The following is a 117,294-nucleotide window of genomic DNA, read 5'->3' on the forward strand; positions in this document are numbered from 1 at the left end:
AAGCCAAGAAGAGAAGCTAGGGTTAGGGTTTTGTACTCATTGTAAGCTTGTAAGCTTGTATTTCTTGTATCCTTTCCCTCTCTTCTTGTATTGAGTATTGTAGGGCTTCTCCGCCCTTGGTAGTTACCACAAAGGAGAGTTTTATTTAGTGGAGGGTGTGTGTGTTGGTGTGAATCCTTGGATTAGTCACCTCTTGTGAGGTGGATACCAAGTAAAACCAACCGTGTTAGCGTTGTGTGTTTGTTTCTGTATTTTCCGCTGCACATCTTTGAAGGAACAAGCAACGCTGAGCACCGAGCGAACGCGACGAGCTATTCACCCCCCCCCCCCCTCTAGCTACTTTTGGTCCTAACACCCAGCTGAGAAATCCAAGTCCCATGCACCCTCTCGACCCCAACCAGCTAGTTCCAGTAGATTCCCAAATCGCCAGTTTGAGCAAGCATTTCAACAGAGGACATTCAAGCTGCTTCCATGTCGATCTGTGGATCGAAAGTGGATGGATGAATTTTGTCCCTCTGTATCCGAAACCCTAGCCTATTATAAGCTTGATTCAGTAGTCTATCTAGAAAGGGACATCAATCTTGACCTAATATCTGAATTCTATAACAACCTTCATCAAAACCATGATGGTGTTTATAACACTCGAGTCGCTAAAAGAAGTATCGATTTCTCCATCAGAGAATTCTTTGGGTATCTAGGTTGTCGTATGTGTTCAGGAGATCCTTTTCCCTTGTATCCTGATTTACCAGAGTCACTACCTCCTCCACTTGATGTATCACCTGACGATATTTATGAGTACTTCTTCAGGAAACCTAGACCGGATGGACTAGATGAGCTAGATGTTGACTTCCCTACTTTTGCAGCCTTGAGATTATCTCCTCAAGACTACATTCTTTTTAAGATTGTCACGAACTGCCTTCTACCTATCACATCTAAACCATTATCTGAGATCCGATCATATCATTGTCTTATGCTTTATGGTTTACGTCGACGTCTCGATTTTGAAATCATGTCGAGCATCTACTCCTCGATCATATCATATTCTAAGCCTAGCGGCTCCACTATTTATATGCCTTATGGGCATATAATTACTGATTGGCTCGAGACCCTTCAGGTTGATGTCTCTAAGGGTAGAATAGTCAAAATGGTCAGGCAAGATTGCCGACTTGGGAAACGGACATTTTCCAAGTCTGGCATCATAGGGAAAAATGGGGGTGTTCGGTGGAAGGATGGGAGAGCACTGGGTGAGTTACCACGGGGACCTCCACGACTGTGTTGCTTCCGCCTCCTCCCCGCCGACGATGGAGAGGCCGATCTCGATTTACCGCGCATCGCCGAGCCGAGGGACGCTGATCAAGACGATGAGATGATTACCGATGGATGGCTCGCGATTCGGATAGACCAGCCACGATGACCGACGCATATTGACCGCTTTGATGATATGCCATCGTGTGGTGACATGCCAGCTGCTACTCGGATGGATGTCACGCTACCCGCCTCCGCAGCCTTACCCAGCTATCCATCCTCCAGCGTGTCACTTCGTGACCTCCCGCCGATGATGGTGATGTTCCTCATGTGAGGATATTGATTGATATAGTTTGTTTGTTGTCTGTATGTATTTTGGATGTTATTTGTTAGTCTTTATGTCTGACTTGGTTGTTTGCACTTCTGATGCTACTCATGTATTTATGCTACTCAGTTTTATATTTGCTTGCTCTTTATTATGTTTCATTTTCTATCCGTTATTAATATGCTGTTCACTTGCATGTCTTGTTTGTCCTTTATTTCCTTATTACTGTCCTATACACTTAGAGGGAATTCTAAGTGCTTTAAGAAACAGTATGGGTTAAGGGGAGTTTTTAGTTATCTTACCTTATTCGCACCTTTTCGGTGTTTGACAGGGGAGAGGATACCTAAGTTTAGAAATGTATGAAAGCTTGATTTTAGGGGAGAGGATAACGGAAGGATCTTGATTCCCGTCATTGACTTGGTGGTGTATCCGTCTTGGGGAGGATCCGATTTCCCAAAAATTATGGGTATATGAGCATTTCTGATCTAAACTTAAATCGTGTTGTCAAACAACAAAAAGGGGAGATTGTTGATACACCGACTGGATGTTGTTTTGTGTTAACACCGATTTAAGTTTGTATCGATATTTAACTCAGATTGATTACTAATCTAGGTTGACTTGGTTGACCTGATTGAGAAAGTCCTGGTGGATGTTAGGCAGGTGAAAGTCCCGTGAGTGAAGCCAGGCATTGGAATTGGTGAGTGAAGCCGGTGAAAACCCAGTGAGTGAAGCTAGGTACAAGTGAGGAAGCCAGGCAAGGAAAATTCAGATGGATCAAGGTGATCGGACATCGGTGTTGAAAAGTCCAAGAAGGAAACTTGGCATGCGAAGTCGAGAGGGTTTGGTAGCTCGGACCTGATGGACTCGGAGAGGGCACGGTAGCTCGCTCTCCGGATTAGGTCGGAGAGGACGATCCATGGTGCACTGATCGATCGGTCAGACCGATCCAAAGGACATATGAATCGCTGGATCGGCCACAGCATCGATCCAGGAAATCGAAGTTCCATGGATCGGTCGATGACCGATCGATGACACTCGAGCACATCGAGGAAATGATCGGTCCGCAGATCGATCGAAACACCCGCAGCACATCGAGGTAACTGACCGGCCGTGAGACCGATCGTGAGAAGAGTCTAAGAGAAAGGGTGGATCGGCCTGGACCGATCACACTCAATCTGACGGTCCTCGCGATCGATCGGAGACCGATCAGCCGCGCTCGATCGGTCCAGCATCGTGATCGGCCTCGTGACCGATCACTAACCTGTTCGCTGTATCAGCGATTCCTTCGCTGCTTTTGATATACCTCATTCATTTATGTGATATAATCCTCTGTGCTGTTAGCTTTTGAGTTTGCAGGTTAACAGGTATCATTCCAAGCCTAATTTCAAATTAAGTTCATAAGAGGAATGCGACAAATGGTCTTTCTGCTGGCTTCAGCAGCGCATGGTGCATTTCAGGCATCAACGGATACTGCTGTGATCTGGCTGCGATCTGCTTGACTCCTGCGGATTGGTTCGAGCTCAGAAGACGCCAGTGATGACTGTGATATCATTGGTGTGAGTTCAGAGAACCAGGTAAGGAGGAAGAGGGATTGGCTGCAGCGCTGATTTGCGCAGTTTTGGACCAGATCGGTGACAGCAGAGATCAGGTTTGAGAAGCAATAGAAAACAGCGAGAGGAGAGAACAGAACAACAACAAGAAAGCTTGAAAGAAAAGTCTGTGCTGTTGTGCGAAGTTCTTGAGCTCTCGAGTGAACTGCGATCTCTGTTCTGCTACTGATCCTCGCGTGGTTGTAAGCATTTTTATTCTCCTTTGCCACCGAGCTTCTGTAAGTCTCGTGCTTTAACTTAGATATTTCTTGAGGCTTTGTGGGAAGGTTACTCCACCTAGAAGGAGGATCTTTAGCCGGAATTCTTCCGGGGTGCGATCTACCGAAGATCAAGGAGTCGTCCACCTTACGGACACGCCGAGGAGTAGGGGCAAGTTATCCCCGAACCTCGTAAATCTGTGTATCAGTGTTTGTGTGCTGGTTTTCGTTTTGTTTTAGTTTGCTTATTCCGCTGCGCTAACTAGTTTCTGTGTAGAACTCTCTGCTTAAGTTTTTAAAGAGGCTATTCACCCCCCCTCTAGCCATCTAAAATCCCAACAAGTGGTATCAGAGCCCGGACTGCCAGAAGGTTTAACCGCCGACTGTGCACAAGAGCTATGGTCTGATTGAACCATGTGAGTACAATATTGACCTCGAACAAAGAAAGTGGGGGCTCCTATGTTCGGATCAAGAGGACCAGATACCAGGCAGGAAGTCCTAGTAGGTCGGGTGGACCGAGGGGCAGGAAGTCCTAGTTGCGGCTAGGCAAGGAGTCCTAGTAGGTCGGGTGGACCGAGGGGCAGGAAGACCTGGTGGGTCAAGGATCGGACGTGGGAAGCCCATGGTCCTTTGTTTGAGGGGAGGATTGTTGGGGTTGCAAGGTTACAAACATAGTCACATATTGAAAACACATGGAAAAGATCATGGGTTTATAAGAGAAAGATATCTCCATTGGCATGAGGCCTTTTGGGTAGAGCCCAAGAGCAAAACCATGAGGGCTTAGGCCCAAAGTGGACAATATCATGTCATTGTGGAGATATCTAAATTCTTTTCGATCCTACACACATATCTCCACAATGGTATGATATTGTCCACTTTGGGCCTAGACCCTCATGGCTTTGCTCTTGGGCTCTCCTCAAAAGGCCTCATGCCAATGGAGATATCATGCATCCTTTTAACCCCATGATCTTTACCAGATATTTCCAATGTGGGACTTTGATTGAAACCCAACAATCCTCCCCTCAAACGAAGGACCACAATTACTCTCATAGTTCGGGCCTCCCCACGAGCATCCGGTCATCCTGACCTGCTCTGGGCCTCTCTGCAAGCATCCTCACCCGGTCACCTTGACCTACTTCGGGCCTACCTGCGAGCATCCGGCCACCCTGACCTACTCGCCTCACCGCAAGTATCCGGTCACCCTGACCTGCTCTAGCCCCCCCCCCCCGGGCAAGTACTCGGTCATCCTGACCTGCTTCGGGGCTCCCTATGAGCATCCGGTCACCCTGACCTACTTGTAGGCCTCCCACGAACATCCAATCACCCCGACCTACTTGCAGACCTCCCACGAACATCCTTTTAACCCCATGATCTTTACCAAATCTTTCCAATGTGGGACTTTGATTGAAACCCAACAATCCTCCCCTCAAACGAAGGACCACAATTACTCTCATAGTCCGGGCCTCTCCACGAGCATCCGATCATCCTGACCTGCTCTGTGCCTCCCCGCAAGCATCCGCGCCCGGTCACTTTGACCTACTTCGGGCCTACCTACGAGCATTCAGCCACCCTGACATACTCGTCTCACCGCAAGTATCCGGTCACCCTAACCTGCTCTAGGCCCCCCCCCCCGGCAAGTACTCGGTCATCCTGACCTGCTTCGGGTCTCCCCGTGAGCATCCGGTCACCCTGACCTACTTGCAGGCCTCCCACGAACATCCGGTCACCCTGACCTACTCCGGGCTCACCCTCAATTTCGTTCAAGGCCACCCCACATGGTATCTGGTTCGTACCATGGCTCTGATACCATTTGTTGTGCCCAAACGATGTCCATATATCTCCACAATGGCATGATATTATCCACTTTGGCCCTAGGCCCTCATGGCTTTGCTCTTGGGCTCTACCCAAAAGGTCGCATGCCAATGGAGATATCTTGCATCCTTTTAGCACAACAAATGGTATCAGAGCAATGGTCCAGACCAGATGCCATGTGGGGACGGTCTTGAATGAAGTTGAGGGTGGGCCCGGAGTAGGTCAGAGTGACCGGATGTTCGTGGGAGGCCTGGAGCAGGTCAGGGTGATCGGATACTTGTGCGGAAGCAAGTAGGTCAGGGTGACCAGATACTCGCGGGGAGGCCTGGAGCAGGTCAAGGTGACCGGGTACTTGCGGTGAGGCGAGTAGGTCAGGGTGGCCGGATGCTCACAGGTAAGCCCGAAGTAAGTCAAGGTGACCGGGTGCGGATGCTTGTGGGGAGGCCCAGAGCAGGTCAGGATGACCGGATGCTCGCGGGACGCCTGGACTCCTTCATTTGAGGGGAGGATTGTTAGGGTTCAATAAAAGTCCCACATTAGAAATATTTGGTAAAGATCATGGGGTTAAAAGGATGCAAAATATCTCCATTGACATGATGTCTTTTGGGTAGAGCCCAAGAATAAAGTCATGAAGGTCTTGGCCTAAAATGAACAATAGTATATCATTGTAAAAATATCTAGACATCCCTTTGACACAATAACAACATTATCGGATCTTTCATGATAATTTCTTTTTAGTTAATACTGATTATTCAACGTACGTCAGTTAATTTTAAAAATAACATCTCATCATATTCCATAAAAAAACAATCATCGATCATTTAAGTATCAATTGAGATAAATTTATTTATTAATTTGTCGAATCTCAATCATTTGATGGATGAGAAATTGATACTGATATCGTGCCCGCTACACCTTTAATCAAGTATAATTTTATTGTTATCACGTTGATCACGTGGACAGATATTTTTGTTAGGGGTTGGCGTTGACTAAGATATGAGTCACGTGAAAAGTCTCAGGCTGAGAATCTTTGACCAGATTTAATGGTACGTTTTTTAGATCGCTAATTAACGGCGGAGGCAGCACACCGTTAAGTTTCACGGCCGATCGACGTAGTAGAGCTTGGAGGGTACATCGCCAGCGACGAGACTCTGTTCCTTCCTTTCTTCTCCTTCGCCAGCCACCTACCCACCACCTTGTCCTCCGGGCCCACCCTGTCCCCCGCGGGCAACTCCGACGTCACGATCCACTCTACCACGTCCCACGACAGCAGGAACCCCATGTTGGACATGTAGGCGCCGGAGAAGAGGTCCGCTCTGTCGGCGCCGCAGGCCGTAGTAGAGGTCACGCCGCGGCAGCGGCCGCAGCGCCGTGGCAAGCGCTTCCACCAGCACGAGCGAGTCGTCGTCGGTCTTCATCACGTAGTCGTAGCGGCGAGGCGCCAGGGCGGCCGGCAGCGCCGAGAGGAAGGAGTAGGTCTCGCCGGCGCTCATGTTCTCGGTGCAGTTGAGGACGATGATGTCGCCGAAGCGGAGGGCCTCGAGGGCCACCAGGAAGCGCTGCTCCACCTTGGTGAGCTTGCAGAAGACGAACTTGACGTCGACGGCGGCGAAGGTGCTATGCTGAGTGCCGTAGACGAGGCGCAGGTAGTGGCGGCGCTCGTAGAGGTCGGCGCCCTCACGGCGCGGGTGAGGACGCCGACGAGGATACTGAACCTTGGTTGGGCTGGAGCCGGAATCACTATCTCGTCGGGGACGACGGCGGCAGGGCTGCGATTGAGGCGAAGGATGGTGAAGAAGGCGGCGAGCGCCGCGAGGCAAAGCAGGGAATTAGGAGGTAAAGGGGAAGCGGCGCCGGCGATCGACCGGCCATGATTGAATGGATTAATCATGCAATTATGGTCCGAAAATAGGTAATTAAATAAGAGAAAATTAGCTGGAATTTCCAAAGGGTTTGATCGCTGATAATGTCGAGAATATGAGAAGATGGAATTGTCAGAATGACGTAGTTGAAATGTTGACCGCATCTTTATGATCCGAATGGTGAGTTGTCTTATGTGTTTACTGATCCGGTGATAAGGACAAGAGATCCTCGTCTGCGGGTCAACGACACGTGGAGGTCAAAGGTCAAGATAGTCAACCCGGAGACCGGCCGACCGGACGGAGCAGGCCTACCGACAGTGCCCTGCAGGCTGACCGACCGGGAATTCTCCGAACCGAATGGAAGACAACCTGACTAGGGGTCAGGTTTCCGATGCTCAAGGTAAAAAGGTTTCAATAGTCGAGCGGGCACACCGTTCGGCCGGGGCACAAGGCAACACAGGCAGGAGCAGTCCCAGCTGGGCATATGACCGATGCAGAAGTAATGTGCATGCCGAGCGGTCGATCCGCTCGGCCCTGGAACAGACAAGGAGCGCAAGACGACAAAGGAGGCAGGGGATAACATCATCCTCGAGACGCCTGCCGCCGACAAGCAGCAGAGTTGGCGGCTGAGCCGTACATAGAATCGTACGGTGGAAGCTTCCACCGTCACATCCGGGATATGCTCGGACGATTACGGAATGACGCCAGAGGTACTTTTCTGACACGGACTTGTTAAGGTATGTTTGGGGAAGGGTGCACACGTCGGGAAACGTGCCCGCACTTCCCCGGGGTCCTATATAAAGACCCCAGACGTCGACGAAGGTATGCGGAACTATTTACTGTAGCCACGTTACTCTGCCTCTCTCCGCCGACTTTTGCGGATCGCCGGAGAGCTACATCACCACGGAGACAATGAGCATGCCACGCCCCTCAAGTCGACTCGGACAGATCAAATCGCCGGGAACGCACTCAATCCGAGCCAAGAAGATGGAAGAAGATGGACGTCAACTTTTGGTAACGCTCTCCCTGAAGAGCTGGAAGAAGATGAAAGGAGCTACAGCGCCGCACCCTGCCCTAGCGCCGAACATCAACCAGCGGCGCCGGCCACCCGGCAATAGCAGCTCTCGATATGGGGGCAAAACAAGGGGTCGGCCGGCACACAGATGGGTGCGCCGCCTGCCCCAATACCTTTTCATCGGGCTCTGTTTTAGACACCCTCGAAGGTGGCGCAAGCCAATCAAGACAAGGGGTCCTCATCAAACGAGGCACCCATCCGAGACGTCAGAAAAGGAAAGGCGCCCCAATCGGACACGTCGCCCGAGCGGACCAACCAGCAGTTCTCAAATGCCATTCTTCGCGATCCACTGCCGAGACATTATGTGCCCCCTGCGATCGGGGAGTACAACGGGACAACCGACCCAGACGACTACCTGGGTAAATTCTACAGGACCGCCACTCTGCATCAGTACACAGATGGTGTGAAATGCCAAGTGTTCCTCACAACGCTTTCGGGATCGGCGCATCGGTGATTTCGAAGACTGCCGGACGGCTCAATTACCAGTTTCAAGGAATTCCGAACGGCGTTCCTCCATCATTTTGCTAGCAGTGGATGCCACTAGAAGACAAACGTCAGCTTGTTTGCCATCAAGCAAGGCGCGAGGGAGCCGCTCCGAGCGTACATTCAACGCTTCAACCAGGTAACCATGGATATTCAAACGGTCAGCTCGGAAACAATGGTGAACACGTTCACGCAAGGGCTCGTGGACGGTTACTTCTTCCGATTGCTCATCCGGAAGCCGCCTCGAGACTACGACCACATGTTGCATAAAGCCAACGAATACATCAATGTGGAGGAGGCCCAGGCGGCAAGAAGGAAAGAAGCCCAGAGCGACCAACCAGCTCCCGCCGAGCGGAAGCAACCCATCAGTCACCAGCCACCCAGAGGACCGCGGGCCGAAGCCGCCCGTCCTCATCAGCATACTCGGCCGCACTCCGTCCAACAAGTCGCGGCTGCTCGGCCCAAGCACAAGGGGAAGGTATGGACCCCAATGTTTTGTTCACTCCATCAGTCGTCCACTCACAATACCCGCGACTGTCAGAGCCTCCCCCCCATCGCTCATCCCGCACCAAGGGGTTACCGCCGCCGATCGCCTTCACCAGATCGGTAACATCGACAACGGAGCCCCATGCAAAGGGTAGAAAGGCGATCCCCTGAGCGGCATCACCATCAGCAACACGGAGCCCACCACCGAGCGTCAAATGAACGATCTCGACCTTCCGCTCGGGAGGAGGAGAACAGGGGCAACGCATCTCGGGGAGAGATCAACATCATCGCCGGTGGTCCCGAGCAGCGGCGATTCGAATAGAGCCAGGAAGGCGCATGCAAGGCAGTTGAGGATCCACGCGGTCGGCTGCAGCCAGGAAAGGGCAAGCGGACCCGAGATTAGCTTCGGGCCCAAAGACATTCAAGGAGTGGAAGTTCCTAACAATGATGCCCTGATTATCCGAGCGGTAATAGCCAATTATACTATTCACCGCATTTTCATTGATATAGGCAACTCGATCAACATAATCTTCAAGAAGGCCTTCGACCAACTACAAATTGACCGAGCTGAGCTACTGCCAATGATGACCCCCCTCTATGGATTCACGGGGAACGAAGTCTTGCTGGTCGACCAAGTCCGGCTGGCTATCTCGTTGGGCGAGAAGCCGCTCAGAAGGACAAGGACCACCACCTTCATCGTGGTGGATGCTCCTTCTGCATACAACGTCATCCTGGGGCGACCGGCTCTCAACGAGTTCCGGGCGGTTGTCTCTACCTTCTGCCAGAAGATTAAATTCCCGGTGGAGGATCAAGTAGGGGAGGTGCGGGGAGACCAGCTGGCCGCTCGGAGATGCTACGTGGAGATGGTCCGAGCCGAATCCAAGTCCGCTCGGAAAGTGCCACGTGTTGAGGTACATGCTACTACTGAAAAGCCACCTTCTTTAGTTTATGAAGAAAAAGAGGAGGTGCAGATTGACCCATCCCGACCGGAGGCCACCACCTTCATAGCATCCGATCTGGAGGAGAGGCAGAAGGAAAAGGTGATCAAATGCCTCCAGCGGAACTGCGACGTCTTCGCCTGGTCGACCCATGAGCTGCCGGGGGTCTCGCCAAGTATAGCGCAATATGAACTTCATGTCCGGCCGGACGCTCGTCCGGTGAAGCAAAGGAAGAGGGACTTCAGCGCGGAGCAGAATGTAATAATTCGTGTGCAGATAGAAAAGCTTCTGGAGGTCGGCCACATAAGGGAAGTACAATTCCCGAGTTGGCTTGCAAACGTGGTCCTGGTCTCCAAGCCGGGCAACAAGTGGAGAGTCTGCATCGACTTCCGGGACTTGAACAAGGCGTGCCCGAAGGACTTCTACCCTCTTCCCCGGATCGATCAGCTGGTGGACTCCACAGCCGAGTTCGAGCTGATATGCATGTTGGATGCATACCAAGACTATCATCAAGTGCCGCTCGCCCAAGAAGACCAAGAGAAGGTCAGCTTCGTCACGACGGACGACACTTACTGCTACAATGTAATGTCGTTCAGATTGAAGAACGCGGGAGCCACCTACCAGCGTCTGATGAACAAGGTCTTCAGAGAGCAGATCAGACGCAATTTGGAAGTGTACATGGACGACATACTTATCAAGTCCTTCCGGGCGACCGATCTCTACGCGGACATGGAGGAGACTTTCCAAACATTGAGAAGGTATGGCGTCAAACTTAACCCTCAGAAGTGCCTGTTCGGAGCAAGAGACGAGCGCTTCTTGGGTTACATTGTGACCGAGCGAGGCATAGAGGCGAACTCCAGCAAGATAAAGGCGCTGCAGGACATGCCGCCTCCCAGAAATCTCCGAGAAGTACAGCGTCTCACCGGTCGGATAACGGCGTTGTCAAGGTTCATCTCTAAGACCGCCGACCGGAGCTTGCCGTTTTTCAAGATACTCCGTAAAGCCACCAAGATTCAATGGGATGAGGAGTGCGATCGGGCGTTCGAGGAATTAAAGACTTACCTGAATTCTTTACCCGTGCTGGCAAAACCAGCCGTAGGTGAGCCGCTTCGCATTTATTTATCATCAACTGAGCATGCTATGGGCTCAACGTTAGTGAGGCCGAGCGGCGAGGAGCAACCAATGTACTTTTTAAATCATATCTTAAAGGATGTTGAGTCACGCTACACTGGTCTCGAGAAGTTGGCTTTCGTCTTGGTTCTTGCAGCTCGGAGGTTGCGCCCTTACTTTCTGGCGCACACAATTATTGTGATGACAAATAGCCCGCTTGCAAGGGTACTACTGAACCCTGAAACATCCGGACGGCTGATCAAGTGGACAACAGAACTTAGCGAATTCGACATCCAATATCAACCCCGCTCGGTGATCAAAGCGCAGTCCTTGGCAGATTTCGTGACCGAAGTACAAAAGCCTGAGCCCGAAGCTACATGGAAAATATATGTGGACGGATCGTCCACTCGGCTCGGAAGCGGAATCGGGATCATGCTACTGTCACCTCAGGGAGAGCGTATGCAGCTATCCGTCCGGCTAGATTACCGGACAACCAATAACGAGGCAGAATACGAAGCCCTCATAGCCGGATTGCAAGGCGCAAGGCATGTTGGAGCCAGTCGGGTCACGATCCACTCGGATTCCCAGCTCGCCGCTCAGCAACTCACGGACGCTTTTGAGATAAACAATGCAAGACTCAGATTGTACGCAGAGGCCTTTGAGAAACTCAAGACCGGCTTCACCTAGGTAGTGGTCCAGAAGATACCCCGAGCGGAGAACCAAGCGGCAGACGAATTAGCCAAACTCGCAAGCTCGATATCGTCGGTCGTCATCCAGCAGCCAATCGAGCAAGTATCCTTGGTAGCGCATATAGACCGGATGGAAGGCCTCACATTCCCGAGCGATTGGAGAACGACCATCATGGAGTTTCTACGCTCAGGGGCCTCACCGTCCGATCGGGAGGAAGCTCAGCTACTAAGGAGAAGGGTCGGCCGGTTCACTCTCATTGGAGATCAGCTTTACAAGAAGGCTTTCTCCCGACCCTTGCCAAAATGCGTCAGCTCAGAAGATGCAGAGTACATTCTCCAGGAGGTACACCAAGGATCTTGCGGAGGTCATCCGGGCGGCCGATCTTTGGCTAGAAAGATTCTGCTGGCCGGATACTTCTGACCAACGCTACATGAGGACGCCGTTCAGACCGTCGCAACGTGTCTTTCCTGTCAGAAGTACCACAACTTCTCACATAAGCCGACGGAACAAATGAAAACGTCCACAGTGTCTTTCCCGTTCGACCAGTGGGGCATGAACATCGTAGGACCCTTCCCTATGGCGACCGAACAAAGGAAGTTTCTATTGGTGGCAGTAGATTACTTCTCCAAGTGGGTGGAGGCTGAGCCATTGGCCAAGATAACCGAGCACATGGTCAAGAAATTCATCTGGCAAAATATCATCTGTCGGTTCGGCAGTTCGCGTCGGCTCGTGTCGGACAATGGGCGACAGTTCGTCGGAAATCAACTCGAAGAATGGTGCAAGGGATATGGCATCGTGCAGCACTTCACGTCCGTGGCGTATCCCCAATGCAATGGTCAAGCCGAAGTAGCCAACCGGGAGATACTCCGAATTCTTCGGACTCGGCTCGACCACATGGGAGGAAGTTGGGTGGACGAGCTGCCGGGAGTCTTATGGGCCATCCGCACGCCCCCTAAGGAGGGAACGGGAGTCACCCCGTTCCACCTGGTATACGGAGGCGAGGCGGTCGTCCCAGTCGAAGTCGGCGTAGAGTCCGCCCGGATCCAGAACTACAATGAAGATAATGTCTAGCGGAGGCAGCTGGAATTGGACTTGATCGACGAGGAGCGAGCCAAAGCGTCCGTCCGGCTGATGGCTTACAGGCAGAAAATGAAGCAGAACTACAACCGTCGCGTGGTTCCTCGAACATTCCAAGTGGGCGACTTGGTCTGGAAGAAAGTCAAGCCGGTCGGGGACGTGGGCAAGTTGGAGGCTCCTTGGGCAGGACCGTTCAAAGTTATCGAGAATCTCCGATCGAGAGCTTATTACTTAGAAGATGAGGATGGACGAAGGCTAGAAAGGCCGTGGAGCGCAAACCACCTCCAGCTCTATCGGGTTAGATGAAAGGTGCGCTGCTGTAATATACTTTGAAATATTCTGTTCGGATGTATTATTTTGTTGCAGGAATGAAAGTATAAGAACAAAGACATAATTGTGGCACACCAAGCGAGCAGCAGCATGATGCCGTGGCAAAGACCCTGAGCCGTTCGGCCGGGAGTACATTATCCGAGCCCAATGCTTAATGGCAAGACCTCGAGCCGTTCGGCCGGGAGTACATTATCCGAACCCAATGCTCGATGGCGAAGACCCCGAGCCGTTCGGCCGGGAGTACATTATCCGAGCCCAATGCTAGATGGCAAAGACCCCGAGTCGTTCGGCCGGGAGTACATTATCCGAGCCCAATGCTCAATGGCAAGACCCCGAGTCGTTCAGCCGGGAGTACATTATCCGAACCCAATGCTGGATGGCGAAGACCCCGAGCCGTTCGACCGGGAGTACATTATCCGAGCCCAATGCTCGATGGCGAAGCCCCCGAGCCGTTCGGCCGGGAGTACATTATCCGAGCCCAATGCTCGATGGCGAAGCCCCCGAGCCATTCGACCGGGAGTACATTATCCGAGCCCAATGCTCGATGGTGAAGACCCCGAGCCGTTCGGCCAAGAGTACATTATCCGAGCCCAATGCTCGATGGCGAAGCCCCCGAGCCGTTCGGTCAGGAGTACATTATCCGAGCCCAATGTTCAATGGCAAAGACCCCGAGCCGTTCGGCCGGGAGTATATTATCCGAGCCATAAGCTCATCATTAAAGACCGTCGAGCGACGACGTTAAACCTTAGAGTCGGACCAGCGACTATAAACCCCCCGGCTTGAAGACCGTCGAGCGGCGACGTTAAACCCTAGAGTCGGACCGGCGACTATAAACCCTCCGGCTTGAAGACCGTCGAGCTCCGACGTTAAACCCTAGAGTCGGACCGGCGACTATAAACCCCCCGGCTTGAAGACCGTCGAGCTCCGACGTTAAACCCTAGAGTCAGACCGGCGACTATAAACCCCCCGGCTTGAATACTGTCGAGCTTCGACGTTAAACCCTAGAATCGGACCGGCGACTATAAAACCCCTGGCTTGAAGACCGTCGAGCTCCGACGTTAAACTCTAGAGTCGGACCGGCGACTATAAACCCCCCGGCTTGAAGACCGTCGAGCTCCGACGTTAAACCCTAGAGTCGGACCGGCGACTATAAACCCCCCGGCTTGAAGACCGTCGAGCGGCGACGTTAAACCCTAGAGTCAGACCGGCGACTATAAACTTCCCGGCTTGAAGACCGTCGAGCTCTGACGTTAAACCCTAGAGTCGAACCGGCGACTATAAACCCCCCGGCTTGAATACCGTCGAGCTCCGACGTTAAACCCTAGAGTCGGATCGACGACTATAAACCCCCCGGCTTGAATATCGTCGAGCTCCGACGTTTAACCCTAGAGTCGGACCGGCGACTTTAAACCCCCCGGCTTGAATACCGTCGAGCTCCGACATTAAAACCTCCGGCCGGACAAAGACAATAAAAAGGTAGATCCGTGAGTCGATGGGCCGATCGGCCAAGTTATTAAAAATACTTCATAAGCATCTAGCGGGGATTCCATTTTAAAAAGTACGGACACGCAGCCGAGCGGCCTAGTTATACAGAAAACTTCGCTAAAAATTCCTTGAGAAGGCTGGGCAAGATGAGAAATAATTAACGAAAAGAAAGAGAGAGGAGACTTGAACGATTGTATTTCGCGGTCTGAGCAGAGGACACAAGTATTGACAAAGCTAATAACAAGATAGTAGATATCCATTAAAAGTCCGGCCCTTAGAGCCGATCGGACGAGGTACAAAAAACATTACAAGAAAATCATAAACGCTCCTCACTCTAGTGGCTCGAAGATGGGCTTCGGAACGACGTCTAGCAGGCCGACCATGTCTCGGGGGAGGGGGATGGAGATATCCTCGGAGAGATGGCCCTTGGCCTTCAAGTAAACAGTGGTCGCCCGGATAGCCTCTTCGAAGGACAGAACCAACCGATCGCTAAACTTTTCACCAAAGGCATCCGATCGGAGGTAGTTCTGTCTCATCACTTTGAAGCGATCAGGTTCTCCATCTTGGTATTCCTTTAGCGCCGCTCGGGAAGCGTCGAGAGCCCCTTGGAGCTCTTCCTTATCCGCCTGCAGTTTAGCTTCACTGACAGATCGACTATCTTTCTCAGCAGATAGCAGGTCGGTCAACTTCGTGACGCGCTGCTCCAGCGCCCGAACTTGCACCTTCATTGCGTCAAGATCAGCAATGACCCTATTTTTTTTTTCTGTTAGTGGTCACAGTGAGCTGGTGGTCGTGGGACTTGACTTGGTTTTCAAGTCCAGCCACCCTGGTTTCCAGGCCGGAAGATTTGTGTTGCTCGGCCGCTAGCAGTTTTTCTATTTTGGCCAGTTCTGACTTGAGCGTGGCGTACGAGGGCCACTCAGCCGGCACCCCTCCAGAAATTTGGAGCTTCTTCAACTCCTCCTCCAGTTCGGCCAGACGATTGCTGACCGCTATGTTCTCCACCCATTGCTGCGTTCGATTGGGATAATGTCAGGAACCTGATGAAGTCGTCATAATAGCGAATTAGGAAACATACCCCGGTAGCTTGCTGCATGTGGTTGTCCGCCAGCTGACCGGGAGTCATCAAGGCCACTCGAGCCCTCGCATCTTCCCACGTTTGGGCGAGCGGTCCCCGGATAGTAACTTGGTGCTCGGGAGCGGCAGGCTAGTCCGCCGCCAAAAGGAACTCCTCGGTGGGGAGACAGAGGACGAACTTGATCATTCAACGGCCGCTCGGATCTGATTGGGTAGAAACGGCTCGGCTGGAAGACTCGCCGATCGGTGCAGAAGTAATGTCCGAGCGCTTGAGCCGAAGGCGGACCCGAGGCACAGAACTAACGAGTGGTGCTCCAGTCGAGGATGCTGGCTGGCCGAGCTGGGAGGGGGTCCGATCAGAAGAAATGGTCTCACGTGCGGCAGGTAGTCTCACGTGCGGCAGGTAGCGGGTCGATTGCCTCTGGGGGGACGTCGACTGGCTCAATCATCGGCTCAACGGACTCAATGGTGGTCCGGCGACGTTTACGAGTCATCAGTGGGGAATCGCCGACCGATCGCTCCACGTCCTCTGATGTGGGTTGCTGACCGGCCGAAGAGATACCATCCCCGGTCGCTCCAGTGGTGGTACCCTGAGCGGCAGACTCTCGGGCCTCAGTTGGAGTCCCTTCACTTTCGCCCTCATGCGAGCCGATCGGCGCGATGCCTCGATCGGCCATCTCCTTGGCTGCCACCGCCTCAATCTCAGCGGTCTTCAACTTCAGCCGATCGGCAACCTTGGATCGCCACATGATGTCGGCTGCATAACAGAAGAATAAATCAGTTAGACCAAAAGGAAAAAAGACAATGAGAGTGCTTACCCAAGCTGCTCGGAAGCTTTGTGCGGATCGGGCTCAAGCCAAATACATACAACACCCCCTCGTGAAGTAGTTTATCGATATTGAACCTCTGGCCGGCCAGTAGATTAGCCGCATGAAGATACTCCGGCTGGTTCTTGTATTTGCCGAGGTTAGGCGGATCCGACACGGTGGTTTGCCACTTGGTGCGAAAGGAGGGCAGCTCGGGAAAACGAAAGTAAAAATAATTGTCCTTCCAGTGTTTGTTCGAGGTCGGTATCTTATCGAAGAAGACGAGGCCGATTCGCGACTGGAAAAAAAAATACCCCACTCGGACTGTTTGGGGTAGTAAAAGTAATGGAAAATTCTGGGGACTAAGGGAATGTCGTGCAGCTTGAAGAGGATTACTACGCCGCACAGCAACCTAAAAGAGTTAGGGACAAGTTGGCCGAGCGGGATGTGGAAATAATTACAAACTTCCCGGATAAAAGAGTGTAGAGGGAAGCGCAGACCGGCCACAAATTGGTTGCGGAAGAAGCAAACAGTGTCGTTCGACGAGTTAGAGGGCCGATCGGAAAAGGTGGCTAAAACTAGTCTATGGTGAGAAGGCAGTTCAAATTCATTAAGGAAGCGTCCGGCGTCAGTTTCGTCGAAGCGGCTGACCATGGTCATATACCATAGGCCAGTAGAAGGACCAGAAGGCTGCAAAGTGCTAGCCATCGCCGGAACAGTAGCAGGGAAGGAAGAGCCGAGGAAAGGAAAATGAAAGGGTTGAAGGAGGAGATTGAAACTACGGTGAACGAATGCAAAGACCACCAAAAAAGAAGAAAACGGAAGAAAGCAGAGATAGGAGAGGGCTTACTGGGAGCAAAGTGCAAGGGAGAAGGCCGAGAGTTTGTCGGAGCACCAAGGCAAGCGGGCACTGGGAGGATGGTTGCGGAAGGAATCGCCAAAAACGCAAAGGCAAGAGTGATAGAAGGAGGCTCAGTACCAGCGCTTCTTAAACCCCGGCCTCGGTTCACCACAGTCGTCCGATCAAGGTCATCGAAAGAAGCGAGGACATCGGACCGTCGGATTTGAACCGACGTATGTCCCATCGAAGTTTACGCCCCCGCCGTACAATGACGGCGGACATGCCAAGTGGCGATCAAAGATTGGACAAGCATTTAATGAGCGCCATTACCCGCGCGTGGGCAGCTTAATGGGGATTGGCACGAATTCCGAGGAGACCCGACGACGCCGACCGCCCCAGGAACAATAGCGCAAAAAGCAACGGAGAGAGATCAAAACTACAAGGCATAGCCATCAACTCGCCAATCGGCCTAGGGGGCCTCCTAGAGCCGATCGGAAATACACTTTCTGGAGTGGCGAAGTGAAGGTCGCTCGACCAAATTCATAGTCCAGTTAGTCGGACTCGGCGCCTCCTTCGACTAGACTTGAAGGGGAGGCATGTGATCCGGTGATAAGGACGGGGGATCCTCGTCCGCGGGTCAACGACATGTGGAGGTCAAAGGTTAAGTTAGTCAGTCCGGAGACCGGCCGACCGGACGCAGCAGGCCTACCGACAGTGCCCTGCAGGCCGACCGGCTGGGAATTCTCCGAACCGAATGGAAGACAACCTGACTAGGGGTCGGGTTTTCGATGCTCAAGGTAAAAAGGTTTCAATAGTCGAGCGGGCTCACCGTTCGGCCGGGGCACAAGGCAACATAGGCAGGAGCAGTCCCAGCCGAGCATATGACCGATGCAGAAGTAATGTGCTTGCCGAGCGGTCGATCCGCTCGGCCCTGGAACAGACAAGGAGCGCAAGAGGACAAAGGAGACAGGGGATAACATCATCCTCGAGACGCCTGCCGCCGACAAGCAGCAGAGTTGGCGGCCAAGCCGTACACAGAATCGTATGGTCGAAGCTTCCACCGTCACATCCGGGATATGCTCGGACGATTGCGCAATGACGCCAGAGGTACTTTTCTGACACAGGCTTGTTAAGGTATGTTTGGGGAAGCGTGCACACGTCGGGAAACGTGACCGTGCTTCCCCGGGGTCCTATATAAAGACCCCAGACGTCGACGAAGGTATGCGGAACTATTTACTGTAGCCACGTTACTCTGCCTCGTTCGTTGCCTGACTTGAGCGTCGGAGGGCCGTCGCCGGGAAACCTCTCCCAGCTCGGCTTCTTTGCAGGATCGTCGGAGAGCTACATCACCAGTCGCAGACAGCGGAGCGTGCCACGTCCCCAGCGTCCGTCGACTCAGCGCTCGGACATGATCATTTACCAAGTCATCATAGAACCTCTGGTCAACAGGTAGATCACATGAATATATAAACAGTCGAATAATAGTAGAACAATGAAATAAATACAGGGATGAGTACAGTGACATACCCTGGTCTCAGGGGACGTCCTCGGATGGATCAATAAGCTAGTTACGATGCTAATCGAGTCGTCGCGACCATAAAGGGTAGATGAGTGTGAGTCAGCCGAGGAGTCGGATTTGTAGGCGACGACATGGAATCCGGTACAACATTGATCCAAAAGGCAACACACAATCGGAATACAACAACGACATGTCCGACACATGACGACGACACGCAGACCGAAATGTCATAGCAACTCAAAGGCTCGATCACACTAACGGCTCACAGGCCGGATAATACTAATAGCTTCCCATAATAATAGTAGCGCAAAGTGCGAAACACAACGACTTGATGGCCGGAACGCGACACACAAGGCATAATATGGATCATAAAGGTAGAGTGCAATAGCAACGCCCCCCGAAGGCCGAACCAGCGGTGACGCCGCTTTATATAGGACCCCGGGGAGGCACGGGCACGCTTCTCGATGCGTGCATGTTTCCCCAAACATACCTCAGTAGGGTTGTGTCAGAAAAGTACGTCTGACGTCATTCCGCAATCGTCCGAGTATATCCCGGATGTGACGGTGGAAGCTTTTACCGTACGATATTCTGTCCGCTCCGAGCGCCGACTATGTTGTTTGTCGGCGGCAGGTGTCTCAAGGACGAAGTTACCAGCTGTCCTTTTTGTCTCCTAGCGCTCTTATATGTTCCCGGGCCGTGCGGAACGGCCGCTCGACGCTCATGTCCTCCAAGAAGCCCTATTCACATGCTCGGTTGAGATTGCGAATTACTGTCCTGCAGCTCGGCCCAGCGTCCTGGCCGCTCAGCTTAAAAACTCTTTTACCTTGAGCATCGGAAACTCGTCCCATGGTCGGGTTGTCTTTTGTCCGGTCACCTGGGAGACCCGGACCGGGCGCCCGGGCAGTCGGATGTCTGGGGATGGTCCGTTAGTCCGCTCGGCACAACCTTGGTGTTGGCCCTCTTAACTCTTGACCTCCACGTGTCGTTGACCTCCTGCCAACGAATGATCCCCCGTCCTTATCACTGGATTAGAGGGTATGCCACTGACGAAGGTTGTGGGTCGTCGGTCGATGGATGGAGGTGATATCGGAGGGTAGAGCCAGCGCGGAGCACCGCTGGAGGTCCATGGCGGCAGCAGGCCGTTGGCCTGCGGCGGTGGTGAAGTCTGACTGCTGCTGCTCGTAGCGTCGGTGGCTCACGGCTCTCATACGGGTAAGAAAAAGGGCATCAGTGGCCGGCGGAGGAGCTCTCACGTGAGGGCATCAGCATGGTCAGCGACAATGGTGTGCGTGCGCTCCCGCCAGTTGGTGGCGGCAGCTCCTGATCACTAAGGCAAGCCTCCTCCTCTTCTTCCTCGGTGACGACGGATTTATGCCGAGAAGGAAATCTAGCCAAAAATCTCACGGCGGCGTTTGAAAAACCCGAAGCAGAGAGAGAGAGGGGGAGGGAAAGCAGAGGAAGGGGTGGCGCCTGGGTCACGATGGCGTGGAGCCAAGGAGGACGGAGCAGTGAGCAAAAAACGAAGCCTTCCTTGGATGAACAATGCCACTTTTAATAAAAAATCCTTAAAAAATGAAATGTCTAAAATACCTTTCTCTTCCTCTTAATTACTCTTAACTCCTGAGCTATATCCGCATCAATCGCCAATTCGCCATGAACGTGAGTGATCTCGTGCATTAATCAGAGTAACGGACGAGAGAAAGCAAACAGAGTGCTGTTTTGTGGGGTGTTTAAAGTTGTTGACGTCAGCCGCTCTTTGTTGCTACAATCTAAAAGCATTATCATGTAAATGAATTATATATTGGCAAAAAAATCCTCTCTTTGTTTTTTTTTTAAAAATCAACAATTAGCGTTTTTTTTTAAATAAAAAAAATCCCGTCGCACTGACCTCAACCGGCCATCAATTATACAAACAAGATAAATTCACATGGTAGAATTACTAATCATAATTATAATAATTATAATTTCAGAATATATTTATTGAACAAATATAAATTATAAGCGAACAAGTTAAGTGTATTACAGCCGTTACCATATGAAATTGATTATTCAAAAAAAAATCTATTGAACATTATTTAAGGGCAATTATGTAATTTTAAAGGAGGCCAACTGAGTTGGACACTCTTAATGATATATTTAAAAAAAAAGGCCGCTTGGATTTTTGCCCCTAAATATTCGTGAGAAGGTTAATATTAGACTTATATAGATTGTCTATATTCGTTAATATATAAGTGAATTAGATAATAATTCTAAACAATTTATAAATATTCATAAATAAATATCATTAATTGAGATCAAACTTATAAATAAAATAAAAACTTTTATATATATATATATATATATATATATATATATATATATATATTAACAGGCTGAAAATGAAAATTTTAAGCAAATAAAATAAACTCCAGTTCAACACTCAGAATTATGGAGGAATAAAAGTTGAGTTAAATCAAATTTAAAATTTTAATTCCATTATTTTCGAATTTTATTAAAAATAGTTATTTCAGATAATTTAATTCAATTTCAATTTTAAAACTCCTAACTCATTTAAACTGGATTAATCAAAATTTAGGTTATGAATTTTTGAAAATTAATAATATACATTAATATTAATTTTTTAAAATTACATTAAAAGTAAATTGTGATATTTTAAAAAATTAGCATTTTTTTAAAATCTAACACACTGATTTTTTTAAAAACAGCCCTAAAAATCAAATGGGGTGTTTTGTTTTTTAAATCAGCCAATGTTGATTTTTAAAAATTGCACAGTGATAGAATTAGGACGGTAAATGTGTTGAATTGAGTTAAGTATTTTAGGACTCTAAACAAGTCGAGTCGAATCGAGTTGACCTTTGGGATGTTTAAGCTTATTTGAAAAGGTAATCAAGTCAAACCTAAACTGAGAATCAAATTTTTGAAATGAGTGTTCAAGCTTGGCTTGGTTTAATTTTTATAGGTTTGAGCTTGTTTGAAGCTTGGCTTGAGCTTGGTTCATTTAGATGTTATCAAACTCTTAATTCAAGCTTGACTTGAACTTGATTTGAGTTTGGTTCGTTTAGATGTTATCAAGCTCTCAATTCAAATTTGTTTGATTGTTTGAAATATTTAGTAGTTTGATTAATTATTGAGTTTGATAATTTAAATTTATTTATTTATTTTATTGTTTATTTAGCATATTGAAAAGAATAATATTAATAAATATGATTTGTGAATATTATTTATGAACGTTGTTCATGAACGTTGTTTACAAACGTTAACGAGTTGTTCAAACTTGTTTATTTAATTAATCTTATGTATATTGAACGAACATAAACAAACTCTTACCAAGCCGAACACCAAGTTTGTTCACGAACGCTTGGTTCATTTACAGCCCTAGGTATTTAAACTTATTTGATAAGGTAATCGGGTCAAATCTAAAATGAATTTTATGAGTTTAAGCTTAATTCGTTTAAATATTATCGAGTTCTCAATTCAAAACTTGTTTGATTGTTTGAAATTTTTATATTTAAATTTATTTTATTGGTTATTAAGTTTAATTATTAAATTTGATAATTTTTATATATTCTGAAACATTATTTATTTATTTAACAGATTGATAAGAATTTTATTAATAAATATTATTTACAAATATTAGTTATGAATAACAACGAGTTAAACAAATCTTCAAATTTATTATTTTTATTTAATAAGCATGTTTATTTAATTGATTTATGTATTAAACAGATATAAATAATCTTTTAAATCGAACACTAAATTTATTCAACAGTCAGTTCATCTATAACACGTGGACTGATGGACTATCTTAATTAATTTGTTGACTCAATTATTTGATTTTTTTTTTTTTTTTTTTTTTTTTGGAAAACTCAATGAATTCGATTAGTTCGAACAAATTTCTATTGGTTAGTTTTTAGCACCCCGAGTCCATTGTTGATATTTTCAGGTTGATGTTGTCAGGAAGGAGTTCTAGTCGCTAGTCCTCACTGCACGTAGTGCTGGTCCTGCAGACCTCCAGCTATTTGCTATCGTTTGTATTATTTTTGATTTCTCACTTGACTATATTTGGATTTGGATGTTGAATACTTAGATATTATATAAGTTGTCTCGTTGATGTATTTGTTTTTGATTTTATACTACTACATGCATGCCTGGACGGCAGAAGAGGTAAGAAAAATCGGATTTGGACTTTACGAGTGTAGTTGAGTAGGGTTGATTTCGAGTCAGAGTATTACTATGTTGTTTATTTTATTAACTGCGTGGTTGTGACAGCCAGAGGCTGAATACTTATATAAACTGCGTGGTGATTGGTTTTATTTACTGTTATTATTCCAGCCGTATAAAAGTTTCAGATTGTCCGCCGTACAGGGGAGATGCTGCCGAAATTTCTTCGGACAGGGACTCCTCTGGGGCGTGACAATTTAGGGTTTAGACACATAAAATCATGGTCCACCATTTCACTTTTTATGGGTCCATCACTTTATGTATTTATCCTTAAAATTTTCATTGAATTTTTTTTTTTTACATATCATTTTTCTTTTTAGTTAAGCGGATTCCATCAGTTCTGTTTTTAATCGATTGGCCACCCATAAAATTAAAAATTGAATTTAGTTTAGAAATTATGACGATGTTTTTAAAATATAAGAAAAATATGAGAAGTAAATTAAACTTTTCCCCAGTTTTTAAAGGTGTAGAACTATCTGGAATGAACTCTCAGGTCTCGATGGCGTTGCCCTCGCCGCATCTGCTGAGGTTGATCGTGAGCTGCCGTAAGATTGCGGTGGAGGTCACCTCTCCCCGGACCTCCACCATCGTCGCCATGGCGTCCTCCGACGAGCCGGAGTTTTTGGTCCAGAATCACGCCCGGAACAGCCGTTTCCCCCGCACTCGGATCTCCTGGGACGCCCGCGTCGCCGCTCGGGTCGGCGAGAAGCTAGCCCTCCGCCTCCGCGACCTCGGCGTGTCCTCCGTAGAGATCGACCTCGGCGAGGAGCTCTCCCGACCGGCGCACTTCCGCCGCCCCGCTGCCTCTCTCCTTGGTTCCGTAGCACGCGCCGGCGTCCACGTCGCCGGATTCGACAAACTACATTACCCCTAGGTAGTCTCTTTTCTGGCTACTTCTTCTTGAATTTCTATTTTCTTTTGCTAAAGTGGGTTGGGATTTGAGAACCAAATTTGGGGAAAAAAATGCAATTTTATTTCAGTTATGTTGTGCCTATTAGATTCCAGTTCACAAAATTTTGCGAAGCTATATCTGAATAATTCATTCTGTAGTGGAGAGTTTGTTTCTAGGATTCTGAACTCCATAGCTATACTCTTAGGCCTTGTTTCATGGTAAATTGAAGAGATGGACATATAGAAAAGAAGAAAGGATGGAAAAGAGGGATGATAAGAAACGTATCCTTTCATTTGCTTTTCAATGTAATTGAAGAGGATGGATCAATCTCTTGTGATCAAGAAATAATTACATTTCTTTCCAATTTTGCTGGATGAGTTATTACCAAGGATGTATGCTTCATTTATATTTTCAAATATCCATATTTCATCTTTTGTAAGAAAACAAAGAGATAGAGTATCCATCTTTTAGCTTATTTCTTTCTCCGATGAATTCATCCTTCGACTGATACCTTAGAGTCGACACTTGGTTTTGTATACTCATTCATGATTAATATTGAGAATACTGTGGCTGCTTCCTATATGCAGCACGACACGACTCCACTATTTGAAATTAACAATACAGTGAGTATACTGTTGTAGAACATGTGCTTTTATAAAAGGTAAATACGTACTAGTGAATGCATCAGAGAAAAAGATGAGTAAACAATAAAAAAAGTTCCCGTATTGGCATCAAATTATGAGGGGAAAAAAATACAAAGAAGACAACAATAACAAAATCCAACTTTAGACAATGTTACCACCCTAGTAAGGACCTGAAAGTTGTTCATCTAGAGTTCAAAACTCACCTTCAGAGAAATTTCCCTATTTGTGCATATTATAAAAATATCTTATTGTATAAATCAGTGATGAGCTGCATCAGCATCATGAGATGATTTAATCGGTGTGGTGGTGTGAGACAGTAGAAACATTTCATTAGTATACTTCAAACTAAATTTATGCTGTTTTAAAAATTGTTAGGTCTGATACACACGTTTCCCTTGAAAAATGTTGTTTTCTCTATATACTAATTAGGATCTGTATTTTAATGTGTTAAGGAATATGTAGGATACATTGAAGAGGTGATTTGGTCACATGAAAGTAGTGAAAGTGGCATATTCTAATTGAAAGACAAATCCAAGCACTGTTTTCTTCATTTCCCAATAGAGGCCATATCCATCATACCCTTCTATTATAAAACACAAACTTCAACTGTAAAAGATAAGCAGACTATGTAAAAAGATTGCATCTATTTCATACTTGAGTAATAGACACATCACATCCTGAACCTGAGTATTTGGGTCAGGAAGGGTGGGTTCTTTGAGCACCCTTATAGGCTATTTTTTACTAACGTATACGTCAGGTTGGCGTAAAGTTTCAATATATTGCAATAAAACCGTGAACCTTGGAGTTCCTTGGGCTCTGGTAAGGTGGGATCTTTGAACACCTGTATATCCAATGATGTTCTTCTTATATAGTAATAAAAAATGGATCAAGTTCGAATACACACAAGTGAGGTTAGAGGTCATGCACTACAAAGTTAAAGTGAATACCTGACAGTACATTGAGCTATTCTACAAGTTTGGATGTTTGTGCTTGCTAGATGAATTAGGCTGATTCTTGTGCTTCTAGGGAAAACAATATAATGTTGTTCAATCATCAATGTGTTATCTGGCTTGTGAGCTGCACAAAAGAGAAGGAAGAACAACAGAGCATGTGCTAGATTGATAAGTAGTATCCAGTATTCACTTTCATGACAATATTGGTAGATTACTTCAAGATTAGACATATCATTCAAAGTTGAGGCTTGGCCAACTCTGAAATGATCATTCAAAGTTGAGGCTTGGCCAACTCTGAAATGATTCTGTGACGGTGTCATGCTAGGTGTGTCAGCATGCAGTGCCAGAAGCACTAAGGAAGAAGGAATCAAGGAGGAATAGGAGATGGGGAAGAAGATGCGAGGAGAAAATGCTGGAAGAGGATGAAATTATGCTTACGAAGAAAATTCCTTGTCCTTGCTAACCTTGTTATTGAAGTCCCATTGGGGATGTCTTATCATGAAATGACACTCAAGCCCATACACTTGTGGAATCCTCCTAGCTCTCATGGGCTCCCATGGAAACTCCATCCCTGTTGCTAGAGGAAGCTCCATTGTGGAAGGCTGGTTGCTCTCTGTATTGGTGTCTCGAACTTGTTTAGCATGAAATGATAAGTTTCACATGCTGATCGGCATGGAATGCTTTTAAAAACCATGGATTCATTCATGATTCATTATATAGACACTCCCACTTGTTAAGAACTCAACCATTGATAACACAAATTAAGCCCAACCTTGTCAGTCCATTTTCACATTAATTTGGAGGATTTCAGTCACCTTAAAAAACTATCACCACCACTGCTCCAGGAATGAACTTATTGACGTCACTTGGGCTCCAATTACCATTCAAATGAGACCAAACTCAGGCTTTGAAAGGTAAACCTGTTCGCTAGGAGATTGCAGGATATTGGTTTTGTACAGATCTGATTAGTTGGAAAACCTGTTCTCTAGGAGATATCTGATTCATTCTGGAGTTCATCAGACATGCTGATTCCATCATGGATCATACCCAAAAGTAATTCAGTATGCATTGGCTGGGAAGAATATGAATTTATTGCATGTGCTTGTGAAGATGATGTCGCCACTTGCCAAAAAGACTTCTACTGTGTCAATTTATGGTTCAGTGACCCTTCTCATCAAAGAAGCAAACTTCTTGTCAATTAGATTTCAAGTATGTAAACATTTGTAGGGGAGAATTTTTTTGAAGAAATGTGTTTTGGCTACCATTTTGTATAGACACATGGTACAAACACAAGCAGGCTCCTATAACTGTAAATACAAGGAAAACATTGTTTGGACTGAAACTAGATGAACCGAAGGCACCATTAAAGAACTGCTTAGTGAGTGAGATTCCTCAGAGCAAACAATTGTTTTGGTGTATTGGTAGGTATGCCACTGACTTAGATGTGTTTGTGCTGTGACTCAAACCTTGATCAACATAAAATGGATCTCAGTGTTCAGATTCGATCAGACAACTAAGTGGTGTTTAATTTTGCAGGAAGTTGTTCAATCTGTTCCAAACCTTCCAAGAAGTTGTGCTGGCAAATCAAACTTTGGAACCTTATAAAAGTTGAAAATGCTGTAGCTTCTCTGGAAAAAGAGTAGCCACCCTCCTCTTCGGTGCATCAATTAATAGTACTCATTGTTTCCACATGGATGCTCATCATTCATACACCATCATTCATACGCCATGCTCAATGCGCACTATCCCCCCAAAGCTGGCACTATCATGGCAAGTAAACTCAAATTTATTGTCTATCTTCTATCTCTGTTCTATGTCCAAAACACAACTTTAGCGAGGAAACTTTAATTTAGAAGTAATAAAATTTGAGAAGCTTTGCATGTTGATCACATTGCATATGTTTGGTTCCTCAGTAATTATTTGAGTGTTGTTAGATTCTTGGATTTTAGTTGCAAATAGAACTTTCACTCTCCATATTTAACTGACATGATTTTGTCTATCCTTCTTAGAAGTATTTACTCGAATGCTAGAATTACAATTTCATGAATCAAACTAGAAATTGATTTGGATGAGTTTCAAGTCATCTAACCAATGATTCGATGGGTCGAACTGTATCTTGATCTGAATATTGACTTAGGTTCATTGGTCAAGTTGACCTAAGCTACCTAGTTAAATCATATTGGTCTGTGTTTGATGTTTGAAGGCAAAGGAGTTTGAAGAAGGGAGTGATTCGCGGTTTATATGTGAAAGCTGCAGCCTCTTCATTTAACATGAGTTAATCATATTTATTCGGTTGGTGAATTAGTAGGAAGACTCTTTATCTTCAAGATTAGTCGGGTTTATCTTAAGATTTGTTGTTTGAAATTATGAATTATTATTATTATTTTCATTTCGCACCTTTGATTAGGTGAGACAGCCCTACCTGACAGTCTGACACAGATGCCAGACAAAAGCAGCAAAAACAAATTATTCAAGAAGGCGAGCTTAAATTTATGCAGATCTTAGTAGTGATTACCTATAAAGTGTTATCTTTTATCAAATAATAAATAACAATAATGATAAAACAAATTTAAAAATAGAGGCTCATGAGTCTATTTTTAATGTGAAGAAATTATACAATGGCACTAATTTGTGCTAGAGGTGATCATAGATCGTGCTGTGTTGCTTGTTTTTTTTTTAAAACTAAATATTTCTTAAAAAATTAAGCCTGCGATCTTTGCACTCAGTACAGGCTCGTGTATAATACAGGCTTAGCACGGACTGACCCGTTTGCCTGGGCCAGGCTGGCCACTGCCTAATGTCGTAACAAACAAACACCAATTGGCAGAAGTTTCAATTGCATCATGCGAGATTCTTGGAAAGTTGCTCCACTCGTACAGACAAGCATCATTGCACCTTGTTTTTTTTTTGTTGAATTATTATATATTCCACTATTTCGAAAAGCCGAATTCAACAGGGTAATTAAGAATCGGAATTGAATTCGAGTTTGTTAGTTATTGCTTTGCAAAACAACTAATTATTGAAACAACAGTTCTATGTTCCTTTCGTTTTCAGATTTTCTGTCTCCATTTCTCTTTATCCCCATGTCTCATTGTTGATCGGACGATTCAGATTACATCTCAAGGTATCATGACATCTTTAAGATGTGTACAGCATCCTTGTGATGTGCAAGACATGCTTGAGATATAATCTGAATCGTCCGATCAGCAATGGGACATGAGGACAAAGAAAAATGGAGACAGAGGATCTGAACTAGTTCACACATCTTAAAGATGTCATGATGTCTTGAGATGTAATCTGGACTGTCCGATCGATAGTGAGACATGGGGACAAAGAGGGTTCGGGACATAGGATCCGAACTATAACCGGAGTGGTTCGGATTGAACCGGATTTATTTAATTGAATTGGTCTTCCCGGTTTGATCGTGATGGCTTATGTTTATGGCTCCTTTCTGCAGCTGTTCTCCGCGAGACCGACGCCTGCTCGCGAGTTCTCGTTCTCCCCCCGCAGATTTCGGGATCTCGCGTGCCTGTCAGCACCGTCTCCTCCTCTGTTCGAGCTGTTGTCGGCAGCTCTCCCTCGCGTTCGGGAGATCTCGCGCGAGCTCCTTGATTCGCAAAATCTCTCGCCGCCGCCTCCTCTAGTTCAAGGACACTTGATTCCTATCGTCTTCTCCCTATTTGTAGGGTTAGCCGTCGTATTGGGAGCCGCAGTCATAGTCACCACTCCCTGGAAGGAAGGCAGTCTTCCTCCCTCGATTTGGAAAGCCGCAGCAGTATTGAATCTCGTCCTCCCGATTTGGCATTCGGCGGTTCTGCCGAATCGGAAGGGAATCGCCTGCCTCGGCCGTTTTGGAAGGTTGCCGTCGTTGGATTTGGGAAGAATGTTGTCTCCGTCGCGTTGAAAGGAAGGAGGTTTCGGAGAGATCGAGTTCGGCGGCTAGGCCTCCTCCTTCCTGTCTGTATATATTTCTTCTCGCGACGATCCTTCGCCTGCTGTGAGTTTCTCCTTCCAATCTCCCTCCTTCCTTCTCTTGCCGGTGACCGTGAATTCTTGGTATCCCGATTCGGGTAGTAAATTGCTGTTTCTCTTCGTGGGTCGTTTCTTCCGCCAGTGGCGAAGGACGCCAGCCAAGTTCCTCCCTGCGTCGAGTCTGTCAAAGAAGATAATCTTAAATGTATTATTATTTATGTGGTATTTTAGCCCTACCGGGTTTATATTTATTATATGGTTAATAATCTCTTTCAGATAAAAGGAGCGCATGTACCAAGTGAATAGGTTTGAGTGGAGTGCTCTAGTTCTTGCAAAATATTTTGGGTGAGAATTGTCTTGTAAATATGATTTTGATGTGTATATATGTAACCGTTTGTTGATAGCTTCGTTATGCAATGAAAAACTGTCCTAATACTTTTGGTCTCTTGCCTAACGTACAAGATAATTTATTGAGCAGATACTTGGCATTTTGTTATGCTCTGTAGTTGGGGTGTGACAGAAAATGGGGGTCATGTCGAGGCGCGTGTTGCCTGCATGCAGTAGGCTTTGCTGCTTCTGCCCATCTTTGCGAGCACGGTCACGGCAGCCTGTTAAACGGTATAAGAAACTCCTTACGGATGTCTTCCCTCGCTCTCTGGTTAGTCTTTCACCTACACAGGAACTACAATTTTCATGTTCTTTTTAATTTCTGTAGGCTTAGATATTTGGACGGATGGATGAGCAACAGTTAATGTTATTCAAATTTTTTTGTTTGTAGACTAGTTAATGATCCATAATGATCCATCTCAGCTTTTAGCTTCCTTCGAACTGTTTTTGTTGGACTAGACATTATATTTCAGTAAATAATAATTGGCAACAATGAAATCATTCTTAATCAGTATGATTGTAGTCTCACAGAGGACTAGACATTTTTTTTATTTGTTTATTTGGGGCCGACCTCACCTAGCGGAATAAGACTTGGTTGTTTTTTTTCCCTTCATTCTAATGATTATTTAACTACAAACTTTCTATCTAACACAGTGTGCGCACATGCTCTTAGTAATGATATGCTGCTGCTCAAGTAATACATATTCTTGTATATTAAATGCAATCGTACTATTCTAGTACCTACATTGATCAAATTCAGTAATTAATTGTTGGCCGAATTGTGCTTTAGTAATAGGTTTAACATCACTAATTTGCTGATAACTGAATCCAATAAAAAAAATGTTTGGAAATTAATGGTAGCTCAGTGTGCAAGAACTTGTCAGATTAGATCTGGAAGAGACGATACACAACATTTTATTTCATGAATTACCTTTTATGTTTTGTGATACACCAATTATGAGTACTTTTGATCTTGGTTCCAACTATTAACTATACATGAAATATCTGGTAACTTGTCAACTTGTTATAGTTTTGAATAAAATACATAACAAACATAAGAAAGTAATTTTGTTTCGTTTGTTTAGAACAATTTATGTGATATTGCAGGATGGCGAACCAAATGACAGAATGATTGCCAAGCTTTGTGATTATGCTTCAAAAAATCCAATACGTATCCCTAAGGTATCTTGCATCATTTTTGTCATTTTACTACATGTGCTAAATCGCCTTGTTATATTGGACCTCTGATACTTGTTTACTTATTATATGTTTGTTCTTTGTATAGATATTGTTTGAATTTATGGCATAAAATCAAATAATCCTTTGTGAATTGGACATAAACCTGTTAATTGGGACTAAAACATGTTTTTGAAATTTTATGGGAATTATATTTTTAGCTTCCACTTCTATGCTATTTTTGTTTTTACCTTAAGCTCCTCCTATCTTGTGTTTTACATAACTTGTTATGGAAGGAATTTTAAAATATGGTATCAATGACAACACCATCAGCCTTAATATGTGCAGCAAGAAACACAATACTTCAAATTATTTTGATGTTGAGATTCTTCATGAAATTCTGTCATGTTCTACTTCCAAATGTTTTTTTGTCATGCTATGCATGTTTTTATACCTGAATTATTTCCTCTTCCTTAAACATTTGTTCCCATTGTTTATGACAATTGGTTTGTAGCATTGTGACTGCTTACTTAGACATCATGGGATTCTGCACATAAGCTGCATATCAAATATCCACTATTCTGGATCAGCATAACCATCATTCAACTTGAACATCAATTTTAGCTAGACATTGATAATGGAGAGAAATGATACTAAAAATAGAAATTGGATCAGTATATGATTACTACTTCTTAAGAGCTCATTGATACAGAACAACAAAGTGATCTATGCTTTTGATGTTAATATGGAAGGCAGACAAAGATAAGATAATATCGATTCCTTCGAAGTATATGTTGTTGACTTACAGTTCCATGCTGATGAGGCTGACGCTGTGCTATTTTATGAGAATGTATAAATTGCTACATTTGTATATTAGAAAGTCTGAAACTGGTCAAGATGCAATTTTATCAATGCTCATACCCTTTTAGTATCAGACATTCACCCTATGCCAATGTGTGCAATTGGTGCCATTGTCATAGGTCATCTTATGAATCTATCATTTGTGATGTCATTATGTGATTCTGTCTACTATTTGTAGTTGAGCAACATTCATTTAATATCTTTTTGTCATTTATTTTGGTCATTAGTCATGCTATGTTCAATTGGACTACCATAATTAGGAAAGGCTTCAACTGTTTCACTTAACACTCCTTCACATGTTGGTGGGTGGTGGGTGGACTGGACTCATCCAATCACTCATGGACTTGATTGATATTTTTGAAATTACAGAAACTTGCATCTTTCTGACATAGGATTGCCTCCTTTGATACCATGTTAAATTTGAAAAGCTCTTGTAAACTTAATAGCTCAAATTGTTTGGAAATGACAATCTATATTTTTTGTATTCTTAACAAACAAAATATATAAAAAATTATTTAAAAAAATTCAATCTGACAAATTTCTTTTACATATGCTTACATTGGCAAATAAAAAACAGCGTTACCCTTTAAAAATCTTCTTTTACTTTGATCTGGTAACTGGTATCTCCAATAAATTAAGTCACAATACATGACAATGTTATGTTTAACGGAGGAAAAAGACGGGTGGAGCTCATCAGGAAACAAAGAGCTGATGTAAAATGACTGTATTGGGGAATGATGGAGGAGAAATATACTTAATTATTAAATCAGAATTGCGAAACCAGAGTCACTAGACTAACAGATTGTGCTCCCACCGCTTTTCCAATGAATTTTTGTAATGTGTCAATCATTTGTCTAAATTGATTATCTTGTATGATATAACAAATGTAACGGTGAGACATTTTTTTTCTAGTTTGTCTTTGATATGTGAGTACATTTCCGGGTGTTCAATCCTTCAATGCTATTGCAAATATGAGCTTGTACAAGTGCACATCACACCAAGTTATGTGTATTTTGATGTTGTATGCTGTTAATGGTATTTGAATTAGACAGAACAAAATGAAGAAAAAAAAAAGATGTCAATATCTTAGAATCCGGTGGGAGCTCGAGATGGATAATACTAAACCCATACAAAGAAAGAACACCAAGAATCTTCAATGTCTCTTGTAAAATAACACATTTAACATTATAGCAGGAATGGCATGAATACGTTTGGTCATTGGACTATATATATGTATGCTTGTTGAATTTTTTTCTTGCATCTAATGAAGTACCTCTAAATTCAATTCTGGTAGGGCTTCTGACTGGATTTCTCTACATATATTGACAACTTTTTTCCTTGTGTATCTGTATACCAGACTGGTGGGTATAGTGTTTACTTTCTACACCTTCATACAATGAGTCACAACTGAGTTTCTGTTGAATTAGAAAAAGCTCTGGTTACTTCTGTTCAAGTGTTAGTAACCACTTCAGAAGACTTGTTTTAAGATCTATTTGTAATTTCGCTGGTTATCTGCCCAAGTCATTATCTAGATGGAATATAAATTTGTTCATCAAGTTCATTAAATAGAAGCTTAGTTTATTGTATTTACCTTTCCTGTACAGATTAATAGACAAATTTATCCTGTAACCCATATTTATTTTATCTGTAGATCACTGACTACTTGGAGCAGAGGTTTTATAAAGAATTGAGAAATGAGCGTTTTTCTTTTGCAAAAGTGGTCCCATGTGTTTATAGGAAATTATTAGCATCATGTAAGGAGCAAATGTGAGTGTATAGTACATTTTTCTTAGAATATCACAATAATGTATGTTTTTATAATTAACTTCTCTTTGTTTAAAATTCTGCACTTGGTAGTGTTATTTATTATGTGTTCATCTGTTTCCACTTGTTTAATCAACCTTGTTTTAACTCGCCAAATTTATTTTTCTTTGCTTATGTCCAACACTAAGCTGCTGATTGTGCATGTGTTGGTAGATCTGCTTGATATGTGTGCTTTTTGATGTGAAATCTGAAAAAAAACTTGTGCAAACACATTTCCTCTTTAGGTTGTTGACCAAAACATTCAACACCCTCTGGTGTTGTTTTATGCATGGATGCCATAGAAATATTGCAAGATGTGACTCACATTGTATGAGGCATAATCATGATGGATTTACTACAGTATCCTTCAATGATTTCTTTGGTGTTCATGACATTCTGAAATATGTCTTAGTGATACTGAATGTTATTTGGTGAAATATATCTTATTGATACTTATTAGTAATGTGGTGACAGCCCTATTTTTTCTTGAATGCTCTATCTCCGAGTAAGATGATAATTAGCACAGACATAACACTTGAAGAAGTCTGAGAAAGTCATAAACTTGTCTATATTGCTTATACATTTTGTTCCAATCCATTTCATTTTGATAACATGTTATATCTTCACAGTTTAGTATTGGTGCTCATAAACTAACGTCCATCTGTCTGACAAAAATTCGATGCACTACTTACTTCTTATTTTTGCCTTAATCAACTTTACCACATAGGAGTTGTCAGTAAATTACACATTGTGTGAGTTTGATGCATATATATTTAAAATATATTATACTGATCTCTAAGGTCATGATTGTTCCTCTTTTGAGTTTGGAAATTATGTGCTAGGTCTCTTGACTACTCAATTAGTCAAGATTTTATCCAAGAGGAACATGTTTCCTAACATTGTGAAGTCAGTATATTGATGCATTTTTATGCAAGAACTTAAAGCTCTTTAACTTTCTCAAGTTGAGATACTCATTGGAAATATATCTAGTTCTTATAATAAAGTGAAGAATTTTTAATATTTGTTTGCATTTATCTTCTAATTCTTATAATTATGAGTTCATCCAGGCCATTGTATGCAGCTAGCTTGTTGAGCATTGTGCAAATATTACTTGAACAAACACGACAAGACGATATGCGTGCTCTTGGTTGTCTTACACTTATTGATTTTCTTAACAATCAGGTAAGTTGTTCAGGGGTTTTTATGCTCTTCTGTATGTTTTTATTTCTTAACATGCTGTTATGAAGAATATGTTTCTGTATTCAGCTATCACAAATATTAAATAGTGTTCTTGGGTTGATATCTCATAGTGTAGGGTAGTGCTGATAGGCATTTCATAGTTTCATGCAATGCCCTCTTTTGCCTGCAGGTCAAAGCCAAAAGTTAGTCCGTGTCTGTGGCACGAATTGGCTGGCATGTATTGAAAATCATGATAAAAATTCAATCCTACTAACCGATGTCATCTTCCATGTGTTCCATTGTCCTAAATGTAAGAAAAGTAATGAATTCCTTAAACTGGTGGATTCTAACTTGTAAGTGTTGGAAGTTATACTATTAGGATATCATTGCTTTCTTGTGATTACTTGGAAGCAATCAGGAAACCCTTCAACTGAAATTTGCGCTTTTGTTTACTTATATTTAGCATGCATTGAAGTGTGAGCTGCTATGTCAAAAGTCAATTGGACTCTAAATGTTCGAAGCATTTTTTTATTTCATTATTTTAGCTTATGATTACTCCTCCATAACTACCAGTATGACTTGTTTCTTTTCCCCAAGTTGCAGCAAGGGCAGGAACGGACACTTCAGGAAAAATGTCATTAATTGAGATGTTATATATTTCTAAGTGACTGAAGTTTGATCTTTTCAAGTGAAATGTCTTATCTTGGTCCCTTTTCTATGGAATTGAGCTTTTTCTTAGTTGGGATATGGGTGTTCATATCCGTTTGTATAGCAATTAATTGTCTTTGTCAAGTGATTCAATATTTTGGGTAATTAAGTTTAAAAGATGAGTGAATTTTACAAATTTAATTTCTATGCTAAAATTTATTTCTACAATAAAAAGTTGAATTAGAAAACAACAAATTCTCAACAATAAGCTCTTGGAAGATGCCATAATGGCGGCAAAAGGCGATTCACTTGCCCCAGCGTCTCCGTCAACCCGTCCCCAAGCTAACATGGAAGAGGTAAATCACGGGTGACTACTAGCCTTGGGCAGTTGAATAGCGCATGGGTGGAAGATGCCATAATGGTCTTATAGACAATTAAATAAATAGTTTTATGATAGTAGGATAATTTGAGTTACCAATAATTAAATATTTTATGTTTAATGGGGACATTTGGCCATACTGACTGTTAATTAAATCCACTCATCTTATCATTAATGTCAGAAAATAAAGCAGCATGGATATAATTTGCATCTGACTTGTAGAGATGGAGTTTAATATTGAGGATGAGTCTAACCTATCTATTTGCATGATTTCTAGTGATTCTGTGGAACTTATCCTGTTGCATAGCTGTGTCATAAGGCACTCCCGTAATAAACCTTGCTTTCCCACCTTCTCTACTTAGTCATGCCAGTGATGCCACTATTGGCCTGCGCAGGTCCGCCAGTAATCCTGTTCTTTTTCTTAGTATATCTGTCACAAGATGTTGGTTTCTGGCATGATTTTCAATACTCCTAGTTGGGTACTGATGGTTTAAAAAATGTTTATCTATTACCTGTGACCAAGTGCTAACTACAGAACTTCTTAGACTTTTAGAAGTATTAGCTGAGTTTGCATAGGTTTCTTACTATCCAGTCAAATTAATTTTTGATCAGTCATCAGCTTGTGCACTTACTTCTTCTTTTATGATATGCATTGTACAAGGTGGATAGCACATACATGTTCAATGTAGAAGGCCTCATACCCAAACTTTGTGAACTTGGTCAAGAAGTAGGGGAAGATGATAGGGGACTGTTTTTGCGTTCAGCAGGCCTGCAAGCTCTTGCTTCCATGGTATTCTATTCTATGATCTGCAAGTGTTTATTTTTCTATATTCTGGTATCCACAGTGTTCAATTCAAAATTTTTAATCTATATTATCACCTTCTAATGTCAGTTTTGTACTAAGCCATTTTATAATTTATATTCAGTTATCATGGCCTAGTAGCTCTTGTAACCGCGTATCTGAGCAAACAATCATCAAAATTTAGCTAGGGCGTTGAGTTTACTATCTTCTTGAAAATCCCTTTCCGTTGGAAAAAAATGGCCTAAAAGGTTTGACATTTGACTGTTGCAATGACCAGATGTGTTTTGATACATGCTCCCTGTTGCCGGTAGTAATTTTACATGATAAAATTATTCTAGGATGTTGGAGAACCCACTGTAATATATTCCAAATCCAAATTACTTTGTGGAACTCTTGGTTTCACTAACTCCATGAACTGGAATGAGATGAATCTTTTGTTCATTATTTATAATAGATACGTTGGTCTTCAATTATTGAAAATCAAACTTATTCATCTCTGATCTCTTTCCTTACGAAGATACTGATTTATCCCTTGACTACAGGTGCTTTTCATGGGTCAATACTCACATATCTCAATGAATTTGGATGATGTAAGTTTAGTTTTTCAAACTGTTCATTGTGTAATTTTCTGATTTCTCAATATCTTAACAAGATTATTACATCCAAGTTTATAAATTAAGATATTGTTTCTAAAGATATTTGATTGAAAATTCTTTTTAATTTATCAGCTCTCTTACCAGCAAAGAGTCTTATGTTATGTACAGTTCACTTCATTGTGTTGGACATATTTTTGTATCAAATTGTGTTTGCTTGTTCAAATAGGTAGAACATGAATGTTTTCTTATTTTTATTTGCTGTTGAATTTGAGATGGAACTTTATTTTCATTTTTTTGAAGTATGAAAGACAAAGGAATATCCCTTCTCAAAATTCTGAAGAAAGTTGTCTTCTTGGATCAAGAAATTATATCTACAAGGTCTGCATGCATTTAAACTTTGGGTGATCACCTAAAGAAATTATCAGCAAGGTTAATTATAGGAATGGCTTCCCTACCTTGACAATTCGGACAATTCCAATTCATCCTAGTACACAAACCATTTGTTACAGTTCTTTGACAGTAGCTGAAGGATGATCCTAACATCTGTGTCATCACTAATTCATATTCACTTGAGATGCTTATGAAGTGTCAAAGTCACATTTTAAGAAACATATTTTAGAATCATGGCAAATGCATGAAATTCATTTTCATTGTCTCCATCACAGAATTTGGTCCAATGTTGTTCAAACAAAATCCTCTTTATAGTTGAAAATTGTCTATCTAATCATTGCATAACTCGGCATCAAGAAAGAAATCCAATATGATAGATTGCTTCTGAAGTCACATGATTGGCTAGATATTCTTAGTGGAAAATTTGGTGACCATTTGCCTTTGCAAGTTGTGCTAAAATAAAAAGGCTAATCAGCATTCAAGGTGTCATCCTGTGTTTTTGACGTGGTCAATTCCCAATCCTATTTCTGAACCCAAAGTAGTTATTTTCGTGTTTAAACTTTGTGCCTAGAAATCTTACCTTTAAAAGTTTGCCTAGTCATGCTAAAGTGAAGACCAATAACTTGGCAAAATTTTCCAAGTTTGTTGTGCATTTTGTAGTTCTCCCACTTAAACAAATGATATGTTCTACATTAGGTAACATAACAAGGTATGGCTAACTAAACAGCTGGCAGTCTACCTGAAATAGACCCAATACACTGAGATGCCAAAGAGGCAGATTTATATGTATATTTTACTTGATTGATTTATGAAGTCATTTTTTGGCCTCGTTACATCTCATATAGATTGTGAAATCAGGCTAGTTAACTTTTTTATATTCATATACATTTTTTTTGTCTCAGTTTATATTCTTTCACATGGCTTCTGTGTTTAGTAGTTTCCTTTATAGAAAAATGTTTGATTTTTTTTCTTCTACTGGAAACAGATTGTTGAAGTGATGTTGAATAATTATGAGGTTCATCAAATTGGTTTTGACAATAATAAGCATGATTTCCAGTCAACTGATGATCATAATAAATGCGTAGATGAAGTTGTTAGGGTAGAAGATAATGTTTCATCCTTCCAAGACTCCTGGAAGAAGGTTCAGACAGTACATCAGATCATGAACGTGGAATTTGATGCCACAGTGTAAGAATTACATTGTTGATGTATTTTTTTTCTTTAACTATTTATCTTGTTTCTTAATTTTCAGTGCAAGAACTTCACTGTTGTGTATTAATTTTCCTTTTACATTTTATCTAGTTTCTTTCAGTTAACATCTACATTGTTAACCAGGGACTTGACGAAATGCCCTGCGCACTGGTCAAAAGTTTGCTTGCAGAATATGGCTAAACTTGCTGAAGAAGCAACCACTGTAAGACGAGTTTTAGAGCCTTTGTTTCGTAAACTTGACAGTGGAAAGCACTGGTCCCCAGTGAAGGGAATTGCTTGTTCTGTTCTATCTGAATTGCAACTTCTAATGGAGAATTCAGGTACTTTCTATTATCATTTCCTTTGTCTTCATGTTTTTTTAATCTCAGCTTCTGCTAGACTGATGGATAAACATAGCCTCTGTCTACTTTCAGGACAGAACAATGATATGTTGATATCTACACTAATAAAGCACTTAGATCATAAGAATATAGGCAAGCAGATTATCATGCAGGTCAATATCGTCAATGTTGCTGCTCATCTTACATCGCAGGCCAAGCTCCAAGCTTCACTATCTGTCATCACTTCTATTAGTGATTTGATAAGGCATTTGCGAAAATGCTTACAATTTTCAATTGAAGCATCAAGTCTTGGTGATGAGGATGCTGAAAGATGGAACTCTGTCCTCCATTTTGCTATGGAAGAATGTATTGGAAAATTAGCCAATAAGGTCCTTCAGTTTTCAACACAGACTTCAAACTAGCTTTTTGAACATTACAACTATCGTTAGCAACTGGAGCTTCGCTCACTTTCTTGATTTTTTTGATATTGATTAACAGGTTGGAGATGTTGGACCTGTTATTGACACGATCGCTGTTCTACTAGAAAATGTTCCTACTACTTTTGCCAGAGCAACAGTTTCTTCTGTCTATCGAACTTCTCAGCTAGTTGCCTCCATCCCAAACTTGTCATATCAAAAGAAGGTAACGCTGTCTTATATTCTCTTTATATTTCTGATGTAATTGCAAATTTAGGTGCATCGCTTATCCATGCATTGCAGGCTTTTCCAGAAGCGCTATTTCACCAGCTTCTCCTAGCAATGGCACATCCTGATCCTTACATAAGAGTTGGTTCTCATCGGATCTTTTCTGCTATTCTTATGCCCACAATTATTTGTCCTTGGTCAACTCCTGGTATTCCACTTTCTTTCAATGGATATGATCCAGAAGGAACACATTTGGTAGCACTCTCAGGTTATGCCTCCTCAAGAATCATTTTGGAAAAGCTCAGACTCAAGGGATCCAATGCCAATGGATCCCTAGTAAATGTAAGGGAAAAAGATAAGGCCACGGAAAAGGGCACAGATGGTCAAATGAAAAACTCTGATGCAAGCTCTGGTCAATACAGAGTTGACTCTTTCCAGAGCAAAAGTCAGAGCATGGTGTTTCCTCATCTTGATGAATCAAGTGAGGGGAAAGATGTTGGCAGACTTGAAGAGGAAGTAGGCACTGTAATTCTTTCGGTCATTGAATGAGATATTTCACAACTACCGATTGGAGTGATATTCCCATAACTGTTGAATTTTCTATTCTAATCTGCCCTTTTCATTTGACTGCGCAGGATCTGATACTTATGCGATTGAGTAGTCACCAGTTGGGTCTTTTACTCTCATCAATTTGGGTCCAAGCCATATCACCAGAAAATGTGCCTGCAAATTTTGAGGCATTGGCTCACACATGCAGTCTAATTTTATTAGTTTCTCGAACAAAGGTACCTTTTTGGACATATTACTTACTTTTGTGTAGTTTTCTTTTCCATATTATTGAAGATTTCAAATGGTAACCATTTCTCTCAAAAGATCAAGAAGTCACAATATGTCCTATCTTCATCATAGTCAAATTGAACTGGCTGGAACTATACACCCGATTACGACAAAGTAAAAACCAAGACTTACAGACTAACTAATGGTCTCCTAATGGATGTTAAGATAAATACAGTGAAGATTCAGAATACCACATGTGACAGTGCTAATATGATAATCAATTAGAGCAAAAAAATTTAGATGTTAGGAAAGTGGTTCATTTATTGATTTATAATAAAACATCTTGTGCATTCATGTTGCATGCATTAGTGTTTTCGACCATGACCCATTAAAATTTTCCATGCATATTGCTTCCTGTTGTACTCTTTGATTGTGAATATCTGCCCTTTAGCAGCAATGCTACAATTTTTTGCTTTTCAATGTTGATTGACACTTTATATACTCTTCCAGAACTCTAGTCATGTGGCCCTGGTTCGGTGTTTTCAATTAGCATTCTCATTGAGGAGGATTTCTCTAGATAATAGAAGTGAGTTCCTTGATCATCATGCTACTTTTTATTCCTTGATCACTCAGATATGAATACTTTTCAATGTGAAAATCATGAAAAGTTCATAACAGACCAATTTTATTTTACATGATTCCAAGTTGGAAGTTTAATTTTGTGTGCTATGTTCCTCTTGCTAATATACTCAGTAATCAGTTGCTAGTGTTTTTTAGGTTTAACTCATGTTCCAAATTGAGTACAATATCACCTTGGTTTACTTTCTTCGTATTTTTCCATATGTATATTTATTGTTGTTCTTAAATATATTCTAGTTCTAATTGTAAACCTATGTTTCATTGGAGATGTGATTCAATGGCGATTAATGGTTTTGAAGTTCTAAAGATCAAATTTTGAAACTGAAAGATAATTTCGTCCAAGATAGCATTGTTTTAGAAAGCTTTGTAAGTAATTGCATAGATAGAATTACACCATCGTTAATATGACTTGATTAACATAATTTTACTGAAAAGATAAACAAGAAGCATATTTTTTTTGTGCTGTTTAAGTTGGTATATATATTTTCTTACATGAATTATGATGGGTTGTTAACATTCATTATTATATGGTATATGTTTTGTGTTATGTGTAATTTTACCTTCAAATTCTTTTCATATAGAATTATGGATTGCTTAGGATAATTATTTTAATTGTTAAGCAATGGCCATTGATTTATCTAAATAGAGTGTGTTGATCGGTTGATTTGATATATTATAGGTAAACTCAAATACTTGGCGATATAGCTAATGTTCATTTTTAAATAGAGATCACATCTAATCACGCCCAAAATGATAAGTGGGCATAGAAATTGAAGTTACTCCCACCCGAGAATGACCCTCAAATCATAATACATGTAGCATCGTCTCCGCCACTAGCACATGTGATTAAGATAAGATCACATCTCTGGATATGGCAGTTTATACTTGTACGTTTGTGAAACATATATATGCCATGGAGGACACTAGGACAAATATTAGTGAATACTCATTAAACGAGTTTATATACCTATTAAATAGATTCGAGTAAAATAATACTACCAATAATAGGTAGAAAACACGTTTATATTTGGTAGCTCAGGTATTGGGGAATAGGAAGAGAGGGGAGGTGATGTGATGATTTACCTTGATTAGAGAATCAAAGAGAACTTTGCTAATAAACTGTAGGACTGCAAACTAACTGTCAATCTCTAGGACCATACTTATAGGTTTTACAACATTTTCAATCTAATTAAGATTCAAGCAAAGTAGGCTAAATCTGATCTAAGAAGTGAGTTTAATAATTCTGTAGTCTAATTCTCCAAAGAGGTTTATTTTAGGATTAATTGATAAATTTAGCACGAATTTTTGATAATTAAACAAATCTAGAATGAACTTTCAATTTTTAACAGACTTATGCATACTTTCAATTTTATAACAAATCTAGGATATTAACAATTTAACAAAATAGATAATATGTTTTAAATTTCTTAAAATTAGTTAACATATTAGTATATGAATTATTTAAATAATTGTAAAAAAAGAACATTCTAAATCAAATAACTACATTTTAATATCTTTACTGTTTAAAAATTCTTGCAATAATGTTAAATGTAAGTTACATGACATTTTTACAAGATGTTTTTAAAATATTATTATTTTGGCTATAATGTTTTTTTTTTTACCATAATGGTAAAATAAATCATATGCTAATATGTTAATTAATTTTAAAACATATTATGTACTGATTAAATTGACAATATGTTATATTTGTTATGGAATTGAAAATATGTTAATAGATTTGTTAAAATTAAAATTGAAATTTCACACTAGAGTATTGAAACTTCATCCTAGATTTAGCAATTTCCCTTTAATTTTATTCGAATTGGTTCCCTTCTGAATAAAAAAAACTTAACTAGCCAGCCAACATTGTTTGTTTCTAGCCTTGGGTTGTCGTAGACATGGAGAATAGGATACATAAACTTTATTCTAAGGCAGTTTAAAATTTCAGTGGAGTAATTGTAATTTTTAAAAGACAAATCTTCCTTTGTTCTTCCTTGCTTGTCTGTAAATGCAAGTTACTTCTGAAGTATTATTCAATTAAATGTTTAAATGGATTTTCTAAGGGATTTCAATATTATGCCATCAGTGTGCCTTGAAAATTTCATTTTGTTCTAAAATATCATGAGTAAAGCAGACTCTTTGGAACCTTCACGTAGAAGATGTTTGTATACCTTGGCATCGTCAATGCTTATAATTTCAGCGAGGGTCAGTGATCTTCCTGAAGTGATTACTGCAATTAAGATGGGCACAATGGTTAGACATTTCAGAATGTTTTTTCACTTTATTTATATATATATATATATATCCTAATTTTGTATTAAGTAGTCCTTTATGACAAGGCACTGATGTGGGCAATTGTTTTACAGGCTGATTCTCATCTTTGTCTAAGTGAAGATAGTAGGTTGCAAGAAACAGAATCTTGCAGTTACATTTATGGTTCTGAAGAAGATGATATTGCTGCAATGGAGTTCCTTGAGAAAGTTGAAAATGATGATACACAACTAAAAGAGACTGTCATTTCACAGTTAACAAAGAGATTTGTGAGTCTACCAAAGGTAAATTTATTTGCATGCCCATGCTTTAATTTTTTTAGCTAATTCCACCTTCCTGATTTTTTTTTTCTTTTCGATCATTTTATTGTGGCTAATTGTTAAATGTTTTGTCAATGAAATCCCAGGAAAAACTCGTATCCATAAGAGAGCAGATCTTGCAAGAATTTTCACCAGATGATACCCTTCCAACTGGTGCACCTTTATTCATGGAGACACCTTATCCATCTTCGCCTCTTTTGCAGAATGGAAGTCAATCTTATGAAGAGGTACTATTTTTATTGTTATTCAGTTGTCAGTTAAAATCAACTTTCTCATAAATGATATCTTCCTAGTTTTATTCTTTTATTTGCAGGTCATGACTCCTATGCTTTTGGAGGATGTGGACACATTTTCAGAAGCATTCAGAAGTCAATCAGATGGGAAAATGTCAGAGTCTACAAATAATTTTGATCTCTTGAATGTCAACCAATTGATTGAGTCGGTATGTATTACCTTTGAAATCCAGGACAAACATCTTACGGTAGCTTAGGCAGTTAAGTTTATCAGTTTGGTAATAAAATTAAAGGCCAAACTAACATATTTCAGGTTGGAAAGTCTAATCCAAAATCATGTGGTTTTGATTTGGAGTTGCCTCAATTGTAAACTAAAATTCGAAAATAAAGATATATCATTCAAAAATTAATTAAAAACTACTTTATTGATTGGAATAACAATAAAAAGATTGCTATACTTTAAGGTTTAATACAATAAGCCAATAACACTAACAAAGACACTAATTAATATACTCTCTTAGCTATATATGCAAAGTTTTCCTAGCTTACAAACCAAAAAACACTCTGATAAATGATTTATTTTTGTTTGATTGATCAAATTTTGGGTTATAGATTATCGCACATAATGAAGATACTCCTCAAACTCAGGTCATCAAGATTTTGATAGCCAAAATATTGTGTGAATTTCAGATGAACTGCATGCATGATTTTGTTTTTCCCCCTCTTATATAGTCCTATCATGACACTTTGGGAAAACCAAGATTGAGAGAGAATAAAAATTTCTGGAAATTAATGTAAACTGTTAATTTTATTTATTTTATTACCTAACTAACAAAGGAATATATGAAAATAAAGGATCTAAGCTTGATTCTTAGGCTTTGGTAGAACTGTTTACCCGTTTTTCTCTTATGTTTTAGTTCTTGCACTAAATTATATTTACTCAATAATATCATTTAGGCTCATGATATTACCTGATAATCGGTAAAGGATAGTGCTATAGTTTTTTTTTAAAGCTTTGGAAGAATTACAACTGATTTCAAATTGTCTGCTTTCTTGTTTAGGAACCACTCAAACTCTTGGCACCAACCTTACAGATTATCAAATAATATTCTCACATTTGTGACGTTACATGTATACTTTTTGTCTCATGAAATGCAATCCAAATCTCCTTGCAGGTTAACGAGACAGCACGGCAAGTTGCTAGTTTGCCGCCGTCAATAATTCCAGTACCATACGACCAGATGAAAAGCCAATGCGAAGCCCTTATGAATGGAAAGCAAGAAAAGCTGTCTGTGCTTCAGAGCTTCAAGCAACAACAAGCTGACTGGAGAGTCATGCCAGAAGAGAAAATCATAAATGCAGTGAATACAAACCAGGCAAGTCTCTGTACATACATGTTCAGAACCATCTTTCTTCAAGTGAGTAATTGCAATTGACACCCTCTACATCTTGTCGCAGATTCTGCATTCTCCATCATCAGTAATAAGATCAGTTAACAAGGAGCAAGAACATAATAACTTTGTGTTGAGTGAGTCTGAGCAGTCCTTCAGGCTACCACCTGCAAGTCCGTACGACAAATTCTTGAAAGCTGCTGGCTGTTGAATCTGATCCAGGATCAGTTTACACCCGATAAATCTAATAATGCGCAGTATAGAAGTGTCTATATTTTCTTCCATTTCTTCTTTTATCAGTAATATTTTTTTTTCCAAGGCGCAATTGTAAGCAAGAGGAACTGGTGGGCAAAGTGGTTTGTTTCTTCTTTAATCCAATATAAAGGACAGTATTATATAGACGCCACACGATGTTTCAAAATGTGCTCATCTCCATGTTCTTAATTTATAAGCACGGCTATTTTGATCTTCAAGGATCCTTTTATGCATTGTATTTGACATCAATGAGAAGTGGTTCTGAGACCTTGTTAACCTAGCAATATGATAAGTGTCTGTTCACAACTGAGTGTGCTCACCCTTGCGGCTCAGGTTCAGCAACACTGGTACATACCAAACCTAGAACAAGCAAGAATGGCACTCTAAAGTCAAAACACATTGATACTGGCTTGTTCTCAGTTGCGAGATGATAGTAAAAAACGATTCGCTCATCTCAGCACCTCCGTCAGATCCAAGTTATGGTCCCTCACTGCACTGCAGTCTGCTGAGCTTTCAGCAGTGGCTTTTGGCCTCTGGGCAGCAGACCAAGTGATTAGCTACATGCCATTTCGCAAAGCAAAAGTAGGGTTCCTCATCATCCACTTGTCTTTTCTGACGTGGTCCAAAACCTTAGCAAGATTCTTCACAAGATTCCTACCAATCTGTCTCTCAGATATTTCTACGACTAGGAGGATTGAGCTGACCACATAGTTCGAGTAGTTCGGGCAAACTAGTTTGTGTTAGCCCATGGCGACCGAGGGCATGCCTTAGCCTTTTACTTTGCCGTGATTCACTCGAGATTGGCTCTTGATGCTTCGAGAAAGTTTCAACCTGGTTAGACCCGACCCTATATCATTTCCAACAAACTAGTATCAACTGAGCCCGCACTCTACCCTTTATGCGGTCAGAAATATAGAACAGAAATCATATGGTTATAGCACGCACAACACCTTTTACGGTCCGTTCCCATATTATATAAAAGGAGGTCCGTTTCAAGGGTTAATGGCATGCACACACGTTCTATACCATACCATCTATCCATCCGTCCATCCTCGTCATCAAATGGTCCGTTACTATAAGAACGACAACCGACCGTTTAAATGGCTGTGGGAAATGGCTGCCTTCATGGAGAAGAAAAGGCCGAGCGAGGAGGAAGACGAAGACGCCGTGGCAGCGGCGGTGGCGGAGGAGGATGCGAAGGGATGGTCCTACCGGAGGTGGCGCGGCCGGGGCGGTTGCGGCGGCGGAGTGACGCTGGAAGGATTCGTCTTGGGCGCGGCGGGGAACGGCGAGGGAGGGAAGACGAGGAGGAGCCTGACGGACGAGGACCTGGAGGAGCTCAAAGGGTGCCTCGACCTGGGGTTCGGGTTCAGCTACGAGGAGATCCCCGAGCTCCGCAACACCCTCCCGGCGCTGGAGCTCTGCTACTCCATGAGCCAGATGTTACGCCTCGACGATCCGAACCAACAGATGTCTTCGGAGAATTCCCCTCTTCTCGCCCATTGGAGGATCTCCAGCCCTGGTAAGCTTGGTCCTCTCGTTTCCTTCCCAGTGATTCCAGCAATTTGGAGGATGGACAAAGACGATTCAGTTTTGCCTCGATTGATTTATCTCTTCGTCGTGCTCGATATTCCCCGCAAGCTATTTAAAACTTTGACGCTTTGATTTTTCTACTGGAATCGAAGGGTGAAAAACTATTTTGTTTCTACAATTTTGCCCTAAATCAACTTCCGCCATTAAATGCGTAAAAGTTGCAGCTTTTCTTATTTTCTTCTAAATCTCGACATCTGATCCTACTAATGTTGCAACAAATCATGGTTCATGCTACTTTGCCTTTTGTGAGTTTCTCATCCTTTGCCATTGATTTGAAGCAACAACTTTGCCGAATTCAAGTATGGCTATTCGGTTCATCCCTTTTTGGTGTATTTATTAGGAGACGATCCAGATGAAGTTAAAGCAAGACTCAAGTATTGGGCACAAACAGTAGCATGTACTCTACGGTTATGCAGCTGAAGTTGTGCCTATCCTTTAAAGTTCATCTACATCCAGAAGAAGCAAGATCCATGCAATCCGCTGTAAGAGCTATCCTCTAGTGTTTACAATCAATGCTGAAGATGGCAACTAAAGTCCCTTCACAATAAACAGAGACGAATAAAGTAATGGTTCATTATAACCTTTGAGGAAGAATAACTCTACAAGTTCATGTACTATACATGCCGAATAAATGATTCTTCTTCTTATAAATGCTGTCCATGTACCTAAGTGGTGATCCATTGGTAATTTGTGTTCATGTTGATGAATCTGTAGACTAGTTTTGGTTCATGGTCTTGTTTTTATCATGGCTATCATAGTTCAGTTAGCAGGTGCCTGAACTCTGAAGCTCGGGAACTCCCAATTCTATACTGGCCGGGATCTAGAAGGAAAGCCACTGGGTTAATTTCTTTTCCCAGATCTTCCTCAGGTTGTTAACTCTGGAGAATATTATCATATATTACATTGATATTTCTAGTCCTTGGATCATTTTTTTCTCATTCATGGCCATGGAACAGGAAAACTTGATACTCCTCAGCGACTAAGGAAACAGTATCATTGCAGATTCAAGCTTCTGGTTGGCATTAAGTGATGGTGCTGCGCAGGGTGGTGGAGATGGTGATGGTGGCGGAGGCTTTGGTGATGCTGTAGGCCGGCACCCCCCGTCTGGTTCATGGAACATCCGCCGGCCAGGTCCGGCGAGCTCCGGACGCGGTGCATCCCTCCGCCTCCGAGGGCGACGGGGCGCGAGGCGAAGAAGGTACCGGAGCATTCGGTTGTGGAGGTGGGGGAGTTCGCGCCGGAGGAGGCGTTGGAGATGCTGAAGATCGGGGGACTGCCGGGCATGACCGCGTTGATGGTGTCGACGTAGCGCTGGCCGAGGGTCGCGGCGGAAGCCGTGTCGGAGGCAGAGGAAGGGGAGGGGGAGGGGAAGAGGAAGAGGCGGAAGCGGGGAGAGGAGACGGCGGATGGAGACCGAGGGTGGAGCGCATCGACGCGGTCGTACTCGTCGAGCATGTGCGCGAGGTCCTCATCGCTGGCAACGGTGACGAGAATGTCGAGGTCCTCCGACACCAGTTGGTACTTGATCACCTTGCACCGCCGGAACATCGCCTGGACCCTCTCCCTGAGCTCTGCATCCGCACAGCGGAGTCTTCGTCACTCACGGCGAGAATAAACCAGTCAGCTCGCGGGTGAAGAGTGCAGACCTGAGAAGGAGACGGCGCGGGTGACGACGAGAACGCGGGTGTCGCCGCCGACGTACTTGAGGCGGCCATCGGATGGGCGGGGGAGGATCTTCCCGCCGAAGCTGCAGAGGAACTTGACCCGGGCATTCTTGGGGGCCGACAGCAACGCGGAGGAGGAAGACGAGGGGCAGTAGTCGTCTTCTCCTCCTGCCGATGCTGCTGCCTGATCGATCGCTGAAATTAAACAATAACTGGAATCATTCTACGAGCAACAATTCAACAAACAGGCGACAAGCAATTTTAGCGAATCGAATCGCGATCAATTCGCAGGAGCAGAATATGAACTCCAGAATCCCAAAATCTGATTCAACGGTCAATCGCATTTCTTCAGATAGAGAAAGAGACGCCATGATTACGAAATCAAACAGTAATAAAAGAAGAAAAACTTCTTTCCCGGTTGATGAGATCGGAAGGCGAGACGAACAGAATGGTAGAAAAAAGCAACGAAAAGAAGATGATCGAAACCCTAACACGATTCGACAATCAATCTTATCGCATTCGATCAGAGAGAGAGAGAGAGAGAAATTTAGGGCATTTTTGGAATGGCAGAAAAGCGATTGAAACGAAAATAATCGTATCGAAAAGGAAAGGAGGAGAAAAGCTCACCTTGTCTAAGAGGTCGCAGCTGTCGATTGCTCATCGAGATCGTTTCCTTCTCTTCTTGCTGGATGGCATCGTCGTCTCGACGATGAAGAAGAGGCGGAGAATGAGAGGGAAAAAGGATACGAAATTGAAGGCGGAAGGAAGCGAGAACCACCACCCGTGGATTCGGCGGACCTCCTTGTCGATCGGAGCCGCCGTCGGTCCAACTGGATCGGAGCCATCCGCGCCTGGAATATCGTGTATTCTCTCTCTCTCATCAATACGCTTCCATCAAAAAAAGGAAGAAAGAAATGCAAAGGATATATATACTTTTCTTTATCACCGTCAATTTAGATCGGACCTACCCGGCCGCCGGATAATTTAAAGTTGGATTAAAATTTCAATTTTTTTACACAACTAGCTAAGGTTTTTAAATACCTAAATCACGAATATGACTTTTAAAATGATTAAATCAAGCGGCCTGTATCTATTTTACTCCTCTCATTTCCTGCTACAGAATAGGCAGGGTTAATTATAAATAAAATAAATTAAGTCGAAATTTAAGATATTCAAATTTATTTGATAAAATAATTAAATCGAGTTTAATAAATTAAGTTTTTAAAATGATTATTTAAATTTAATTTGATTTATTTTTTATGAGTTTGAGTTTGTTTGAAATTTTACTTAAGTTTGATTTATTCAAATATTATCAAACTCATTCAAGCTTGTCTTGAGCTTGGTTCGAATTTGGTTCGTTTAGATGTTATCAAGCTCTCAATTCAAGGTTATTTGATTATTTGAAATTTTTAGTTGTTAGATTGATTTTAAGCTTGATAATTCAAACTTAGTTATTTTTATTTTATTTTATTATTTATTTAGCATATTGATAAGAATTTTATTAATGGATATGGTTCATGAACATTATTCACGAACGTTATTAACGAACATTATTCACGAACGTTATTTATGAACATTAACGAGATGAACATATGTGTGCAAACTTATTTGTTTAGTTTAACGAACTGTTCAATCTTATTTGTTTAATTAATCTGGTGTATGTTGAACGAATATAAATAAGTTCTTACTAAGCTGATCACCAAGCTGTTCACGAATGTTTTGTTCATTTACAACCCTAAGTATAATAGTGGACGAATGTAATTTTTTTATTTTTTAAAATAAATAGATTAAAAGAATATTTATATTAAAAAAAAATTATTACTTGCTAAATTGATATTTGAGAGTGAATATAATAAAAAAAAAACTAGACAAATAGATAGGACCTAGTTTCATGTTATTCTGAAGATTCTAGGGCCATCGACCAGTTTTGAGAGAAATGATCTTTTAAATACGAATTAAATTTTTCAGAAACATTCGTATTAAAAAAATCTCTGCTCTCAATATATTATGCCAAATTGATGTTTAAGGTCATCAATATAATCATGAAATCTAGACGAATACTCTTTAGTTCATGCAATTTCAAGCTCTTTAGTTCTATCAGTCTATTTCAACCAAAATTTCTAATAGACCTAGAGAGCTCAAAATTGTATGAAACTAAATCTTATGTGTTTGTCTAGTTTTTCTGATTATATTCACTTCCTCAAACATCAATTTGACACAATATATTGAGAATGATAATTTTTTAAATATGAATTAGATTTTTTTGGATATATTAATGTTAAAAAAATCATTATTCTCAATATATTGTACTAAATTAATGTTCGATGGTATGAATATAATTAGGAAAATTAGATCCGACTGATGAACATAAAGAATTCAGAATAACATAAAATAAATTAACCTGTATATATTACGAGTCCAAACGGGTTGACCTGTACGACTCAGGTTGCCCCACAAGTTGAGAAGCAAAAAAATCCAAAATATAAAACTAATCATCTAAATTTAAAAAATCTAATGTTGTTTTATAGTTTTTTTACCCGGTTCCCTGGCCAGAATCATAACCGACACCCTTACCGGGCCGGTTAAATTTGTTGGTAGCATGAGATTTGAACGCAAGTCTCCGAATATTCTAACCAACTAAATTATCATTATTAATATTTTTAGTTGATCATTTAAAAACTGATTAATAGTTTTTTATATTATTATTCTTAATTCTCAGAAGAAAAGTAGGAGTTTGTTAATTAATTTTCCATCATATATAATATATAAATTAATAATTTAATAATTAATTAATAATTTTTTACTATATAATTATTCTTAATAAATCTAGTATTTAGTTTGGCAAACGATTTTATAAATGTATATATTTTTTTAAAAAATCAATATAATAATCATAACCGTTTTATACGGTTAAAATTAAGAATCAACTTCAAAAATAATTGATTCGTGATCGGATTTAATTAGTCCTAATCCATAATTCATCTTGAATTGAGTTAAAAAAATTTCACCCACCACATGATGAATTTTTAACAGATTAGTCCGTCTAACAACTCTACTTTTCTTCACCAATTTGACAATTTTTTACGGCTGATTTTTTTTTTAAAAAAAAATTGAATATCTATACATTTTGTGAGGATTTCTCAGATTTACTTGATCATGTTACATTTTAAAACAAGTGAATTGTCGGAACAAGTTAACTCATTTACGTTCATAAGGATGGCACCTAAATGAAAGAAAAAGAGAGAGGGTCATATCACTCCCCGTGCACATTATTGTATAAAAAATTAGGGACCTATTGAGACCCAAATCTTCGAGCTGAGTTAGTCGAATCAGATCGTTACCAGAAATGTCAAGTGGTTTGAATTACAGGCATTGCATGCATTATAAAATAGATGGTTTATACTTTATAGTGACTCGATAGAATTGCTTTGAGCATGCAGTACTAGTTCATAGTTGAGCCACTACACTCTTGGAACTCAAGGATGATGACTAGTTCACAATTTCTATTCCTTCCAGTGGCTTTCCGGCATGAAGCTGAAGAGCAACATCACCCACAACCTGCGATGATGATGAATCAGAACAACATGAAACTTTCCGACTAAATTTGTGTAAGCTTGTGCAACAAAAATGGGTTCTAAGATAAACTATTTATCTAATTTCATTGCAGGCGCAAACATAATCTGAATAAATTCAAGGGCGAGAACAGAATTCGGCGAAATAAGTAATACACATTGTCGTTCAATGCATATAAAATAGTTACAGCATGAAGTAAAGTGTATAGGTTTTGCTCGATCATACTGAATACCCTTGAAACTAGTCATGTTATCTGCAGTTGAAAGTAATACTACAAAAAATAAAAAATCATAGTGAAAGATTAATACTATGTAAGAGTCGATACCACCAACATGCATTGACAATTCTAAAGGGAGTTCTCCAAAAAGCTTTGTAGAGGATCTCCTAGTTTAAATGTAGCATTAGGCTGTAAACAAGCCGAAACAAGTTTGATGGTGTTCAATCTGGTTTATTAAAATGCTTATTGAGTTCGAGCCAAGCTTGAGCCTTTACAAAGCTCAGTTAGTGATATAATTGCCCTTATAATTTGATTGAATCCCAATAAATAATATTTTATATTATTACTCATTTACAACATATTACAAATAATTTAATCTCTAAAATCTGTATGATATAAAAAAATAAACTAAAAACAATGAACCTTAGACAAGTTTGTTAGCAACTTTATTGCTGAATTGCTCAAAAGTTTTGGTATAACATTAGTATTCACAATTATTTGTCTATATTTTTGATATCAAACAAACATATCAAGCCAGGTATCAATCTTGTTCACAAATATTATTTCATTTAGAGCTTTATGCAGAACTAGAGATGAAGAAGATATATTTAAAAATAAATAATTTTCTGTATAGTTTGAGTCCATTCAACAAAATACTACACAAGATGCAAATCTCCAAATGTTTTTCCACTTATTCTAACTCACCTTATCTGCTAAAAGAGAATCTTAGTTGTACTTAGTTTTGCGTATACTACATAATTATTCAATGAGAGATAATGAACCAGCAAAACTACTGAACCATCATATATGACTATATGAAATGTGATTGTTATTTACTATTTGGAATGAAGGTAACAATACCTTAGCCATTGCTCTGTAAGAATGCTCAGTAACACCAGCAATATGGGGTGAGATTAGAACATTTGGAAACTGTAGAATTGGATCTTCAGGATCAAATGGCTCTGTCCAAGTAACATCCATTGCTAAGCCACCGAGATGACCAGAATGAAGGTGCTGATAAACTGAACTGTAGTCCAGTAAACCTCCTCGAGCAATATTTACCAGAAGGGATCCCTTTGGAATGGAACAAAAAGTTAGTTAAAATTGACTGCAATATCCCATAATTACATCTATTTAACTAAAGAGCATCTTAATTACATAATGGAAATAATTTATTGCTAGGTGTATTGTTTTTGTTTTTGCAAACCTTTTTCATGGAAGCAAGGAATTTTCCATCAATAATGCCAGCCTGAAAGTTGAACAATCTTTTGTAAGGCAAAAAAACAAGAAAGGAACATGCTAGCGAGTGAAGACAAAGGAAAAGGGCAGATGACTGACCGTCTCTGCACTTAAAGACAAGCACGTAACAACTATATCAGCCTCTCCAGCAAATTCATAAAGATTTTCCTGGCCACCTTTCTTATCAACCAAGTAATCAACTTCATCTAGATCAAGAACATACACCAAAATGTCTCAAGGCGAATTCAACAGTTACCATTGTAGAACTCAGATAAACATCCTCTTCTTACCATTTGATGGCATAGATACTGAAGCCCAATTTCTTTTAGTTGCAAGAATTTTCACTCCAAAGGGCCGTAACCTCTTTGCTAGATCGACTCCAATAGCTCCAAACCCAAGAACAAAGACCTACAGGAAAGGTCTCTCTTATCAAGAACACATGTACCTTGCTACAATAAAAATATCATCACAAATAATAGTTAGCTTCAATGTGATGACCTGCAGAGCTCAAAGTACAATATTTTTAGGTTATTACCACAACAATGGAGTCAAACTATTCTGTGAGGGACAAGATGTGTTGATCGCTTTATAAATGACTGAAACCATCTTGTTATCAGAATCAATTCCGTTAAATTGCATTGAAAGAATAGGCAGCTCCTGATATTTTGTGTGTTTATCTCATTAGGATATACATTTTGCATGCATACATACTGTATGACAATGATGGTAAATTTCATCTCAAATATACCTCAGCATGGATCTTCATTTCTTGTTACATGAAAATGACAGGAAACTATTCCATACTTCAGTGCAACTTGGGCAGGTAGTCCAGAGGAAGGGAGGTGTTAGGATGACCTATGATCATTTCAGAGACTCGAGCCTTGGGTAAAGACGGTGTGGCAGAAATACCTCCAGTCGAGTCATGCTTTCACAGTATGGTTGTTGGCCCATGGGAGGCTCCCGGTGCGAGCTCGACGGGATTACATGGCAGGCGATGCACCTTCGGCCGGCACGAGGAGGAGACATTGGATCATGTCTTCTTCAGATGTGAGCTGATCAGTTTACTATGGGGGCGTATCAAAGTGACTGCAGATGCGACCCTAGATGGCCATGTACTGATGCATGCTACGAACATTAAGGTAGCAGTTCCGAGGGACCTCCACCCTGACCAGGACTCACCACCTTGTCATGTCAGCGATGGTTCATCATATTTGGTTGGCAAGGAATTGCAGTATGTTTGAGGGGATGTGGTTTGATGACGAGCTGGTTTTTAGGAAGATACAGGTACATGTCTTCATGACACTGGATGTATACTCCGATCAGGTACTTAGGCAAGGTTGATACATTCTTGCCATGCAGTTTTTTTGGATATTGGCATGCTTCACATACTTTTAGCATACATTCTCATAGATCGATCCCACTTGGGATCTTATATTTTAGCATACATGTAAATTAGTACAATGAGGGCATGCATTTTGTCATCGCTCGAGTGTAGGGATCATTTGAACACTTAGCGAGAGCATGCATTTTGAGCTCGTAGTCATCATACATGTGGTTAGGTGCTAGCAAGCCCACTGAGGAGTAGACAGATGACATGGCATCCACCATTTGCATGGAGTTTTGTGAGGTCTCTCCATCCACTGTCCACACCTGACATTTTGGTACACCACATAGGGTCTGACGGCCATACACATTCTCTCTATTACAGAGTATACATAACTGGGGCACTATTCTAGCTGACACCTCGTCAAGCTAAAGTATGACCTTGATAAAAAAAATCCTTTACTAGTACCTGATTCAGAGTTGGTAGCGACATGAGACAACATATGGAGGGGCCTAGGATGCGGCATCACACTACACTACCACAGTTGACGGATGCCTCCCCATTAGGTACACCCAGATGCAGATGCTTCGGATACAGTGACACCTCTTCAGAGCCAGCTGGAGTGGGTAAGTAGATGGACTACTAGAGTAGGACATGGATGGGATGCAAGACACCTCAAGGAGCATCAAGACGACGTGTATGGAGCTTTACTAGAGACTACCACATGTAGGGAGTGTAGTGTGAGTGAGGAGGAGAGCTAAGAGGGGAGGATACATCAGAGGGAGTAGGAAGGTATGATGTGGAGGGTGAGGATTGTATGTGGGAGAGACAGTGTGAGATGATAGTGATATACAGGTGAATAGATCCACTTTAGAATGATCTATCTAGTCCGTAACAAACGGCTCACGGTAAAGACACTTCAAATCTGTTTATGGTTGAGGCTCTGCCAAAAAGCCCAGGATGAATAAACCCACTAGAAAAGTCTATCTAGTCCACAGCAAACGACTCATGGTAAACATATTCCAAATCTGTTGATAGCTGGTCACTTGCTAAAATGACTTCGGGAGGCATGGAGATGAGGCATCGGATGATCTTAGGCTCACGGACACAAGAGGAGGTTCGACAGAGATGATGCGGAGCCATAGGCAGTTCATGGACATTGGGTGGCGATGGACATTGATGATGCTAAGCTATACGTGGTTTGGAGAAAGATAGGGCTACATGACGGATGGTTTGTGTCACATGATGATGGACGGTGCTGATCGATACCTCATCTTCAATGTCTCATATGGAGGGTGAACAGACGACTGACACGCGATATGCAGAGAGAGATAGTACCCGAGCGAGCACATGTACACTACCATGGTTTCCCTTTCAGATCTGACAGTTCGTCAGACATGATATAAGAGGCTCCATAGTTATTTCTATATGGTTGTGCATATTTTGATGATATATATTTACCCCTTCATAAAAAAAAAAGTATGTATATATAATGACAAAAACAATAGATAATCTATCACTTTGGTTATATATATACATGGTAATCGCATTCTATTTGAACCTTCAAACCAACTAATTCCGGAGCTAGTCCGGAGGTGACTGGCTCGACCCATAGAAGTTTTCCATCGGCCAGGATGTGTGAAGGGCTCGTCGCTCCACAACCAACATTCCAGGGTTGTCTTCCCACTAGAAGAAATTAATTCCACAATGCACCGCATCTAAGAATTGACCTGTAGATGCCTGGTTAATTGTGGAAGTGTACCATATCCCGGGGGGTATTGTAAATGCTGCTATAGTTTAGTGGCATGGTACACGACACTGTAAAATCAAAAGAGAAATCAAATCTTCAATCTGGTACAGTTTGATGAGTGCTAGTTTCAATTTTCAACCCTGATTTAAAGAAAAAGCAATCACGCAAGTTGTAGTACTTTTTGCAAAAAAACACTCACAAGACAAATCATGCTTCATCAAAACCATCTGAGCATTAAATCAATGGTTCTTCATTAGCCTCAATTTTCACAAGTTCTTCATTATGGATATGAAACATAGTAATACTGGGAACTTGAATTGAGACAATAGGAAAACATACTGTCTTCCCAAAGAGATTTTCTCCCACAGGCACTCCTAAGTTCTTTTGTTTAACAGCAATTTCCATCTCCTTCTGTAGTAAAACACAAGAATCTTTAAATGCCAAGTATTTACCGAAATCAGAGAAAAAAGATAATTCAGATTAGGAAGAAAAATCCAATAATGGATAATTCAAGAAATCAATGATGAACAAGCAAAACTTCAAAATGTGCACGACTGATTACATATTTGCATATGGAGTGCAAGGGCATGTACAATTAGTAAAATCATATTTATCTTGATAAAAAATGACCATCATATATAAAATAAACTTATATTTAATTAAAGCATTCAATTCATGCATCCACTATGGTGTATATATGTGTGTATGTCAATCTTATAATGCAAAATATGGAATAAGATATCTTATGAGCCAATTGGCATGAGCGATAGACAATTACTAGATTGAAAACCTACTTGCTTCCTCAAAAGGCCCAACATGAAGTATATAGCCATTTCTGCACATGATGCAGCATTTCCAGTCGTACTTCCAGGAATTCTTGCAACTTTAATTTTGTGTTTCGTAGCCGCATCAATATCCACTCCTGAAATGGTGGTGACATGAAACAAGATTATTACCCATCTAATATCCTAAGTAAGCATTGCGCTGATCAAACTTTAATAAAATTAAAAAAAGAAAAAAAAAAGATTCAGGTGCAAGTTTAAGCACCATCAAGCCCAACACCATACTGCATTATTAGTTTCATCTGAACAGCTTTGGCAATTGTCAGTGCATCCATACGCCGGTTTTTGACCACACATATGTGGTATTTGTGGATAACATCGGACACCTCATCTAGAGCTACCTCATCAACCTAGGTGCAGACAGTAAACAATTAGCCAACAAAAACAGTAATCCTAAGGGCAAAAAGTTAGACAGACAACACCAGGATCTAATACCAATCATTAAACTATATTGAATTACATAAGTGAATGCTGGTCTAATTAAGATAGCAATCGAAATTTAAATTCATGGTTTGTACTCTATTCAGAAACATGTCTTCATTAGTCTTTGAAACTAGAGGAGTGAGACTTATTCCTAATAACACCAAGGATACGGATCAAAGGTGAGAAAAAAATATGCTTTAGAGAGGAGAAAATTGATCTTCTTAAAAGAGAATGAATAAGAAGAGAGGCTTAGAAGAGGATGAAAGAGAAGAGAGGATAAGAGAGAGGGAAATAGGGATATATTTGAATCAAACTAGCTTAACTATTTATGTACACACACAGCACACATCAATATTGGTTAAGCAAGTTTGATTACATATATATACACAGATCAATATCATTCAAACAAGTTTTAATACAAATATTTCCCTCTCTCTTATCCTGTCTTTCCACTCATTCCTCTTCAAGGGTTTTATTTTTCTTTGCAACACTTCTCTCTTAATAGCATGATGGATAAGAATATTAAAGATTGACGACTTTTCAGTCATACAAGATATGTGAAACGACCAAATTACTGTCAAATGGAATTGATTCAAACTTCAACATACTTGAACAAAACCAATGTTTGCAAATGCAATCAAGTCATATTTTTGCCTGCTCAGAGACCAAGCATCTCCATAGACCAAATTTGGTGATCATCTTTCTACTATACTAGCAAATTTTAACACCCATAAAGGTTTTTCAAACATGGTACCTCAGCCTTTTAATAAGCAAGTCTGGTCAAAGTTTCAACTAATCTAAAAGAGGGGTCTTTTTTGTATCTTTCTAGATTTGTTAAGATCTTAGTATCAAATAAAAGTAAACCTATGCTGATTCTGAATATCCAGTTGCATGTCAGAACATGTTAGCAGTTAAAATTTGTGAAATTGTATAAAGATGTAAAGATTAGTGAGATGAAGAACCTTAATAAATGGATAGCTTTCCAAATATTCCTTTGTGTAATTTGTTGCAGCAGGGAAATGCGGACTACAAAATAACAAATTGGTCACTTTATGACTGTTCTCAATCACATCACCCATTCCTGCGTAGCCTGCAATGAGAGTCATACAGAGCTCAGTTCACGCAGCCATGGGCAATTTGTTATGCCATTTATTATATGGTTAAGTATTCATAAAAATTTATTAGCAAAAAATAGCAATTGCTGTCGCACAAATAAATAACACAAACTCCAAATTCAACCGCGAAAAACAGGGAAGCAAAGTATATGCAAAACCATCATCTTATGCTTGGTTCAAAAACCATTAGCAATTTGTATTTTTCGAAAACATTAAAAGGACACTATTTCCTATATTATTACAATTCCCTAGTTAAACTATACGCCATAGATCTATATGATTTCTTCATACAGAAGCCAGTAGAACATAGTAAATCAAGAATCGTATGCCTCTAATTCAGATTTTCGACATTTTGGAAAACTTCATAAGTCCAATAACGAATCTGAATATTCTGCAACTGTTTAATACTTGGCTAAAGTCAACAAATTTATACATAAAAACACTAAAGATTCCCCTTAAGAAACATAATGAAATTCCATCTCTCTTTTTTTTTTAAAAAAAAAAAGAAGAAATTTCACTTCTAAGAACAAAATCGAAGTGAGCCAGAAAGCTTCTACGCATGCGACGATGAAACTGGCGCACCTGAGAGTGATCGATTCAGCAGTAGATTCGGCAACCCTCGGCGACGGCGAACGCAACCTCGGAGAGTGTGCCCTAACACTCCGATCATTTGAGCCGCAGTGGACGCTAATATATCCACCAACCGAGGCTGAGAGTGCAAAAAGAGCATTGTACTGACCTACCTGCGTGGAGGTTGGAAGAAAAAGCCGGGACCCATTCTCTTCTCTGTTTACTTCGAGGTGTAGATTAAGGAAGGAAAGGAAAAAAGGAAACTTGAGTTCAAATATTCATCCTTTATTGCGATTTTTCATAAATATTAACATATAAAATGGGAGAATCATCCCAAAAAAAAAAAAAAAAAAATTCATATTGAGCCTTATATAAAATCATATCAGGCTCAACGTGGATCTTTTTGATGATTTTATGAAAAATTGAAATAAATAATGGATATTATATTTGAACTCCTTGTAATATTATAAATCCATAAAAATTAAAATGAGTGTAATCGGAACTCTCTAGATCCATCAGTGGATTTTGATTGAAATACAAAAATTGATAAGAGAATGACACGGTCTATGTCTTATTGATCAATCTAGATATCAAGGATAGAAGGACTGAGTCATACAAGATAATAACCATGGACAGGTTAAGTTGGATTTTGACTTTTTTTGTCACTTAGGTAGCAATGATACATTGCTAGATGTCATTCATTGTTTATGTATATAAAATATTGATTTGGATACATTGCTAACGTTACGAGAGCCTATTGAGTCACAGATTGAAATTCACTGATGGACCTAGAGAACTCCGATTACACTCATTTTAGTTTCGATGGATTTATGATATTACAAGAAGTTTAAATATGTTATCCATTATTTATTTTAACTTCTTCAAATGTATTAAAATGTTATTAAACAATTGATTAAATCTTATGTAATGTTATTCATATATTCTGCATGTCGGAAAAAAATAAAAGAGAGAGAAAAATAATGGAAAAAAAAAATAATAGAAAAAAATCTAATTGTCAGGAGGGTGAAATAGTAAGTCTTTAGTAAATTTAAAAATTTAGGTGCGTAACTTCTCGAAAGAACCTTTACTAACCTACCTGCATGGAGGTTGGAAGAAAAAGCCGGGACCCATTTACTTCGAGGTGTAGATTAAGGAAGGAAAGGAAAAAAAAGAAAAACAAAAATTTTCAAAGTAAAAAATGGTAATGTCAAAAGAAAGCGATTCGGGTCGGGTCGGATCGGGCCCGATAAAGATTTTACTCAACGCATTTTCTTTCTCTTGCTTTTCCCCCAAGACAAATGTCGATAGTATATAAGCAGACTATTCACTGTCCCCAAACCCAAAATCTTGCCCTTCCTCTTAGTCTTCGCCGAAATCGCCGCCGCCGTCGCTACCGTCGCCGGTGTGTCTTCTTAAATTCTCAGAATGTCGTTAGATCCACATCTCTTCGCTTCCACATATCTTCGCTTAATCTTTAAGTTTTGATCGGTTTTTTTTTTTGTTTGTGTGTTTGTAGGATTCGGGAAGGAGAGGAAACCATGAACTTTAGGAACGTGAAGGTTCCTAACGTTCCTGGGGCCGGGGCTGCCGGGACACTGGTGAAGGTTGCTCTCATCGGCGGCACCGTTGTCTATGCTGCCCTTAATAGCCTTTACAACGTCGAGGGTGGTCACCGTGCGATTGTCTTCAATCGCATCCAGGGAATCAAAGATAAGGTATTGTTAGATCCCTCGAGGAGTATCCATCTTCGGATTTTGTGACTTGGTTTCCCTGATTTCATTTACTGCGTGGTATTCAACTTGTTTCCAGATTGTGTGTGGGAGAATCTCACTAGGGTTTTTACTATATGCTATTGTAGTCTGTGGTTCTACTTTTGCATCAAAATTGCAGAATATAACCAATAAATATTTAAATATTAGGTAGGGTATTTAGTCTGCCCTGCAATTTTTTCATCGAATATTTAAAATGTTTGAGCTTCTTCTGCATGGACCATGAAGTATTAACCAATGAAACAGAAAGTTGTTTTGATTTACTAAACATTTTGAACGATGGAAAAATATTATCTTTTAACAAGGTATTTAGCCATGTCAACTATTCTTTTTGTTCCTTATTAATACTCATGCTTGATGGGAGCTAATTGTTAGTTCGCCCACCCATCAATTTAGTTGGATTTATTTTCTACTATTTGGTAGGAAAACAGTCAACATGTTGAACTTGAAAATTCATGTCTGTTGTAGACTGTAAAATTTCTTCGTGTAGATTTCTTTACAGGTCTTTTGCCAAAAGAAACCACTTCTTAAGAAAAATAGCGGATTCTATTATGTATTGATGGTTCATCAAAATGAACAAAATTGCTTTTCGGTGATTGTTCATTTTGGTCATCAATATCAGATATCACACAAATTGATGACAACATTCTGTTTTTAATGTAATTCACTTTATATTTTAGTTATTTCAAATTATTTCTATATGGATATTCAATGAATGTCTTATTTTTAATTGTTTTAACTTTATTATTTGTTTTTCTTATAGTTTGGAACCAAACATGTCCAAAGAAATGACAATATGAATTGTTTTCTTTTTTTAACTTTGTCTTATGTTAAAATATAGAAGAACAATACAGTATGCTGACTGAGGAAAGATGATATTATTTTTCCCGTGTTCATTTTGTCTTTTTCAGTATGAGTGCAAATAATATTTGATTGTTAAAAAATATACAACTCTTTTTTTCTTAAAAAATATTATTCAGGAAAAGAAAGGGAGCTTCATCGTGTCTGAGTTACTTTCTTGGAGTTCGATCTATTTATAACCTTTTATCTCTTGCTTAACAGTGAACCTCCTAGATGTGTAGAGCTTCTATGCTAATCTATTTGAAGTTGGGTGTAGTAGTAATTAGATTTGATAAGGGAAGTGTTCACATCACTGTACCCAGAGAACTTTCTATAAATTGAGCGGGTTCCATAGTGAATGTAAATGCAATGAAAGGCTCGTAGTCTTGAAAAAGGCACACTATCCTTGTGTATCTTTTTAATCAGTTCTTGTACAAGGGTGGTTTTTACTAAATAATTTTAAATATTTCTTTAAATGTTAATATGAAGCTTACATGCAGTTAGTTTCATTCTATAGTTTGCAGATTCATTATCACTTTATCAAGTGCTTACTCGAACTCATGGCAATCTTGTATACAGGTATACCCTGAAGGAACACATTTGATGATTCCATGGTTTGAAAGGCCTATCATCTATGATGTTCGTGCTCGTCCTCATCTGGTTGAGAGTACTTCTGGGAGTCGCGACCTTCAAATGGTACTCCTTTGCTAACAATTTTACTTTATGCAGTCTTTCCTTTATGAGACTTGTAGCCAAAAAAACAAATCTGTCTTTTTTTTTATTTTTGCTGATAGAATTAGTTGTCACAGTTGGGATGATACATCTGCCAGATTGTTAGTTTTTTTTTATCTTTTATTTATTTATTTATTATTATTTGTGTAAGAGATATGTTATTCTCAGTTGCAATAAACTTTTCTCCAGTTTGGCCCATATGTGCTTCCAGACAATTTAGGTAGAAAAGACATCATTCACGTGCAATGGAGTTCAAATCTATTTTAAAATTTATGTTCTTGTAATGCTTTAAAGAAATAAAATTTGAATACTTTGTTATATCTTCCATGTAATTCCAAAATTTGATCATTCGCGGCACCATTTGTGTATAACTGTTGGAAGCCTGTTACTTGGGCAGGTTAAAATTGGTCTGAGGGTTCTTACTAGACCTCTTCCCGACCAGCTTCCCACCATCTACCGAACTCTCGGGGAGAACTTCAACGAAAGGGTCCTTCCTTCCATTATTCATGAAACACTGAAGGCTGTGGTTGCACAATACAACGCTAGCCAGCTGATCACACAAAGAGAGGTTTGATCAATTGTCCTCTACCACTAGGTATTGTTACTCACCCACACGATCTCAACGAGTATATCCTTGTGCTATAGGCCGTCAGCCGGGAAATACGAAAGATTTTGACTGAGCGTGCCAGAAACTTCAACATTGCTTTGGACGATGTGTCAATCACGACCTTGAGCTTTGGCAAGGAGTTCACTAATGCTATTGAAGCTAAGCAGGTTGCTGCCCAGGAAGCAGAGCGTGCAAAATTCATTGTCGAAAAGGCTGAGCAAGATAAAAAGAGCGCTGTTATCCGAGCACAGGTAATTGAATTACTTTCATATGCTAATTTGAGCACCTACAAGATACTGGAGATTTTAAAAACTTGTTTTGATAATTTTGTACGACATTTTCCCAACAGGGTGAGGCCAAGAGTGCCCAGCTTATCGGCCAAGCCATCGCAAACAATCCTGCTTTCCTTGCACTAAGACAGATTGAAGCTGCCCGGGAAATAGCTCACACAATTTCAAATTCATCGAACCGGGTCTTCCTGCAGTCGGATGAACTCCTGCTGAACCTGCACGATCTCAACTTTGATGGCTCAGCCAAGATGAAGAAGTGAAATGCGTGATTTCCCTGAATCTACTCATCTTGAAACCAATAGATGATTTTGCCTAAGAAATTCTTAGTTTAGACTAGGCGAGGTTTATAGAATCTCGCCTAGTGCCCTCTAAAACTATTGTGATATTTCTCATAATGCACTTTGTTTGCTTTGAAGATGCTTCTTCCTGTCAATCAGAAGTTTAGCTGTTTGTTTTACGTATTTGTCTGCTTGAAACAACTGAAATGAATTTTTCATTGTCATTAAAAAATGTACGCACTTCAATCAACTGCACTGCCATGGCACGGCGGCATGGCCGATGTCGTAGGTTCAACTGCAAACCAACTGGATGCTGCTGCGGTCGCCTTTGCTTTGGCTAGTTGCAAAATGATTAGGGTTTAGCTGTTCGATTGCTTAAGCAGCTCATTGGGTGCGCTTTGCTGGCTTCAGGTAGCGACGAGGATGACGACACCTGACCCTCAGCGAGGATCATCGACGAGTCCTTCCTAACTCTAGTAATCTAGGTATGGGCACTCTTCATGGGTGTTATCATCATCTCTACAGAGCACCTTTAACTTGTTACACTAGAGTCCAAGTGACACTTGACAACAATGTGCATGTCGACACAATCTATGACTTCATTTTCAATTGATACTTCAAATTCTGTCAATTACTGAGGTTCGTTTTCATTCTTAATGCACAGTTTTAACACCTATCCTTCCGCGTGCAGCTCATGGTAGATAGTGGCACAAACAAGGGAGACGAAGAAGCCAACAATGCCATGCTTATTCAATTATATGAAAAGAAGAAACTGCAGTGATGACAGTGGAAGTTGAAACTTCAACAGGATCACTACACCCACTATGCTCCAACATGATTACTGGCATGTTGTGTGGTGATGAATTGGAAGCTGACAAGCTGTATGGAACCCCACACTTTACCGAGGTGCACTATTCTTCCAACTTTCAGCAGTTGCTTTCCTCTTGCCAATGAAAACTAATCCCCTTTTTTTTGTGCTCTTTCTCAAGCACTTTGTCATCTTCAAGTTTCTAGCATTCATCTTTTTCAAGTTTTATGTTCTACATCTTTGGAAGATCATTGTGAAACAATTGCTTTGCCCATTGAGAAATTGAAATTTGTTAGAATATAATTAGGCTTTGGTGGTGTTCCATCATTGTCACTGCTCAGATTTGAATCAGTGGTGCCAAATATCTGAACTGCCCAATCCACACAGATCATGATTTTTTGTCTCTTCATTATTCCACTAGTTTAGTGCCCTTTTTTTTTTTTTTTTACAACTTGTTAAGGAGTTGAGTTATCTTCATGTTTAAAAATTAATCATGTTTTCTTCATTAGATCTCTTCTCTTTTTCTATATTGGGTGCATTTATGAAGTGGGGCTCAACCCAACTTTGATTGTTCATTGATAAAAACACTTTCTTGAATAGTCACTTGCGATGTGATCTGCCCTTGAGTAATGCCTTCCACCTGCATTTCTGTCGGCGGCCTGCTTTTGCTTGCTGTTCCCCTTGTGCTTGTGCCTGTCAAAAGATTTGAATTTCATATGATTCTTTTTTTTACCGATAAACATCAGAGAAACAAAATAGACTGATACGATATAGCACTGTCTATTTATAACCATGATAATGAGCACTGCTCAGGGTTGGTTAATATAGCCTTGCTTAGAGTTGTTTATCGTTTAGTTTACTCTAGAATGGTTGGAACAAATACATTTTGACGACCATGATGATGCTACGATGATACTCGAACTTTCTTGAATTATCTTCCTCACCTAGCTAGATGAGTCTAGAAATTATTGAATTGTCGGATAAGATTGGAACTATTTGCATATTCTAATTTGAACCTCATCATAGAGTTAATCATGCACCATTTGGTGGAAGAATGATCACTTGGAATTGACACACATTATGTTGTTTCTGAAGGAGACAGACAGGTCCTAAAGTGCATCACGCAACAAGCAACCAAGAAGCCACAGTTGCCCAATTTGTGGACGCAAAATATGGGATCGATTGAATTCATTTGTCCAAGTGCATCAAGCTCTCGGGTTGAGGTTTATCTGGTTGAACCACACCATGAATTAGCCATGGAAGTCGCGGTGACTGAACTTATTCGATCCAACCGGACGGATCAACCTCCTGTGTTTGATCTAACCAGTCGAGCAGACCAATCTTCCAGCATAAACTATGACAATTCCTATGGCATGATAATTATTAATTTTGTGAGGTAATAAAAGGTATTATTCTAATGTGAATGTCATCAATTAAGAATTTTTGGTAAAATTTATTGAATAAAAAGGCCTTCAATGTAAAGAATGAAACTAGCATTTTATAGGTTTTAATTTTTTTTTTTTTTGTTGTTATTGTTGAAGGATCACAAGACAATTTGCAAGATTCTTTCTTTATAATTTTTGTTTTTTTTTTAATGTTTGAGTGGATTGGATCCTCTTTGACTCAATTATTTGAGCTCCCACTCGATCTTAGATGTGATGGAAGTGGGTGTCATCGCTAGTCAACTTAACACTTCCATGGCACTTAGCATTGCTAAAGGCGGGTTTAGGTGGAGTGATCCCTTGTCGTTGTTTGTCGTATACCTATTACGACGATAATTCAAAGGCATTTATCATATATCGTCCCTCTCCCCATCAAACATTAGTTTAAACCTTACGTACGTCGGCTCGCTTAATCAATTTACTTAGAACTAAAATACAAGTTTCATCATTCAAATGTCACATTAGCATATAGTTAGTTTCATCATTCAAATGTCACATTAGCATATAGTTTGCTTGCCGCCCAAACCCTAATCATGTCATTAGATTTGGAGATTATGGATGGTGATTTTATAAATTAGAATTGTGCTCTTAATTTTGAGTATTCTTTGCGTGATTCAATAATGTAAATGATCATGCCACATGATGATATTCATATCATGCCAAATTAGCATTCAAACCTTATCATTAATTTCAAATGTCATATCCATATAAAAAATATATTAAGGGTTATTATTTTAATATCCAACCCATTAGTATTATTATTTGGAATATTCAAAATTTTCTTTAGAAATATTTGTAGACAATCTCATATGTCCGGACGCTTGGATGTCCGAATACCTCAATTTATCTTTGAGAGTTCGGGTGCTCGGACGAGCTTCCAGATATCCGGGCTTGTGAAGGTTGTTAGGAGTGTGAAAGGTAACTTTTTATGTTTTATTTTATATATATATATATATATATATGTTTGATTTTAAATTTTAGGTTGTAATAGCTAAATAGGTAATTGTTATAATGTATAATAATTAGTTGTTAGCTTTTATAATATTGTCATTATTTGATGTTGATTTTATTTATTAGAGAGTGATACATTGGTTAAAATAGTATTTCAATAAAGTAAAAGAGTATTCACATCTATTTCTCTATCTAAAATATATAATTTAAAATAAAAAATTATTTTATTAAATTTTAGATGTCTATTTTTCAAGACACTATATATCAATTTTTCTATTTCTTTTCTCTTCTATAATGTTCAAGGAAAGAAATCGATTTCCTAAATTTAGAAAAGTATTACTCGTAAATACATAATTTAGAGAATGGATAAGGTAATTGATGTAAAAAATTTTAAACTATCCTATTTAAAATTTAGAGTAAAATTTTTAAATAGGGTATTTTACATGGATGATCTAAAAAGATTCCATGACAACCACTTATTTCAAATGAATATTATTTAATCATAATTAATTATATAGAAGTTAACGATAACAGTTAATTTTAGCTTTCTATAATAGTTTTATTATATTTTATTATTGGAAAATAATAATGTGATTAAAATAATATTTTAACAAATAAAATAAATCAAGAAGGCTCACTCACCTTTATTATATTTTAAATAAATATTATCTACAACTTACGCTACCATTGCTATCTTAAAATTTAATTCACGAGTATTTCAGATAATCTTTTTTAAATGAGATACTCATTTGATGTTAATTGAAAAATATAGACATTAATTGAAAAATAGACATCCGTATAATGATTTGTCATGGCCTCTTCATTTTTGTCTTATTTTAAATATTTAATTTATATCATGTATTTATATTATATTTATTTGTAAAAAAGATACCGGGTCAATTTGACATTTCTGAAACTCGGAGGGGCGCCTTAGTAAAAAAACACAGGCGTGTAGCTTTGTGGGTCCCAGTTCGTTTGCTTTTGGCACGTCGTGGCCATTTAATTTTCAGGGCCGGACGGAGGTTGGCCAGTCGCCGAGCAGGAAGCTACAGGCCATGGCGTCCTCCGTAACCCTACAAAAGTCCGTGACGATGTCCACTGACAGGGACGTCAACAGCGGCATGGGGCATTCGATCTGGAGACGGAGCCATGGATGGAGCCGCGCCTCTGGTCCTCTCCCAAACCCCACCCCACTCCTGATCCTCCCGTCGCTTCCATCCTTTGCTTGGAAGAAACCGCATTAATACGCCCTCAATGCCCCCACTCCCCTTTCCATTTCACTCACCCACTGCTCTCTCTCTCTCACTCTCTCTCTCTCTCTTTCTCTATCTATCTCTATCTCTTCATGGCCAGAGCGAGTTTGAGAGATCCCAAGCCTTGGCATCTCATCTTCCATTGCCGGATCACTTGAAAAGGAATTCGAACCGCTAGGCTACAATCTGCTGCACTGGTAAGAAATCCCTCCCTTTTCTTCTTTGTGTCGTCTTCTTTTTGTATTCTTTTTTTTTTCCTGGGCTTGGTGATATTTTCTCGGTTTGATTTCATTTCTGAATCAGTGTAAAAGTCGTAGCTTCAACCACAACGATAACAAAAAACTGATTTTTCCCATTACGTTTGGTCCGTCTGTGCTTTTTTATGTATGAAATAATTTACCGAAACCTTGTGAGTTCTCTTTCCGATTTGAGTTCGTGGAGTCTATCGTTTTGAGCATTCCCTTTCGCCTTCTTTTCTCAAGAAAAAACAGAGAATGATTCAGGGAAAAATGAAGGGATTTTGTGGCCTTGTGTGAGATGGAAAAGAGATGAAATGAATTAGAAGCAAGGAGTTCCTTGTAAAACAATTTTTTTTTTCTGTGTTCTTGTGCCATGCCAACCAATCAAATTATTTACTACGATCAATATAGATTGTCTACAGACGCATTCAGTTAAATTAATTGACATAGTAAATAGTTCTTATCATATATACTTTTTCTTTGTTCTTGTGGCATGTCATGGAGTAAAATTGTTTACTATGATCAATATACTTTGGCCACAGAACCATTCAGTTAAATTGACTGACATGACAAAAAGCTCTCGTCACATAGACCTTTAGATTTGCAATCTATAGTTTCTTTCTTCCTCTACTGCAATTTCAAATTATTGAGATGAACAACTGATGGTTAGAATTTCTGGTATTCTGTTCATATGATGCCATCTAGCCATTTCCCATGTGTTATTAATTTTAATTGTATCACTTAGTTTTTGGGTTTATGAATATGGTATTATCCATTTATATGATGCACAGCTAATTTTGTTAGTCTCTCAAAAAAATTTAAAAAAAAACTACAAATTCACAGTTAACTTGTGCTAAAGATAATAGCAATGAGTTAAAGTATTAAAAGTATGTCGATTCATCACAACTATAAAAAGTTACTGGTGCATTCTCTTTGTTAAAGTGGCTTAAAAAATATGTTTGTCCCGACTAAGGCATGATCATCGGTTACACTGTCCATTTATGCCTCTTTTAGTTAAGTAAATTGTTTTCCTTTTTTCCCTTTTACCTTGAACTCAAGTGTTGATGAAATCAATTTCTAAGGGCCTACTTAAGTCTGAATTCAACTCTGGAGCCGGCCCAAACTCATCTGAAATTATAATTTTTATATTTGAAGAAATATTTATTTGTAAACTGCTTAAAAGCTTCATATATAATAATAACTCTGATGTTAAATAATTTTAGGGTGATCATTTGTTTAATTCTAGAACCTATAGTCTTTTATCATATAATAACTGATCCTGTCCGAATCGCTGAACTAACGGACGCTGGGCACGTGGCGCTCTCCAAGCTGCTGACGTAGATCTCCTGACTGTTCGCACGGATCTCCGACGAACCTGCACAGAAGTCGGGCCCGGAAGGGGTTCCCGGCGACGACCCTCCGACGCTCAAGTCAGGTAAGCGAATAACGAAGAAGTGGCTCCAAAAATCATAGAACGCGTACCTCTGGTGAAGTGCAAAGCTCCTTATATAGAGCTGGGGAGGAGCTCAGGCACACATACCTAGGCAAACACGTGTCCTCAGCCCATACCTCAGTAAGGGCCTGTCAGCAAGCTTACCTGACACCATACTGCTACAGTCCAAGCATGTCTTCGATGGGACAGTGGAACCCCTTGTCGTCAGATTTGGAGCATGGCTGGATTATAAAGCATGCCCGCTGTCAGAATATATCCCTTGTCCTTTTCTCCTTACTCCCTGTCGGGCGTCCGGCCGGCCAGCACTTGCCTTACGTCCGGCCGGCCATATACAGTGATCTACTTGGGAGATACTTGGTAATGTGCTTTGTGGAGACTGTTAGCAGTATGCTACCTTATGTCGAGCGCCGGAACCCCGACTCCTGCCGGGGCGCCTTTTGCCCTCAATTGGACATCGGTCGGCCGGCCCCTTTCTTCGGTCGGCATAGCGATCCCACCTTTTCTAAGTCGTCCGGTCGGCCACTTGGCCCTTTGACTTCCACGTGGCGTTGACTCCCCAAGACGGGGGTCCCCTGCTCTTACCTCCGGATCAATAACCTTGATGTTAAATTTATAGGAAAAATAAATTTAATGGATGGACTTGAGCACACATGATTTATTTAAGATTGGATTGGGACAAAATCTTAGGCCTGAGTTGGGCAAGGATGAGCTTGGACAAGAGGAATTGAACTCAAGCTCACTAAAGGACGTGAGTCAAAGGGCTAGCTCTTGTTATCATATAATATATATTTGCTCTAATATTATTGTTCAAGGTTACACCTAAAGAGCTCTTGCTATCATCTTTCAACCTATCAAACTTGGCCTCACCGTGGTTGAATCAGGCTAATATTAATAATTTGTTTTTAAAAAAAGCCAAAAACATCTTCTAAAAATGAAAATAGAAAATTTTAAACATAGGAATAAAAAACTTTTAAAGTTATTTTTTAGAGTAAAATAAAATTTATATTTATTATTATACTTTATTTTTGAAAATAAAGAAGAGTGAAAACAAATAAAAGGATTTTTTTTTAAAATAAAAAAAATTATAAATTATTTGGCTTGGATACTGAAATGGCTTGGATACTCATAGATGTAAGGATACTGAGGATAAGGTATTTTACCTAGAGTATTTCTAAAACAACTAGCCAACCCTCTTTTGGAACAAAAATAGATGTTTATGGAAAAACAAGAGTAAACTAAAAAATAAATAACTTTGGAAAATTCTTCATAAAGCTTGAGATATTTGAATATGGAACTCTGAGTCATATCCTAATTGATTACCTCATGATTCACAATCAGGTGTACACTACCCTCATTCTTCAAATCGCTTGCAAAGGGATATTATGTGTATTCTTCTCTAGCACCATATTCTGAAACTCGTGTGTAAATATTGTATGCACCTTAACTTATCGCATAGCATCCTCTAATACTACTAGTGCTCTAAAAAGTGACTTTGGCAACCTAAGTATTTAGAAAATGGAACGATTGCATATGGTATATCTTAAGACTAAAAGAATTTGGATATCTTCATAATGGTATGATATTGTCCACTTTGGGCCTAAGTCTTCATATTTATTTTTGGGTTCTACCCAAAATGCCTCATGCCAATGGAAATATCTTTCCTTTATAAGTCCATGATCTTTTCCAGGTGTTTTCAATGTAGGATTTGTTTGCAACCATTGCAAGCCAACAATCCCCCCTCAAACTAAGGACCGCCCCTTCAAGCTTATATGCTTGATGTGATTTGATCTTTGACCCACAGGGCCCTCGGTTCAACCGACTTATTAGGACTTCCTTGCCCCTCAGTCTAATTGACTTACTAGGCCTTCCTTGCCTAGCTCCAACTAGGACTTCTCTGGCTGATGTCTAGTCATCTTGATTCAGACATGAAAGCCCCCACTTCTTTCGTTTGAGGTCAATATTCCATCCATATAGCTTGATTGGACCAAGGCTTTTGTGTACAGTTGGTGGTTAATCCTTGCAGACCAGGCTCTGTTACCAATTGTTAGGACCAAAAGAATTCAAATATCTTCACACTAGTATGATATTCTCCACTTTGGGTCAAAACTCCCATAGTTTTGTTTTTGAACTTTACCCAAAATGCCTCATACTAATAGAGATATCTTTCTAAGTCCATAGTCATTTCTATGTGTTTTAATGTGGGACTTTGTTTGACACTATTGCAACCTAACAACATATTGACCCTTCAAGCAAGCACATATGCAGGCTAGGTAGGCAATCTATACAGTGAAAATGAAAATAATAGGTCAATTCATTTGATGATTAAGAACTTCATGACAATTTTTGTGACAATTTTTCTCCACTAAATCAAGCTCTTAATATCACAGCACTTAATGTATAAGTGTTGACTTAATCTATTGACTTGCATGTGATAAATATTTTCATATAATGTTGTTAATAGATATGATCTATTCTATATTGTTATAATCCGTGGGTGCTTTATATTGTATTATGAATGGATGCATTGATTGTTATATTTTTAGTATATGCTTCTATATACCACATATGTGTTATGCAGTAAATTGATTACCTGTCATTTGGAAATGCCTTTTAAAACCTTGACTACCACACTACTTGATGGGTTTGATTTCATTACGATTGGTGATGGGTTTGAGCTATTGTCATACCATGACATCATATTAGGATCCTCCAACCGTTGGCTCTGAGATCACTCTTGGGATCAAAAGAAAACCAAACACAAAATAAGGTCAAGAATATCCAAATTTATTGTTAATGTCTTGGGTTCAAATCTCACCTTGATCTGTAGTTTATATAAAACACTTCCAATTCCTAGGGATACAAATATGCAGTAAATTTTGAAAGTTATCATAGAGGTCTTGGATTCAAATCCAGCACATGTATGACCATTAATTAGTGACTTTGCCTCCATTGCATAGGGATATAATTGAACTCAAGTAGCAAATGTCTCAGGGGTTGCTTGTTTGGGGGGTTTGGAATGGGAATGGAATGAAACATGGTGCTTGGTTTGGGGAAATAATGGTGGGTCCCACGGATTCATTCCTCTAAACATAGGAATGGGTCATTACCCATAGGAATGGGTGGTATGAGAATCATTCCCATTTCATTATTATTGACAATCATTCCTATTCTCATTCCGTTTTCCTTACCCGAACCAAGCACCCCCTCAATCTCTACTACAAAAGTTAAATTCAAATATAAAGATTGTCCTTTAATTTCAGTATTTTTTTTTATTAAATGACGATTTCTCTAGATTACTTTCTATGACAATAATCTCTAACCTATTGTTGAATACTTATGGAGATAATTTTCATATTAGTGATAGTACTCATTTTTATGGGTAGAAATTACAGGCACGAAACTTACTGAATGTCACACTGGAATTGTCATCTTATCAATATCCTCAATGCTGTCCCTTCACTTCCTTTTCTTCACGGCTCTTATTCTCTTTTCCATTTCTCCCATCTCTTCATCGATATCCTTTGAGAACAATGTGCTTCTTGAAATAAAAAACCAGTTGGAAGATCCTCTGAATGTTCTTGAGAGTTGGAGCTCCTCCCAATCTCCTTGTGAGTTTATTGGTGTCCAATGCGACATTGATTCTGGCCAAGTGGTTGACATCTCTCTCCGAAACAGCTCTTTATCAGGCAAGCTTTCACCATCAATCTCTCTTTTGCTCAACCTGACTAGTCTAGATCTTGGAGAAAACAATCTCTCAGGCACTGTCCCCTCAACTTTAGCCAATTGCTCAAACCTCAGATTCCTCAATCTCTCTTCAAATAGCTTCAGTGGCCATCTGCCTGATCTTTCAGCTCTGCAAAACCTACAAGTTCTTGATGTGTCAACCAATGGCTTCACCGGAAAGTTTCCTTCGTGGGTTGGCAAATTGCCAGACTTAGTTCAGCTTGGCTTGGCAGAGAACAGCTTTGATGCAGGAGAAATGCCAGAAAGTATAGGTCACTTGAAGAAATTAACATTGCTTTTCTTGGGTAAATGCAACCTTCATGGGGAAATTCCAGCCTCCATTTATGAGTTGACATCACTAGGAACATTGGACTTCTCTCGCAATCATATTTCAGGGAAACTATCAAAAGAAATCTCCAATTTAAGCAATCTTTTCAAGATTGAGCTCTACCAGAACAATTTCACTGGAGAAATCCCGCCTGAGCTTGCCAACCTCACGCTGCTACGCGAATTTGACATCTCACGCAATCAGTTCACCGGAGAGCTTCCTCCTGCAATGGGAAACCTGAAGAAGTTAACAATCTTCCATATATACACAAATGGTTTCTGGGGTGAGCTCCCTAAAGGATTTGGAGACTTGGAATTTCTCATTTCATTCTCTGTCTACGAGAATAAATTTTCTGGGGACTTTCCATCTAATCTTGGTCGGTTTTCTCCTCTCGGCAGAATTGATATTTCTGAGAACAACTTCTCTGGTGACTTCCCAAAGTCCTTGTGCCAAAACAAGAAGTTGGAATACTTGCTTGCTCTTGACAATAATTTCTCAGGGGAGATTCCAGGATCATATGCTGAGTGCAAAACTTTGTTGAGGTTTAGAATCAGTCAAAACAGCTTCACAGGGGGAGTTCCAGAAGGACTTTGGGGATTGCCATCTGCCATGATCATTGATGTAGCTGACAACAACTTCATCGGAGGGATACCTCCTGATATAGGCATGTCAACTAGTTTAACTCAGTTGTACGTGCAGAATAACAAGTTTTCTGGGCAACTTCCAGCAGAGTTTGGAAATCTTCCCCAGCTACAAAAGTTATTTGCTTTTAACAATTCCTTTTCTGGCCAGATACCCTCACAGCTAGGGAATCTGCAGCAATTGTCATCTCTGCATTTGGAAGGCAATGCTTTTACAGGAAAAATACCATCAGAACTTGGGCAGTGTGGTAGCTTGGTAGATCTCAATCTTGCACAAAACTCACTGAGTGGAAACATTCCTGCAGCACTGGCTTTGCTCTATTCACTGAATTCACTTAATCTTTCGCAAAACTTAATCACTGGCTCAATCCCCAATGATTTAGTGACCCTGAAGCTAAGTTCTCTTGATTTGTCAGATAACCAGTTATCAGGAAGAATTCCACCAGATCTTCTTCTGGTCACTGGAGATGAAGCATTTGTTGGGAATGAGGCTCTCTGCATTGGTGAAACTCCGGATGATGAGAAGTATAGACATCTGAGCATTTGTAGATTGAACCATAGCCAAAAGGATAAAATGAACAAGCGAATGCTTCTCATGCTCAGCATATTACTGGTAATGGTTGTTCTTCTTGCTGGCTTAGCCTTTGTGAGCTACCAAAGCTTCATACTTGAAGAGCGACGCAGAATAGGAGATTTGGAAGAAGAAAAGGATTCAGAATGGATACTTGAATCATTCCACCCTACAGAATTAGACCCAGAAGAGATAGCAAACTTGGATGAAGAAAACTTGATTGCATGTGGAGGCACGGGTAAAGTTTACCGCTTAGATTTGAACAAGAACCGAGGAGCTGTTGCTGTGAAGAAACTATGGAAGACAGTCAGTGCGAAAATTTTGAAAGCTGAATTGGATATCATGGGACAGATCAGACACAGGAACATACTGAAACTTTATGCCTGCATGACCGGAAAGGGTTCAAGTTACTTAGTCTTCGAGTATATGATAAATGGAAATCTCTACCAAGCTCTTCACAGGCAGGTCAAGGGTCGAGAGCCCGAGTTGGATTGGAGTAAGCGGTACAAGATTGCACTTGGGGTGGCAAAGGGTATCACGTATCTTCATCATGACTGCTCTCCAGCTATTATTCACAGGGACATAAAGTCATCGAATATACTTCTGGATGAAGATTATGAAGCGAAGATTGCAGATTTTGGGATCGCCAAGTTTGCTGAAGGCTCATATTCAAGTTGCTTTGCTGGTACTCATGGCTATATAGCTCCAGGTATGTGTTCAAAGCATGTTTAGCCCAACATTCTTCCATTTTTCTCTCACTCCCTATTTGAACTTAGTCATGAGCAATCATGAGTAGTTCTTGGATTGTTGAAGTTACCCTTTAGAATATCTCATTTAGGCGCTTCACATGGTTATTTATACATATCTTTCAATTCTTATTATCTCAACCAATCGTAAATACCTCAATTTTATTTAAAAACAAAAAGTCTTAGGATTTATGTTAATACAAGCATGAATCTGGTTGCTTTAGTTCATTCTACTACTACTAAATAGATACTGTATTGTGATTTCTGATTATTCTCCAAATGAAGCTTTTGATTTAGAACATTATTTATTCTTCTTTTTCATCCTGAGGAACACTTCTCTTTTTTGTTAAATAAACAACTCAGTTAGTGTTGTCATTATATTATAGTACAGAAAGCATGCAGGAATGTTGGACAGTGGATACTTTTATTGCACATATTTTTCTCGAGGTATGTAATCATATCTGAAATTGCATCATTTCTCACCCCCTTAGAACTAGCATATTCGCTGAAGGCTACCGAGAAGAGCGACGTATACAGCTTTGGAGTAGTCCTGCTGGAATTGATCACTGGCCACAACCCTACTGATCCTCATTTTGGAGGACAAGACATTGTCTCCTGGGTGTCCATCCATATTGATAACCAAAATCTCGCCGAAATCTATGATCCTAGGGTAGCCGTTTTTTCCGAAGAGGGCATGGGAAAGGTGCTCAAAATTGCTATTCTTTGCACCAACAAGCTACCATCACCGCGCCCTACAATGCGAGAGGTAGTCAACATGCTTATTGATGCAGATCCTACTACTGCTGTCACTGGCACGAAGAACTCCATCAAGAACTGCTAACCTTTTATTCAGCAGTTCGTGTGTTTTTTGCTTCGACGACATCTATGGCAATATGGGAATAGGATCTTGTCTGGTAATCTTAGATGTAGCTCAAGGAAATAAATAAACTCATGGAATTAGATTTAGAATCATGTAGTTGGTCCCATTGCAGTTCCATGTGGTAGAACTTATGAAATTTATGTAAATGTCATTCTATATAAATGTAATGAACTTTCTGTTCAAGAATTTCATCTTTGTGCCCCAAGACTTGTCTTTCTCTGTTAGTTTACCAACTAAACACATTGTTATTAAGACACTGAAAATACAATTATTGTTGATATTATGAGGGAGTTGATCTGTAGTATGAACCTCATTGAACCCCATGTTGTCCTAATGAGATGGTTATTTGAGCACTAAATGATAGGGGAGGGGAAGAGGTGATGTCGGAGAAATCAGTGTCCTAACTCAATTGTGTTAGTACAAGTTTATCTTCCGGTGATAATTTGATATATATATTTATGAATACATGGATAAATCACCCATTTTGATATTAGTATCATACACTTATTTTAGAAATAAACTAGCTAGGTGACATTATAAGTTTAACACTCATTTAAACTGATCTTAGAATGTTTTGAAGTATCTTGAGCATCAACATAATACTGAAATTGCCACGTTCCAATTTGAAGATCAAAATTTCAACATAGAAATTGGCCAGCCTCTCAACCATCATCTTAGTGCAGATCAATAGAACTGAGCATACCTTTTTACACTATTCATAGGATCCCTGTCTGATTACCTACTTCAAACCTTTAAACCAGACATACCTGATTCATACATTTTCAGCTCATCGTCAATAGTTATAGGAAAACTGCCTACCCTACTAGAGTGTCATTTTGAATAGTTCAGCATGCTTCAGATGTTCAACAATGTCTGCAACAGAACCAATCGTTGCAACAAGTGAGATGACCAGACTGACTATGGCCATAGACTGCAACATAATCCATTTTATCTGCATTCTCTTGATTTTTGCTTGATTTATGTAGGCCGACACAGGATAGTATACTGTCAACGGCCAGAACCCCAAGGCACCTAGCAAGCCAACCATTGCGTTAAAGAATGGCAGCATTGCGGCAACTGCAGTCGTAACAACCACGAGTAGCGGTCGCAAAATAAGTTTGCAAAGTGTGAACTCTAGGCTTCTTGATTTGGAGAAAGGTATCTTTAGGGTATAAACTCTTTGGAAGAAGCCTGCATCAGGCCATTTCTTAGCGAACCATTCCTCATAGAATGCAAAGATTGGTTGCGCAAATATCTGTTAAAACATTTGAGGAACTAGGTTTTAGTGATTGCATAGCATTCTTCGATACATTGAACAATTATGTATGGCGGTCGGCTATAAGCTGACTCGTATTTTACCTCCCTCCATATAACCTGGGAACAGGCTGTAAGGGACGTCTAGGGTGAGCGCAATCACCTTTTATAACAAATATGTGGTATTTGTAAGGGACTCTTAATTTACCTGATATGCCCCGATGAGATGGATGATAACAGCAAGATTTGCTATCTCAATGAGCCAAATGGGTTTCTGAAACCCGGTGAGAATATTTCCAGGGGCATCGTTCCCAAACGCTGCATAACCAACACAGCCGAGAGATACATAGAACAATGTAGTGAAACCAATACCAAAGATGGACGCTTTCTTCATCATCCTATTCTCCGGAGGCGGAGACTTAAGTGTATCCTACATAATTGTATCAACAAGTAATGAATTTGAACCGATGAGAAAGTCATGAGAATAGAAACATGAGATATTAGTGCATCATTTGAAACTTTTCTTTGAAAAATAATGTGTTGCGAGCAAGTGAATGCGATTAGCATATCTTACCTGGATCTCTATTAGGATCATTGAAAAGGAATAAGCGAAAGCAATGTTCCCGAGCGCTTGAAAAGAACTCCAAAGCTTTGGGGCCAAGGAGACATTGCTCGCTCCCATCAATCCAAGTAGAGTCCCTTTGAAGTGAGGCTGAGAAAAGAACTCAAACAAGCACAAACCCAATCCAATTAACGAATAAGCAAAAGACATTGCCGCGGCAATGTAAGAAAGCATTGTAATTTTCTCCAAGCTAGGGAATTGCGATAAGAATGCTTCGATTATCCCGAAAATGACAATGTACAATGTTCCAGAAATCTCACACGAAGCTTTAGGACCTTTCTTGTGGACACACATCACCTTATCAATGGCCCTTCATATGAACATGAGAGAGATTTAGTATATAAGTGTGTATATTAAAACCAAGACATATCAAAAGATGCATTTTGATTCAGCAGAAAGGAGCTCACATCATACTCATAGCAGAAGTTATTGTGTATCCAACCATTGTTCCCCAAAGTAAACTGTACTGTATGATTCCACATATCAAAATGTCTTTCTTGCCTGGAACAGCAGATGAAAAACAATCAGAAAATTAATTAGTGTGATGTTCAGAATTTTGTTTTATTTTTCTGAAGATATCCAAATTAAATCAATGCATGGTCTCAAATACTTGGGGACTAATGAAGCTCAATGGTGATGAAGATTACAACTATTATGACTATGATGAACTACTACAACAAACTCTCATACTGACTAGTACACATCTTTGGAAACATTCAGTTGATTTCAGAGCAGTGTACAATTTGAAAACATTCATATGAAGATTGCACACAAGGGATAGAACAACTAACTATCCAGTTGATTTCAGAGTTACCTAGAGATGCTTTTACAACATCCATGTACGTCTTGTTTCTTCTTCCATTCGTCGGATCAGGAAATCGGTAACAGTCTGCCAGGAGAATCGCTGTGAAATAAGTGACGAAGGCAAAGAAGATTAGCATGAGAGGACCTAGAATCCAGCCGAGTTGCGCAACACTCCATGGCAAGGTGAGTATCCCAGATCCTATTACAGCCGTAATTATATGAGCTGTGGCAGTCCACACAGTCCCTGACATTTTCATTTCGATATATAGTCCTTTATCAGCTATTTAACACTTGTAGATGAGCTTCAACAATGAAAAGTAGAATTGTTCTACTTGTCTAACATTGAAAATTTTCGTGCACTGTGGCCACAGCTCAGTTTTCCTTGCCAAAAGAAGAAAAAAAATGAAATAAAATCCAAAAAGGAAAAGCAATATTACCAGTTCTAACTCGATCATCTTCTCCAGCTGCCTCCATTTCCATCTTACTGAATCAGGGATGATGGTTCCAAAGAGAACAAGGTAACTCCATTAATATTCACTCTCACATTAATTCTATGAGCTCGCATCACAAATGCAAAATCAGAAGCAAATGTTGCAGCTTACACTTGTCAATCTCTTTTATGGAGTTCAGAGAATGCACAGTTGACTTTGAGCTACTGATGCAATCTCTGCATCTGCCAATGCTTGTTTTATTGTGGCAGTGAATTTTTTGTCATTTGCTGTGCAAAAACACAAAATGAACAAAAAACGAAAATAGTGAATAGCAGCTAAATGCTCATAGCTAACCAGTAGCTTAAAGATACATGGAGACATTCTCTGCAAAGCAACCAACTAATGTGTTAGGCCTAATTGGTGAAGTACCAAATAGAAGTTATATCAGATTGACTGTTTCTGAGATTCTCCTGTTGACTGTTGCAAAAAAGAAAGAGAGTATGAATATGTAAGTTCTTGCTCATGTTTGATTGGCTAGTAGATCCTTGCTAGGCAAAGTCTCAAACTCAAAAAAGAACTGAACTCAGCTTGCTCCTTATTCTCTTGTAAAGCTGCACAGCAAATATTTACACAACCATTTTAATCTGCATTTTTTTTTTCTGTATGTGATCCTTTGTCCAGTCTTTCTAAACTATGAGGAAGTAATTTGCTTCAAAAGTAGAAAAGAAACCTGTAAAAGTTTAAGATAAAAAGAAGTTTTATTATTATTATTATTATTATTGGATGCTCATATTCAGCTGCTTCTCTTTAAATCATGTGGATTTTCAATTAGCATGTTGATGTTCTGCTCGGACGAATAAATCATCCAGAGTAGTAAACTCTCACAGAGATGATTAAACTATAAGACTTTGGAATCATTTTATAGATTTGAATTAATAACAAATATGAAAATAAATATTATAAATAAAAAATATGATAATTTAGTAGGGATTATAATTAATTCCTTATTTATTGCCTAAATAGAAAATATTAATTACTATCATAACAACAATCAAATTTTATTTCATTATATACGGACGACTGTATGAATTATTTTATGTTATTGAACTCTATCTCTTATTATATATCAATTATATTTAGATAAATTTTATCTTTTTTATTATTATTAATCAAGTTGTATTTGATGTACCCATTTATTATAATTTTATATCACCTAGAATATTTAAGGATCGTCTACTTAAACTTTAGCAGGTTATCCATGGACACGATTTGTACCCTTTAGCAGCATAGAGTTTCTCCTCATGGTCAATGGGGAGGTTCAACAAATAATGAGATTTATAAGTTAAATAGGACAGTAATTTTAAGAAAACAAGTTAGAACTTATAACTAATGACGAGATAAATAAGAAATTGGATACACAAGATGATTTAAAATAAGGGGAAACTAATAATTAGACATATTGTGTAAAAGGATATCCATATTTTTTCATAATAGTAAGATATTATTTATTTTGGACCTAAGTTGTTGTAGTTTTACTCTTGAGATCTACTCAAATAGCTTCATGCTAATGGAGATATCATATATCATTTTAAATCCATGATTTTTTTCAAATATTTCTAATGTGAGACTTTAATTAAATTCCAACAATTCTCTCCTTAAACGAAGGGCCACAATTATTCTCATGGCTCGGGTCTCCCCGTAAGTATCCGGTCACTCTTGACTTGTTTCGGCTCTCCCCGTGAGCATCCGGTCACCCTGACCTGTTCCAGGTCTCCCTGCAAGCATTCACGTCAGGTTACTCTTGACCTACTCTAGACCTCCCCGTAAGCATTTGGGTCCAATCACTCTTGACCTTCTCCGGACCTCCCCGCAAGCATCCAGTCACCCTGACTAGCTCCAGGCTTCTTCCGCAAGCATCCGATCACCTTGACTTGCTCCGGGCCATCCTGCAAGCATCTGCGTCCAATCACTCTTGACCTACTTTGAGCCTCCCCGTAAGCATTAAGTCAACCTGACTGCTCCGAGCCTTATCTGCAAGCATCCGGTCATCCTGACCTGCTCCGGGCTTTCTTGCGAGCATCGGGTCAATCTGACCTATTCCGGGCCACCCCGCAAACATCCGCGTCCGATCACTCTTGACCTGCTTAGGGTCTCCCTATAAGCATTCAATCAACCTAATCTGCTCCGAGCCTTACCCGCAAGCATTCGATCATCCTAACTTACTCTAGGTCTTCCCACGAGCATTCAGTCAATCTGACCTATTCTGGGTCTACCCTCAACTTCGTTCAAGGCCATCCCACATGACATCTGGTATGAACTATGACTCTGATACCATTTATTGTGCAAAAGAATATCCACGTATTTTCACAATGATATGATATTGTCCACTTTAAGTATAGATCTTCATGACTTTGTTCATAGGCTCAATCCAAAAAATTTCATATCAATAAACATATCATACATCTTTTTAAATTTATAATTTTTTAAAAATATTTTCAACGTAGTTAGTAATTTTAAGAAAGCAAGTTAGAACTTATAACTAATGATAAGATAAATAAGAAATTGGATAAATAAGATGATTTAAAACAGGGGCAATGAGACAAATATGAAAATAGATAAATAAGGCAATTTGAAATAGGGGCAAATTAATGACTTAACAAATAAGAAATCAGATAAATAAAATGATTTGAAATACAACAAACTAAACAAGTAACCAAATAGAAATGATTGTAAAAGTATATAGAAATAAATAGTATGCGAGTTAAATAGATAATGCACAAAAGTTAATTGAACTGCAAATAATCGATCAGTAATTTTCAAGTGAGAATGATGTTCCTGATGTTACTAACAGAAAAACACAGGAGAAGTTGGATGATCAATGTCCACAAAGGCACTTTTAGCTTGGGGATCGTTAGAGCCAAGAAAGAACTCACAAAAGTTAGAGGTTAGTTGGGAAAGAAGATATAGAATAGAATCCCGACTTCCGCTCTGATACCAATTGACGTAACACAACAAACAAACGAACAGAACAAGATCCTCGCCCAGAGGAATAAACTCTCTCACAAAGAAGAAAAATGAAAATTCAATTAATTCAAAATGATTAAACTACGGGATTCTAGACTCCTTTTATACACCTGACTTAATAAACAAATATGAAAATAAATATTCTAAAGAAAAAAATAGGATAGTTTAGTAGGTATTATAATTGATTCCCTGCTTATTGTCTAAATAAAAAATATTAATTAATAAATAACAAACAAATCAAATCTCTAATTATTATGGCCGCTTTATTATTTAATATTTTCCAAAATATCAATTTGGTATCTTAATTTATTTTTTTTCAATTATTATATATTTTCGTTGTAAATCTATGGGATTCATCGTAGATTTGTAATACACAGTATAAATTATGATAGGTTGGCGACAAAAAAATTTTTATCATCTAATTCGTCGTAAAACATAGAATTTTTGCCCAAAACTTATTCATTTTTATATTTTTATCGTGTATACAAAATTTAAATCTATTTATACATACACAGAATTCCAACACATCCTATTCAACATCCAAACCGAAATCTATAATCTCTACAAGTCAAATAAAAATATCCAAAATGAGAAAATAAACCAAAAACAAGTCAATATATCAATATCTACAAGTCATTAGATCCAAAAACATCAAATATTTCAATCTAAAAATTCACATTTAACAAGTCATCAAAAAATCTCAAAACAATGGAGAGATAAAAAAGAAAATCATCGTCTTCCTCGACAAACACTTCCTTGATCTCCTTCCATTCTTCTTATTTTCTTGCATCAAAAAATAAATAAACAAAAAGTATTATTTTACATTTAAGAAAATCTTATAAACTAATAGGAAACTTAATACGTAAATATTTACTTTCTCATATATGTCCTTCGCCCCACTAATCATATTCAAAACAAATTAAAAACATTAATTAAAAAATATAAAAATGAAGGGTTTATAAATATTCAAAAACACTAATTCTAAGATAAATAACAAACATACATAACAAAGTCAGGAAGAATCATCACCATCATCATCATCATTATCATCGTCCTCATCATCACCAGAACCAGGAGGTATCTAACTTGAAGTGGAGCCTAACTAAAGATGTCGTATTATGAGGTCTTGTTGTCGACACATTCTCTCATTTCCTCATCCCTTTGCAATACTATCCCCTTCAAATTGCTAACCTCTTCAATCAAATTGTTTATTTGTGCTCTTACTACTGGTGGGGGTGGAAAATGTACTAGCAACATTTTGGGTTATGCTCAAAGAACTCATTTCCAAAATCCTTCCTCCTTTCATTCCCTTACTCGCCTCCAACCATAAACTCATTATTACAAACAGGGGATTTACCTCCTCCGTGTTGATCCTGGGACGGATTGGCGGGGGCGCTGGGAGCGAGCGTATTCACCTTTTGCCACAATTATTACAAACAGGGGGCTCATATCCATTAGATTCATCACTAACTTATGAATTTCTTAATACTAACTCTAGCTCATCATATTTATCCTGTGTCATAATAAATTATAATAATAATATTTTAAAAATGCATATAATCTTAATTAGATATAATAGAAATGCATATATAAAAAGAGAGCAGATACATAACTAATATAATCTAAGTTATAAATTAAGATTAAAGATTAATTAGAACCTTAATTGCTTTAGCTCTATCTCTCTCTAAGTCTTATATATTTTTTTAAATGTGCGGATGAATGTGTCTATGAATGTTGACTGATTCCCCATTAACTTGGTTTAAAAAAAAATATTGTTAGAAATAATGAAATTATTTGAAATAGATTAAAAACTTAGGCGAGTTAACAGATTACCAATATACGTGTATGCTTATCGATATTGATAAAACTTACTACATATGTCGCAGACGAATCTTTAGAATTACAAGCTTGATTTAACCTATCATGTTGACTTTTTTGTTTCCTCTCCTTGGTTGTCCAAAAATTGGAGATTCTAATCCAATTTTCATCAGTGATATAGGATGATTTTTTTCGCCTAATCTTTGCATGATTAAGTACAAGTCGGATGTGATCTCCATATTTTTCTTAAAAATTATTTTTATTTCCACCTCTTCACTTGGTTCCCAATTGAATGCCCATTATAATGGGAAAAAAAATAAGTGATTATATATTCACTTTAATTATATATAAACTTAAGAGGATATACCTTAAATTTGTTCCACCAGAACTATTTGGTGGGTGCTTGTATATGTCATTGAAGCACATCTCTAATGGTTATTCATGATTCTATTAATATCATAAATAACCTATTCAAAATTTGCAAATCTAGCATAAAGTTAAAAACAAATAATGTTAAATAATTAAGATAGTTGAAAAAATAAAATATTAACATAGTATTTACGAATCAACCAATGCGCCAGAAACTCTTGAGTGTTTGTAATCTCAGCGGCCAAGTCTCTAGCGAAAGGAACATGCTCCTATATTGACCACTATACTGGTGAGGGTGAATGAGAATGTACTGGCGAAGATGCATGAAAAGGTCATGCACCTAAATGGGAGGCGTAGGTCCAAGTGATGAAGCAGACTAGCCAAGAGTACTTAGTCTATGCCCACCATATTGAAATTGTCAGCTAAAATTGTTAGAATAAAGTAATTAACAATTTGATGCACAATAAAAAAAATATGAAAAAACTTACCATGTTTAATAATAGATCAAAATGTGAGCGAACTAAATCGTAGATATCATCTCTAATGACTTCTAATGACCTATAAGAAAACATACAGTGCATTAACATATATAATATATAAATTTAAGCATGAGACCTTATATAAACAACTAATTGAGCTACGAGTTTTGTAATTTAGCAGATTAAAACTAAATTTACTCATAAATAAAATATTAACATATATAAAAATGGAATATCATATTTTTATGTGAATGTCTAATAACAAACTTTACCCACCATCATCATTGTCGTCGTCGTCGTCATCATCATCATCATCAATTTCACTTACATCCACATTTATCACTACTCCGCTGGGATATCGTAACGTTGGAATAATATATTCCTCAATCTGAAATGTATTGACAACTTTCTCTTATTAATATGCAATGTCTTTATAACGTTCCTCAATTTTTTTTCTATGCAAAATAGGATATGAAAAATAAAATACTTGAATCATTTATTATGTCAACACAATTAGTTTATATCTCTTATAGAATCTTTTATGATTTATTTTAACCAAATTATATAGTGGATGCACTTTCATCCCTCTAACAGGGTCAAACCAATAACAAATAAACAAGATAACTCACATTTCTAGGCTAAAGTATTCTACCTCTATAATTTCATCCACTAAACCATAAAAATAATTGTTTGCACCTCCATCAATGACTGAACATATATCCCACTATTCATTATAGTATTCATATTTTGAATACAAAAATTATATTCATTTATGAAATATGTTGGTCAAGTACGTACCAATACTTTTGGACTCCATGACAGATGGAATAGTAATTCTTACTGAAGGCGAGCTTGATTATCATGAACCTAAAGTTAAATAAATATGTTTAAAAATCTGCATATGTGTAAACCAAATTTAGATTTTCTAGTTACATATGATTTAAATTCCTAGCCGACCCCACCTAGTGGGAAAAAGTTTGGTTGTTGTTGTTGTATATGATTTAAATTCCCAATGGAGTTGTTATTAGCATGCTGCAAATTATTTATTGACAAGAAAACTTCCAATATGAATAGAAAGAACCTACACTTGATTCCCTTGTAGATGTTGAGCATTCCAGAGAGATTTTTGGTCTTTCAAGAACATGCGTGACAGCATGGATTTGTCGCCAAATTTAAACATCATCTTTATTAGTAGGATCTCAAATTCGACGACAAATCCTAAATTCATCGTCGAATTAACAATGAATTGAGCATTTGTCGCCAATTTGGTAATGAATCCTTAATCGTCTCCGATTTTTGGACGAATACAGGATTCGTCGCAAAATGCCAATCAATTGGTGTAATTGATTGATATGCCTCATTCAAATTTTGTGGAATCACAGAATGACTCAAAATTGATTAGTCAATTTATTGACTTAGATCAATCGATTAGGGGTTAATTTGTAACTTTTCTGAGCGTCTCGATTTGCAATGAATCACGAATTCATCCCAAAATAGGTGAAGAATCCCGAATTCATCGTCAATTTTTAGACGAATACAGGATTCGACATAAAAAGGTCAATCAATTACAGCAATTGCCTTATTCGGATTATGTGGGATTACAAAATAACTCGGAATTGATTGGGCAATCAATTGACTTAAAGGTTAATATGTGACTTCCCGAGCGTCTCGATTAACGATAAATCCCAAAATCGTCCCAAAATTGGCGAAAAATATTGAATTCGTTGCCAATTGGTGAGTAATCGTGAATTCGTCGCCAAATTTGAAATCCTAACCTAGTTCTAAGGCGGTCGAAAAATCTTTAAATTGACGATGAATTTTACAACAAATATAATCTTAGCGACAAATTTTACAACGAAATAATTGTATTGCTAATTTAAGGATAAATTTATTTGTCACAAATTTTGTTACTAGTTAGTGACGATTATTGTTTTCGTCGCAAATGTCTGTGCTAATCTGCGATGAATTTTTTTCATCACTAAAATTCGCCACCAAATTAGCATTTTTTTTTTTATAGTGGGATTGATCTCAATGATGTATAAATATTCATATAGCCAATCTCACCTAGTAAAATAAGGTGCAGTTGTTATTGTATCAGTCATTGCAATGGAAGAGAACTCTCAAAAGATATTTAAGATAAATCTTCATATATTAAAGATGATCTGAGAGTGAATCTTACCACGAACCATTATAATCACACACTTTAAGCAACTGACTGTTTAGAGACAAATTACAACACCTGAAGCCAACAACAGATACAAAACACACAGAGGGTAAACTGAACATAGTAGATCTACTTGCAACTAGAACATACAACAACTGAAACATGACATGGGTGTAAGATGCATTATGGGCCATATATGCATTATTGAATATAAATGTTGCAGATCACTTTGAAGCAATAAACCTGTATGAGGCATATGAAATAGTAGAATTTGTCCAGCTACGATGAATCAATTCAGCCTTTGCTCTTTCCCCTGCAGCTCCTAGTGCCACATGCAATGGATAAAAGTGGTCCGGCCATGGATGTGCCATTCTAGCATTAGGTGCCTTCTCCATGTACTTGTTCACCTCATCATATCTACACAAATAAAAAGAACAAGCATGGTATGCAAGACTGGTTAAGATCATGGCCAAAATGGCACATTAGGTGCCTTCTCCTTGTACTTGTTCACCTCATCATATCTACACAAATAACAAGAACAAGCATGGGATGCAAGACTAATTAAGATCATGGTCAAAATTCTAGCATTAGGTACCTTCTCCATGTACTTGTTCACCTCATCATATCTACACAAATAAAAAGAACAAGCATGGGATGCAAGACTGGTTAAGATCATGGTCAAAATGGCACATTAGGTGCCTTCTCCTTGTACTTGTTCACCTCATCATATCTACACAAATAAAAAGAACAAGCATGGGATACAAGACTGGTTAAGATCATGGTCCAAATGGCACATTAGGTGCCTTCTCCTTGTACTTGTTCACCTCATCATATCTACACAAATAAAAAGAACAATCATGGTCAAAATGGCACATTAGGTGCCTTCTCCATGTACTTGTTCACCTCATCATATCTACACAAATAAAAAGAACAAGCATGGGATGCAAGACTAGTTAAGATCATGGTCAAAATGGCACATTAGGTGCCTTCTCCAAGTACTTGTTCACCTCATCATATCTACACAAATAAAAAGAACAAGCATGGGATGCAAGACTAATTAAGATCATGGTCAACTGTGAGCTATGTGAAAAATTCATGACCATACTGCTCACCTCCCGTCAAGAAGCGCCTCCTCGAGCCAGGTATCAAACTCCAAGGCCCATTTTGCGACAGGGCCATGCCCCCTACTGATGTTTCTCAAGTTGTGAGTAGCATTCCCAGAGCCAACTATAAGCACACCTTCATCCCTCAGAGGAGCCAATGCCTTCCCCATGTTATAGTGGTATGTGGCATCCATTTCTGTCTGAACTGAAAGTTGACACACAGGAATGTCTGCATTGGGATACATCAGCATCAGTGGAACCCATGCACCATGGTCGAGTCCGCGGGAATTGTCTTCCTTCACACCACCAAAACCAGCATTCTGAAGCAGCTCCTTCACTCTCTTTGCCAGGTCGGGAGCACCTGGTGCAGGGTACTTTAGCTGCCACAACATCATATAATACCGTAATTTTGTTTCTGCCCAATGTCAAGGATTCAACATGAAAAATTAGCATGCCACGAAACCCTAGCTGGTTCTTTCGATTACTTGAATCGGATGATCTTATGGACGACAATCATCCAAAAATTCAATTTTTTTTGCAGCGAAAAATACATATGCAATAAACCCTACCCAATTCGCCGTTTCCCAATGTAATTCACACACACATCGAACGAAAAAGAGATGAGATCAGAAGAGAAAAATAGAGAGAAAGAGGGGAGACCTCGTACATCCGTTTGGGGAAGTTGTAGAAGTCGTAGATGGTGTCGTTCAGCCCATCGATGACGTTAACGGTGGGGGAAGATGTCTCCCAGTGCCCGGAGACGATGAGGATGGCGCTGGGCACCGCCGGCAGCACCTTGGACTGCCACGACAGAAAGAAATGCCTCGCCGGTAAGCTGTCGTCGATGGAGAGCGTGGGCGATCCGTGAGACAAGAAGAAGGTATCCATTCCCCCTCCCTCAACCTCCCCAATTCAACGATCAACAAGACGGTGATCCGCCGGTTGCCAGTCAACGTTAAATACTTCCTCAGATTCTTCGGCGAGTGCCGTAATGTACGATTTTTTAAATTATTTTATTTTATTTTATTTGCACGGTGGGCGCATGCGGACCTACTTTTTTTTTTTAATAATTTTTTTTAATGATTGTTTTTTATAAATGTCAGATTTTAAACTATATAAAATCCAGAAGATAAAATTTTATTGACTAAAGTTTTAAAAAAAAAAGTTACAATATTAATTAAAATTATTTTAATTTATCAAAATTTATCAATAATATTATAATAATTTTAACTAAAAATTATCTATATTATAGTAGTTTTATTAAACTACTTGTTATATGCTACAATGACATTGGGATAGAATGAGTGATTTGAGAATAAAATTTAGGATGAAATGTTATTTTGCTAAATTTTTGACATAAAATTTTCTTTATATATATATAACAAATTAATTTATTGGTGCACCAACAAATTAATTTCTATCGTTTTTTCTTTCATTTGTGGATTGTTAATAATAAACTAATTTTTAGGTGCACCAACAAATTAATTTCTAGTATTCAACAACAACAAAAGCAAAAGTAAAAGCAATTGATAACCACACCAAACAAAAAAAAAGATACACCTTCACTAAACGCTACACAAAGTATATTAGTTGGTAAGTTTCTTCAGGAACACAAAAAAAAAAGATTATAAATTGTGAACAAATTGACAGAAAAGAGATGATTTCAGATAAAAAGTCACTCTCACACAGAACAAATTTAGAGAAAGAAATATGATTCTAGATATACTTTCACTTTAAGTTGGATCTCAAGTGAATAGTACTTTTATATGTGATGCGATGATATAGAAAGATTCATCTAGCATGGGTCAATTATCAAGGTAGAGGTTAAAATTAAGATGGTCAACGCGCAGGTGTCAAAGGGTCAAACGGAGGACAATTAAAATGGTCGGTCGAGTCAATCAAGACCTGACCGACAGGAGACATGTCCGAGCAGACCACCCATCTAGCTCGAGATGATATGTAAGACAATTGACACTTAGTACGGAGCAACAGGACGGTGAAGGAGACTGGATAGCTTGTCTGAATGAGAGAAGACATGGTACTACATAGCCACTGCACGGAAGAACAACTGAGGCCGACAGAGCGGAGGGGTCCCGGCCGAGCTGCTACCCGACTCGGCCAAACAACGAGACCTGACCATGGATATAGCGGAGTCCTAGCCGAGTTGCTATCCCGCTCGGCCAAGCAACGGAACCACTGTAATATCTCTCGACATTCTTTTGGAAGATAGTGTTGCTGACACGAGACATGGTCGACAGGCTAATTATACGGAGGAAGTTTCTACTGTCTTGTTAGAGATATGCATGGTATGATGTCAGAGGTACTTTCCTAACATTGTTGGTTGCTACTCGGAAAACCTATAGGTTCCACTGTACAAAAATTTTGTACAAAGGTCTGAACCTTTTCCTAGCTACCATGTGTTCTTTTAAATTAAATTTTGGATCGCCTGCGGAACTTAACACGTTTGATCCAAAACTTAATCTATTTGTTCTTTTAGGTTTTTACTTGGATCTCCTGCGGAACTTAACACGTTCGACCCAAGTCTCCTTAAGTTATTAATTCCATTAAATATTAATTTCCATAAAAGGTTCCCAGTACTGACGTGGCGAGGCACATGGCCTTCTTGGATATGGGAGCAACCACCACCGACTAGACAAAACCTTTAATAGAAAGCTAATATTTAATTTCCTAAAATAACTTTAGGTTAACCAAAGAGAACAATCAAATCACAAGGAAAAGAAAGAAACAAAAAAACACACGAAAAACATATTTGAAATACTAGAACGTAAGCCTCTTGTATTTGGTATTATTTCCATAAATAACTAGCATGATGCGGAAATAAAGTTACTAGTTATACCTTGTAGAAAAACCTCTTGATCTTCTACCGTATTCCTCTTCTAACCTCGGACGTTGTGTGGGCAACGATCTACCGAGATGAGAAACCACCAACCACCTTCTTCTCCTCCAAGCAAGGTTCGGCCACAAAGGAAGAACTTCACCAAAGAAGAAAACCAAAATACTAACCAAGCTCCAAGAGATGCTAGCTTTCTCTCATTCTTCTTCTTCTTCTCCAAGTAGTATCCGGCCACCACATGAGTTCCAAGGTAGGGAGAGAGGTTCGGCCGCCACAAGAGGAAGAGAGGAGAGGATGGCCACACCAAGGAACAAAAGAGGGAGAGAAAATAATAGAGGTTGTGTCTCATGAAGGCACCCCTACCCCTTCTTTTATATTTCTTGGCCTAGGCAAATTAGGAAATTTAATTACAATAAAATTTCCTTAATTTTTCTTGACATGAATTAATTGAGAAAAATAAAACAAAATTTTCCAATTAACTTGAGATGGCCGGCCACATCATTGGAAAAAAAGAGACAAGTTTTAATCAACAATTAAAACTTCCTAATTTGTTTCCGAAATTTTAAAAATAAAATTTCTCTTTAAAATCTCTTCATGGTTGATAAAGGAAATTTCTATAATTTTAATTTTATCAACATGTGAATAATTTTAAAGAAAAATAAAACATCTCCAATCTACAAATAAGGAAAGAGATCTAATCTCTTTCTTTAATCTTTTGTAGATCTTTTACAAGAGAGATATTTTAATTTTAATTCTCTTTAAAATATATCTTCCACATAATAATAAAATTAAAATTAAATTTCTTTTTAATTTATTTTGGTCGGCCCTACTAGCTTGGGTTCAAGCTAGGGCCGACCACCCAATAATATACCTAGGTCGGCCCTAGCTTGTTCCCAAGCTAGCTTGGCCGGCCCCTATTGGGTGGGTATAGAAGGTGGGTATAGAACTCTATAAATAAGAGGCTACGATAGGGACCGAGAGGAGGAATTGGTTTTGGTCTCCCGATAAAATTAAGCATCCCGTGTTCGCCCCGAACACACAACTTAATTTTATCAATGATAATTCATTCCACTAGAGAACTATCATTGAACTACCGCACCAATCCCAAATTACATTTTTGGGCTCCTTCTTATTATGAGTGTGTTAGTCTCCCTGTGTTTAAGATATCGAATGTCCACTAATTAAGTGAGTTACTGACAACTCATTTAATTAATATCTAAGTCCAAGAGTAGTACCACTCAACCTTATTGTCATGTCGGACTAAGTCCACTGCAGGGTTTAACATGACAATCTTTATGAGCTCCTCTTGAGGACATTATCAACCTAGTATCTCTAGGACACGGTTTCCTTCTATAATCAACAACACACTATAAGTAATACCATTTCCCAACTTATCGGGTTTATTGATTCAACGAACTAAATCTCACCCATTGATAAATTAAAGAAATAAATATCAAATATATGTGCTTGTTATTATATTAGGATTAAGAGCACACACTTCCATAATAACTGAGGTCTTTGTTCCTTTATAAAGTCAGTATAAAAGAAACGACCTCAAATGGTCCTACTCAATACACTCTGAGTGAACTAGTGTAATTATATAGTCAAGATAAACTAATATCTAATTACACTACGACCTTCTAATGGTTTGTTCCTTTTCCATTTTGGTCGTGAGCTACTGTTTAGAATTTATAAGGTACTGATAACATCATCTTCTGTATGTGACACCACATACTATGTTATCTACAATATAAATTAAATGAACAACTACAAACAAATGTAGATAATTAGACCAAATGTGATTCTTTATTCATAATAAATGTTTACAAAGCTTAGGCTTTCAGTATACATTCCAACAAACATATCCTTTCATAGAATATATTGAAGAACGTGCTCATACCTCGAAAAGCGTGCATGTCGCCCACCAGGGTTCTATATAAAGGGAGGTTCATCATCGACGGGGGTACGTGTTATTACTGTTAGGACCGCTGGCGGCTGGCTAGAGGGGGGTGAATAGCCCTTGCACAAAAATAAAATAAAAAGACTTTTCTCAGACTTATAACTTAATTAAAAGAACACTTGCATAAGAATAATAAAGAAACTAAAAGACAGAGACACTGAGAATTTACTTGGTTCAACCGAGGAAGTTGTTAATCCAAGACAGATGAAAAACCACACTAAAACTCTCCTCTGGGTGGAGAAACCTCTTACAGCATTCAAAGCTCACAAAACAAAGCTAAACTCAGACAAACTCAAGTACAAGTTGTTGGTTGCTACTCGGAAAACCTAGAGGTTCCACTGTACAAAAATTTTGTACAAAGGTCTGAACCTTTTCCTAGCTACCATGTGTTTTTTTAAATTAAATTTTGGATCGCCTGCGGAGCTTAACACGTTTGATCCAAAACTTAATCTATTTGTTCTTTTAGGTTTAGACTTGGATCTCCTGCGGAACTTAACACGTTCGACCCAAATCACCTTAAGTTATTAATTCCATTAAATATTAATTTCCATAATTGGTTCCCAGTACTGACGTGGCGAGGCACATGACCTTCTTGGATATGGGAGCAACCACCTGTTGGAGTGTATACTGAAAGCCTAAGGTTTTGTAAACATTTATGTTAAATAAAGAATCACATTTGATCAATGTATCTACATTTGTTTGTAGTTGTTCAATTAATTTATATTGTAGATAACATAGTATGTGGTGTCACATATAGAAGATGATGTTATCAGTACCTTATAAATTATAAACAGTAGCTCACGACCAAAATGGAAAGGAACAAACCATTGGGAGGTCGTAGTGTAATTAGGAATTAGTTTATCTTGACTATATAATTACACTAGTACACTTAGAGTGTATTGAGTAGGACCATTTGAGGTCGTTTCTTTTATACTGACTTTATAAAGAAACAAAGACCTCGGTTATTATGGAAGTGTGTGCTCTTAATCCTAATATAATAACAAGCACATATATTTGATATTTATTTCTTTAATTTATCAATGGGTGAGATTTAGTTCGATGAATCAATAAGCCTGATAAGTTGGGAAATGGTATCACTTATAGTGTGTGTTGTTGATTATAGAAGGAAACTGTGTCCTAGAGATACTAGGTTGATAATGCCCTCAAGAGGAGCTCATAAGGATTGTCATGTTAAACCCTGCAGGTGGACTTAGTCCGACATGACGATAAGGTTGAGTGGTACTACTCTTGGACTAAGATATTAATTAAATGAGTTGTCAGTAACTCACTTAATTAGTGGACATTCGATATCTTAAACACAGGGAGACTAACACACTCATAATAAGAAGGAGCCCAAAAATGTAATTTGGGATTGGTGCGGTAGTTCAATAATAGTTCTCTAGTGGAATGAATTATTATTGATAAAATTAATTTGTGTGTTCGGGGCGAACACGGGATGCTTAATTTTATCGGGAGACCAAAACCAATTCCTCCTCTCGGTCCCTATCGTAGCCTCTTATTTATAGAGTACTATACCCACCTATACCCACCTTTTATACCCACCAATAGGGGGCCGGCCAAGCTAGGGCCGGCCTAGGTATAAGATTGGGTGGCCGGCCCTAGCTTGAACCCAAGCTAGTGGGGGCCGGCCAAATTAAATTAAAAAAGAAATTTAATTTTAATTTTTATTATGTGGAAGATATAATTTATTAAAGAGAATTAAAATTAAAATATCTCTCTTGTAAAAGATCTACAAAAGATTAAAGAAAGATATTAGATCTCTTTCCTTATTTGTAGATTGGTGAGATATTTTATTTTCTTTAAAAATTATTCACATGTTGTAAAATTAAAATTATAGAAATTTCCTTTTTATCAACCATGAAGAGATTTTGAAGAGAAATTTTATTTTTTAAAATTTTCGGAAACAAATTAGGAAGTTTTAATTGTTGATTGAAACTTGTCCAATTTGTTTTCATTGATGTGGCCGGCCATAAGATTTCAATTGGGGAAATTTTATTTTATTTTTCTCAATTAAATCATGTCAAGGAAATTGAGGAAATTTTATTGTAATTAAATTTCCTAATTTGCCTAGGCCAAGGAATATAAAAGAAGGGGTGAGGGTGCCTTCATGGAACAACCTCTATTATTTTCTCTCCCTCTTTTCCTTGGTGTTGTGGCCGGCCATCATCTCTTCTCCTCTTCCTCTTTGTGGTGGCCGAAACTCTCTATTGCTTGGAGCTCTTGTGGAGGCCGGATACTACTTGGAGAAGAAGAAGAAGAAGGAGAGAAAGCTTGCATCTCTTGGAGCTTGGTTGGTGTTTTGTTCTTCATCCTTGGTAAAGCTTCTTTGTGGCCGAACCTAGCTAGGAGGAGAAGAAGGTGGTTGGTGGTTTCTCATCTCGGAAGATCGTTGCCCACACAACGTCCGAGGTTAGAAGAGGAATACGGTAGAAGATCAAGAGGTCTTTCTAAAAGGTATAACTAGTAATTTTTCTTTCCGCATCATACTAGTTATTTTTGGAAAAATACCAAATACAAGAGGCTTATGATTCTAGAATTTCGAATATGTTTTTCGATGTTGTGTTCTTTTGTTTTTTCTTTTCCTTGTGATTTGATTGTTCTTTTCGGTTAACCTAAAGTTATTTTAGGAAATTAAATATTAGCTTTCTATAAAAGGTTTTGTCTAGTCGGTGGTGGTTGCTCCCATATCCAAGAAGGCCATGTGTCTCGCCACGTCAGTACTGGGAACCAATTATGAAAATTAATATTTAATGGAATTAATAACTTAAGGTGATTTGGGTCGAATGTGTTAAGTTCCGCAGGAGACCCAAGTCAAAACCTAAAAGAACGAATAGATTAAGTTTTGGATCAAACGTGTTAAGTTCCGCAGGCGATCCAAAATTTAATTTAAAAGAACACATGGTAGCTAGGAAAAGGTTCAGACCTTTGTACAAATTTTTGTATAGTGGAACCTCTAGGTTTTCCGAGTAGCAACCAACAATTGGTATCAGAGCTAGGGTTTTGCCTCTGTGTATTTGGTATTAGTTTAATTATGCACATGTCATACATAATTTAGGCAGGTTAATAGTAGGATGTGCTAACTTTGTGGATGCAGGATCCAACTATTATGGCTTTTAGTTATTATGTGTATGATTGGACCCTTGGACATGTCAAGGGCATTTATATGTGTGTGCATGATTGTATTAAAATACAGTAGAAGCTGTATTTAGTTTTATTAGGATTTTATTTTTGATTTAGATACATGTACATTCCTTTTATGGAATATAGGATCAAAAATGTAAAATTCTATTTATGTCGCGGATCGAATCTTGCAAAGCGTGGAACCTTCTAAGGACCAGAGGCGCAGCGGAACTAGGAGCAAGATGGATGCGACAGCTAGACCCGGTGGCGGTGGCCAAATATGGCAGCAGCTTGGGATGACAACACACGGAGGACAACTAGAGATAAAAGTCATAATAGTTGAAAATTAGATTTTCTATTTATTGCTTTTATATTGTGTGTATGTGTTAGTTTACATGCTTAGTAGGCTAGCATAGTTAAAATTCCTCATTTATAAATAATTAAGTGGGAGAGGGATTTTTAAATAAATCTCATGGTCTCCATTACTGGTTTGTAAGTGATGCAAACAAGCTTGCGCGTTGGCTCTGAGTGCCTTCCTCCATAACGGATGAGCTTGTTTGTGGATCACTAGAACAGACTTCCATTTTTGGATGACTATAGGAAGTTAATTAAGAGCGTGTGATCTTCCCCAACGGAAGGGGCATAATCTTATTAATGAACTTAGTGTCAAGTAATGGTATACACTTAGACACATCTAATAGTATCCTCCCCATCGGAGTCACTGCTATTATTTGTGTGACCAAAAGACACCAACTATTAATTTTATTTGTCAAAAAGTTAGGTTGGCAAGATAATAAAATTAATGGGATGAAACCCTCCTTTTACAAATGTTGAATTTGTATACGTCCACACTAACGTGGCATACAAAATTCACGGTGTTTTGAGGTGTTGGTTAATTTAAAATAGTATTGTTTGAGGAATCAATATTATTCTAAATTTAGAGTTCTGACCAAAAGTTATTTGTGATTCTTAGGATGACTTTCAACCCACTGTCCATCATACTTCAACAGAATAGACTTACTGGACCAAACTACATAGATTGGAAAAGAAACCTAGACATTGTTCTTACTGCTGAAAGCTATAAATTTGTACTGACTGAGCAGTGCCCTGAAGCACCTACTGGTGAATCTACCCAAGAGGAGATTGAATATCATAGGAAATGGGTAAAAGCAGATGAGATGGCGCGGTGTTACATTTTGGCTTCAATGTCAAATGTATTGCAACATCAGCATCAAGATTTACCAACAGCCTATGATATTATGAACAATCTCAAGGAACTCTTTGGTCATCAGGATAGGGCTTCTAGGCAAGAAGCCATGAGAAAGATAATGACAGCCACCATGCAAGAGGGTACTCCTGTAAGGGATCATATCCTAAAGATGATGGCTTATCTGAACGAGATACAGATCCTTGGAGGAGAAATTGATGGGGAAACCCAGATCGATATGATCCTCCAAACACTACCTAGAAGTTTTGAGCAATTCCGCCTGAATTACAATATGAACAAAAGGGTATATTCATTGGCGGAACTACTGACAGAACTTCAGGCAGCAGAAGGATTATTTCGTCACAATGCTCAAATTCACTATGCTGAAAATGGTTCTACTTCTAAACCGAGAGGAAAGAAGAAGAAGAAACAAGCTAGTTCAGCAAAGAAAGTGAATAAGTCTCAGAGTACAGGATTTAAAGCTGGAGTGAAGAAGCCAAAGGGCAAGTGCTTCATCTGCAAGTAGGCAGGACATTGGAAGGCGGACTGTCCTCGTAGGAACCAAAACAAAGGTATATCTCATGCTCTAGTTGTTGAAACATGTTTAGCGATGTTATCTACCAGCACCTGGTGTGTAGATACAGGAGTCACTGATCATGTCTGCAATTCCTTGCAGGGGTTCCAGGAAACCCGAAGACTATCTGAAGGAGAAATTACCGTCTACATGGGCAATGCTACTAAGGTGGCAGCTGTTGCAGTGGGAGACGTCTACTTATCTTTTAGTAGAAATAGGAATTTGGTTTTAAGAAATTATCTTTATGTACCCAGTTTTAGAAAGAATTTTATTTCAGTTTCTAAACTGTTTTTAGATGGATATTCAGTTTCTTTCAGTAACGATGTAGTTATTAAAAGAAATAAAGTGATTATCTGTTCTGGTGCATTAGTTGGCAATTTGTATACTTTAAATCCAATTTCTTCCACAAAGCAAAACATGGAAATTTATAACTCATCTTCTAATTCTAATAAGAGAAAAGAACCTTCGGAAATGAACCAAGCATATCTTTGGTATCTAAGGCTTGGTCATATTAACTTAAGTAGGATTCAGAGGCTTATAACCGATGGACTTTTGGGTTCATTAGAGTTGGAAAATTTTCCAACTTGTGAATCCTGTTTGGAAGGTAAAATGACCAAGAGGTCGTTCAAGGCCAAGGGGTATAGAGCCAAAGAAGTGTTAGAGTTGGTTCACTCTGATTTGTGTGGTCCTATGTCTGTCCAGGCAAGAGGAGGTTTTGAATATTTTGTCTCTTTCATAGACGATTATTCAAGATATGGATACATTTACCTAATGCGTCGCAAGTCCGAGTGCTTTGATAAGTTCAAAGAATACAAGGCTGATGTGGAGAAACGACTAGGTAAAAGTATCAAGACACTACGGATAGATCATGGTGGCGAATACCTCTTAGGAGAGTTTAGGAATTACTTATCAGATGCCGGGATTCAATCCCAACTGTCCGCACTTGGTACACCCCAACAGAATGGTGTGGCAGAATGAAGGAATAGGACTCTTATGGAGATGGTTAGATCGATGATGAGTTATTCAGAATTACTAAATTCGTTTTGGGGATATGCTCTGGAAACAGCAGTGTATGTTCTGAACTTAGTATCTTCTAAATCAGTTTCTTCTACTCCCATAGAATTGTGGAATGGGCGAAAACCCAGTCTAAGACATATTCGGATTTGGGGTAGTCCAGCACATGTGCTGAAACCAGATGCTGATAAGTTAGAATCTCATACAGAAGTTCGCGTGTTTGTAGGATATCCCAAAGGAACAAAAGGTGGTTTATTTTATAGTCCTAAAGACCAGAAGGTCATTGTTAGCACCAATGTCCAGTTTTTAGAAGAAGACTATATAATGGATCACAAGCCCAGTAGCAAAGTTGTTTTAGAAGAACTTAGAGAGGACACATCTACTTCAGTACCAACAGTACAAGATGAAGTACCACAAGAGACTGCAACACGTGTCACACATGATACACTACCACAGAGAGTGCCTCATCGTAGTGGGAGGGTTGTAAGGTAACTTGAAAGATTCATGTTTTTGGGAGAGTCTTCGGACTTGATCCCGGGTAAACATGAACCTGATCCACGAACATATGACGAAGCACTCCAAGATATAGATGCAACATCTTGGCAAAAGGCAATGAATTCTGAAATAGAGTCTATGTACTCTAATAAGGTCTGGGAGCTTGTAGAACCACCTGATGGTGTAAAAGCCGTTGGATGCAAGTGGATCTACAAAAGGAAAAGAGGGACAGACGGGAAGGTAGAAACCTTCAAAGTTAGGCTTGTTGCGAAAGGGTACACTCAGAAAGAGGGAATCGATTATGAGGAAACCTTTTCACCGGTAGCCATGCTTAAGTCCATCCGAATACTCTTATCAATTGCTGCTCATATGGATTATGAGATTTGGCAAATGGATGTCAAGACAGCTTTCCTTAATGGAAGTCTTGAAAAGAACATCCATATGAAGCAACCAGAAGGGTTCATTGAAAAAGGCAAAGAGCATCTAGTGTGCAAGCTCAATCGGTCCATTTATGGACTAAAATAAGCTTCAAGGTCTTGGAACATTCGGTTTAATGAAGTAATCCAGTCGTATGGATTTATTCAGTGTCCGAATGAGTCTTGTGTATACAAGAAGTGTAACGGAAACGTGGTGGTATTTCTTGTACTATACGTAGATGATATTTTGTTAATTGGCAACAATGTCAAGGTATTATCAGACGTAAGGGTATGGTTGTCCAAACAATTTGATATGAAGGACTTAGGAGAGTGTGCACACATTCTTGGAATCAAAGTGATAAGGGATAATAAGAAAAGAATGTTGTGTCTGTCCCAAGCTTCATATATAGATACAATCCTTGCTCGTTTTAGTATGCAGGATTCCAAGAAAGGTTTCTTACCTTTTAGGCATGGAATAGCTCTATCTAAAGAGATGTCTCCTAAGACATCAAAGGAGATAGAAGACATGAAAGCAGTTCCTTATGCCTCGGCTGTAGGAAGCCTTATGTATGCAATGCTATGTACAAGACCTGATATTTGTTTTGCCGTGGGCATGGTCAGCAGATATCAGAGTAACCCTGGACAAGGACATTGGACTGCAGTAAAGCATATATTAAAGTACCTGAGAAGGACTAGAGATTATATGCTAATTTACCAAGCAGACGATTTGCTCCATGTGGGTTACACGGATTCAGATTTTCAATCAAATAGGGACAATAGTAAGTCTACTTTAGGAGGTGGACTTAGATGTGATTCCTGGTTTGCCCAAAATTATCACAATTTATTGTGATAATAGCGGTGCAGTTGCAAACTCGAAGGAACCACGAGCTCATAAGGCAAGTAAACATATAGAGCGCAAGTACCACCTGATACGAGATATCGTGAAGCGAGGAGAAGTTGTCATCGCCAACATTACATCAGTAGATAACCTGACAGATCCTTTCACTAAGGCCCTTCCGGCGAAAGCTTTTGATCGGCATGTGGAGGGAATGAGAATTAGATGTATGGTAGAAGATATGGCAGCTTAGTCATTAGTATAAGTGGGAGATTGTTGGAGTGTATACTGAAAGCCTAAGCTTTTGTAAACATTTATGTTAAATAAAGAATCACATTTGGTCAATTTATCTACATTTATTTTTAGTTGTTCAATTAATTTATATTGTAGATAACATAGTATGTGGTGTCACATATAGAAGATGATGTTATCAGTACCTTATAAATTATAAACAGTAGCTCACGACCAAAATGGAAAAGAACAAACCATTGGGAGGTCGTAGTGTAATTAGGAATTAGTTTATCTTAACTATATAATTACACTAGTACACTTAGAGTGTATTGAGTAGGACCATTTGAGGTCGTTTCTTTTATACTGACTTTATAAAGAAACAAAGACCTCGGTTATTATGGAAGTGTGTGCTCTTAATCCTAATATAATAACAAGCACATATATTTGATATTTATTTCTTTAATATATCAATGGGTGAGATTTAGTTCGATGAATCAATAAGCCTGATAAGTTGGGAAATGGTATCACTTATAGTGTGTGTTGTTGATTATAGAAGGAAACTGTGTCCTAGAGATACTAGGTTGATAATGTCCTCAAGAGGAGCTCATAAGGATTGTCATGTTAAACCCTGCAGGTGGACTTAGTCCGACATGATGATAAGGTTGAGTGGTACTACTCTTGGACTAAGATATTAATTAAATGAGTTGTCAGTAACTCACTTAATTAGTGGGCATTCGATATCTTAAACACAAGGAGACTAACACACTCATAATAAGAAGGAGCCAAAAAAATGTAATTTGGGATTGGTGCGGTAGTTCAATAATAGTTCTCTAGTGGAATGAATTATTATTGATAAAATTAAGTTGTGTGTTCGGGGCGAACACGGGATTCTTAATTTTATCGGGACACCAAAACCAATTCCTCCTCTCGGTCCCTATCGTAGCCTCTTATTTATAGAGTACTATACCCACCTATACCCACCTTCTATACCCACCAATAGGGGGCCGGCCAAGCTAGCTTGGGAACCAAGCTAGGGCCGGCCTAGGTATAAGATTGGGTGGCCGACCCTAGCTTGAACCCAAGCTAGTGGGGGCCAGCCAAATTAAATTTAAAAAGAAATTTAATTTTAATTTTTATTATGTGGAAGATATAATTTATTAAAGAGAATTAAAATTAAATATCTCTCTTGTAAAAGATCTACAAAAGATTAAAGAAAGAGATTAGATCTCTTTCCTTATTTGTAGATTGGTGAGATATTTTATTTTCTCTTTAAAAATTATTCACATGTTGTAAAATTAAAATTATAGAAATTTCCTTTTTATCAACCATGAAGAGATTTTGAAGAGAAATTTTATTTTTTAAAATTTTCGGAAACAAATTAGGAAGTTTTAATTGTTGATTGAAACTTGTCCAATTTGTTTTCATTGATGTGGCCGGCCATAAGATTTCAATTGGGGAAATTTTATTTTATTTTTCTCAATTAAATCATGTCAAGAAAATTGACGAAATTTTATTTAATTAAATTTTCAAATTTGCCTAGGCCAAAGAATATAAAAGAAGGGGTGAGGGTGCCTTCATGGAACAACCTCTATTATTTTCTCTCCCTCTTTTCCTTGGTGTTGTGGCCGGCCATCATCTCTTCTCCTCTTCCTCTTTGTGGTGGCCGAAACTCTCTATTGCTTGGAGCTCTTGTGGAGGCCGGATACTACTTGGAGAAGAAGAAGAAGAAGGAGAGAAAGCTTGCATCTCTTGGAGCTTGGTTGGTGTTTTGTTCTTCATCCTTGGTAAAGCTTCTTTGTGGCCGAACCTAGATAGGAGGAGAAGAAGGTGGTTGGTGGTTTCTCATCTCGGAAGATCGTTGCCCACACAACGTCCGAGGTTAGAAGAGGAATACGATAGAAGATCAAGAGGTCTTTCTAAAAGGTATAACTAGTAATTTTTCTTTCCGCATCATACTAGTTATTTTTGGAAAAATACCAAATACAAAAGGCTTATGATTCTAGAATTTCGAATATGTTTTTCGATGTTGTGTTCTTTTGTTTTTTCTTTTCCTTGTGATTTGATTGTTCTTTTCGGTTAACCTAAAGTTATTTTAGGAAATTAAATATTAGCTTTCTATAAAAGGTTTTGTCTAGTCGGTGGTGGTTGCTCCCATATCCATGAAGGCCATGTGCCTCGCCACGTCAGTACTGGGAACCAATTATGGAAATTAATATTTAATGGAATTAATAACTTAAGGTGATTTGAGTCAAACGTGTTAAGTTCCGCAGGAGACCCAAGTCAAAACCTAAAAGAACGAATAGATTAAGTTTTGGATCAAACGTGTTAAGTTCCGAAGGCGATCCAAAATTTAATTTAAAAGAACACATGGTAGCTAGGAAAAGGTTCAGACCTTTGTACAAATTTTTGTACAGTGGAACCTCTAGATTTTCCGAGTAGCAACCAACACCACCACCGACTAGACAAAACCTTTTATGGAAAACTAATATTTAATTTCCTAAAATAACTTTATGTTAACCGAAAAGAACAATCAAATCACAAGGAAAAGAAAAACAAAAGAACACTATATCGAAAACAAATTCGAAACACTAGAATCGTATGCCTCTTGTATTTATTATTATTTCCAAAAATAACTAGTATGATGCGGAAAAAAAATACTAGTTATACCTTTTAGAAAAACCTCTTGATCTTCTACCGTATTCCTCTTCTAACCTCGGGCGTTGTGTGGGCAACGATCTTCCGAGATGAGAACCACCAAGCACATTCTTCTTCCTTGCAAGTTTCGGCCATCAAAACTTCTTCTCGGATGAAGAGGTTCGGCCACCACCACCATGCTCCAAGGGATGCTAGAAAAGAGGCATCTTTTCTCTCCTTCTTCTCCTTCTTAGATCCGGCCACCAAAGCTATCTCCACCATGAGAAAGTTTTCGGCCACACAAAGGAGAGGAGAGAAAAGAAAGGGCCGGCCACACCCAAAAAAGAAAAGAGGGAGAAAAATAATAGAGACGTTCACCATGAAGCCTCCTCTACCTCCTCTTTTATAATCCTTAGTCTTGGCAAATAAGGAAAATTTAATAAAAACTTCCTTAATTCTTTTGCCATTGAAAAGGAAAATTTATTTAATTAAAAATAATTTTCTTTTCATCATGTTAATGGCCGGCCACCTTAATCCCTTTAATAAAGGAAATTTTAATTCACACAAGAATTAAAACTTCCTAATTTGCTTCCGGAAATTTATAAAAATTTCTCAAATAATTTTTTCCCTTCATGGTGGTTAATAAAAAAGAAATTTTATAAATTAAAATATTTCTTTTAAACATGTGGATAAAAAGAAAGTTATCTCTAAAAAATTAAAATCTCTTTTAATTTACAAATAAGGAAAGATATCAAATCTTTTCTTAATCTTTTGTAGAAACTTATAAAAGAGAATATTTAATTTTAAACTCTCTTTTAAATTATGAACATGATTAAAAATGAAAGTTTTCTTAAAATTTAAAATCCTCCTTTAATCAACAAATAAGGAAAGATTTCAAATTTTAAACTCTCTTTTAAACATGTAGATCATTTACAAATAAGGAAAGTTTTTACCAAAAAATTAAAACCATTCTTTTAAACTACAAATAAGGAAAGAGATTAATCTCTTCTCTTAATCTTTTGTAGAAAGTTATAAAAGGAAATTTTTAATTTTTAAACTCTCTTTTAAAATCATGATATCCACATAAGAAATAATTTTAATAAAAATCCTTTTTAATATTCTAGTGGCCGACCACCTACATGACTCATCCACTTGGTCTTGGCCGGCCCTAGCTTGGGTTCCAAGCTAGCTTGGCCGGTCCCATTGGATGGGTAAGAAGGTGGGTATGCGGTGGGTATAAATCTCTATATACTAGAGGTTACGATAGGGACCGAGAGGAGGAATTGGTTTTAGTCTCCCGATGAAATTAAGCATCCCATGTTCGCCCCGAACACACAACTTAATTGGATGGGTAAGAAGGTGGGTATGCGGTGGGTATAAATCTCTATATACTAGAGGCTACGATAGGGACCGAGAGGAGGATTGGTTTTAGTCTCCCGATGAAATTAAGCATCCCGTGTTCGCCTCGAACACACAACTTAATTTCATCAATAATAATTCATTCCACTAAAGAACTATTATTGAACTACCGCACCAATCCCAAATTACATTTTGGGCTCCTTCTTATTATGAGTGTGTTAGTCTCCCTATGTTTAAGATAACAAATGTCCACTAATTAAGTAAGTTACTGACAACTCACTTAATTAATATCTAGCTCCAAAAGTAGTACCACTCAACTTCATCGTCATGTTGGACTAAGTCCACCTGCAGGGTTTAACATGACAATCCTTATGAGCTCCTCTTGGGGACATTCTCAACCTAGATCACTAGGACACAGTTTCCTTCTATAATCAACAACACACACTATAAGTGATATCATTTCCCAACTTATCAGGCTTATTGATTTATCGGATTAAATCTCACCCATTGATAAATTAAAGAAATAAATATCAAATATATGTGCTTGTTATTATATTAGGATTAAGAGCACACACTTCCATAATAACTAAGGTTTTTGTTCCTTCATAAAGTCAGTATAAAAGGAACGACCTCAAATGGTCATACTCAATACACTCTAAGTGTATTAGTGTAATTATATAGTTAAGATAAACTAATACCTAATTACACTACGACTTTCCAATGGTTTGTTCCTTTCCATCTTAGTCGTGAGCTACTGTTTATAATTTATAAGGAAACCGATAACATGATCTTCTGTGTGTGACACCACACACCATGTTATCTACAATATAAATTAATTGAACAACTACATTTATCATAAATGTAGACATTTGACCAATGTGATTCTTATTTCTAGATAAATGTTTATACCAAAAGCTAGACTTTTAGTATACACTCTAACAATCTCCCACTTATACTAAAAGACTAAGCTGCCATATCTGCTGCCATACATCTGATTCCCAACCCTTCAACATGTCCATCAAAAGCTCTTGCCTTAAGGACCTTAGTGAAAGGATTTATAGGTCATCACCTGATGCAATCTAGGCGGCAACAACTTCTCCTCGTTTATACGATTTCTCATATTGGGTGGTACTTGCGCTCTATTGTGTTTACTTTCCTTATAGACTTATGGTTTCTTCGAGTTTGCTACTGCACCAACATTATTACAATAAATTGTAATAATCTTTAGACAAACCAGAAATCATATCTAAGTCTATCTTGAGGTTATTGAGTCATTCAGCTTTTATGGCTACCTCAGAGGCTTGCCATATACTAAGCTTCTATGGTGGAGTCCAGAAAAACACCTATGCTTATCACTCTTCCATAGTTATGACTTTACCTCCTAAAGTAAACACAAAACCCCGAGGTTGACTTATTATTGTCCCTATCCGATTGGAAGTCAAAATCCATGTAACTCACAAGGACCAAATTAACTGCCTTGTAAGCTAGCATATAATCTCTAGTGCCTCTAAGGTACTTCAATATATACTTTACTGCAGTCCACTGTCCTTGTCCTGAGTTACTTTGATATCTGCTAACTATGCCCTTGGCAAAATAGATTTCTGATCTCGTGCATAGCATACATTAAGCTTCCGACAGCTGAAGCATAAAGAACTGCATTTATTTCCTTTATCTCCTTTGATGTCTACAGAGACATATCTTTAGATAAAGTTACTCCATGCTGAAAAGGTAAGAAACCTTTCTTGGAGTTTTGCATGCTTTAAAACGAGCAAGGATTTTTCCGATGTATGAAGCTTGGGATAAGTAAAATATTCTTTCCTTGGGATCCCTTATTACTTTGATCTCAAGAATATATACATTCTCCCAAGTCCTTTATATCGAATTGTATGGACAACCATACCCTTACTTCTGACAACATTTTGATATTGTTTCCAACTACCAAAAATGTTATCTACGTATAGTACAAGAAATACCACCACGCTTCCATCACACCTTTTGTATACACAAGACTTATCTGGTTACTAAATCCATAGATCTGGATTACTTTGATAAACCGGATGTTCCAAGACCTTGAAGCTTTGCCTCAGTCCATAGACTGATTGAGCTTGCACACAAGATGCTCTTAGCCCTTTGCAATGAACCCTTCTGGTTGCTTTATATGGATGCTTTCTTCAAGACTTCCATTAAGGAATGCTGTCTTGTTATCCACTTGCCAAATAGATAAAAAAAATCCGGATAGACTTAAGCATGGCTACCAGTGAAAAAGTTTCCTTTTTCATCAAGCCTTGCTTTGAAAGTTACTACCTTCCTGTCTATCCCTCTTTTCCTATTATAGACCTTTTTACACCTAACGACTTTTACACCATTTGGTGATTCTACAAGCTTCCAGATTTTATTAGAATACATATATTCTAATTCTGTTATTCATTACTCTTTGCCAAGATGCTGCATCTTTATCTTGGAGTACTTCATCATATGACCGGAGATCAGGTTCATGTCCTCTAGGGATCGAATCCAAAAACTCTCCCAAAACATGAACCTATTTAGGTTGCCTAACAACTCTCCCACTACGACAAGGCACTTTCTGCAATTGTGTATCATTTGTGATACGTGTTGCAGTTTTCTTGTGGTATCTCATCTTGTACAGTTGGTACTAGGTTAGACATGTCCTTTATTATTTCCTTAAGAACAAATTTACTTATGAGCACGTGGTTCATTATATAGTCCTTTTCTAAAAATCAGTCATTGATGCTAACAATGACCTTCTGATTTTTAAGACTATAATCCTACTTTTGTTTATCTAGGATAACTTACAAACAAGTGAACTCTTATCCAACTTATCATTGTCTCTCTTTAACATATGTGCTGGATTACCCGAATCCGAATATACTTCAAAATAGGTTTTCACCTATTCATCAATTCTATATGAGTAGAGAGTTCTAACTTGGAAGGTACTATGTGTTGGTTGCTACTCGGAAAGCCTAGAGGTTCCACTGTACAAAAATTTTGTACAAAGGTCTGAACCTTTTCCTAGCTACCATGTGTTCTTTTAAATTAAATTTTGGATCGCCTGCGGAACTTAACACGTTTGATCCAAAACTTAATATATTTGTTCTTTTAGGTTTTGACTTGGATCTCCTGCGGAACTTAACACGTTCGACCCAAGTCACCTTAAGTTATTAATTCCATTAAATATTAATTTCCATAATCGGTTCCCAGTACTGACGTGGTGAGGCACATGGCCTTCTTGGATATGGGAGCAACCACCACCGACTAGACAAAACCTTTTATAGAAAGCTAATATTTAATTTCCTAAAATAACTTTAGGTTAACCAAAAACAACAATCAAATCACAAGGAAAAGAAAAACAAAAGAACACTATATCGAAAACAAATTCGAAACTCTAGAATCGTATGCCTCTTGTATTTAGTATTATTTCCAAAAATAACTAGTATGATGCGGAAAGAAAAATTACTAGTTATACCTTTTAGAAAAACCTCTTGATCTTCTACCGTATTCCTCTTCTAACCTCGGACATTGTGTGGGCAACGATCTTCCGAGATGAGAACCACCAAGCACCTTCTTCTTCCTTGCAAGTTTCGGCCATCAAAACTTCTTCTAGGATGAAGAGGTTCGGCCACCACCACCATGCTCCAAGGGATGCTAGAAACAAAGCTTTCTTTCTCTCCTTCTTCTTCTTCTTCTCTAAACTTGATCCGGCCACCATATGAGTCTCTACAAGAAGGATGAGGTTCGGCCATCAAAGAGAAGAAAGGAGGAGAGGATGGCCGGCCACACCAAGGAAGAAAAAGAGAGAGGAAAAATAATAGAGTTGTTAGCCATGAAGGCACCTCTACCCTCTCTTTTATAATCCTTGGCCTTGGCAAATAAGGAAATTTGAATAAAAATTTCCTTAATTCTTTTGCCATTGATAAGGAAAATTTATTTAATTAAAAATAATTTGTTCTCATCAACAATGTGGCCGGCCACTTTAAACCAAGTAAAGGAAATTTAATTCAATCAAGAATTAAAACTTTCCTAATTTGTTTTCGGAAATTTTAAAAAATTTCTCTAATAATTTTTCCCTTCATGATGGTCAATAAAAAGGAAATTTTATAAATTAAAATATTTCTTTTAAACATGTGGATAAAAAGAAAGTTATCTTTAAAAATTAAAATCTCTTCCAATCTACAAATAAGGAAAGATATCTAATCTTTTCTTAATCTTTGTAGAAGCTTTATAAAAGAGATATTTAATTTTTAAACTCTCTTTTAAATTATGAACATGATTAAAAGGAAAGTTTTTACCAAAATTAAAATCAACCTTTTAATCTACAAATAAGGAAAGAAATTTAACTCTTCTCTTAATCTTTTGTAGAATCTTATGAAAGGAAAGATTTAAATTTTTAAACTCTCTTTTAAATCATGTTATCCACATAAGAAAAAATTTTAAAATTAAAATTCCTTTTTATTTTAATAGGGCCAGCTACCTAAGCTTGAGTTCAAGCTAGGGTCGGCCACATGAATTCACCCATGAACCAAGCCATGGCCGGCCCTAGCTTGGTCTCCAAGCTAGCTTGGCCAGCCCCTATAGGATGGGTAAGAAGGTGGGTATAGGTGGGTATAGTACTCTATAATTAAGAGGCTACGATAGGGACCGAGAGGAGGAATTGGTTTTGGTCTCTCGATAAAATTAAGCATCCCGTGTTCGCCCCGAACACACAACTTAATTTTATCAATAATAATTCATTCCACTAGAGAACTATTATTGAACTACCGCACCAATCCCAAATTACATTTTGGGCTCCTTCTTATTATGAGTGTGTTAGTCTCCCTATGTTTAAGATAACAAATGTCCACTAATTAAGTAAGTTACCGACAACTCACTTAATTAATATCTAGTTCCAAGAGTAGTACCACTCAACTTCATCGTCATGTCGGACTAAGTCCACCTGCAGGTTTAACATGACAATCCTTTTGAGCTCCTCTTGGGGACATTCTCAACCTAGTATCTCTAGGACACAGTTTCCTTCTATAATCAACAACACACACTATAAGTGATATCATTTCCCAACTTATCGGGCTTATTGATTCATCGAACTAAATCTCACCCATTGACAAATTAAAGAAATAAATATCAAATATATGTGCTTGTTATTATATTAGGATTAAGAGCACACACTTCCATAATAACTGAGGTCTTTGTTTCTTTATAAAGTCAGTATAAAAGAAACGACCTCTAATGGTCCTACTCAATACACTCTAAGTGTACTAGTGTAATTATATAGTTAAGATAAACTAATACCTAATTACACTACGACCTTCAAATGGTTTGTTCCTTTCCATCTTGGTCGTGAGCTACTGTTTATAATTTATAAGGTACTGATAACATGATCCTCTGTGTGTGACACCACACACCATGTTATCTACAATATAAATTAATTGAACAACTACATTTATCACAAATGTAGACATTTGACTAATGTGATTCTTATTTCTAGATAAATGTTTATACCAAAAGCTAGGCTTTTAGTATACATTCTAACACTATGTTCACTTTCGTTTTCAGAGTTTATCCTTAAAACAAATTTGGTAATTTTCTGAATAACTCATCATCTATCTAATTATTCCATAAGAGTCCTTTACCTTCTTTCTACTACACCATTCTGTTGAGGTGTACCAGATGCAGTTAGTTGGGATTGAAATCCAACTTCTGATAAGTGACTCCTAAAATCTCTCAAGAGGTACTTGCCACTACGATCTTCCATAGTGACTTTTTACTTTAACATTTCTCCGCATCAACCTTGTACTCTTTGAACTAATCAAAGTACTTAGTCTTGCGGTACATTAAGTAAATTTATCTGTATCTTGAATAGTTGTCTATAAAATAGACAAAATATTCAATACTACCTCTTATCTGGATAGTCATAGGATCACACAAATCAGAATGAACCGATTTCAACATATCTTTGACTCCATACCCCTTGGACTTAAAAGCTTCTTGGTTATTTTCCTTCCAAGTAAGACTCGCAGGTTGGAAAGATTTCCACTACCAATGAACCCAAAAGTTCATCAGCCACCAATGAATCCTACTCAAGTATAACCTAGCTTTAGATGCCAAAGATATAATTGGTTCATTTCCGAAGGTTGCTTTATCTTAAAATTAGAAGATGTGTTACTTATTTCCATTTGTTGCATCGTGGGAGTTATTGGATTATAAATTGTCAACCATCATACCAGAATAGATAACTTCCCTATTTTTCTTGATAACAACTTTGTTATCAAAATAGACACAATATCTATAATAGTTTAGAAACTGAAATCAGGTTCTAAACTTGGTACGTAAAGACAATTACTTAAAATCCATATTTTATTCTTATCAAAGGATAAACATCTCCCATCGCAACAACTACCACTTTTACAGAAGTGCCCATGTGGACGGTGATTTACCTTTCATTTAGTTGTCGGGTTTCCTGTAATGAATTGCTGACATGATTAATGGCATCTTGTATCTACACTCCAGGTTCTGGTAGATAACACCACTAGACATGTTTCAACTAATGAATTAAATACACCTAAATTGTTCTTAGTTCTTAGAACACAGTCTACCTTAATGTCCAAGTCCTATTTCCAATCATTACAATTGGGACTACTAAGTCTTTTCTATAGTATAACAACTAGGGAATTGACAAACATTTTAAATCCTAAGAATCACAAAAATATTTGGTCAAGATCAATTCCTTAAAATCCCCATGAATTTTATATGCCACGATAGTGTGGACGTATACAAAATCAAAGAGGAGATTTTATCCATTAATTTTATTATCTCGTCAACTTTACTTTATGACGAATAAAATTTAGTTAATCTGTCTTTGATTAAATATTTGGTCAAAAACTTTTGAATTTAAAAAAAAATATTGATTCCTCAAACAATATTATTTAAATTCACTAACACCTCAAACACCGTGAATTTTGCATGCCACGTTAGTGTGAACGTATACAAATTCAACATTTGTAAAAGGAGGGTTTTAACCCATTAATTTTATTATCTTGTCAACCTAACTTTTTGAAAAATAAAATTAATAGTTGGTATCATTTGGTCACACAAATAATAGCAGTGACTCCGATGGGGAGGATACTATTAGATGTGTCTAAGTGTATACCATTACTTGACACTAAGTCCATTAATAAGATTATGCCCCTTCCGTTGGGGAAGATCACACGCTCTTAATTAACTTCCTATAGTCATCCAAAAATGGAAGTCTGTTCTAGTGATCCACAAACAAGCTCATCCGTTATGGAGGAAGGCACTCAGAGCCAACGCGCAAGCTTGTTTGCATCACTTACAAACCAGTAATGGAGACCATGGAATTTACTTAAAAATCTCTCTCCCACTTAGTTATTTATAAATGAGGAATTTTAACTATGCTAGCCTACTAACATGCACACACAGCACAATATAAAAGCAATAAATAGAAAATCTAATTTTCAACTATTATGGCTTTTATCTCTTGTTGTCCTCCGTGTGTTGTCATCCCAAGCTGCTGCCATATTTAGCCACTGCCACCGGGTCTAGCTCCTTAGATGGGTCTAGCTGCATCCATCTTGCTCCTAGTTCCGCTGCGCCTCTAGTCCTTAGAAGGTTCCACGCTTTGCAAGATTCGATCCGCGACATAAATAAAATTTTACATTTTGATCCTATATTCCTCGAAGGAATGTACATGTAAACTAGATCGAACATAAAATAAAATTTACATCCATCGATCCTATATTCCATAAAAGGAATGTACATGTAACTAGATCAAAAAATAAAATCCTAATAAAACTAAATACAGCTCCTGCTGTATTTTATAATACAATCATGCACACACAATAAAATGCCCTTGACATGTCCAAGGGTCCAATCACACACATAATAACTATAAGCCATAATAGTTGGATCCTGCATCCACAAAGTTAGCACATCCTACTATTATCCTGCCTAAATTATGTATGACATGTGCATAATTAAACTAATACCAAATACACAGAGGCAAAACCCTAGCTCTGATACCAATTGTTGGTTGCTACTCGGAAAACCTAGAGGTTCCACTGTACAAAAATTTTGTACAAAGGTCTGAACCTTTTCCTAGCTACCATGTGTTGATCGCCTGCGGAACTTAACACGTTTGATCCAAAACTTAATCTATTTGTTCTTTTAGGTTTAGACTTGGATCTCCTGCGGAACTTAACACGTTCGACCCAAATCACCTTAAATTATTAATTCAATTAAATATTAATTTCCATAATTGGTTCCCAGTACTGACGTGACGAGGCACATGGCCTTCTTGGATATGGGAGCAACCACCACCGACTAGACAAAACCTTTTATGGAAAGCTAATATTTAATTTCCTAAAATAACTTTAGGTTAACCGAAAAGAACAATCAAATCACAAGGAAAAGAAAAACAAAAGAACACTATATCGAAAACAAATTTGAAACACTAGAATCGTATGCCTCTTGTATTTAGTATTATTTCCAAAAATAACTAGTATGATGCGGAAAAAAAATACTAGTTATACCTTTTAGAAAAACCTCTTGATCTTCTACCGTATTGCTCTTCTAACCTCGGACGTTGTGTGGGCAACGATCTTCCGAGATGAGAATCACCAAGCACCTTCTTCTTCCTTGCAAGTTTCGTCCATCAAAACTTCTTCTCGGATGAAGAGGTTTGGCCACCACCACCATGCTCCAAGGGATGCTAGAAAAGAGGCATCTTTTCTCTCCTTCTTCTCCTTCTTAGATCCGGCCACCAAAGCTATCTCCACCATGAGAAAGTTTTCGGCCACACAAAGGAGAGGAGAGAAAAGAAAGGGTCGGCCACACCCAAAAAAGAAAAGAGGGAGAAAAATAATAGAGACGTTCACCATGAAGCCTCCTCTACCTCCTCTTTTATAATCCTTGGTCTTGGCAAATAAGGAAAATTTAATAAAAACTTCCTTAATTCTTTTGCCATTGAAAAGGAAAATTTATTTAATTAAAAATAATTTTCTTTTCATCATGTTAATGGCCGACCACCTTAATCCCTTTAATCAAGGAAATTTTAATTCACATAAGAATTAAAACTTCCTAATTTGCTTCCGGAAATTTATAAAAATTTCTCAAATAATTTTTTCCCTTCATGGTGGTTAATAAAAAGGAAATTTTATAAATTAAAATATTTCTTTTAAACATGTGGATAAAAAGAAAGTTATCTCTAAAAAATTAAAATCTCTTTTAATCTACAAATAAGGAAAGATATCAAATCTTTTCTTAATCTTTTGTAGAAACTTATAAAAGAGAATATTTAATTTTAAACTTTCTTTTAAATCATGAACATGATTAAAAATGAAATTTTTCTTAAAATTTAAAATCCTCCTTTAATCAACAAATAAGGAAAGATTTCAAATTTTAAACTCTCTTTTAAACATGTAGATCATTTACAAATAAGGAAAGTTTTTACCAAAAAATTAAAACCATCTTTTTAAACTACAAATAAGGAAAGAGATTAATCTCTTCTCTTAATCTTTTGTAGAAAGTTATAAAAGGAAATTTTTAATTTTTAAACTCTCTTCTAAAATCATGATATCCACATAAGAAATAATTTTAATAAAAATCCTTTTTAATATTCTAGTGGCCGGCCACCTAAGCTTGGGACCCAAGCTTTGGCCGGCCACCTACATGACTCATCCACTTGGTCTTGGCCGGCCCTAGCTTGGGTTCCAAGCTAGCTTGGCCGGCCCCATTGGATGGGTAAGAAGGTGGGTATGCGGTGTGTATAAATCTCTATATACTAGAGGCTACGATAGGGACCGAGAGGAGGAATTGGTTTTGGTCTCCCGATGAAATTAAGCATCCCGTGTTCACCCCGAACACACAACTTAATTTCATCAATAATAATTCATTCCACTAAAGAACTATTAATGAACTACCGCACCAATCCCAAATTACATTTTGAGCTCCTTCTTATTATGAGTGTGTTAGTCTCCCTGTGTTTAAGATAACAAATGTCCACTAATTAAGTAAGTTACTGACAACTCACTTAATTAATATCTAACTCCAAAAGTAGTACCACTCAACTTCATCGTCATGTTGGACTAAGTCCACCTGCAGGGTTTAACATGACAATCCTTATGAGCTCCTCTTGGGGACATTCTCAACCTAGATCACTAGGACACAGTTTCCTTCTATAATCAACAACACACACTATAAGTGATATCATTTCCCAACTTATCGGGCTTATTGATTTATCGGACTAAATCTCACCCATTGATAAATTAAAGAAATAAATATCAAATATATGTGCTTGTTATTATATTAGGATTAAGAGCAAACACTTCCATAATAACTAAGGTTTTTGTTCCTTCATAAAGTCAGTATAAAAGGAACAACCTCAAATGGTCCTACTCAATACACTCTAAGTGTATTAGTGTAATTATATAGTTAAGATAAACTAATACCTAATTACACTACGACTTTCCAATGGTTTGTTCCTTTCCATCTTGGTCGTGAGCTACTGTTTATAATTTATAAGGTACTGATAACATGATCCTCTGTGTGTGACACCACACACCATGTTATCTACAATATAAATTAATTGAACAACTACATTTATCATAAATGTAGACATTTGACCAATGTGGTTCTTATTTCTAGATAAATGTTTATACCAAAAGCTAGGCTTTTAGTATACA

General features: G+C 38.8%; 10 protein-coding genes across 25 annotated transcripts; 5 read left to right on the top strand and 5 right to left on the bottom strand.

Annotated features, from left to right (window-relative positions):
• Positions 1-6,236: 6,236 nt before the first annotated feature.
• On the bottom strand, positions 6,237-7,080 carry LOC121973012. The gene is made up of 2 exons (XM_042524611.1): positions 6,931-7,080; positions 6,237-6,865 (listed from the first exon to the last, which is right to left on the bottom strand). Exons 1-2 carry the CDS (start codon positions 7,078-7,080, stop codon positions 6,374-6,376), a joined length of 642 nt encoding a protein of 213 aa, XP_042380545.1. The 3' UTR covers positions 6,237-6,373.
• A 16,578-nt stretch (positions 7,081-23,658) lies between these two features.
• On the top strand, positions 23,659-28,317 carry LOC121972094. 3 transcript variants are annotated; one of them, XM_042523712.1, is made up of 2 exons: positions 23,659-24,063; positions 28,086-28,317. In XM_042523712.1, exon 1 carries the CDS (start codon positions 23,671-23,673, stop codon positions 24,061-24,063), a length of 393 nt encoding a protein of 130 aa, XP_042379646.1. In that variant the 5' UTR covers positions 23,659-23,670; the 3' UTR covers positions 28,086-28,317. The 3 variants fall into 3 exon arrangements, with proteins under 3 accessions (XP_042379646.1, XP_042379644.1, XP_042379645.1); XM_042523710.1 differs by lacking the exon at positions 28,086-28,317 and adding an exon at positions 27,215-27,567; XM_042523711.1 differs by lacking the exon at positions 28,086-28,317 and adding an exon at positions 24,287-24,445.
• A 792-nt stretch (positions 28,318-29,109) lies between these two features.
• On the top strand, positions 29,110-46,151 carry LOC121972095 (protein SEMI-ROLLED LEAF 2-like). 10 transcript variants are annotated; one of them, XM_042523714.1, is made up of 22 exons: positions 29,110-29,675; positions 29,793-29,855; positions 29,927-29,995; positions 30,129-30,308; positions 31,145-31,219; positions 33,726-33,841; positions 34,945-35,059; positions 36,745-36,873; positions 37,428-37,475; positions 38,857-39,059; positions 39,207-39,403; positions 39,497-39,792; positions 39,902-40,045; positions 40,123-40,572; positions 40,683-40,832; positions 41,335-41,410; positions 43,595-43,716; positions 43,830-44,018; positions 44,141-44,281; positions 44,368-44,496; positions 45,463-45,663; positions 45,746-46,151. In XM_042523714.1, exons 4-22 carry the CDS (start codon positions 30,174-30,176, stop codon positions 45,887-45,889), a joined length of 3,060 nt encoding a protein of 1,019 aa, XP_042379648.1. In that variant the 5' UTR covers positions 29,110-29,675; positions 29,793-29,855; positions 29,927-29,995; positions 30,129-30,173; the 3' UTR covers positions 45,890-46,151. The 10 variants fall into 10 exon arrangements, with proteins under 10 accessions (XP_042379648.1, XP_042379649.1, XP_042379647.1 ...); XM_042523715.1 differs by having other exon boundaries at positions 30,157-30,308; XM_042523713.1 differs by having other exon boundaries at positions 29,110-29,855.
• A 788-nt stretch (positions 46,152-46,939) lies between these two features.
• LOC121972096 lies at positions 46,940-48,551 on the top strand. Of its 2 annotated transcripts, XM_042523725.1 has the most exons (4): positions 46,940-47,455; positions 47,867-48,008; positions 48,297-48,394; positions 48,483-48,551. In XM_042523725.1, the coding sequence occupies exons 1-2, from the start codon at positions 46,996-46,998 to the stop codon at positions 47,944-47,946; spliced, it is 540 nt and encodes a 179-aa protein (XP_042379659.1). In that variant the 5' UTR covers positions 46,940-46,995; the 3' UTR covers positions 47,947-48,008; positions 48,297-48,394; positions 48,483-48,551. The 2 variants fall into 2 exon arrangements, with proteins under 2 accessions (XP_042379659.1, XP_042379658.1); XM_042523724.1 differs by having other exon boundaries at positions 47,867-48,394.
• LOC121973013 lies at positions 48,520-50,080 on the bottom strand. Its single transcript, XM_042524612.1, has 3 exons — positions 49,818-50,080; positions 49,173-49,385; positions 48,520-49,097 (listed from the first exon to the last, which is right to left on the bottom strand). Exons 1-3 carry the CDS (start codon positions 49,849-49,851, stop codon positions 48,520-48,522), a joined length of 825 nt encoding a protein of 274 aa, XP_042380546.1. The 5' UTR covers positions 49,852-50,080.
• A 2,387-nt stretch (positions 50,081-52,467) lies between these two features.
• LOC121972097 (hydroxypyruvate reductase-like) lies at positions 52,468-60,418 on the bottom strand. Its single transcript, XM_042523726.1, has 10 exons — positions 60,256-60,418; positions 59,521-59,648; positions 58,341-58,485; positions 58,088-58,215; positions 57,633-57,704; positions 54,510-54,627; positions 54,319-54,425; positions 54,188-54,229; positions 53,842-54,054; positions 52,468-52,748 (listed from the first exon to the last, which is right to left on the bottom strand). The coding sequence occupies exons 1-10, from the start codon at positions 60,401-60,403 to the stop codon at positions 52,680-52,682; spliced, it is 1,170 nt and encodes a 389-aa protein (XP_042379660.1). The 5' UTR covers positions 60,404-60,418; the 3' UTR covers positions 52,468-52,679.
• A 1,111-nt stretch (positions 60,419-61,529) lies between these two features.
• On the top strand, positions 61,530-64,938 carry LOC121972098 (prohibitin-1, mitochondrial-like). Its single transcript, XM_042523727.1, has 6 exons — positions 61,530-61,645; positions 61,760-61,958; positions 63,432-63,548; positions 63,982-64,152; positions 64,230-64,442; positions 64,541-64,938. Exons 1-6 carry the CDS (start codon positions 61,542-61,544, stop codon positions 64,739-64,741), a joined length of 1,005 nt encoding a protein of 334 aa, XP_042379661.1. The 5' UTR covers positions 61,530-61,541; the 3' UTR covers positions 64,742-64,938.
• A 4,103-nt stretch (positions 64,939-69,041) lies between these two features.
• Positions 69,042-77,999, top strand: LOC121972101 (receptor protein-tyrosine kinase CEPR2-like). 2 transcript variants are annotated; one of them, XM_042523729.1, is made up of 3 exons: positions 69,042-69,410; positions 74,289-76,877; positions 77,406-77,999. In XM_042523729.1, the coding sequence occupies exons 2-3, from the start codon at positions 74,351-74,353 to the stop codon at positions 77,753-77,755; spliced, it is 2,877 nt and encodes a 958-aa protein (XP_042379663.1). In that variant the 5' UTR covers positions 69,042-69,410; positions 74,289-74,350; the 3' UTR covers positions 77,756-77,999. The 2 variants fall into 2 exon arrangements, with proteins under 2 accessions (XP_042379663.1, XP_042379662.1); XM_042523728.1 differs by having other exon boundaries at positions 69,059-69,410; positions 74,298-76,877.
• A 474-nt stretch (positions 78,000-78,473) lies between these two features.
• Positions 78,474-81,247, bottom strand: LOC121972102 (amino acid permease 2-like). The gene is made up of 5 exons (XM_042523730.1): positions 80,485-81,247; positions 80,078-80,171; positions 79,623-79,980; positions 79,257-79,478; positions 78,474-79,049 (listed from the first exon to the last, which is right to left on the bottom strand). The coding sequence occupies exons 1-5, from the start codon at positions 80,729-80,731 to the stop codon at positions 78,618-78,620; spliced, it is 1,353 nt and encodes a 450-aa protein (XP_042379664.1). The 5' UTR covers positions 80,732-81,247; the 3' UTR covers positions 78,474-78,617.
• Positions 81,248-88,725: 7,478 nt separating this feature from the next.
• Positions 88,726-90,825, bottom strand: LOC121972103 (4,5-DOPA dioxygenase extradiol). 3 transcript variants are annotated; one of them, XM_042523732.1, is made up of 3 exons: positions 90,523-90,822; positions 89,872-90,242; positions 88,726-89,176 (listed from the first exon to the last, which is right to left on the bottom strand). In XM_042523732.1, exons 1-3 carry the CDS (start codon positions 90,748-90,750, stop codon positions 88,984-88,986), a joined length of 792 nt encoding a protein of 263 aa, XP_042379666.1. In that variant the 5' UTR covers positions 90,751-90,822; the 3' UTR covers positions 88,726-88,983. The 3 variants fall into 3 exon arrangements, with proteins under 3 accessions (XP_042379666.1, XP_042379668.1, XP_042379667.1); XM_042523734.1 differs by lacking the exon at positions 88,726-89,176 and adding an exon at positions 89,539-89,672 and having other exon boundaries at positions 90,523-90,825; XM_042523733.1 differs by lacking the exon at positions 88,726-89,176 and adding an exon at positions 89,640-89,776 and having other exon boundaries at positions 90,523-90,824.
• Positions 90,826-117,294: the final 26,469 nt, after the last annotated feature.

Source organism: Zingiber officinale, chromosome 4A (assembly GCF_018446385.1).
Source record: "Zingiber officinale cultivar Zhangliang chromosome 4A, Zo_v1.1, whole genome shotgun sequence".
NCBI lineage: Eukaryota > Viridiplantae > Streptophyta > Magnoliopsida > Zingiberales > Zingiberaceae > Zingiber > Zingiber officinale.

What these genes read in the sequence shown, in the direction of transcription:
- LOC121973012 (XM_042524611.1), bottom strand. Translation starts at nt 7,080, where the DNA reads ATGATTAATCCATTCAATCATGGCCGGTCGATCGCCGGCGCCGCTTCC. An exon ending in CCGTCGTCCCCGACGAGATA is followed by an intron (nt 6,866 to 6,930) that starts GTGATTCCGGCT and finishes CCGCGCCGTGAG; the next exon opens with GGCGCCGACCTCTACGAGCG.
- LOC121972101 (XM_042523729.1), top strand. Translation starts at nt 74,351, where the DNA reads ATGCTGTCCCTTCACTTCCTTTTCTTCACGGCTCTTATTCTCTTTTCC. An exon ending in TCATGGCTATATAGCTCCAG is followed by an intron (nt 76,878 to 77,405) that starts GTATGTGTTCAA and finishes TCACCCCCTTAG; the next exon opens with AACTAGCATATTCGCTGAAG.
- LOC121972095 (XM_042523713.1), top strand. Translation starts at nt 30,174, where the DNA reads ATGGGGGTCATGTCGAGGCGCGTGTTGCCTGCATGCAGTAGGCTTTGC. An exon ending in ACTTCTAATGGAGAATTCAG is followed by an intron (nt 39,404 to 39,496) that starts GTACTTTCTATT and finishes GTCTACTTTCAG; the next exon opens with GACAGAACAATGATATGTTG. An exon ending in TATTAGTTTCTCGAACAAAG is followed by an intron (nt 40,833 to 41,334) that starts GTACCTTTTTGG and finishes ATACTCTTCCAG; the next exon opens with AACTCTAGTCATGTGGCCCT.
- LOC121972103 (XM_042523732.1), bottom strand. Translation starts at nt 90,750, where the DNA reads ATGGATACCTTCTTCTTGTCTCACGGATCGCCCACGCTCTCCATCGAC. An exon ending in TCCCCAAACGGATGTACGAG is followed by an intron (nt 90,243 to 90,522) that starts GTCTCCCCTCTT and finishes ATGTTGTGGCAG; the next exon opens with CTAAAGTACCCTGCACCAGG. An exon ending in GAGGCGCTTCTTGACGGGAG is followed by an intron (nt 89,177 to 89,871) that starts GTGAGCAGTATG and finishes TTATTTGTGTAG; the next exon opens with ATATGATGAGGTGAACAAGT.
- LOC121972096 (XM_042523724.1), top strand. Translation starts at nt 46,996, where the DNA reads ATGGTCCGTTACTATAAGAACGACAACCGACCGTTTAAATGGCTGTGG. An exon ending in TTGGAGGATCTCCAGCCCTG is followed by an intron (nt 47,456 to 47,866) that starts GTAAGCTTGGTC and finishes TGTATTTATTAG; the next exon opens with GAGACGATCCAGATGAAGTT.
- LOC121972097 (XM_042523726.1), bottom strand. Translation starts at nt 60,403, where the DNA reads ATGCTCTTTTTGCACTCTCAGCCTCGGTTGGTGGATATATTAGCGTCC. An exon ending in AAAATCTCTTTGGGAAGACA is followed by an intron (nt 54,628 to 57,632) that starts GTATGTTTTCCT and finishes CCTTTCCTGTAG; the next exon opens with GTCTTTGTTCTTGGGTTTGG. An exon ending in CTTACAGAGCAATGGCTAAG is followed by an intron (nt 52,749 to 53,841) that starts GTATTGTTACCT and finishes TCATCATCGCAG; the next exon opens with GTTGTGGGTGATGTTGCTCT.
- LOC121972094 (XM_042523712.1), top strand. Translation starts at nt 23,671, where the DNA reads ATGAACTCTCAGGTCTCGATGGCGTTGCCCTCGCCGCATCTGCTGAGG.
- LOC121972098 (XM_042523727.1), top strand. Translation starts at nt 61,542, where the DNA reads ATGTCGATAGTATATAAGCAGACTATTCACTGTCCCCAAACCCAAAAT. An exon ending in TCCAGGGAATCAAAGATAAG is followed by an intron (nt 61,959 to 63,431) that starts GTATTGTTAGAT and finishes TCTTGTATACAG; the next exon opens with GTATACCCTGAAGGAACACA. An exon ending in GCGCTGTTATCCGAGCACAG is followed by an intron (nt 64,443 to 64,540) that starts GTAATTGAATTA and finishes TTTTCCCAACAG; the next exon opens with GGTGAGGCCAAGAGTGCCCA.
- LOC121973013 (XM_042524612.1), bottom strand. Translation starts at nt 49,851, where the DNA reads ATGAGCAATCGACAGCTGCGACCTCTTAGACAAG. An exon ending in GCTGCGACCTCTTAGACAAG is followed by an intron (nt 49,386 to 49,817) that starts GTGAGCTTTTCT and finishes GTTTAATTTCAG; the next exon opens with CGATCGATCAGGCAGCAGCA. An exon ending in CCGCGCCGTCTCCTTCTCAG is followed by an intron (nt 49,098 to 49,172) that starts GTCTGCACTCTT and finishes GTGCGGATGCAG; the next exon opens with AGCTCAGGGAGAGGGTCCAG.
- LOC121972102 (XM_042523730.1), bottom strand. Translation starts at nt 80,731, where the DNA reads ATGAAAATGTCAGGGACTGTGTGGACTGCCACAGCTCATATAATTACG. An exon ending in TGATCCTAATAGAGATCCAG is followed by an intron (nt 79,479 to 79,622) that starts GTAAGATATGCT and finishes ACAATTATGTAG; the next exon opens with GATACACTTAAGTCTCCGCC. An exon ending in ATCTCATCGGGGCATATCAG is followed by an intron (nt 79,050 to 79,256) that starts GTAAATTAAGAG and finishes ATGTTTTAACAG; the next exon opens with ATATTTGCGCAACCAATCTT.